This window comes from Monodelphis domestica, chromosome 8, assembly GCF_027887165.1.
Source record: "Monodelphis domestica isolate mMonDom1 chromosome 8, mMonDom1.pri, whole genome shotgun sequence".
In the NCBI taxonomy this organism is placed as follows: Eukaryota; Metazoa; Chordata; class Mammalia; order Didelphimorphia; family Didelphidae; genus Monodelphis; species Monodelphis domestica.
The window spans coordinates 59,820,161-59,964,339 of NC_077234.1; the positions used below are offsets into that span (position 1 = coordinate 59,820,161).

Here is a 144,179-nt window from a genome sequence, read left to right on the forward strand (position 1 = left end):
GTGGCATCTCTTTGCCTTCCCCATTTTTGAACTCTTTCCCCTTGCTATTTCCCCCTATAATCATATATTTATACAGGTTTATTCCTAGTCTACCCCATTCCCTCTCCTTCCTTAAATTTCCATTGTGCTCATAAGAACTCTCCTCCATTATTCTGCTTAGATCACTTATCTTTTATTTCTTTGTAGCTAGTAGAACCTTACTAAAACTGAAATTTCTCCTGAAGACAAACATCTTTTGAAACATTCTCCAAGGCTAACTGATTGCTCTTTCTCTTAGATGTTATATTACATAAGATCAGGAGAAGATCCCACTTCCCACTGCTATTTTCATATCCATCTAGTAGCACATGTTAAAATAATCACTCTTTCCTTCTTAATGTGATCAGTCTAGCTAATAAACTCATCAATTCACTGGAGAAGGAAATGATCTAACTGAATGTATTCAGTCAAATGATTATTCCCCTGGGTAAAACAATGAGTTTTATTGATTTCACTGATATTATAGGATCATATATTTAGAGCTCAAAGTATCTTATATATCAACTAGTTGAACCTCCTTATTTTACAGTGGAGGAATACAGGCCTAGAGGCAAGATTTAAACCTAGGATCAATTAATCCAAAGTCTATACTCTTTCCAATGTTCCACAAAAAACTCTCCCTGAATTTCTTGGAGAAAAAAAATTGTGATCAATTAAAATATGTGATATATAAGATTGATTAATATATTGATTTATTATTATTGATATACCCATATATGATTGTTGATATCTGATGAATATCTGATGAATATGATGAATATGTACATATGCATACTATATTTACACATAGGACATACACGTTGTATAGATTGGATTTGGCTCTCTCCTGATTGTAACAATGAAGGTACTTAGCTCTTCCTTGATAGTGAAGGTAAAATTAATCCCTGGTCTATTTTTAGATTTTTAATCCCCCAAAGTGTTAACTCAATATTTAAGGTAGATCAACCCATTTTAACTACAAAAAGGTGTTAACTAACCACAAAAAGGTGTTAACTAACTACAAAAGGTGTGACAACCATTTCATACATTGGATGGGCAGTCCTGGAGAGGAGCATCTGCTGTGATTGGTAGATGTAAAAATTTAGGGGAGGTGACACAAGAGAAAAAGGTCTTTAAATAGAGGAAACAGAGACACACTGGATCAATCAATCAAGATTCAGTGGAATTGGACTGGAATCAAGATCAGTCACTTGGGCTTATAGTGAAGAAGAGTCACCTGGAATTGGACTGGAAGATGGACACTCAGACTTGAAGTGAAGACACTTGGATGTGGAACTGAACCCCTGGAGGAACTCCTACAAGAGACTTCAGACTGCTTTCTTTTTAGATGGTCACCTTGGTGAGTGAAAGGCTGACTTAGTTTCTTTGCCTTTCTGGAGGTGTGAACCTCCAAGAATGGCCCATTGTCTTGAGACTCCTTCCTCCTGACTGGGGCTTAGAATTTCTATTTGGCTTTGAGGAAGCCAGAGCTCTCTCTCCCCTTTTATCTCTTCCTTAATATCTTCCCTCTATTGTAAAAATAAACTACCATAAATACCATTTACTTTAGTAATTCATTTTTGGAATTTAGAAATTAAATCCCTGGTGACCACCAATTAATATATTCAAGTCCAACCATAATAAAACTAACAACATCTAGAGACACACAAACACATGTACCCAATATTTATGCATGTCTAGTCTTTAAATATACAGGGATATATGCCCATATTTAGTCTTAATCCTCTTTAAAAACAAACTGAGTTAAAAGAAAAAGGCTTTTAATATAGAACACTAATTTTTTCTGCATTTTTAGTTAGGGTACTCATCACACATTAAAATATATTCCAAAGTTACTTTTTTTTTTAGTTTTTAAATATGATTTTATTTGGTCAGTTTCATACATTATTCATTGGAAACAGAGATCATTTCCTTCCCCCCCCCCCCCCGCCACCCCTTCCCTAGCCGCTGCGCAATTCCACTGGGTATCACATGTGTCCTTGCTCCAAACCCATTTCCTTGTTGTTGGTATTTGCATTAGGGTGCTCATTTAGTGTCTCTCCTCAATCATATCCCCTCCACCCCTGTAGTCAAGCAATTGCCTTTCCTCGGTGTTTTTACTCCCACAGTTTGTCCTCTGCTTAAGGGTAGTATTTTTTCTCATAGATCCCTGTTCAGGGACACTGCATTGCCACTAATGGAAAAGTTCATTACATTCAATTGTACTACAGTGTCTCAGTCTCTGTGTACAATGTTCTCCTGGCTCTGCTCCTTTCACTCTGCATCACTTCCTGGAGGTTGTTCCAGTCTCCATGGAATTCCTCCACTTTATTATTCCTTTTAGCACAATAGTATTCCATCACCAACATATACCACAATTGGTTCAGCCATCCCCCAATTCATGGGCATCCCCTCGTTATCCAATTTTTGGCCACCACCAAGAGCGCAGCTATGAATATTTTTGTACAAATCTTTTTCCTTATTATCTCTTTGGGGTATCAAAGTTACTTTTGAAGTTGGCTATCATATGCAGTCATCACTTTGGCATCATTTTGGAGGAAAAAAATTACTACTGAAATGACAAGAGGACTTATGGGATAGTGGGTAATTCAGCTCTGCATGATGGCAAATACAAGTGCCATTTAAATTAAGAGTGTGTATTCATAGGGGAGAAAGGCAATATTGCAAGTGCTCTGATTTCCAAAATAATTTACTATAGCTCTGTGGTATGGTGATTTTTTTTTATTTTTGGATCTGAGACTCTCCAGTTGTTTTCAATATTCACCTGATGCTCTATTAATCAGTGTCAGAAAAGCATCAAAACAGGACATCAGCAATGTAGGTTAATTGCTTTTTAAATATCTAATTTAACTTGTATAATCAATCCTCCATCTTTAGTACAAGCTTTGAAAAATAAACATCTCCAAATGTCCTGCAGTTATTATAGGCCTGTCAGACTGATGAAAGAAAGGTATCATGAGACTCTTGAAGAACAGAAGGTTCCATACTTTCTGGGGTTGGCAACTTTAACAGCCATGGAGGAGAACTTCCTATGTTTTTATCAGCAATGACAGGAGTTTACTAATTTTTTTTTTTATGCTGAGAACTAGCACTTATCGTTTGAAGAATACAAACTGAAGACAGAGGAGGTGGTAGTGTTAGAAATAATGGGGTTCACAGACCATAATGAATGGTTGAGAAAAGTGGTATTGGCACTGCCCTCAAGACAAAGGAAGGGTATAAGGATACAAGGAATTCTGAGCATCACAGAATCTATGATTCTAAATTGTGGTACTAGAGAAGATTTTGAGAGTCCTTTTGACAGCAAGGAGATCAAAATGGTTAATACAATAAATTAATGCAGGCTATTCATTGGAAGGTCAGATAATGAAGTTAAAGCTTCAATACTTTGGCCACATAATGAGAAGACAAGACTCATTGGAAAAGACTCTGATGTTGGGAAAGATTGAAGGCAAAACAAGAAGGGGATGTCAGAGGAGGAGATAGTTGTCCTATAAATAATGAATGTGAACTTGGACAGACATTAAGAGATAGAGGAGGTTAAATCTGTCCTCAGACACTTTCCAGCTGTGTGACCCTGGGCAATTTATACTCTTTGATTAATCTGGTCCAGATTATTATTAGGATGAACTCTAATACTTAGAACTGTTCAAAGTAGAAACTTCCCCTTGATGTAGTAAATTTGCTATCACTTCACATGTTTGAATTAAGGTTAGGAACCTAGATTAGTGAGAGAGGTTGAACTAGATTATTTCTAAGGGTCTATTAAACTTCAAGAGACTTTTAAAATAATTTATAGCATTTTATGTCAAATTGATGAACTTTTGACTTATTACAATTCTTTCTCTTCTTGGCAATATTGAAGGTTTCCAAATGAAATTCTATTGAGAAAAGCATTTTGTTCCATTCTTTTGGACTTTTGGCACCTCTAACATAAGATCTAAGGTAAAATAAATTTGCCATGGCTCCTATAATAAAGGGATTTTTTTTTAGAATCTATAAGATAATTTTATGTCTTGACCTTACATATCTTTACTAGTTGCCTTGCTTCTATTAAAATGCATAGCTTGAGAGAAACTCAGAATTAAAAGGAATCTCAAAGCCTTTCTTAGTCCAAATGATAAGCTAAACAAGAATTCCTCTTAGAAGCACACCAATAAGTGGTCTTCTGGTTTATGCTCAATTAGAATTTTTTTGGGGGAGGAAACAATTATTTCATTTCATTTAGAATATTTTTTCATAGTTACATGCCCCTTCCCCCCACTCTCTCTTCCCCATGCCCAAAGCCAACAAGCAGTTCCACTGGATTATATGTGGATCATTGTTCAAAACCTATTTCCATGTTATTCATATTTGTAGTAAAGTGATCCTTTAACATAAAAAACTTAATCACATCCCTATTGCACTACATCATTGATCATATGTTTTTCTTCTGCTTTTCTGCCCCCCCCCCCCCAGTGCTTTCTCTGGATGTGAATAGCATCTTCCTCATAAGTTCCTATAGATTGTCCTGGATCATTGCATTGCTGCTAGTAGAGAAGTCCATTACATTTGATTGTGCCACAGTGTCAGTCACTGTGTACGATGTTCTCCTGATTCTTCTCCTTTCACTCTGCATCAATTCCTAGATCTTGTTCCAGTTCACAAGGACTTCCTCAATTTCTTTTCAATGAGAATTTTGAATAAAGAAGAGATTACTACCACCTATCAGAGTCCATTCAACTTTTGGATTTCTCCTGGCTCTCCTTGCTAATAACACACAATTGTATTCTGTCTTCTAAATTAGAGCTCTTTGAATATTAGAACATATCAACTATTTCCCTTAACTCTTCTCCAAGCTAACCTCCTGAATTCTTATAATCAATACTCATATTACATGTTCTCTGGTTTACCAACTATTCTAGTACCTTCCTCTAGATTCAGATTATCTTGTTCATAACCTTCCTAAAATGCCATACCGAGAATTCAATATAATGCTCCGTATATGATCTAATTAGAGCAGATTACAACGATCTTACTACCAACCTTTTCATTTACATTGTGGTTTCTTTAATGAAGTCCAAGGAACAAGATGGAAGACTAAACATTTTTCCTAACCCTCACAACCTGTCAAATCTCTCTAAAATGGAAATTTTACATCAAAGATAAAGCAGTTTTAGCTATCTCCATGGTAAAGGTCACCCAGGATCCAAAAGAAGGTTAAAAAAGCATGAAATGATACTTACTGACCCTGACCCCACTCAGCATTCTTCTTATGCTTCCCACACTCCTAGTAGAGAAGTTGCACTAACACACCTGAAAAAGAGATACAGAGGTTGTGGCTTTCAACAAACATTGGTCTCTCCTTCCTCTTTCTGGTGCTATGAAGACCTTAAGTTCTGGCTGAGGAATTTTATACAGGCAATGACAGCAATCTGCAGAGCAAATGGCAGCCCCTTAGGAGCAAAAGCTTTCTTGGGGCAACAGTCCCATAACACCAGGGTAGCCAAGCTCTGAACTGCCCAGAGGAAGTAGGACTGGATATGAAGAGAGGACATTATGGGGTGTGGGGAGAGAAGGACCATGCACCACTCCAATAAGCCTGAGGGAAAGATCACAGTATTCAGATAAGGCCAATTTTGACCACTCAAACTGGAGAAGAGACCTAGGATGGAGAGCCATGAACTGCCCACTGTGGGAGGAGGTTGAGATGCTTTGAGATCCAGACCTAGGATGGAGAGCCACGAACTGCCCACTGTGGGAGGAGGTTGAGATGCTTTGAGATCCGGCCCCCAAGAAAATCACCATCAACCCTCAAAGGAGACAGAGTCAGAAAGGGACTAGTGGAAAGAGGGGTGGGTGGTTACTGAAGTTACTGAAGATATCAGGAAGAAAACTCAAGACCTTTAAGAGAGGCAGATAAATCAACAGAGAACATTAACAATAGAAGGGAACATGGTCTCTAGCTCTAGTAATCTATGAATAAATACTTCAAAACAAACAAACAAGAAAGATCCATCACTTGCTGAAACAGAGGACCCTATGTAATGTGAGAACATGGAACCACAACATGATGTTTCTAAGTGTTTCAAAAGAGAGATGAGAATTATAGAAGTAGAATTAATGGATTACACCATGAAATATGGTGGTCAGAATTGGCCCCTGATGGATGCTCTGCTGTTTCCCTCAGGTTTTTTGAAGGGCTATATGGCTGCCCCCTTTTAACCCTTCACCTCCAACAATATTCTGTCCTAATGATCTCTCTACTTCCTCTGTTCCTCAGTTCTCTGGGTGAGCACAAGCAGTTCGGAGCTTTGCAGCACTGGTGCTACAAGACTGTGGTCCCAGAAGTCTTTTGATCCTGAGGGGCCATCATTTGCCCTGTTAGTGATCTATTGATGACCAAGCAAACTTCAGAAAGCTGGGGTACCCATGGCAATGGAAAGAGAGAAAGGGAATGTGTTATGTGTGTCTAGTCCTTGGTTCTCCTACTGTCTCCTCATTAATGATAGCATAAGAGATGGAGAAGGGTTACTTAGTGATCTCAGAGTCATCAAGTATCAATTCATTCTTTTCTTCTTTTAGTTCTGGGTATCCTAGATGATGGAGAGAAAAAAGTTGCTTTATCTTTGGCAAAAAATTTAACTTTAGTAAGATTTGAGCAGTTGTGAGGATCAGAAAAAAATGTCTACTGTTCCATCTTGTTGTTGTGTGACTCAAATCCTATAGTTTTTTTTTTCATTTCTTTTATTGTGTGGATAATCTTTCTGACATTGTACTAATTATGCTTGCTATAAACTCTACATGTCTGTGGTAATTTTCTTAATTTACCTTTGTAATCTGATAGCATTTTTTTGTGCCTAGATTCATTAGTTGAATTGACATCTATGTAAACATAGTTATGTTTTTGCACATACATGTATATATAATATATATATAAATAATTATACATATTCTTTCTTAGTGTTATCTTAACTGGTTTTAAAATCAATAGCACAATGCCATATTTATGAATAGTTTATGTAGCATAGAAATGTTCCTAAAGGTTAAAAAATTGTTTGTTCTTGTTTGCTACAAAACCAATTTGCCCAAATGTTTTATTGGAGGATCACATACAATACTACAGGCTGGTCTTATTTCTTCCACTGAGATTTGTCTAGTTAAATTATTTATTTCTTTTATCTTTAACAGCTTATTTTTTTTAGCTAATTATCTCTTTCCTTAAAAATATCTGAATTTATATATATATACTGAAAAGCAAACACCTCTAGCAATTGAAATCTTATTAGCTACTATGACAAATGCTATGGGCATACAGCTATTAATAACACTTTGTTGTGGATAATAATGAAGACAATTATAATTATAAATGACATTTATACAGGTTCTAATGTTTCCAAAGTCCTTTACATATATTATCTCATTTAATCCTCACCACAATTCTATGTGATTAAATGCTACTAATATTATTATTTTAATTTTGCTAATGTGAAAAATGACATTGAGATATCCTCTTCCTTGCCTAGGATTCACAGAATTCACAAGTCACCCTTACTTTTGCCTTGCCATAGGACTTCAAGAACTCTGAAAGAGGGAGTAAGGTTGATGACTGTGTAATTCTGCCTCACTTTAATCCATTTAGCTTACAAGTTAAGACATCAACCTGTGATGTCACTGGTCCTCTTTGAAATGAAGTATGAGCAGCTTAAGAACATCAGATTCAGAGCTGGAAGGTATCTTCCAGGCCACTGAGCCCAACATTCTCATTAGATCACAAAATAGAAAGAGACACTATGTTACTTTCCCAGGGTCATAAATATAGCTAATACATTAATAAGGTAGGATTAAAGCTCAGGTCTCGTGGAGACTATCCTGTACCCATTATACAATCTAGCCACATTAGTACTTGTATTTTCTAGTGCACCATAGTACTAATAGTAGTAATTAGGGTATCTAGCTAGTATAGTAGATAGAGACCAAAGCCAGGAGTCAGCAAGATATGAGTTCAGTTCTTCCTTCAGATACTAGCAGTGTAACCCTGGACAAATCACTTAAATTTTACTTGCCCAAGTTTTACCATATTTTTATATTTAAAATTAAGATATCTACCAGTTATTATTTTCATAAAGTTTATTAGTAGAAAAGTTAGATGAGCATAGATTTAAAACTCTTCCTTACTCTAAGTTCTCAGACCACATGTCTCTATTCTACCTGTGTCTTCTCTCTCCCCCTCACCTGTCTGCTCTCTCCCAGAGTCCGTGTCAAAAGCCCCCTTTCTTTTATTGACATTCAGGATGCAACTGTGGTATGTAAAGAATGTGGATCAACCAGTCAGCCCTCCAGGAGAGGGAGGGAAAGAACTTCTCTCACCACCATACCCCCTGTGATCCTTTGGGAGACCAGTCTCCCCAATGGATCATTTAAAAATATCCATCTTATATCTCTAAAGTACAAAAAGTACATACAATATTGCACTTTCTAAGAGGAAATTACAATAGTTAGAGATAAGAGGGAAATATGAGAAGAAAAATACAAAAAAATGATTGATAGATACATTGATAAAATGCCAGTTAGGGGGCAGTCCCCTTTGGTATAAGAGTTTACATTCCGAATAAGTATGTTCAACCCCGTTCAGTTCAATTCATTATATTCCAAAGTTCATTCTGGATCTTTGATGCAGTTTTTGGCTTCTGAAGGCATCTTTACAGGACCTTCTCCAAAAGGATCCACTTTCTTGATTAGGGATGTTGGCAAGTTTCTTTTCCTGAAATTTCTCCAAAAGATTTTAAATCTTAGGTTTTGATAATTACATAATCCCCCTTGAGGAGAGTGTTGACCAACACCAGAATCACCCTAGGATACATGGCTGAGTTTTGAGGTATATGAAACAATTGTCAAAAGAAAAAAAAAACAAACCACCCCCCAAAAATCCTAAATAAAAAAGCAAAAATTAAATTCTGCTTAAAAATAAGTATAACATTAATAAAAATAAGAATCTTATATGTAGAAATTTCTGAGTAAAAAAATAAATCTGTAACAGGACCTTGAATCACAGCAAGGTCCAACTAAAGTGAATTTATTTCCCACAAGCCTGTGGGAGAATTGCAGTGATATAGCACTTTACCCATTTGCAGCCAGGACTACAGAAAATTGCCAAACTATAAGAGAGAAGGGACTTGGTTTTAGCAGCAAATGGGAAAAATCATTCCCCAGTCTGATTTTACCTTCACTGTCAGGGATAGGGGAGCCAGGATGATAGCCAAACTGAGGTACTTGACTGAGAATAATTCACAAGGAGTGCACAGGGGGAATTGCTCCAAGGGGATCTTATCCCCTCCGCCTCCTGAGTGCTGAACCAGTCCTTCAACATTTTTTACATACCAGAATTATGTCTTGAATGTGAATAAAAGAAAGTAGGTGGGGCCCACCTGGGTCTTTTTGGGCTTTTTGGCACAGATGGCTGGCTGGAAGAGAGAGGTGAGGGAGAGAGAGAAAGGTGCCTATAGAATAGAACATGTGGTCTGAACTTAAAGTAAGGAAAAGAGATTTAAATCTATGCTTATTACCTTTTCTATTAATAAACTTTATGAAAATAATAGATATATTAATTTTAAATATAACAATATGTTAACTTGGGATAATAACAGAACCGACCTCTCAAAGGGTGGATATGAGGATCAAATAAGACTAACAATTAGAAAGTGTTTAGCACAGTGTCTGGCACATAGTAAATGTTATCTATTTATTAGTTATCATTATTGAATATACATCTAAGAAATGTGTAAAGCAGGATTCTAATCCAAGTATTGATATATGTGTCAAGCACTGGAACTATGATTTAGTAGATCTAATGGAGGAATCTCATTTGAGGAAACTTTCTCCACTATATTGATTCTGAGGTCATATTGATTCTGAGGCTACCTTTCTTTCTACAATTTCATATTTTCAGCACTGAGGAGAGCTTAGAGCTTGGTCAGACATCAAAGACACCAAAGTCACACACTGCATCCCAGGCCAACACCAGTAATCTTTTGTCTTATCAATGAACTTTGATGACTAGAAGAGAGAGAATGAGACCTCTGACTTTGTGTCACTCTGCCTCACTTAAATCCCATTCATACACAAGGTAAGACATCCCCCTGTGAAGTCATTGGACCCATTAAAAAATGAAAGATGAACACTTCCACTCATAAAGTCTTCCACGAAGACTCATGAGTCTAAATATAGATTCAAGTGGTTTCTCACCTTTTTCATTCCAAACTTATAAGAGCTTATTGAGGGACAAAGACTATAAAAATAAAATATTGAATCTCATTTTTTTACATACTCAGGACAAAGAAAGATAAAAGAACCAACTCTGCTTTTCTGTTCATAGCCTAGACTACTTTCTCATGATCCCACTTGTTTTATTAGACACTGATGTGATGTTACTCAGCACTGTTCAGTGTTCTATGTTTTTCTTTCTTGTACACAAGTATTTGCAGTCTAGTCATAATGATAAATAAGACATAAATCTGAAGACATACCAATCCTAAGTATTAAATTGATCTCAATGAAAATAAGTGGCATAAAAACTTGAGCTTTCAGGGAATGTGTGATTTGAGTTGGACTTTGAAACAAAGGATGAACTTAATCGGAGAAAGAAAAAGCTAGACAGCACAGTGGTATGATGAAAGGTAAACTGGATGCAGAAGTATGGAAATCTAAATTCATATTCTCTCAGAAACACTAGTGTAATTTAAGGTTTGATCTTCTATAAATTGTGAATAATAGTATCTTCCCCACAGACTTGTTGTGAGGATCCAATGAGATAACATGTAAAGTTCTTTATGAACTTCAAATGCCACACAAATTTTGGCTATTATTTTTAGAGGATGAGATGACCTTCTAAGCAGGAGATCTTGAGAAATGATTTGAATTAAAGAAGTAATGTACCTCATATTAGGTTTGGGTTAAACTAATTAGGTCAGAAAGTTTTGTGATGTTACCAAACTCTTTAGTTTGTTTTATGCTTTGCTGTTATTAATCTTTAAATCGTCACCGAGCACTGTTAAACATTTTTGCAATATATGAGGTTTACATTTTAACAGCAAATATTTAACATTTGCAAACTCTGTTCTCATTTGGTTCTCACACTGACCCTATGAAGTAAATACTAATATTACCTCCATTTTACAGATGAAGAAACTAAGGCTGGGAAAAGATAAGTGACTAGCGCAGAATCACTTACTAGTAAGTGTCTGGAACAAGATTTGAACTCAAATATTCTTATGTGCAAGTCCAACACTATCCATTTATATAGACTACCTATCTGCTCCACTATCAGAAAAGAATATTTATAGTGGTATTTTCTCATGTAGTTCTTGACCTCTCATCCCTTTAAGTCTCTCATGCCTAAAACTTTGAAGTCTTTCCTCTGATCTATTCCTGTACTTTTCAACCATTCCTAAAATGGGATAGTTTCAAAAGCCCTCATCCCTTCCTTCTATTGACTTCTTCTTTGTGGTCCACAAATAATTAATTAATCAAAAGCAGTCAATAAGCATTTATTCAAAGTTTACTATATGGCAAGAATTGAGCTGAGGACTCTGCATATAAAGATAAAACAACCAATCCCTATTCTCAAGGACTTCATGCTTTCATGGGGGGACAAGCTGCAGACAACTCTGCACAAGCAGAATTAATTTTAGATAATCTCAGAGAAAAGGCACAATCATTCAGGAGGAAAGGGGAAAAGCAGAAGATAGTATTGTAACTGAGATGTGAAATAAGCCAGGGAAAGCAGGAGGTGGATATGAGGAGAGAGAGCATTATGAACAGGACAGCCAGCCAGTGAAAATGCACTGAGTAGAGAAATGATGAGTTCTTGGCAAGGAAAAAAACACGGAAGCCAATTTTACTGAATTGTAGATCACATGGAGAAGAATAAAGTGTGAGAAGGCTGAACAGATAGGAAGGGATCAAGTTATAAAGGGCTTTGAAAGCTAAGCAGAGGTTTCTATATTTGATTCTGGAGGTAATAGGGAGCAAGAGGAGTCCATTGGGTAAGAGAAAGGAGGTAATAGAGTCAAGCTTGTAATTTAGGAAGATCATGATGAGAGCTGAGTGGAAGATGAATTGAAAAAGAGAGGCATAAGGCAAAAAGAACAACCAGAAAGCTATTACAAAAGTCCAGGAAGAAGGTAATAGGGAGCCTGCAAAAAAAGTGGCAACCATGTCAGAGGAGACGTTGTGAGATGTGGTGAAGATAGAATGAACTAGACTTCGAAATGGATTGGACATGAGATGGGAAAGTAAGGAGTCATAGATGGTCTGGAAATTGAGCACTTTGGTGCCTGAGAGGATGATAGTGTCCAAAAAGGGAATTTAAGAAGGTGAGAAGTGAGGCTGGAAGGAAAGATAGAGAGTTCAGTTTTGTACATATTGAGTTTAAGATGCCTATAGAACATCCACTTCAAAACTTCCAGCAGGCAATGGATGTAGGAAAATGGAAGTCAAGAGAGAGGTTAGGAATGAATAAAAAATAAGTTGGAGTAAAATAAAGATGATAATTAAATCTACAAATTTATAAACATATTTAGCATCAATGCATTCTTTTAAAAATTGATGCTTCTGCTTCCTTATTATCTATTCACATCTCAATACTTTTACACCTACCCCTATCATCTAATAAAAACTTATTGTTGGTGATAATGTGAATAGACCATGGGATCTGAAGTCAGGAACACCTGATTTCTAATCCAGCCTCACTCTTTAGCTTTGTGACCTTGGGCAAGTCACTTAATTTTGGTTTGCCTCAGTCTCTTCAATTGTTAAATGGAATTAGTAAAAGTAGCAATATCAGAGATTTTAAGGACCAAAAGATACATTTGAAAAAAAAAAAAGATTTTAATGCAGTGCTTGCCCACATAGTAAACACTATCTATCTATGCTACATCATCATCATCATCATCATCATCATCATCATTATTAGACAGCTTCCATTATACTTCTTTCTTCTGGATTTTAATGTAGATATTCCTTTTGAGCCTCTTCTTAGCCTTTAAACATTTTCTCCCTCTCCCAACTGTGGATGCCCCTCAGAGTTTAGTCCTGTGTTCTTATACTCTTTTCTCTCTATAGTATCCCTTTGGTTAATTTGGCCAGTCAAGTTGATCATGGAATCATCAAATTCCAGAATTTGAAGGGAGCAAAGTGTCACTCTGGTCCAAATCACACCTGAAAAAATCTCCTATAATAAGATCAAGAGACTGTCACGTAGACTTCCACAACCTTTTAAGCCACCCTGTTTCACTTCTGGGAAGTATTCATTGTTGAACAGTTTCTCTAGATATTAAGCCTAAATTTCTTTTCCACATCTTCAATTCTTTATTCTACTTCTATATTTTGGGACCAAATCAAGAACATCTAATCTCTCTTTCACATTACAAATTTTAAACATTTAAAGGCAACTACATTGTCTTTCTAAAGTCTTTTTTCCCCCCCAAGACAAATATACCAACCATTTCTCATGAGAAATGAACTTAATGCCCTTCACCACCTTGATTTTCCTCCCCTAAAAGATCTCCAACTTATCAATGTCCTTTCTATAATATGGCTCCAAGGATGGAATAAAAACAGGTCAGATATAGTCTAACCAGAGAATAATACAGAAGGATCATAACTTTCTTCTTTCTGGAAGTTATGGTTCTCTCAATATAACCTAAGACCACAGCTTTTATAAGCCCTTCCCTCTATCAAAAAGTACCAGCTTCTCCATTTAGCTTTTAAAGACTCCTATAATTTACCTCCAATCTAACTTTCCTGATATTTTCCTTCTTATTTCTTTTCAAGAACACTATGTTACAGTCACAATGGAATATGTTAGTTAAGCCTTAAACTCTGTATTCAGGCTCAGGAATCCACAAACCATTGCCAGTGCCCATAAAGAACTCTTTCCTCATTTTCACCATCAGGCTATTTTATAAAAACTTCCTGTTTTGCTGCATTTTTCAATGATAATAGAAGAGCAAATGCAGATATATAAAAAGAAAAACAATGGATGACTCAATTAAAATCTCTCATTTAAAAATGAACTCTTCTAAAACATTTATTTTACTAATTTTTCAATTAACATGTTTATTTTCTCACTTTCCTACCTCCACTTTTCATTATAGTCCCGTAGACTTATTAGCTTTTTGATCCAGTCTAATTTTCAAGAATTCTTTTACTAGGATAAGATTTGGTATCACTTATATGAACTATTTGTTTCCATCAGAACTCTTTTAATTTCTGATTCTTTGCCATAGAACTTTGATTTCATTTATAATAGTTTTTAATTTTCTAAAATATTTTGCCTCACTTCATCTAGGAATCCTATTTGACCTAAAGACTAACCTTTAACTTTTTAATTTTTGAGGTCTTACCTATAGATATTTTGGAGGCTCAGATATTGGTTTTTTGGTAGTCTTTATTTCCTTTTTGTAGTCTTATGTCCAAATTGGGATTTTATTTAGAAAGACTTTATTTAGAGCAGTATTGTGGAAGGTTTTTGAGTCTGAGTGCCCAGAAGGCAAATTCAAGTTGTCTGTGAGCCCCCCATTAGGAGAGAGCAGAGGGAGGAAGTGCTTGTTTTGGGCAGCTGGACAGATAGGCAGGGTATGCAAAAATGTCCTCAGGTACTGGGAAGAGGGGGATGAGAGCAGCTCTCCAATGCTGTCTGGGCATGTGTGCTAATACTTCACCAATGCTGGTTTAGAGTATACTTTTGGAGGGAATGTTGGGCTCTTGTATGGTCTTGAAATATAATTTCCAAAGACTTGGTGCTGCATCTTCTGGTTGAGTGTTATTTTCTTCAAGTGTCTAGGGGCAACTCAGCTCAGTTTGCTATAAACTTGTCAACCCTTTTTTATCTAGAGCGTTGCCTGATGCCTTTCTTTTCTTTTCTTTTTTTTTTAAACCCTTACCTTCTGTCTTGGAGTCAATACTGTGTATTGGCTCCAATGCAGAAGAGTGGTAAGGGCTAGGCAATGGGGGTCAAGTGACTTGCCCAGGGTCACACAGCTGGGAAGCGTCTGAGGTCAGATTTTGAACTTCGGATCTCTCATCTCTAGGGCTAGCTCTCAATCCACTGAGCTACCCAGCTGCCCCCCTGATGCCTTTCTTGTATAAGCTCCACAGTCTCTGGATGCCATATTTTGGAAGTGGGCAGCAATACATCAGGTGTTTATTTTACAGTAATAAGCAAAATCCTTATTAAATATAAGATTGGTATAGGAATGACAAGAGGCTCCCTTTGAAAAGGGGTTGATAATACAGAGAAAGCTAAAAAATCACAAATGATACAAGCATAATATTTTTGTTTTATTTTTAAATTGTGCTATATAAGTTTCTGTAGATTTTCTTAAACTGTGGGGAAGATACAGGATTGTTATAAATGACTGTAGAGTCTTTGCCTTTGACTTCCTCAAAATAAATCTAATCAATTAAAAATAATAAAAGAATTTTCTAAGTTTCTTCTTTATATCTATTACAGCTTTGCCTGGTAGGTAACTTGCTCTCCCTGAACAGAGTCCTCTCCTTTCTTTCCTTCCTAGTACTTGTTATATAATTTGTTTCTTTATTATTTCAGATGAAATTGCTTTATAGTCAGAAAAACAACTTCCACAAAGAAGTCAATGCTATCCTTTAAAAATAAAATAGGTCAACAAAATAGAACATATAACTAGGAAAAACAAAAATGACAAGTTCCAGTCTATATTATATTAATTAATTATATTACCTCTCAATTTACTTTTAGCTATCTATCCAAGCATACTTAAAATTTCCTCGCTAATGAATGTTTGGTATCTTAATGAGTGTTTTTAATGGGTTGCTTGGATAAGTAACAGCTAGATTGACTATGGAAACATCCATGAAGTCATTTAATTCCAAGGAACCAGAAAAATATAAAAAGAAAACTCAGGTGCCTTCTTATTTTCCTCACTTAATTTTACACTGAAATGATGCCAGGAAATACATTAGCAAAGATTTTAAGGTTAAGAAAACTAAATTTCTTCTCTTTCCTGTGACCAATGAAAAATTCTTATTTCTTTGCTCCATTTGAAAGCAATTATAGTAGTGCCCTACTTTGGGCTATCGTCTACATGACTTTAAATGTTACAAAAGATAGCTGAATACCAATAAAATGAAATTACAAGTAAAATTACTCATCCCGTCATGTGCTGCTTATAATTTTCCTGTTGAGCCTCACATCTGTTACTGAAATTGCAACTTGGTAAATGGGATGCCATCTATTTTTCAGGGATCATAGAACATAAAACACAAATTATACTTACATGACATAGTCCAGAAAGAAGTAAAGGAAGTCGTATTCAAGGTTCATTGAATTATCTGTTTCATAGCTGAAAGGTAATCTAGTCCAATTTTTTTCATTTTACTGATAAAAGAGACTGATGCACAATAAGGTCAAGAGATGTGCAAGACTGTATAGGTAGCTGATGCTGGAGATGGAATTTAATAAGGTAATCTGATTCTAAGTTCAGTCTTGAGCTCAGATTTGAATTCAGGATCTTGAACAAGTTCTATATTAGTGAGAATTATGGAAAGTGTGCTATTCTTCTAAAGGAAAGGTCAACATTCTTTGTGGCATATTTGGGGGGGTCCTTGATAAGAAATCACAAATGTAGGTTTTAAATATCATAAAATATACAAATGTGACAATCTCTTTCTCTCATATAGATAGATAGATATAGATTACATATTTTTGTGGTTTTTCAGTCATTTTTCAAATCTTTCCAACTCTGTGGAGTTCTTTTAGATTTTTCTTGGCAAAGATACTAGAATGATTTGCTATTTCCTTTTCCAGTTCATTTTTACAGATGAGGAAATGAAGCAAATAGGGTTAAGTGACTTGCCTAGGGTCATAGAGCTAGGAAGTGTCTGAGGCCAGATTTGAATTCCAAAAGTGAGTTTTCTTAACTCCAGACTCAATACTCCATCCACTGCTCCTCCTAGCTTCCCATATACATATGTATACATGCATATATATGTACATATAAATATAGGAATATGCATATATATACATATATACATACATCACACACATACATAAAAATTATACTGTTCTCCTAAAGGAAAGGCATGTATATTCCCCATAGGTGTATGTATTTATAAATACATAAATTTAAAAACATAAATAAATATAAACAATTTATTAAAATTATAAAATTTGTAAATATAAATAAATAAATGTATTTATAAAAACATGAATCTATGCAATAATTATACACACTTGTACATGCATACTTATATGTGAATCCATGAATTTCTTTGTCAATGTCCAAGATGGTTGAGAAAGAATTGAGACAGACAAGCCGTGATTCAATATATATAGAAGAGGCAGGAGAACCATCCAGAGCCTTTTGTTCAATAAACAAGCTGGGCTGAAATAAACACAGCAAGAAGCAGCATTGGATATTGGCCAGGCCATGGCATGGAGTCATTTGTTTGGAGTTCTGCCACTTGGTGCCTGCTCCTGAACACCCGCCCACACCAGCCTGCAGAGATGAACATGTCCTGGCAGTGGGTACATTATACTTTTTTTCTTGGAAATTGCTTGTTTACCCTTCTGATTTCCACAAAAATGCCAAATTGGGTATTGTACATCAGGGACTACATGATCTCAACACTATGATTACTTCTTCTATTGATATGGATTCCAACCTATTTCTGACAATAGATAATCTTCAAGTCAATGAAAGAGAAAAGCTTCAGAAGGGTATGGGTCCAACAAGCCAAATATGTGGAGAAGGAATGGAGAAATCATTCATGTTTCCTTAAATCTGGTATCTCTTTGTCCAGGCACACCATCAAGCATAGATTTCAATAGGTTCATGTTTTCTCCACCTGCGTAATTCTTGCACTCCTCCTTCCAACCACGGCCCTGCTGAGAATCATCTCAGCAAACTAGTTGGCTACTTCTGAGGCATCTTGTCTTTTGGGATCATGAGAGTCTGTTGCTCATCACCAGGAAAATATTAAAAAGATGGGCCTTGATGGAAAGGAACCCCATGAAAGTTCTGACTTTTTCTCTTTCTGTTCAATTCTTGGTCCACATTAATTTTCAATTTTTGAAGTCTCCCCATGGTATACAGTATGTTCATATGGACTAAATCAGTGGGTTTTCCATATTATATAGTCAATATATAATAATTATACACTAACTTTTTGTTTCCCCTCCTAAAATGCTTACTCTCCCTAAGGCTATGGATCACAATGATAAAAGTTTCAAGGCTCAAGGCAATAATCATAAAGTTATTCACAAATGGGAGCATCAAGATAATTTTATTACCTTTAAAGAATATCTCTCTTACTTGTGATTAATGAAGGATAGCCTCCATATGACTGACAAATAACTTTGGCGGACATTTATCTCCCCACCTTGCCTTAATATTGATCATAAAAGAAAAACAAAAAAAGTTACCTCTGTGTTTTATATCTATTAAGGAATCTTGTATGTGCTTACCATGTCTTTCTGGAAGAAAGATTCTTTAAAGGTATATGTTGCTGTGTGGATTTTAAAATATATCCTGGCCATGGACTGCATTTCCCAGCATGTCCAAGAGATTCCTCCCTCCCATTTCCTGGCGTGGGATTGGTCCTAAAAGGACCAATCCCGTGCTAGGGGGAGACCACGCCCATACCTACTTCCCTGCGCAGGATTGGTCTGTCTCACACCAAGAGGGTTGGCTCTCTCTTATGAATGAGCGTGGTGAATGGGGTTAGGAGTATTTTTTAATCAAACTGATTCAAAGTGAAAGTGTTAGTTCATTTGGGAGATGTGTGTCTGGGAATCTGGTTGTTTTTGCTTTCAATAAAGCTTTCGAAAGATGGGAGTGAGAGAGGAGTTTTCTTTTTAACTTTCCTCAGCTGTAATGGGTTAATCTTTTTTGTGGGTGGGGGAGGTGAGTAAATAAAAACCCAGAAAAACCTCCTATTATTTATTCCCTTTAATCTACTGTGTGATTGCATATGTGCGTTCTACTGTAGAGAATTGTCTATGAAAGCCTAGTGGTCCCATCTCATATCTCATGTTTTAATAAAATTACCCTTATGTAAACTTATTATTTCATACAGATGAGGAAGGGAGCATTTTAATTAAGTTATTGTTACCTTGATGGGAGCCATTTTGTTGATTATATCACCTATGGGCTTTACCATTCTTTTGGAACTCTCCCCTCTTTGTGATATATCATAAATGGATCTTTTGGCGCATAGAAAATATTTACCTCCAGTACAATTATCCCAGATTTACATGTGGTCAGACCCAAATCCTATCCCTGATTTCATTTTATTGGGCACTTTTTATGTTACCTAAAATGGTATAAAAGCTACTTTAGCTGCCTTCATGGACACTGAAACAAATTATTCTCATTCTCCCATTCTGCCGGGGGAACTCTTCTCATGCTTTAGGTAGATATCCCCCTAATTCACTGACTTCCTTGGAGTTAAGAAGACCAGGGCCCATGTCATGCATCTGACACATATTGGCTGTGAGAGCCTGGGTAAATTACAGAACTCCTAGTGCCACAGGGAAATTCTCTAATATTATAAGCTGCAAAATACTTGTTGATCTGCATTATTAGGGAGAATTTCCTGACTTAGGAGCTCATTACACTAATAAGATTATAGGAAAAAAAGAATAAAAAAGATGTTGTTTACTGATGACAACTAAGGAAATAGAATTGTCGAAAATAAAAGATCAAGATTTATACTGACTCCAATTCTAGGGCCTGGCCAACCAAAAGAAATAACAAAAATAACATTTGAGAGATCAGAGAGAAACCTGGAGTCCTCAGGGGTTCTGTGTTTCTATTAATCTAAGGGAAAAGAATGAATGAAAGAGGAAGAGGTCCAAGAAGAAAAATGAGAGTTTATGAACAGTGGAATGAGATTTTGGGCACACTTGAAGGGTCAGGCAAGAGGAGATAGAGAGAGAATCAAGAAGAATAGGCTAGGATGAATAAGGAAAAATGAGAGGGCAAAAGTTGAAGAAAGACAGGACTTATTTCTAGAGTTCTGTGCCTTTATGAGGGGAATTAGGGGGAAAGGATGTTGGTAGGGCAAGATGGTAGGAAGATGATAGGCAAAATTCATCTTAGAATAAGGAAATTGCTATCTAGACAATAATAGCTAATTGGAAAACTTTCTATATTTTGATAAATGTATTTAGCTTTTTTAGTAATCTCATATATTATTTTATACACTAAAAACGTTACTCTGAGCAGGAGTCTATAGGTTTCTTCCAGAAGCAGGGTGCCAAAGGGGTCCACGACTCAAAAAACAAATAAGAATCATTGGTTTAGGGTTAAGTAGCCTCAAAGTTCTATTTACATTGTTGATGAAACAGTATGTTTCCACAGTCTAGGATTTCCAATATTTTCCTCAAAGGTATGAGTGGGGATGACTTTATAAAGCATAGTGGAAAAGGGGAAGAAGAAAAGTATTTTTATAGAATCTTTATGTGCTAGACACTGTGCTAAGCATTTAAAAATATAATTTGATCATTTGAACTTCACAGCAATCCTGTGACATAGGTACTTACTATTATCTCCATTTTACAATTGAGGAAACTGAGGCAAAAAGAGATTAACTTGCCCAGAGTCACACAGTAAGTATCTGGTCTGATTTTGAACTCAAGTTTTCCTGACTTAAAGTTTGGTTCCCATCCACTAGGAAGCCAGCTGCCTCTGAAAGGCTGTTGCTTATGCAATATCATCTTACCAATACTTGGAAGGTCCTCCTACCCAAAGTTGTTCAACATCTACAGCTTTGTTCTTCCAGGAGGATTCACCAATAAATATTCCTTTGATGGTAATCAAGATTCTTCACTGTTAAAGGAAAGACTATTCACTGTTTAAAAAAATTAAACCCAGGAGAGAACACATATAAAATTACTTTTATTCCTACCAATGTACAAATTTTCAGATCATTTCCTGATGACCTTTCATGGTCATAAGAATGAAGACAATTTAAAGGGGGATTGGTGGGAAAGAATCCAGTTAGAAAGAATAAAACCACAGAAAGGGTAAACTAAATTCCAGTGATTTCAGATTTTCTCTCAGGTCTCAACTCTAATAAAAGTACCAGGCTCATGCAATCACTTCAACTGGCAAGTGGGTTGTTTGTCAGACAGAAAGATTGTATTGAATTTATAAACATGTCACAAAACTAAATCCCATGACTTCACACATAAAAAATGAACTATAGAGTTATATGGCTGAGGGATTAGTTATGAAATTCTTCATTTTAACCTCTCTAAGCCTCATCTTTTAAATGAAGGGGTGATGATATTTCTAGGTTGCCTTTGAGCTCAGAATCCAGAAACGTATGATGCTCACTCTGTAATTTCTTACTTAGAAATAATTTAAATTTTTTGAGCAAAAGAGGAAAGTATGTTATAGCTGTCACCATATGAATTTTAGTAACAATATTGGTATCTTATAGCTTCCTACTTTGAGGATTTATTCATGCTAAGTAGATGCTAATTTCCAAGTTAGCAATTAGGTGGCTCTATGCTGGCAAAAGAGAATATAAGATCTGACATCACTGATTTAAGATTGGAAAGGATTTTTGAGGTCATCCTGGTTAAATGTTTCATTAAATGATTTTCCACAAGTCACAAAGAGCTGAGATTTGAACTCTGGTCCAGGGACTTCCAGTTTAGCATTCCAAATTAATAATTCCTTCTATTGTCCTATACTATCTCCCTAAATGTTTGTCTTTGCCATGTTGGTACCCTATGATAAAGCCCAAATTGTTTGGTCCTAATTAGGGCTTTGCTATTGATGTGGAAAATCTGTGTCCCTAAACATAAAAAGCTGCTTCATTTGTTTAGAATGAATGGCCAGAAGAGGAATTCCTTTCTGTCCCTTATTTTGTGGTAAAAATGTTTGTACTGGGAAGATAATAACAAATAAAAAGAAAAGCGATGGATGCATCCATTGAAACCAAAACAAAATATTTCTAAATATAGTTTTCAATTTCAGCTTGTCTTTTCTGTTCTATTTCTTTCTCCACACAAAATATTGCTGGCTCCTGGTCACTTTTTTTCTGGCTGTTCTGAAGAAAAAAACAGAGAAGAAAATTCTCCTTTCTCTATTTTATTTAGACAAATACTGATAAACTTCCTAGAAATTCTAAAAAGTGTCTATAAGTAATTTCCCATGGATATGCAGCAAATTAAGCCCCTATCATATTTTCTTCCATAATTGGGAAGTAATACCTGGCTTTATCTGAAGCTTATATCAAATTCTCTTAAGTAAATTAGTTTATGAGTGAGAATTCATTTCTATTACATTTTTTAAAAGTTTCCTCTATGTGGATGACATTGTTGTAGATATAAAGGTAGAGGTGGCAGGCCAGGGAAGTGATTGACAGTGTTCTCCATTCCTATTTTCCCATCACCCTATTGCTGACTCATTTCTTTTTTTTAACATTAAATAAAAAATTTTAATCAACAAATATTTATCTAATCTATCTCTAAAATCCACCATTTTAACAAAAATAAAAGAGAACAAAAATCTTCCACCAGACATTTGCATGAGCAAAAAACAAAATTTCTCACATTGTCCATGTCAAAAAATGTATGTCTTTCCATCATCTCTGCAATTTTTCTTAAACCTTCAGGGGACAATACTCCTGGCAAAACACATCAGACAATACTCCTGGCAAAACACAAAAAACATCAGTTGCATCTTCCTTATTATTTCCCCTCCCAATAAATGTATTACCTATAAGTACACTTTAAGGAGCAGACATTATCCATTAAAATTGTTCATGAAGGCTAAGTAAACATTTAAAATGAAAAAGATAAACATACTTTTCCCACGAACTCACAAAAAGGTTTTGGGTTCCCTAAAAGGAGAAGGACAATTAACATCTTAGAATCTGTAGTTCAGATGATTTCAAAAACACAACTTCCATCCAATAAACATGGCGCCCAAGGGGCCTAAACAGCTTCACTTTCAGGCCCTTTCTTTATGCTGATTGCCTCTGCCTACACTTTTGCTCTCCTACCTCCACATGGTTTCTTAGAGCATCCCTTTCTCTGGCACCAGGGGTGGTGAATTCCCATTTAAGTTTATTTCTTGATCTTCTGGCAACTGTCTTATAAAAGTGGCCTAGAGGTATGGCCTGCCCATGATATTGTTTCCTCTCAGATTCATTCTAGGATTCCATTAATCCTTGACTCAGTTACAAAGAGAGGGGTAAAGACAAAGGCAACTGGGCAGGAAAAAACATATAATAGATATGGGCAAATGCATTACATTGTAGGGAGAGGTAAAGACCAAGGAGATTCCCAAAGGTTGTTCTGATCTAAAACATATACTTGCTATTAAAAATGTAAAAAGGGGGCAGCTGAGTGGCCCAGTGGATTGAGAGCCAGGCTTAGAGAAGAAGGTCCTAGGCTCAAATGTGACCCCAGATACTTCCTAGCTGTGTGACCCTGGACAAGTCACTTAACCCCCATTGCCCAGTCCTTACTTCTCTTCTACCTTAGAATCAATAAAGAATGAAAGTAAGGGTTTTTTTTTTTTTTTTTAAATCACTGCTTTCTATAGGACAATTTCCATTTCTATAAAATGACACAATTTTGTTATCTAACTTTGAGAGTTGTACAGAAAGTGCTTTGTGAGTCTTCATATGCTTTATTTTTATTTCACAGAATTATAGGATAACAGAATTTCAGAGTCAGAAGGGTCCTTAGTGATCTAGTAATCTAACCCATTGAAGAATTTCCACTACAATTTTGGGATGAGGAAGTGGCAGGAAATGAAGGCTTATAAAAATATTTGTAAAACATTTAAAAGAACAAAATGGGTTGACACATTAACTTTTGTAGACATTGAATTAGGAGAGGGGAAGTTTGAAAGCTAAACACAAGACTCCCAAGTGACTTTAAGGTCATTTTCTTCCCACTAACTTTTTCCCTGGACCGTGCCTTAATGAATATACATCCCTTGTGACCCCAGGCCAAGAGATGACAAGGCTTGAAGAAAAAAGAATTTGTGTGCCCCTTTTTATAGGGGCATCTTATACCCATATCATAGCTGTATCCTAACATTTGAGTGCAACATGCTGCATACCACTCAACACAAACGTGTAGAATGCTTTAGCATGGCATGAAATCAGATATGTGGAATCATTTCCTTCTCCTTGGCCAGTGTCAGCTGGCTCTATTTCCCCTGATCAGAAGTGAAGAAACAACCTGAAACCTGGGCCACTAAGGAATCACTGCCCACCTCTTTCTCACCCCATGTCTGCCTTGTAAGCAAGGTAATGCAATGGATAGGGCACTGGGTCTGGAATGAGAAAAAAACCGAATTAAAATCCAGCTTCAGACTCTTACTATGTGAACTGGGCAAGTCATTTAACCTTTGTCTGCCTCAGTTTACTCAACTCTAAAATAGGGATAATACCAGTGCCCACCTCTCATTCGTTTAAAGTTTCCTTTGTGCATAGTTCCAAATTGCCTTCCAGAATGGTTGGACCAATTTACAACTCCACCAATAGTATATTAGTGTCCCAATTTTGCCACATCCCCTCCAGCATTTATCACTTCTCATTGGAACTTCTTAGAATCCTAGGCTTCTCTTAAGGATCGACTCAATTACTACTTTTAATAGAAAGACTTTCTGGATCCTCTTATAGATTAGAGCTAACCATAGTGTATTTATTTATATATTCAAATGGAATATCCCACCTACTTAATGAAATGAAAGCTTATTGAATAGGTGGACTATTTTTTTATTTTGTTATTACATTCCTGTTTTGCCATGCACATAATAAATACATTAGTCGAACCTAAAAAGAGTTCCCACATTTAAGGGCAGAAAACATCAAGAGTAAATTCTTTTTTCTAGTCTATCAAGCCTGAAAGTTACTATTATGGATGTGAGTTAGAGGAAAGAGGGTTTATTATATTTAGCTTTAATAGCCCTGAATTTGAAAACTGGCTGGATGTATGGCTACACATGCCTATGTACATGTATATTTTGATAGAGGAATGATCCAGAGACTTCGAAGGATAGAGCCTGGAAGACATGCAGAGGTTTGCATCCACAGTGGGGGATAGTGGAGGAGGCTTGGAATCTTGAGGGAAGAGAGATTCCAGGTGGGAGACAGTTGATCTCTCTCTCTCTCTAGATATATATCTTGAGAAAGCCAAGGTGACAGTCTGATCAGATTTCTCTCCTGAACTTTTTAAATCCCTCATTTCACCTAACCATCATTTCCTCCCCCCAATACAAAGAATTGTGGCAGAACCTGAGAATAATAAGAACAGCATAAGAAGATCTCACACAGCTCCTGTGACACTCTGGGCCTGGACATTGGCACTGCCATGATAGACCAGGGGTCATAAAACCTTGAGCCTCCTAGAGACCAAACTGTCAGCCTGAATCTTTCAACTTTGGAGAGAGGGAAAAAGATATTTTAGACAGACAGGGATTTCCTTTACCCTCTTTCCTATAAAATTCAACCTGAAGACATCTTGTTTATCTTACCTTTAATCACAATTTGTTAGAATAAAGTTGTTAGTTATCTTTAATTGACTTCCTTGTCATATTGGAAGAGGGAGAGAGCTGATTTCTCTCTCTTTCCCCAAAGGAAGAGGTTCACCCAGTAAAATCAGTTATCAGAGGTGAATAAAGGCAGGGTTAGTGGGGAGACCTATTTTGAGGAAGACTGAAGGGGGGGGGCAGAATCTACCTCACCCTCCTTCTACCTTCTGGACATTTATCATCTACTTTTCCTCCATTATACCCAAACCAACCCTCTAATACAATTTGGCACCCCAGAAAAAAGATCCACCATTTTCAACTGTCACAAACTGAAAGTTGGAACTCAAAGGGGATGATAGTCATTTTAAGGAGCAGGACAAGAACACCCAGTATATAGGATCAGACATTTTGATTCCTATAACGAATAATCCCTCTAAGACAAATCCAGAAGTCTGACAGAAGACATTTTCAACTGTCAACTGTCAACAGAGACCTTGGGTAGAGTAGCCATTATTAAGAAATATCTATAAAGAAATAAGCACTTAATATCTGACATATTGATAACTAAGTAAAGCAAGACAAATAGAAACAAAAGAAAGGGTCATATGGAAAAGATGTTGCAGTTATTCTGGGCAACTTTAATGGAGGTTTTGATGGTTTACTGGGGATATTGTGTAATATATAATACAATATCAGTTATAGTTGAGAATACTATAGTTTCTGTGGTAAACATAACAACCTCTTGGATCCAGATACCTTTATGATACCTTTCTCTGGAACACTCTCCCTCAAGTATATATAGTTTTTATAGCAATGGTTCAGACATTAAATTACTTCAAGGTTGGAGCTAATATCATCATACAGAAGAAAGCTGTTAAACAATGATCCTTGACAATAGATTGGAGGCATATTTGAAGAGATACCCATTCTAACTGAAATTTGTCAGGAGTATATGATTAAAAAACAAGAAAACATGGGGAAGGGGAAGGACATGGTGACTGGGGAAGTGACTACAGAAGATGTCATTGGTAATACTGACATGGACAAAGACTCTAATACTACTAAGGGTACAGCATTAGGGGCAGGTAGCGGTGAATATCATGGCAGGCACAACTGAAACTTAGGGAAATACTACATCTGAAAGCATCTTGAGAGCACACAAGATCATGCCTCTCCAAGATGTGGCAAAGCTGACTGATAACTCTGGCATCTTATATCCAAAGATCCATGAGTCTTTTACCACCTAAGACTTTGATTCACTGCTTAAAAGAATTCCAAAATTCATTTCTGAACCCCATAGAGCATTAAAAGAACTAAAAAGAGCTTTTAGATTGTATGAGCCTAACTTGGGGGATGTTGAGATTCTTTTGGGGGAGCCTTTTATCCCCCAAGAACACAAGGACTTTATTTCTAGGACCAGACAGTATTCCTTTCTTACTAGCTGGCCTGAATCCTATGAGGATTTTGATTTTGCAAACCCCCTACGCATGAATTAGCTAAAGAAATGTTTGGAAGACTTGTTGCAGGTGATCAAACAACTATCTGAATGTCCCAATGCATAGGGGAAGTTTGACAGGCTGCAATAAGAAAAGGGAACATCCTTCAAACTTTATCAACAGATTATTAGAAAATGTCAAAGGATTAATGGGATTTAATCCTGATTCCCAGGAATCATTGGCAAACATTAGGAGACAATTTCTATGTATTTGTGATAAATGACTGAAGGATTTCTTTCAGAATTACATCCCAAAATATGATTCAATTTCTCTTAGTGAACTAAGAGACATAGTCACATATCTATATGAAAACCAATTGGAACAAGAAAGGGAAAAATATGAGATAAAAGAGAAATTACAGGACACCACTGAAACACTCAAACAAAAAGAGATAGAGGATGTGAAAAACTTGGCCTAATAAAAACATTTAACATACAGACCCCAAAAAATCAGTAAAGGGGACAGAGGGATACTAGGATATTTTTGTGTGTGTGTGTGTGTGTGTGTGCGCTTGAGAATAGGTCACATAGTGCGAAACTGCCCACAAAAACAAAGATATGAACAAGAGCAAAACAAAGGAGGGAGATACCAGAATACCTATTCACAGAGCAGAGTATATAATAATAGATAATATGGAAGGCAACAGAACAATGAGAAAGCATGTCATTACAGGTTTAGGGAAGAAGAGACCCCAGTTTTGAAATCTATGCAAGCAGAAATTTCCCAAGGGTCAAAACCTCATTACTCTGAAGTAGTATCAAAGTGCAATCATTACTTGGCTTGAAACCAGATCATTTCTACTCTTAGCACACGGAGAGGAAAACAATGTCAAACTTTGGGAGGTACCTCAAAGAAGAAACATGAAAATATAGCTAAAGGATGGAAAAAATGGAATGAAAAAGAGAGAGAGAAAAATTCAATGGTGGAAGGACTATACATGAAGCAGAGTATGGGAAACAATTTAAGTGCAAAGCAAAGATCTATAAATGAAATGCAAGAAGAAATGAGAAATAGCATTGCAGAAATAAAACATGAAATTTTTGATTCACAAGGTGGCATACAAAACTGCATAGATAAAAACAACGAACAAGTCAGATCATATTTAGAGAACTTTCAAGCATGCAAAATGGTTCTGGGATTACAAAATCAAACAAGGATAGCAAATCCTTAAAACAGCAACATAACAATTCATACAAAGAAAAAGTAATATAGGGGCATATACAGATATGTAAAATATAAATTCTATTTACTAGCAAAAGGTATTACCAAACTCATATATGTAATATAAATAAAAGTAAAGATATATATATATATATATTTAAGGATATATAAATAAGTGTACATATAATGATACATACATACATAACATACATACATACACACACATATGGGGTCTAAAAGGCAATCATATGTTAGAGACATTAAATTATCTCCACTTGGTCCTAGAAGAAAACTAAGATGGTTAGTAAATCCTTGTATGTGTGAATCTATGTGTACACATAAACCATCCTTCACCTTTTATTTTACTTGGTAGCAACACTGATTGTTGGGGACCTAGTGATGATTGTTGAGTAGACTGTTAAAGATGATGGATGGTCATCAAATCCAAAAAACTTTATTGTGAGTCTGAAAGTCTATAAATGAAATGTGATTTATTATAAAGAAATAGTATTTATTAAATCTGAGAGAAGTACTGGGCTATAGTAGATTATTGGATTTAGGGTCAGGAAGACAAGTTCAAATTCTTCCTCTGACACTAGTGGTTTAGTTTTGTTAGAGATTTTGGCATTTGATGCCACTGAACTTGACCAGGGCAAGATCATATAGACCCCAATAGAAGTCAATAATGTCATCCTGAAAGTGAGATCCGTGGTGAGGAGCTCTTGGAATCATGCATGGTCTTTGTGTTTAACCTTTTTATTAATGACTTGGATAAAGATGTAGATGCCTTGATCAGCAAATCTGCAGAATATAAAACTGGAAAGGATACTTCACATATTGGATGAAAGAGATAGTAACATTTAAGATTTTGACAGTCTAGAACATTATGTGGACTTAATGGAAAAAGTTTAATATATGTAAATACATATATATGAATAAAATATATTAAAATGAAGTCCTATTGAATAACAAATAAAAATCAATGTCACAATTTCAAAAGGGTATAGCAGTTCTGGTGGATTACAAGTTCAATATGAGACCTCAGTGTGATATGGCAGCTAAGAAAGAATGTAAATGTAATATTAGACTATTTGTGGAAGAATCATGTCCAGCAATAAGAAAGTTATGATCCTACTGCTCTCTAACCTATTCCAATCACAATTGTAGTGAAAGTTGAGTTTAGGGCAACATATTTTTAAGAAGAATAATGGTTAACTTCAGCATGTTCAGAGGAAGGCAACCAAGATAGCACATGAGAATTAATTAAAGAGATCAGATGTGTGGCTTTTTTTTCCCTTCCAGGAGAAGAAATTTAGAAGGGAAATGGTCATTGTCTTCAAGCTTCTAAAAGACAGTCATTTAGAGGCATTAAACTTAGTTTGCTTGGTCCCAGAAAGCAGCTAGGAGCAATAACTGGCATTCAGGCTTGATATAAGAAACCTTTCCACCAAATAGTGCTCTCCATAAGTAGAATGGGCAACTATCTCGAATAGGGGGAAAAACTGAAACAGAAGAGGTTTGAGACGAGTGATATGCTGGCTATCTTTAAAGATGAGCACAAACAAAAAAGATGAGCACAGAAGAGTGACTCTTCCAAATATATTCTCAATGGGTGACATGCTAGTCCTCCTTTAGACACCACAGCATAGTTCCAAAAAACAAAAATTTTATCTTGAGAGTAGCCTCAATCTCTAACCTCTTGTCCGCAGGTATTTGTTCTCTTAAAGAGCTAATGACCATAGCCATACTCTGTGGAAAGAAGGCTGTGCAAAAGTTCTAGACAAAGGTTCTCCACCCTAACAGCTTGCAGGAGATACTCCTAGATAATCTTCCTTACAACTATAAACCTTTCAATTAAGAGGATGTTTTTATGTACCTTACACTCCCTGTACCTTATGTTATCATTAAAATTATCTTGAGAGACTGATTTAGGGGTTTATGAATATAAGTTTATTGATGATATCAAACTTATTGGCTAGGCATCCACTATTGCCAATAGAGTTTTATAGGTCTCCATGGCTATCTTTCAGACCCAGGGATGACCTTAGCTGGGTCAGGCCTAATAAATTTTAAGAGCTCCGCTGACCATCCAAAGACATCTTTAATTTATGACAGCTAATTAAGAACTGGTCTTTCAACCTATTCATCCCTCCTTATCCTGACAACATGGAAAACAGGAGAAGAACCCTGGTACTCTTAAATTATTTTTAAAATTCTGCTTAAAAGAGAGACATTCCTCGGTATTCCAAAAAATTAAAAAAAAATACAAAAAGCAGGAGACTAGATGGTATCTCTGATCCGGAACCCAGACAGAGAAATATACAGTAATTTTCCCTAATACATAGGAGTTCATACAGTACAGGAAGATAAATTCTCCCACTTTCACACCATAGGCTTTCCAGAAATGCTTATTGATGACAATGTCAGCAAAGGACAATAAAAGGTCATTTAATCCTCATTAATTATTTTATGAGACCTAATCTGTTTACTACCCTGCTACCTTTTTCCAGGCTTGATAGAGATCTTTATATTATAAGTCCATGTCAATCAGCTTTGGTGGATGAGTGATGATGAGGAAAGAATTTATTTATGCCTTAAATAAGAGCTGAAATTTATATGGTGCTTTAAGATGTGCAGTGTGCTTTACCTTATGTCATTTGTTCTTCCCAAGAAATGTGTGAAGCTGATATTTCAGTCATTATTTTATCCCTCTTTTTAAAATGATGAAACATATTTAGAGATTGAGTAATTCCACTATAGTAGAGAGTAAAGTGTAAGGGCAACACTTGAACCCAAACTTCTACTGTTTCTAACTATTTACACTGTTATTTTCTGTAGGTCTAATTAATTCAGAATTTCATATCTGATATTCCCAAATGTATCTCTTATATCTGCAAACACATTACTTTGTGGCAAAGGCATAATTACTCTAAAACCAGACCCTTTTAACTTTAGAAAAAGATTTTTAATTCATCTTTGATCAGTTTTTTCCATCATTTTCCTCATTTTGGTATTTAAATCATTACTGAGTGTATAATGTAAACATGGAAAACTTAAGGGAATGAAAATCTGCTTCAATTTTCCCATGATTCTTGTCTTTCTTTGTATTTTTTTGAGTTGTGAACAACAGACAGTTGAAATAAAAAATATGCAAAAATTCATCAGGCTTGTTGCATTCCTGCAGATAAAGTTCTTTATGGTGGTTCTACTTGAAATAGAACTTTTCTCTTGGGACTCAGCCAGGCCAGGATCCTGTTTAGGAGAGCACTGAGCATATTAATTTGGGCTTCTTAGCAAAAACAAATAAAATTGTTTGAAGTCTGTTTCTTGCAAAAATCACATTGGGGCAAACATGCAGCATCACCGAAAATGAATCGAGACAAGAATATATGAGTCCCCTCAGCTACATAATCTCAGAAACTTTGCAAGTGAAAGTCAGCAGCTCGTGATGTAGGTCAGCATAACTGCAGAGCAGCCTAATAAGATTTCTTAGGAAGAAGCCAGTCTTTTCTCTACTAAAGAGCAGCACACATGAAGTCATTTCTTTGTAGATTTTTTTTCTTCCTTTAGCTAAATTTCCATGTTGTAATATGGGGATTAAATTTGCAGAATGACGTAAAAAAGGACAAAGTCACAATCACTGAAAGACCAAAGGAGATAGCTTTCTCCCTTTCGTGCTTTGTTTTAGCAGAGGCCATTGGCTGTTTGATGAAAGAGCTTCGATTGGAACATTTTAGTATAAGACCAAGCCATTAAAAAATATAAAAACTCTGTGAAGAAAAATCAATAGTATAGCCTGATTATCTTATTGTTTTTCTTAGAAGAAGCAATATGAATGAATGATTTTTCATTCTATTATATTGACTATGTAATAATATAGAGCTGTATAAAGACCCCTGGGGGGCTTGAGGTCAGGAAAGCCCAAGTTCAAGTTTGGTCTCAGATACTTACTGTCTTTATGACCCTGGGTAAATCACTTAAACTCCGTCTCATTTTCCTCATCTATGAAATGGAGATAAGTGCCCACCTCCCTGATTTGTTGTCATGATTATAAAGAGTGTTGCCAATCTTAGAGTGTTATGTAAATGTTGATGTTATTTGGCTAATGTGATTAATAACTATATAGTCAGGCTATATCATTACACATAAATTTATATACATAAGTGTTTGGGTTTCCATTCTTTGACACATTAGAGTCTTAAGGCTAATGGCTTTCTCCTTGAAGGAAATATCTCCACGTAGACTTTTAAGGCATTTCTCTTTCAGAAAGCTCTGACTACACTTGTACTTAGAAGCACTGTGTTTGATCCACTCTTTGCCATTTTTTTAGCAAGGGATTAAGATGCAGTTTAAAGGTAATCAGTCAAATAAAAAGCAATTTTTATGTGTTTACTATCTGTCAGACATTCTGCTCAGTATAAAGCTAAAGCAAAAGCTGTCACTGTTGTTGGCAAGGGAGATGAATAATATCTGATAAAAGCAGAGTTTTTCATTAGCAGAGTTTGCTATTAAGAAGACGGATACTTTCAAAGATGAAACGAATGAATTGTTTTTGTTGTTCAGTTGTGTCCAACTCTTTGTGATCCATTTGGATTGTGTCTTGGTAAAGATACTCAGCTCATTTCACAGAGTAAACATCAGTCTATGGATTGGAAAACAAGTTCATTTTATTTGGGAAAGTCTTTTTAATCACTTAAGTTAAATAATATACTTTTAAGACCTACCTCAAAAGTCATGAAAATTAAGAAAATCTGGAAACAATGTTAGAGCTCAAAATGACTAGAGTTGATCTGGTTGTGGTATGGGGGGGAGGAGGAACCAATAATTAAAGATCTTGTGATCTTGGACAAATCATGTAACTCCACTTGGTGTTCAGTCACTCTACCTCTAAAAAGAATGGGTTGATATTTTGAAAGAAGATTTAAACTTTATGAAATGATGTCACTAAAACACTCATATTTTTGACCCAGAGAGTATGCTTCTAAAAGGTATGTAGTCCAAAAAGGACATTGCTAAGAAGCAAATCCTAATATGCATCAATATACTTCTAGCAGCTCTTTTCAATGGTATCAAAGTACTGAAAACAAAATAGATGTTCCTTGACAGTGAGGTGGTGTATGAATGCAGTGAAATATTATTATACTATAAGGGATGAAGAATATGAGGAATACAGAGAAACATGAAGAGACTTATATGAATTCAAATGAAGCAAGTAGTTTTAAGACAATATCCTCAGTGATTACAATAATGTAAATGCAAAGAATAAAAATCATAAAAGAGTTAAAATGAATGTTGCAAAATGAGAGAGAACAAGCCCACCATCAAAGAAGAGTTATGAGATCCCAGCTCCTCCTATTCCTCTAAAGAGGTGGGAGGTCCCCGGATATTTAAAGACCCTTGGGATTGACATCAGTTCAAGTTTGGTTTCAGACATTTATTGGCTGTATGACCCTGGGCAAGTCACTCAACCTCTGTTGCCTCATTTTTCTTATGTAAAAATGAGATAAATACCTACCTCCCAGATTTCAAAGAGCTTTGCAAACCTTAGAGTATTATATAAATGTTATTTGACTTAATGTGATTAATGACTATATGTAGTAAAGCTGTTATAATAATATATATGTATTTATATACATATATGTTTTAGTATATAGTCTATCATTGGCTAATTTTTTGTCTTTTTTCAAAAAATCTTCATTTTGTTAAATGGTTATCAATGGGAATATATTGGGAGGAATTCAAGGGAAAATTTTAAACAAAAGATAACAATAAAAATGATTCTTTTTAAAAGAAAGGGTTGGGCAGGTATCTTCTAACGTCCTTTCTAGAGCCAGATCATCAAGAGATGTTAATCAACTTACAGGAGGTCTGACACCTGGTAAATAACAAAACATAGGTTAGAACCCAGATGCTCATAATCCTGTTGCATAATCCTGCTTTTTTCCCCCCCTGCAGTTTCCTTTTGTTTTAGGAAATCACTTAAGGATTATTTATTGGACTGTGTTCTTCCCATGAATTCTTCTTAATCAAAAACACATTGACTGTAATGTTCTTCTGTCTCTAAGGCAGATTGGAGAGAGATGGGCTTGATCTGCATTACAACAAATATAACTCAAGGTTGTAAAGCAAAGCAAACATTGAAAGATTAGAAGAAGCAAAACTGAGGGGGTTATCTTGGAATCTTGCTTTGCTCTTAATCATTTAATCCTTCACAGTGGATCATCATATGGTATTTCTGTTAGGTCACCATAAAAGTCCTTTTCTTCTGCAATATATTATGATTGTTTTGAGGAGACAAACCTTGGAAATAGTCAGTCTTTCTTCAAAAGGCATTGTCTGATAATACACAAATACTCATCGTAAAGGGTATGCTTTGTTTTGTTTCCAAATACCTAACTGATATAAAACAGGGAACATTTCCAAATATATTGAAATATATCCAGACTCATCCAGCTGGTCATCCAAATGTATTTTGTTGTTGTTGTGGTGGTGGTGGTGGTGGTTATGGGCTTATAGATGAAATTGCTAAAGAAATTGATCATCAGAATTTGCTTTAGAAAAGAGACACACAGTCCCTGAAAACCCATAGCTTCAGGCTGTCAGGTAATAATGAACAAGGAGACTCACTGATTCATTCCACTCTGCCTCCCCTCCCATTAGGTTCATGCCACCTGATTGCTTAGCAGGAAAATGCTTTATTTTTCCTAATTAAGCTACCACTACACAGTAGGCCCTCCAACAATGTCTTGAGTCCCCTTCTAGTGTGTTCCCTGTCAGATTGCACTTAAATCTAATTAAGCCTCAGAGATAAAAAAATCACCTGGGTCTTATGCAAATTCAGTTCTTCTGGTTCCCTCTTTTACCTGTAAAAGAATATGCAGGCTTGTGCATTTGGGTAGTTTCATCACTTAACAAGTCAAATTATAGATAACAACTTGAGTATCTAAAATATATTCTAAGGGCTCAATAAAGTATTTATTTACTATGTCACAGGTTTAAAGTGGTACAATGTTATTTTATTGTTGATGGTATACAAATATATATTATAACCTGACTTAGAAAGTGTATTAGAGATCATAAAATTACAGAATCAAAGATCTAGAGCTGAAAGGGATCCTAGAGATCATTGAGTTCTACCTCATCATTTTATAGATGAAGAAACTGGAACTAAGGATTAATGATTTGACCAGAGACAGGTAACAAGTCTTTTTTGGATCCCCTGATCAGCTGTGCCACTTAGGTGTCTAAAAATCATTAGTGGGTGAATTATCTGGAGGGTAATTCTCTGCAAATGGAGCTTTCTTCCTATAGATTTAGAACTGGATGTGATCTTAGAAGACATTGAGTTAGGTCAACCTAGCTTGGTTCAATAATTTATCCCATATCACATAGCTAATAAAGCTAAAGGTGAACTGAGTTATTCCTGATTCTAAGCCAAGGACCCCATTGACTGTACTCCCCCCCCCCCCCATCCCTTTCATAGATGAAGAACTTTCCCATTAAGGTTGTCATTTGTCCAAAGTAATCCAGGTTACAAAGTAAAAGACCTAGTATTAGAATATAGACTCTTTGATAACAAAACCAGCATTCTTTCCATTGGAGATTGAGGGAACGAGGGAAGGAAAAAGAGAGAGAGAGAGAGAGAGAGAGAGAGAGAGAGAGAGAGAGAGAGAGAGAGAGAGAGAGAGAGAGAGAGAGAGAGAGAGAGACACATTTTATTATAGTGCTTCCTTTGTGATAGTCACTGGGTTAAGCACTGACAATAAAAATAAAAATATACTAGGTAGTCTGCTCTTAAGAAACTCACTCATGGAGAAACATAATGCAGAAAAAGAAGAGGGAACATGTTCTACCTCTCAGACATGTCTAAGGAGTGCTGTGGAATCCTGAAACTGAGCAAAATAAACTCAAAATTGGCCTATTCAATTCCAGGAAGATTTTAGGAGGAAGTCCAACTTCTCTGCCTGTCCCAATAGAAAAAGTAATGCTAGCATGTTTGGAAGATGTCCAGGGATTCAGAACATCCTGGAGGGTTTTATGAGTCACTCAGAGGTAAGTGATTCACCCACAGTTAGTAAGTCTTAAGCAAACAAGAGCATCTTCCCAATAGTGAGTGACCTACAGAAGACCATGGCCTCTCTATTGTTGGGAATGCAAAGATGGAATAAGGAGGAAAGTGAATGGCTCCTGTTCAACATTCAATGGGGACTTACTGAATAGAACCAAGCTCTTTAAACTGCTGGAGAAATGTGCTTGTTCTCCAGTGCCAATTCTCCTTTACCAGTTGTCTCTGAGACTCAAATATGCTCCTTTCCTTAGAGCTCCTAGACTCAAGGCTGTTCTTTTTTTTTTCTTTTTTAAATTTTTTTTGTTGTCATGCAAAACACATTTCCATACTGGTCATTGTTGTAAGAGCAAAGTCATCCATAACCAAAACCCCAAAATAAAACCCAAAATACCCTGATGCAAAAAACGACTGTTGAAGTTCTTTCTCTGGAGGTTGTTAGCATTCCCCATCATGTCTTTCAGGATTGTCCTAGATCACTGCATTGCTGCAAGTAGCCGAGTTTTCACAGATAATCATCATTCAATATTGCTGTTATTGTGTACACTGTTCTTCTAGTTCTGCTTATTTTACTTTGCACTAGTTCCTGCAGATGTTTCCAGCTTTTTCTGAAATCATCTTGCTCATTATTTCTTATGGCACAATAGTATTCCATCACCAACAGGTACCACAGCTTGTCCATTCATTCCCCAAATGATGGATATCCCCTCAATTTCTAATTCTTCGCCACCACAAAAAGAGCCACTATAAATATTTTTGTACAAGTAGGTCCTTTCCCCTTTTTCATTACCTTTTTGGAATAGATACCCAGTAATGATATTACCAGATCAAAGGGTATTTCATGCTGTTTCAAGTTGGAAAGAAATCAAAAGAAGGTTCCTTTTAGCCTTGTGGAATTAGAACAATCTCACTTTAAAATAGGACATCCCCACCTTCCACAAATTCTACACCCTCAACAAAACCCATTTTTTTCAAGGTATTGCTAGAGATCTGGAGGGATTTCTTTTACTGAATCTTGACAACTTTCCATAGTGTGTTGCCTTTGATGGGTCTTTAAGCACTTACCTTCTTTCCCAATAAGCTTAATCTACTTTGAAATTAAATGAATGTCTCCTCTAAAGTGCTTGTTGCTGTCTTAACCCCCCATTAAATGGTCACCCTTGCTGTTCATGGCCAAGTTTCTTCCTAACAAAAAGAGAACTACCTTTGCAACTTGGAGAAATGCTAGAAAAAATTGTCCAATCTTCATTCCTACCACTCATTTTATTCTCCCTTAATGAAGAAACTTTAGCTAAGTGACTTGTTCAAGTCACCTCATCTATGACAGAATGATAATTAGATTTTATATACCTTAATTGGTGACGTGATTATCAGTAAGTCCTATAATGTTCCTAGGATTAAAAATAACTCATTTAATTTTGCTGTTGTCTTACCTCTGGCATTGTTTCAACTTTTTTCATTTTGATATCCAATGAGTCCAAAAGTACAACTTATAGGGGAGTTAGAAAGTTATTGAGAGGCTTAATTCTTGGCATAAGGACTGTCAAAAAAATCTTAGCTTACTGTAGGTTTTCAAAGAATAAAAATGACAGAAATATCTGTGGAAACTTTGTTTTTTACTATATTTACCATCAGAGAGACAAATATGATGGATTTATTTTTAATGGAAGCTAAGGGTCACTTTGTATGGTCCCTCAACTGTCATGAATTAAGATTGTTTAAACCCTCTTTCAGATACTCATCCTTGACATTTGATGTTGCTGTGGCCTGTCATCTAAGACTATGATGGTTATGGAGAGCTGAGGAAATGTTTTAAGTGTTATTTCTATTTTGCAAGCAGTTTCCAAAAACTAAATGTCCAGCTGAACATCTTTGATCTGAATAGTTTGTACTGGACTCTTTTCTTTACAGTTACCATATCTATCCCCTGCCAACTCCTATTCTAATCTAGAACAGAATCAGCAAATGCACCCATTGTTCCACTGACAATTTCCCATTCCTATGAAAACCACACAAAAGGCAGTTAAAGAACATCTTTATATCCTTTGACAAGATAAATGATTTTCTGCCCTAATGAGTTAATTCAGACATGTTTGCCATAATAGAGACTGGTGTCAGTTCCCTTTATGTCTTGCTTGCTGAGCTTTTATATAAAATATCTAATTCAAAGTATTTCCTCCTATTTGAAAGTTTCTTTTATTATCTATGTTGCATTGTTTTTGTTGTTCAGAAGCTTTTAAATCTTAAATAAAGTGGAAGTATTTATTTAACAAATTTTCAGTTGGATTTAAAGAAGTGCAAGACATTGTTCTAGGGAACTAGAAATTGTCAAAAATGGTACAGTTCTTGCCTTCAGAGATCTTAATTCTTCCAGGATTGATTTTAAATTAAACATTAGCTTTGTTTTTTATTACTTAGACTATTGGAACAAAATACTGGAGGCCCCAAAGTTGGAAACAGTTAACATTTCAGTAAAACAAATATCAATGTTTTAAACAGACTTCATTTCTAATTACAACAAAACGAGTGTTTGAATGAATTTCTAATCTTTATGGAGGAAGCAGGTTGCACTAGTGATTGGGGCAGACTGAACTGACAATATGTTTGGGCCAGAATGGGAGCTGGAGTACTACTTGTGCAAATGTACAAAGGACAGAGATGAAATGCCAATTTCAGAGAATTATGTTGAATGACATATTTATTCTGTTTATGCCAAAGACAGTTATAAATTCACCTCTCTCAGATTCTGGGGGAGCTTTGATTAGGGTAAATAGGTTACCTTATTACTCCTTAATAGTAATTAAAACAAAAAAGAAACAGAAAGGAAATTATAATGAGTATGTTGTTGATTTTTACCTTAGAAAAAAATTTAATGGAGAGAAGATGTCTCTTCAAATATCAGATTATAAAAGTCTTAGTGCTGCTTTAACCAATTAAAACTTAAATTATTAAAACTTAAAACTACAAGAAGACTTTTAGGACACCAAATAGATGATGAAAAGGCCCGTGGAATAGAGAACAACTTATTCTGCAATGGTCTACTCTAGAGAACATTTCTAGTATTAAAAGATAGAAGTGAAAGAGAGGCACATCAGGACAATCAGGACAACATAAGGAAGAACATCAAACTCAACACATCTAAAACTGAAATCATTATTTTTCATCTAAGGTCTTAGATCATCCCACTTTTTCTAACCAAAGGCACCATGATCCTTCCAGTCTCTCAGGTTCATAATTTCAGCATTATCTTTGACCCCACACTCTCCCTCAACTCATATATCTAATAAACTGTCAAATATTGCCATTTCCACCTTAACTACATCTTATTCTTCTGACCCCCTTTCTCCACTTTTACAGCTACCATCTTAGTTCAGGCCATTATTCCCTTTCCCCTTGATCACTGAAACAACTTTTTAATTGATTTCCCCATCTCATGTCTCATGACTCCAGTCCATGACACCTAGTGCTTCCAAAATAATTTTTCCATAAGCAAAAATCTGACCATGTGATTCCCATTTTCATTGAACACCAGTGATTCCCTTTTGTCTCCAGAATCAAATATAAACTCCCGTTTTTAGTGTTGTAGTCTCCTCATAATCTGGTCTCAACCTATCTTTGCAGTCATTTTGACATCAATTCCTCTCCTTTACTCTTCCAGCCAACCAAAATGTCCTTTTTGATGCTTTTTGACCTCATTTCCATTCCCAGGCACAGATTGTACCCCACGATGTCACCCAGCCTCATTGAGTCCCTTTCTTTTTTTTTCTAAAACCTGTCTTAGAATTGATTGTAAGACAGAAGAGCAATAAAGCATAGTCAACGGGGGTTAAGTGACTTTCACAGTGTCACACAGCTAGAAAGTATCTGAAGTCTGATTTGAACCCAGGATCTCCATCTTTAGACCTGGCTCTCAATCCACTGAGCCATCTAGCTATCCTACTTCCTTTTAAAAATATATATGTCAAGCACCAAAGCATAATTTTTTCCCTAACCTCACCTTACCCATTATTAGTAGCCCCCAGCATAAACAATTTCACATTTAACTACTCTGGATATAATTTCTTCGTATTTATGCTTAGTATTTTACAAGTATGTATACTTGTCCCTCACATTAAAAGGTAAATTTTCTTGAGTATAGCAATGATTTTATTCTGTGTGGTTGTATCCCCAGCACTTTGCACAGTTCTTAGAACAAAACATGGACTTACTAATCAGACATGTGTCACACTCTTAATATTTTTTTATTATTCTTGTTAAGGGGATTTCTGCATAGGAAAATATGATCTCTAATACTTCTTCCTCAACTTTCATATTCTGTGTTTCCATTAAAGAAAAACAGCAAACCCTTACCTTCTGCCTTATAATTAATACTAAATTTGGGTTCCAAGGCAGAAGAGTTGAAAGGGCTTGGCAATGGGAGTTAAGTGATTTCCTCAGGGTCACATAGAAAAGAAGTGTCTGAGGTTAGATTTGAACTCATAAAGAGGACTTTTCCTAATCTCAGGCCAAGAACTCAATTTACTTTATTCCCTAGCTTCCTTGGTAGCATGCTACCACAGAGAAATAAAATGCATAAATCTGTGTACTTACACCTAATACCCACTTTATTTATTCATATTTCTTTATTTATATTTCTTTATTTCTTTATTCATATTTATTCATATAATCTTTAAAAAATTGTGATCTCATATAGTGTATAGCCTTGAAGACTTAGAATATCATCTAGTTCTCATTCTAGACTTTATTATTTTTTACTTGAAATTTTTTATTTAATGTATTGATTTAGAATATTTTTCCATGGTTATCTTTCCTTCCCCTCCTTCCACCCCCCTCCCATAGCCAACAAGCAATTCCACTGGGTTTAACATGTGTCTTTGACATGTGTACATGATTTCCATATTATCGATAATTGTACTAGGGTAATCATTTAGAGTCTACATCCCCAATCATATCTCCCTCGACCCTTGTGATGGAGCAGCTGTTTTTCTTTTGTGTTTCTGCTCCCACAGTTCTTCCTCTGAATGTGGATATTGTTCTTTCTCATAAGTCCCTCAGAATTGTCCTGGATGATTGCATTGCTGTTAGTAGAGAAGTTCATTTTGTTTGATTGTGCCACAGTGTATCCATCTCTGTGTACAATGTTCTCCTGGTTCTGATCCTTTCACTCTGCATCAATTCCTGGAGGTTGTTCCAGTTCCCATGGAATTTCTCCAGTTTATTATTCCTTTGAGCACAATAGTATTCCATCACCATCATGTACCACAATTTGCTCAGCCATTCCCCTATTGAAGGGCATCCCCTCATTTTCCAATTTTTTGCTACCACAAAGAGCGCAGCTATGAATATTCTTGTACATGTCTTTTTCCTTATTATCTCTTTGGGTACAAACCCAGCAGTATTATGGTTGGATCAAAGGGAAGACAGTCTTTTAGTGCCCTTTGGGCATAGGTCCAAATTGCCATCTACCATTCTAGATTTTACAAGTATTCAAATTCAAGTCTCTTATTTTTCAGATGAGGAAATGGATCTGGAAAGGATAAATGATTTGCCCAATACCACACAGGTAGTAAGTGGCCAAGCCAATATTTGAACAAGTGTCCTCTCATTAATCCACATGCCATTCATTCAGTATTGACCAACATAGTTGATAGATGGGAACATCCATCTTCTTTACACAGAGATTAACAAGAATTTATTACAATGCTTAGAATCTGCATTGTACTTTGACTTTCAAAATATTTTGCATAACTCATTTTAACCATCATTAAGCAGATCATAAAACTGTCAAGTAGTTTGTCAAATGCTCAGTGTTGTACTTTACAAATTGGAGAAGAATTACAATATTTTAGAATTGAGAGAGACAGTAGAGATTATTTAATCCAACCTCCCTTAAAAATTTTTATAGACATAAAACCAAAGTCTGATACAACTACAATCTCAAAGTTGAACAACTAAAGCCAGATCTCCTCATCCCTGGTCTCATACTTTTTCCATGAAACAACCCTGTATGACACCATTCCAGACACTTTAACAAGTTTAAAATGTATGAATATCCATAGCCGCATTGTTTGTGGTGGCAAAAAAATTGGAAAATGAGGGGATGCCCTTCAATTGGGGAATGGCAGAACAAATTGTGGTATATGTTGGTGATAGAATACTATTGTGCTCAAAGGAATAATAAACTGGAGGAATTCCATGAGGACTGGAACAACCTCCAGGAATTGATGCAGAATGAGAGGAGCAGAACCAGGAAAACATTGTACACAGAGATGGACACACTGTGGTACAATCGAATGTGATGAACTTCTCTACTAGCAGCAATGCAATAATCCAGAACTATTCGGAGGGACATATGAGAAAGAACACTATCCACATCCAGAGGAAGATCTGTGGGAAAAGAAATCCAGAAGGAAAACAACTGCTCAATCACATGGGTCGATGGGGATATGACTGGGAAAGTAGACTCTAAACAATCACTCTAGTGCAAATATTAATAATATAGAAATGGGTATTGATCAATGACACATGTTAAACCCAGTGGAATTGTGCCTCAGATACGGGAAGGGGGTAGGAGGTAGGGGAGAGAAAGAATATGAGTCTTGTAACCATGGAAAAATATTCTAAATCATCTAATTAAATTAAATAAAAATAAAAACTATCATAGTAATAAAAATAAAGTAAAATGTATGAATACTTCACATTCTACAATTCCTATGCATTAGATTATATATAGCACAATGCAATTTTGAAGGTGAGATAAAATGAATTTTCTGTAATAAGAAACAGATTAATTTTAAACCAGAAGGGAAATGAAATTGTGTCTAAATAGATGTTTAGTAAAGGTTGTGGAATCACAATTTGGAATGCAAAAACTGTATCACTGATACTCCTCTCATCGAGAAAAGAGTGTGAAAATTATATGATGTGATTACAACAAACTTGGACATTGTGTTATATTTTTGTCTGCTCTCATGTTGTCATAGAAACATCAAATTGCAACTTTGGTGCTAATCTTTATTTTCTTCATATAGACAGACTTCATGAAGCTTTCATACTATTATTAACATCACTTAAAATGTTTGTTGATTGTATATACCATGATATTCTAACGAAAACAACGTGTGGTTTTTGAAGAAGCAGGTAAAGATGTCCAGGGCAAAAATGGGGAAGGAAGTTGTAAAAGGAATATCTAATTTGGAATAAGCCATATTCCCAGAAAGAACCATCATATAAGAACATTATAGAGTTCAATTAAACAAATATTGAATTATTTTCATACTGTGGGCAAGCCTATACTTTTTAATACCAGTATTTTCCAAATTATACCATAGGCTAAGAGTTATGAAACACTATCGTCTCTGAAGACTCAGAAACAAAAGAAAGCAAGATAAATGAAGAGGATCACCAGCTTATAGCATATAACTATTGATGACTTCTATTAAAGAAATCCATGGGATCCTGGGGCCATACCTATCATCACTGATGAGTAGGACTAGATAAAGACATGGGTTGGTCATGTGGAAACAGGGCTAGGAACTGAACCTCTGATTTCATTGGCATTAAGAACTTAAAGATAAAGAAAACTCCGCTACAAATGCAAGTTGGGAAATTCCTATAAATCTTTTTATTAGTTGTCAAGAAAACTGGCAAGTTTAATGATTTTCCCAAGGCCATGTAACCAGTATACATCAAAGACAAAACTTAAATTCAGGTTTGATTGTAATTCAAGGTCTCTATCTACTAAGCCAGGTTGCATTACATGAAAAAATAATGGAAGAAAATAAATGGATAAGCTAAGGTCTATAATGTTCATCTTAAGATATTAAAAAAAACAGAAGAAGAACTCTAGGGTATTTTAGGGTTCTGCATGGAAGATCTAAAGAAGATTTCCAAAAAACCTAGAAGAGAATCACAAACAATAAAGAGGCATTGAGAGATTATAATCTATACTAGTGGGAAGACTAGTCATATCAGTAAAATCACAAGCCCATCAAAGTATCAAAATGTGACAAGAAGATAACAAATGACATTTTATCACACATACTCACATACACACACATACACACAAGACACCATACCAATAACTGAATTAGAGAGTTTAGAATTTTAGAAGAATCTCTTCTCCAATCACTCTTACAAGTATTTATCTAACCTTTTCTTGATGATTCTCAAGGAGGAAGAATCTAGACTCCTGAGATAGCCAGCCCATCACACTTTTGGCTGTTAGCAAGTTTTTCTTACTTCTAATCTAAATTTTGCCTCTTTCCTATTGCCAGTAACCATTTCTAATTCTGTTCTCTGGGACCAAAAAAGAAAAAGCCTAATCCTTCTTCCATATATAAGGCCTTCAAGTACTGGAATTATTGAATGAATGAATGGAAAAACAATCCTCAAATCTTTTTCATATTAATTGATATCTTAACTCTCTATCAATGTGAACATGTGGATTTAATTTTGCGGTCAAATGTAAGAGATTTTAATTATTACTATGAAGTACCATCTTATTATATTTGATGCTGTGTTCTAGGCTGTTGAAAGCTCTTCCAATTCTGACACTATCGTCTCTTATGCTATCCATCCCAAAGTATCATTTGAAAATCTGATAATATTGTGATTGAGTCCTTTGGCCAATATATGAATAAAATGTATAAAAATGTTTCAATAGAACAGAATAAAACCCAAGTCCATGGGGCCCTCCAGTGGAGACCACCTTCCAGTCTGATTTGGAAGTATTAAAGAGAGACAGTATAATGTAGTAGATAAAGTATTGGATTTGGAATTGTGTGATGCAAATCACTTGGACTAAGGAAAACACATACAATTCTTCTGGGTGGCAGTCATTCAAATAATCAAATGACTAAATCTATGACTCTGCTTGTAGTCATATCTCAAAAAGAAATTAATTGAGACTGACTTGGGTCAGCCTGCTCTCAAAGAAGGCTTGTTAACTTTTTATGATTACCATTTCTTCTCCTACATATTTACTAAAATATCCCTTTAATAATAAATTTTATAATTTTCTTGTGATTCAAAGTCATGTTTAATGAGCTATTTACAAACTCTATTCTTTCCTCTTTCTGAAAATTGTGATATTTGCTCCTGTGTTTTACTACTTACTGTGACATTTTCCAAATCACTCCATTTTCATTGATTCAGGGGGTTCCTGGATGAGGAAATCTCTTCTAGTAATGCAAATTACTACTTACAACTTATAGTCTTGGAGATTTCCCTATAGAATGGAGAGTTTAAGGGACTTCTTCAGGACCATAAAGATAGAATGTTATAGAGGCAGGACCTAAATTTGAGTCTTCTGACCCATTATACCACATTGCCTCCCAATATCCTATTTAAACCATACTACTTGCTTAATTACTTTAGAACCCTTACCTTCTGCCTTAGAATAGATATTAAGTATCTGTTCAAGGCAGAAAAGCAGTAAGGCATAGGCAATGGGGGTGTAATAACTTGCCCAGCATCACATACCTAGAAAGTGTCTATGGCCAGATTTGAATCTAGGACCTTCCAATTCTAGGTGTGGCTCTCCATTCAAGGAGCCACCTAACTACCCCTTAATCACATTTTTAAAAAAATTAACTTGAGTAGTTCACTCAAGTAACTAGTGATACAAGTAGAGAAGAATAGGGAAGAAAATATCTTTCCAATAATAGCCAAGGTCAAATACCTATAATTAGCAGGTCATTCTATGGTTATTATTTTTTCAGAATTGATAATTGATGCTCATTGAGAAAAAATTGCTTTTAAGAAGAAAAAAAAATAAATTCTTAACAGTAATTCTAGTTTCTAAGAATTTAAGCAAGTTAAACCTGTCAGCAGGATGTTGCTCATTCCTAGTGAGGTTGATACAATTAAAAGAAGTGAAGCCAGTCCAGCCAGCATGAAGATTCCCTATTCCCAGTGTATTATCCCCTAACAAAATGACAGGATACAATGGAGATAACTTCTTTTCAATAATATTTTTTCAGTCATGTGAAAGAAAATGAGAACTTATTGGGTCAATTGTGATAAAGTTTTTATCTATTCTCAGACCATGTGTGTCTTTTCTTGATTTGATCAGCTCAAGATTGCTATGTAGAAAAAGATAATTGATGGGAAAAATGCATTGTAGGAAGAAGATGCAGAGGAAGTTGTAAGTGTCAGCAGCTTTGAAATAGAGCTCTCACATAATTGGAAGGGTAGGAAACAATATGGTTTGCTCAGATCACAATGTTTTCAGAAAGGGACTACTGTTTAATAGTCACTTGAGGTGAGGAGTAATTGGACTAGTTGGTCTTTTTCAATTCTAAAATAAGATCAATAAGTCATATGTCTAGAGCTGGAAGGAACCTTTGGCTTAGTTGTCCTACTCCATCATTTTGCAACTAAAGAAATCTGAGAACTAGAAGGACAAAGTCGCTTGACCAAGGACACATAAATGATAAATAATGGATTCTGGATCTGACCCAGCCTCGCTGGATATTAACCTACCACTCTTCCCACAATACCATGGTCAGTGATTACAAAATTCTATAAAGTAAGTACATGAATCTTGCAATTACCCCTAAAAGAACATGATTCATCTCAGTTGAGGGCAGACTAAGGGAGGCATGGGAAAGTGAGAGGACTTGATGGGAGCAAAGAATATTCATTCTTATACCCATGTGTCACTAATCTCAGAACACCTCAATTTTTTTCTTCAAGATGGCTTTCTTTTATGTTGAAACAGAATTTTAAGAGAAGTTTAGACTAGTATTAACCTGTAAATATTTAACACTTCACTCACATTATGATGATTTCTTAAGAATATTCCATTCCCTGATTTTCTGGAAAAATATTCCCTTTAAAATAGCTTTTTATAGTTTCTGTCATTTTCCACTCCATAGCTGACCCAACAAAAAACAAGCAAACAACCTTTAAGGCTCTATTTTTTTTCCTTAGAGAATTGTTTTTGTTGCTTTTCATTTTTACATAACACACCTTACAATTCAGCATCCTTTAAAATTCTCTAGGTGCTGATATACTCAGAAAATGTCTCAACAAACTTCAAGTGATTATAACGTATTAGGTTATAATGGAAAAACTATATTATTTTGTTGTTTCTCCTTTAAGAATTTATATCATTGAATTCAATCTTTAAAAAAATGTGATAACATCCTTTGATAATAGCTTTGTTCCTCAAAAGATGTGTTTTTCTGCAATATTTTTTCTTCTAAAGCTGGGTGATTGTCCCTTTAGTATTCTCTATAGTTAGAGAATTATAAAGACCTTTTAGCCTGGATTTGTCATAGTTTCAAACAGTTTCTCAGAGACCTCTATTGTTGGTTCAAATGGTTTCAAATAGATTAGATTTAGTTGTAGAAAGTTAAAATGACTTTAAACTGAATTTGTTTTAAAGTCCATAGGCCAATCTAAGCTACAGACTCTAGAGAAATGTTCTATTAGGATACTTTATTTCTTAACATAGTGAGATAATCAGAAAGTCCATAGTAGTGCTAGGTAATAAAATTACTATATTTGAGAGACAGGAGTAATAGAAAAAGAAATTTGCAATTATTTTTAAAGAATGTTAAATATATTTAAATATACTGAGGAAAATATTACAATGCCAAAGATCAAGAAATCAAAGGACATGATCAGAGAAAAATGACTCATACATTTTTCTATCAGAGAATAATTCCTACGTAGATTAAGTATGTTTCACAACTGTAATAGTGGAAGAATTCTAGAAAGATGATTGACTGCCTAACCATGGCCAAACCTTTCTCTCCTTCATTCCCTTCATTAGACCAATTCACAGCTCCATCAACAGTACACAATGTGCTTATTTTCCTTTAAACTCTTCCAACATCTGTCATTTTACTCTTTATGTCAACTCATTTTTTCTATGTATTTGAGGAATGAGGTCTTTGTTAGAGAGAGACTCATAAAATTTTTTCCATCATTATTATTACTGTGTAATCCTATTTCCCTTTGTTTAGTTCCTACCTCCACCTCCCACAATTTGTCCTGTTTTCTACCAGCCCCCCCACCTCATCCTCTTATTCCCTTCTGATAATCTTAAAAACTACTCAGACTATACCTTAGTATAGTTATAAAGGATGTTATCACATTTTTGTGGGCTAGCTGTTCCCTTATTGTAACAATGGAGATACTTGGTCTAACAAGAATCAGGGATGTATTGGGAACTTGGAAATTACTCCACCCTACTCAGACAGTGCCTTAGGGGAAGATAAAGTTGTAAACTCCTTATTGAACAATAAAAGTCCCCAACTCATACCTTATAATAAAGCTAGAACCTTAAGATAGGTCTATTTTTAGATCTAGTACAAAAAGGTGTTAAGTACCTGTAAAAGTTAAATCAGTACCTAAAAAGGTCAAGTAACTTACAAAAGGCAAGCTTAACAAAGAGGTGTGAAGTACTTGGAAGATATAATCTAACCAGAGAAGGTGAGAACCAAAGAAGATGAGAACTAAGAATGGGCAGTCCTGGAAAAAAGTGTCTACTGTGATTGGTAGATGTGAAAATTTAGGGGAGGTGACATAAGAGAAAATTTCTTTAAAAGGAAGGGGTAAAAAGTCAGTTTGTGAGTTTTGAGCTCGGAGTGGAGTTGGATTCTGAACCCAATTCAGGAGATTCAGTGAAGGACTGAAGCTTGCTTGGAGATGATCTTGTGGTGAGTATTAAGACTGACTCCCTCTCCCTTAGGCTCATGGAGGCCACTTTGGCCAAGGCCTTTAACTACTGCTTGGCTGAGCCAGAGCAGTTTAATTCTCTCTCTCTCTCTCTCTCTCTCTCTCTCTCTCTCTCTCTCTCTCTCTCTCTCTCTCTCTCTCTCTCTCCTTCCCTTAATTCCTTCTCTCTTTATTAATTAAAATCTCCATAAATCCCCAGATGACTTGGGTATTTTCATATTTGGGAATTTCCCATGGTGACCACTTATTTAGATTTCAAGTCACAACACTAAAATTATCCTTACAATTCCCTACATACTTGCTTGTAGGGTAAGATAGTTTTCTATATTTGATTATGTATGTTCTTCCTATGGATCTTATTTAAGAGGCTCTATAAGCCAAGCCCAATGAGATAAAAAAATCAAGGGACAGAAAGATCTTGATACACTTCAACTAATCTTTAATGTTCAGAATCATGTATCATCACTGTTCTGAAAAGGTTCCTTATAAACATAATAAAATATGAAGCTTTTATAGGCATGAGAAAAGTTGGGCATAATATATGCCTCCTTCATTCTTTTAGTTAGCCAAAAGGAATCATTCTGTGGTGAAAAAACAGATCCAATTTGGACACATTATCCCTCTTTGCTCCTCACATTCTCAAAAATGCTAACACAATTATTATGTCAATGAGTCAAATAAGTAAAATTTCCCAAGAAAAAAGTATGTTGATTCTCTGACATACTGTGTCATATCAATGTAGGTATTCCTTCTTTTTATGTCTGGCTCATCTGTCCTACTTTTGCTCATGCTTTTCTGTAAATCCACCACAATGGGTCCAGCTAAAAGTCTAGGGGGACTTTTAAAAAAGTTTTTTACATTGTTTACTATCTAATCAATTAAAAACATATTACTCTCCAGTCTGTGCCCAATCATCAGAAAAACAAAACAAAAATAGGTAAAAAACTTGAAGATTTAATTTGTGAGACTACTAATAAATCAATTAATCCATCAACGCCTCAGTTTCCTTATCAGTGCAATGGAAATAATAACTCCATTATAATTAAATTATGAATTATTATTATTAAGCTTGCAAGGATGTCATAAAGAATAAATGTGACAATTCATGGTCTGTTGGAAATCTTAAAATGATCTATGTAAATTATTAGTTAGTTTTCACATTATCTAGGAGTTGAGAAGACATTGCCTGTGGACCATGCATTTCCTATCCTTCAATTCTATTCTATACTCTTCTTTCATCTTCATAATTAATCTGTAAACTCTTTTCTCCTTCTTCAGCCTCTGTAAACAACCCCTTCACCTTGCCTGAGTCACTTTCCCTCTGAAAGAGAGCTTTCCCTTTCTAGATGGCATGCTGACCCTATTTTAAATTTCTACATCTATAAGGCACTCCAGGCAATTATAAAGGCTTCAGCTCCAAGAACTCACTGCAGGGGTTCAAGCTAGTAAACAACAAAGGCAATGGACGGCATTCATCAGCGATGGCAACCACTTGGGCATTGGGTCTTAATTGGAATGTGAGTATTTACCAAAGGATTTCTAACCAAGTCATACATTTTTGTGGTACACATATTTTTTGGCAATAGCACATTTATAAAAATACACAATTACTGGTTCTTCTAGCAGTTTCAGAATGTGAGAATATTTACAAAATCTCTAGTGTGATTTCATAGTGAAACAGTTCTCATCAAAACTGGAATTATAACTATTTTAGGGAGTTGCTAAAATGCTTCCGGAAGATGCCTCAATTTTCATCAAGAAAGACTAGCAGGAGAAATGACTTTCCTTTTGAATGCATTAGTCTAAACACATGGAAGGTGCATATGTGAAACTTTCTCCCATAATATCGGTACATTTTAAAGGAATCAAAAGTTGTGAATGGATGGGAGTCTGGGAAATTGTTCAGAAGGTCAAGAATTCTAGAGAATGTTCCTATTCAACCCTTGTGATTCTGTGTTTGTTTTCTATAGTCTACATTTTGGAACACTTTACTGCATGCAGTTTAACACTAAATTATATGCTGTCTTGTAAACTTTTGCTAATTGCTAAATGTGAAGCAATGGTAGAAAAAGTCCTGGATCTGCAGATAAGAGAGGCTTGAGTTCTAGTCCTGCCTCTAGTCCTAGCTCTCTGTGCGACTATGCATAAGTCAATCAAATTTCCTAAACTCAGTTTTATTTATAATTTATAATTATATTTATAAATTAAATTATTGGATGATATCTTCAGAACTAGAAGAAGCTGAGATTCCCATCATTGTATTGTATTGGACCCATCATTTTACTGTGAGGAAACACAGGCAAAGAGAAGTGAATGGACTTACTCTGAGTTGGAAAATCGTCTAATGGAGAATTTGAACCTGAGTCTTTCTTTTCTAAGGCAGCTAGGTGGTTCAGTGGATAGAGAGCTGGACCCCGAGTTAGAAAGATCCATCTTTGTGAATTCAAATCTGGCCTCAGATACTCACTGAGCCTCGACAAGGCACTTAACCCTGTTTGCCTCAGTTTCTACATCTGTCAAATGAGCTGGAGAAGAAAATGGCAAACCACTCCAGATTCTATGCAAAGAAAAGAGGGAGGGGGAAATGAAGGGAAGGAACAGATAATGGGGAGGGAGAAGGAAAGGACCAGGATGAAACAAGGAGGAGAAGGGAGAGAAGAAAGAGAATAACAGTTACTTGATACTTCAATGTTTGCAAAGCTCTTTATACATATCATATTTGACCGTCTCAAAAATCCTGGGAGGTAAACATTAGGCAAAAAGGTTTAAGTGACCTGCCCAGGATAAAATGACTAATAGATGTCTGAGGCCAGATTTGAACTCACAAAAATGAGTTTTTTTCACTCCAGGTGAGACACTCTACCTACCTATTGTATTACCTGCGTTCCCAGGTAAGTGCTACTATTACTCTCATTTTACAAAAGATGAAGCTGAGACAGACAGGTTAAGTGATTTACCCAATGACACACAACTGGTTGAGAAGCTGAAATCAGATTCAAACTCGGGTCTTCCTGATTTTAGGTCCAGCACTCAATTCACTGAACTATCTCCCTACCTATGAAAAACGCCTACAAAACGCTTTGTATACTTCAGAGAAAAATGTAAATTCCCATTGTAATTATTATTGCCGTGTCCCTGAACATTTTTTGATTTTTAATTGAAGATTTTGAATGAAGATTTTTAATTAGTCATCTTCTCCATGGAGATATAGTGATCTCCTTTTTCTCTCAATGCCCAGGTAATACTCTAAACCTATAAAATTACACACACACACACACACACACACACACACACACACACACACACACACACAAGCTAATTCCTTTAGCTTGGGGGTCTTTCAAAACCAAAAATTAATGTGCAGTTTTCAGTTATTTGAAAATTAAAACATCAAATATTGATTTGATTTTCCTTGAAATACTTCAAAGAATTCATTTTATATTTGATTGGTATATGAATAAAACAGAATATTAAAAGAAAACATTTTCATTTTACAAGCAAAGCAGATCTTGAAATAGGAATCAGAGGAACAAAATACTGATAATAGATTTCCCAGAAGTACATGACAGGGCACAAAACCTCAGTATCATAGTGAAAGAAACAAAGAACTGCTTAGAACTTCTGAACATAGGAAATGAAATTCCAATTGGAAGAAATCAAAAATCTCCAGAAAAAAAAACCAACATAAGACTGAAAACTCTAAGACACATTGTATTTAAAATTGAACAATTTTACTTAGAAACAAGTTCTGTAAGTCAACAGGAAAAAGACTGAAAGATACAAAAGTAAGGATATTCAAATCATGCAAGACTGTTCTGCAGCAGATAGAATGCCAGACCTGAGATAGGAAGACAACCTCTTCCATAGTTCGAATCCAGGTTCAGACATTTACTTGCAGACCTTGGGCAAATCACTTAATTCTATTCATCTCAATCTTCTCATCTTTAAAATGAGCATGAGAAGGAAATGGCAAAGCACTATAGTATATTTGCCAAGAAAATGCCAAAGGGTTCCACAACTGAAGAACTAAATAAGGACAACAATTCTATATCCACTATGAAAAAGGAGGAGGGAGTTGAATAATGTTCTGAAGAGCATTGATGCTTAGGATTCAGACCAGGGTGATCTATCCTGCAAATCTGAGCTTAACCATAATAAGACGAAATGTGGGCACCAAATAATAGTTTAAAATACTTTTAGTAATAAAGATTTAATTAAAGAGATTATTTGTTTCTTGAATACCATCAAACAACAGAAATGTGGGAGTGCATAGATACAGACAATAACACTAGAGGGACAACAGAAAAAACTAGGAAAGATTTCTTCCTGAATGTAAGAGAAGACAGAAGTCAATGAAGTAGAGGAAACAGTGAAGAGGTGGACAGGAAGCATTATGGGTAGAACTTGGTGACACCCTATCTACACTTGAATGCTTCTTTTGTTGAACTATATTACAACATGGAAGACTATGTGAAAAGGGGAAGGCAGAAAGGAGGGATAGAGATGACTGAGAAATAGACTGAGGTGAAATCAATAGTTAAGAGTGAGGGCAAACTGACTCCTGTGGTCTCAGACAAAGAAGAGCTTTCAGGTTAGTGGGTGAAGAAGAGGAGGGAAAGATTGAAAAGACCTTACTTGGCTATGTGAGGAGTTCCATTGATGAATCCTCCTACAGCTAAAGGGAAATGAGTACTTCACAATGGCTGAGCCCAAGGGGACTTGATGCTTGAAAAGTCTAAATGGACTAGAGGTGGGAAGTTAGAACTCCAGGGGCAAAATGGTGTAGGGTGATGGGTACCTGGAGGAATGAAAGCATGGACACAGGGAGACGTTTCCAAGCAAACATGGGAGAAAAAGCCAAGAAGAGAGGGTAGAGGTTGTTGGGCAGGGGGAAGGCAGGGAGGCTGACAATGTCCTTTCTGAAAGATATAAGAGGCACTGTTTTGAGAATGAGGCACAATGGAAAGGGGGGATCAATAGATTGAGTCCTATAAGGAAGGAGGGGTAAGAAGCCCATATAGGGCAATGCCTCGAATGGATATCTTTGAAGCCTTGATCACATGAAGAAATGAGATATTTTGACAAAAGAGAGAAACCAGATGATTATTGGGGTCATGAATTAGAGAATGAGCATCTAGAGAAAATACAGAGAGGATAGACAATGAAGAAAGTGAAAGAAATTCTTCTTGGAAAGGTACAAAATGAAATTAAAAAGCTAGTGAAGATATCTAGCTGAAGGGGAAAAGAGGAAAGAAAAATCTACCAAAGAGGATAAAAAATGAGGAAGAAATATATAATCAGATAAAAGCAGGAGAAAGAAACAAATAAAACCCTAAAGGGAAAGAAAGGGCATCAAATGAGAGGAAGGGATAAAAAGGGAAGGGGAGAAAATCAATGGAAACAGGACCACCTCAAAAAAAAAGATTAAGTAGCTGAAGGAATAAAATATAGTGTTTAACATATTAAAGCAGAATTAGGGAAGTTTTAACTTTTAGGTTATTTTTTTTAAGTATTAGGAGACAAATGAAGGAAATATAAACCAAACTCAAACTTTAAATGTAAATGGATTAAACAATCCAATAAACTAAACATAAAAAGTAACTAATTAGGTAAGAAAACATCATACAATTTGTTGCTTACAAAAAGCATATTTAAAAAACAAATATATACACAACATAAAACTGAGAGGATTGAAAAATTATTATGCATAAGGCAAATCCAAAAGAGCAGATGTTGGTCTCATGCTATCAGACAAAGCAAAAACATACATTTTCAAAAAATAAAAGTGGATAAACAGGGAGGCTATATTATGCTGAATGGAGTCATAGGAAACAAACTAATATCAGCAATAAACTGATATGCTGCAATTGCTTTAGCATTTAAATTCTTAGAGGAAAAATGTTCTAAGCTTCACAAAAACATAGATAACATCATAACAGGACACTTAATTTCCCATTACCAATTTTGAATAAACATAACAGAAAGGCAAACAAAAGACAAAATATAGTAGTGTTCGAATTTCTGGAGAAACTAGAATAAAAATATTTATGACATCTTCTAAATGGGACAGCAAAAGAATATACATATTTTTTCTGTACCACAAAATTGACCATAGTGCAATAAAAATAGAAATTTGTTAAGGGGGATGCAAACAAAAGATCCACACACAAATGGAGACATAACAATGTAATCTTAAATAATGAGTTGGTCAAATCATAAAGCCAATTAATGAAAATGTAAGAGAAAATTATAATAATGAAACAATACATAAAAATTTCTTGAAAATAGACCAAGCAGTCTCCAAGGGACAATTAATTAATGAACTGAATGTACTTTTGTAAAATTAAAAAAAAAAGTATCTTAAAATAGGCATAAAAGGAAAGGTATTAAAAATTAGCAGACCTGGCAAACAATATTAGAAAAGGAAATCCCAGTCCAAGTAACTACAAAATGCATAAAATATCTTTCAAAGAATACAAAAGGTTTATATAGATTCAGTTACATACCCCACTATAAAGAATGAGTCACCTAAATAGTGGGAGGAATATTCTGTACTCAATGACTAGCCCATGCTTATGTATATTTTTTTAAATGACAGCACTACCAAAATGTCACACTTGTTAGAACAGAAAGATATTGTGTTGTTTGTTAGTGATATGCCACATACTGGTCATATAAGTTTTCCTTAACCATTTATTTTCCATATTCCATGACCTATATGAGACTTCAAATCAAGTACAATGACTCATCCATGTCAATCTTAGTTTGAAAAAGCTCAAATCTCTATTCCTTCAGATCTGACTCAACAGTTAATGTACTAGATCCCAAAATAGTTTTTTAATTCAGTAATTCCCAATCATAAACATTCAAAATCTAAATTTTTTTTTCTATTTTCTTATTTTATTTCTAACAAGAACACTCGTGAGGATATGGTTTAGTTCTTTCCAGAAGCATACCATGAGTCATTGCACACTCATACCTCATACTTCCAACATAAGGAATTTGTGGATAGTTTATGACTTATGTGATGTCTTTCCTGTCTCTGCAGCCCAGGATAACCCCCTTCTAATCTCTCTTCTGCTATTCTGATTCCTACTATAATTTCAGAAGCGAAATGTGGTAACACAGAACATCATATTGTAGTGGTTTTTTTGTTGTTCTTGCTTTTTGTTTTTACTTTTAAATGACTTTCGCTGGTCACTCTTGCCAAGAAAAATGTATCACCTAGCAATGGACTGGTTTAGATGTAGTTAGGCTTGTTCTCAGGCAGTTAATATAGAATTTCTCTGTGGCCATAGATGAAGGCTTTCCACCCTGGCAGAACCTACTAGAGTTTCACAATACTGACATACCTAGACTTCAGTTGACAGGTCTTAGGGGACAATATTGTGAAGAGGGTCACATTTTTCTCCTACTAGAAAAAGAAAAATGAATCATCAAATTTCTTATTAAAAGAACTAATAAAAAATTTGAGACTTCTATAAACATAGTCAAAACTGGCTTCAGCAGAGAATTGAAGTAAAATTAAGAGAGTTTGAGATTTATTACTCTAATCATAAATATCTATCCAGAAAATCAAGTAAGCTTATTTATTCATTACCCAGGTAAACTAATGTGTACTTATGTATTATTGAAATAGGAATCCTAAATTGAGAAACAATTTCTGGATCTGGAATGAAATCAATTTACTAAAAAAAATGAAAAGTCATTTGTTGCATTTGTATAGATTCAACTGAAACATTTCTAGAGTCAAGTGAAAGAATGGACACTCCTGGTATAAGGGAGAAGGGTGGGAGTATTGGCGGAGATTGTCTGATTGTCTGATATTAGAAAAGACTAGTTTGGTATTCTCAGATTATAAGATTTAGATATGTTAGAAACTTCAGAGATCAACTAATCCATTTCCCTCATATAACAAATGAGGAATTTGAAACTTATCATAAGTCAATGTCATCAATTAGGTAATCACTAGGTAAGCCACCAATTTACTTCAGCAACTTCATCGTTTCTTTTCTTGATTAATATAATAGACTTCTAATTTGCGTCCTTGATTCCGGTCTCCCTGTTCTCCAATTCATCTTCTACCACATAGCTGTCAGAGTAATTGGCCTAAAGCACAAACCTTATGCTACTTCTTTGCTCAAGAAACTTCAATGATTCCCTATGGCTTCTAGGAGAAACTCCTTTATTGAAATTAAAAAAAAAAAAACCCTTTCCTAATGTAGTTAAAACTATCCTTTTAAATTGTTCTCACAATACTCCTTATGCAATGCACCTAATGCTTAAACTGGTCTGCTTACTGTTCCTTAAATATCACACACCCTTGTCATCTCTGTTGCTTTGAATTAGCCATCTCCCGTGCTAGAAATGCTTCTCTTAGTTTGAGTCTAAACTCATTTTTGAAAAATGTAACTGATGATTGATTTTGTGGTTGCAATCCACCAAAATCTCCTTGACTTTTTTTAGATGACTTGCTGTCTCTAGCCTGGCCCCTATTGCATTCTATTTAAGAAATAGATTTGGAGAACCTAAGTGTCAGATATTCTATGTATTTTATCTCATTAGATTTATTCATCAATATATTCAGTTCTGTTCCTTTCACACCTTCACATTTGATAACCATGACATCTATGCCTTCACCTTCATCATTGATAAAATATTCAATGGCATAGGTTCAAACTGTGTGCAAGGGAATTACCAGAAGCAAAGAAAATATGAATTTTGAAGAAATGCATCAGAAGATGAACAGATGGAACCCCACAAGACCTGGGGGGATGGGATGTAATTCCAGCCAGGTTCAAAAGCAGTTGGAAGAAAATACCAAAATTCTTCTTGTCTTGGGCTCTTTGGAGCTGGGAGCTTGGCTGTTAAGATACCCAAATCTCTCAATCCTTTTATCTGAGCAGAAGAAAGAAGATCTCATTTCTCAACTAGTGATAATATTTGGAATAAAGACTCTCTTTTTCCCTTAGGGGAACCCAGAGTTTATTTCTGAAAAAGATTCCATAATCAAATTCTCAAGAGCTATATAGGGAAGATACTTTAGGGATTTTCCTCTTCCCCCTGTCCTTTCATTACCCCTGCAACCCTTTATATCCAAATAAATTAGACATCTTGATTTATAATAGAACTTGAATCAGAGTCCATGTGTTAGGAGGGGAACTTCAAAATCCATCATTTCAAGAAGGAGGTTGAGAGAAAATGACTTACCCTTTAGTCTAGTCAAACTGACTCCATTGATAAACAGTTCAGCTTGGGGAAAGGGAAGAAAGAAGGAAGGAAGGAAGGAAGGAAGGAAGGAAGGAAGGAAGGAAGGAAGGAAGGAAGGAAGGAAGGAAGGAAGGCAGGAAGGAAGGAAGGAAGGAAGGAAGGAAGGAAGGAAGGAAGGAAGGAAGGAAGTGTCACATAATATTCAATCTCCAAATAGCTGAGTATTGGTTCCTCTTCTTTAAAGTCCCCCTCGTTAATACAAAACACAGACGCCATGCATCTACTCATTGGAAACCTCTTTCCACATTTATGTAGAAACATTTTTTTGAAGGTACAGCCACTCAAACTGTTCCTGAATCTGCCTATTTATTGTCTGGATCAGTTCTGTCAAGCTCAGATAGAAATGGGGACACTAAACTATACACAAAGTGTATGTTCACTTAATGTTTTTGTTAAAACATTTAGTCATATCTCGCTCTTTATGATTCTGTAGACTATAATATTCATGGAGTTTTCTTGGCAAACATGCAGGAGTAGTTTGTCATTTCCTTCTACAGCAGATTAATGCAAACAGAGGCTAAGTGACTTGCCCATGGTCACACAGCTAGGAAGTGTTTGAACTCAGGTCTTCTGACTCCAGACCTAACAGTCCATCCATTGAACCGTTTTGCTGTCTCACATTTTGAATTAGAAATCCATAGTAATATTTTCTATATTTTATTGTATTTTTATTTATTTTGTTAAATATTTCCCTATGAAATTTTAATCATGTTTGGATAGCATCTTAGGAGTGTCGTAGGCTGAATTTGGTCAATGAATTTGAAGGATGGGGACAAGAATAAGGACTGGATCATTAAATAAGGTGCAATGTTGTATTTGCTGTTAGATGTGGTCCATGTATGTTAGTCTTCTCTATTTTTTTCTTTGTAATAGGGGAGGTTTCTTTTAAAGGAATGAGAAGTTTTAGCCAGTAATGATTAAGATATTAAAGCATCACACATCAGTAATACTTATTTTTAAATAGATTATTATCAATATAGGTATTCCATTTAATTATATAGACTTCAACCCAACCATTCCTGCCCATACTAAGTGAATAATTAATGAAGTAAATGTTTTAAAAGAGCAAAAGAAAATAGTAGAAAGGGACACATTTTCATCTTTGGTGTACAATTAGTAGGCATTATTTCCATGATGGAGATTTGAGAGCACAAAGGAGGAAAGAGCAGATGAAAATAAAATCAAATAATTATTGTGATAGAGAAGTAGGAGATTAATAATACCCTCATACAAGGGTATATCAAGGATTTAAGAAACAGAATGATTGAAGGAGGTTATGGTCACAGTAATTTCTTTTTCTATTGAATTTGAAAATATAAATTATGGTTGACTCATAGGTTATACAGGAAAATATTCTTGTATTGTGAATATAGAAAGAAGATTTTCTTAGTAGTTGTATAGGCATCATATTCAACTAGTATTTAAAGTGAAATTTCTGTCAGTTGATATCCTGAATCTAGAGTCTGGAGAAGTTTTAACATATGCACATTAGGATATATGTGTAAGTATATGTACATGTATATGTATAAATGTATATTACATATTTTCCCAATATGTAGAAATACATCGTGCATCCATTTTAGGACATGCTATCCAAGTTGAATGATCATTTCTTAAGCAATTAATTATGTGCCTTTTACTATACTGGTTCACAAAGGGACAAAAATTTTAAAACATAGAATAATTATTATTTTCAAGAAATTTATAATCTATGAAAAAGCTACAACATGTACATAGATCATTAAATGCAAAATAAACAGAAATAATTTGGGGAGTGGCAGTGAAAGTATATATTGTTATTTTTCAGGATAGACAAGTTACCATGTGAGATGTATTGGAATGTAAGCTTATTGAGGACAGGGGCCATATTTGTTCTCATAACGTTGGCTTTGTATCTCTTGCACCAAGCACAATGGTTTTCACATAGTAGGTGCTTTATAAGTGATTGTTAGGTTAGATAAATTATTTTTAAGTGTATGACTATCATTTAATTTTTTAGAATTTAAATAATCTCAATTCTAGGTGTATGTTCATTCCTTTCTAGAATACTTGTAGCAAATATTTCATCTCCCTATGATGTGGAAGAGAAACAGCATGGCATGGTGGAGAGAAAAAGGGAATCAGTCCAGAAGCCTTGGATTCAGATCACTTCTGATTCATCTTGTCTTTGTGATTCAGGCAAATAATTCTGTCTCTCAGTGATTCAGGCAAATCTTTTTTTTTTTTTAAATATATTTTATTTGATCATTTCCAAGCATTATTCGTTAAAGACATAGATAATTTTCTTTTCCTCCCCCCCCACCCCCCATAGCCAACGCGTAAGTCCACTGGGCATTAGATGTTTTCTTGATTTGAACCCATTGCTTTGTTGATAGTATTTGCATTAGAGTGTTCATTTAGAGTCTATCCTCTGTCATGTCCCCTCAACCTCTGTATTCAGGCAGTTGCTTTTTCTCGGTGTTTCCACTCCCATAGTTTATCCTTTGCTTATGAATGGTGTTTTTTTCTCCTGGATCCCTGCAAGTTGTTCAGGGACATTACACCGCCACTAATGGAGAAGTGATTCAGGCAAACCTTTAAGACTATAAGTTGCACAACTGTTGCCCACATGGATTTGTAGAGGCAGTTTCCTCACCAGGAATTCCCTAAAGAAGTTAAATTACAAGTTTGGGATAAATTAATGTTGAACCAACTAATTTGATTACTGTTGTTGACAATAATCACAACTAACAAAAAGGTATCGCAGACCAAATTCTACATCCTCCTAGCCTACAATACTGATACTGATTACTGATCATGTCCTCCTCTTTTTCCCTTCCCTGTGACACGAAATCATATATTTTAGTTGAGAAGGACATTAGTGACCATTTAGTCCAACCTATACCTGAGAAAGAATCTCCATTATGACATACCCAAGAAATCATTTAAAGTCTCTTTTAGAGACTTCTAATGAAGGAAAATATCCAGAGGCAGTCATTTCACTTTAGGGACTGTTCCCTTTGGATAGTAGACTTAAAGCTGGAAAAAGTCAAAGAATTTAGCTAGTACACACACACACACACACACACACACACACACAAACACACACATACATACTATACATACTAAGAAACTTGATCACATGGAGGTAAAATGTTTTGCCCCTGGTCACATAGGTAGAAATCATTGGAAGCAAGATTTGAACCTAGAACTTCTGACTTGAGAATCATTGTCTTTTCCATTATGCCACTTCCTGACATCAAGTTTAATTTGGCTCATTGCAACTAATTCTCAGTTCCAAAGCTGTTTGAATGCCAAAGGGGAAACCTTATCATTAGAGCAGGATGCTGTCACAGCTAACTCATGCCCTATTTTTATCTTTTTAGAAAAAGACAGAATCTTAAAATGGTTAACATAATCTTCTTCTCTTTCTCTTTTCTAGAAATAGAATACAGACTATGATAACAGCTCTCAAATAGATTGTTCAGACAGTCAAAATAGAAAAAAAATAAGAATTTTAAAAGATATAATGCCTTCTTTGACCTCAGACTGTGAAATGCTGATTGTCTTTAAAAAAAAGCTCTATTCAGCTGAGAGAAGACAGTTGAAAACAAGTAGGAATTATGAAGGAATAATACATCAAAGTCTACAATAGACCCATAGACAATACAAGTTTGATTCTCATATCAATCCATTTAATTTTAGAGAATGGACTGGAAACTGTTTTATTTTGCATTTTGAGGTTAAGATTAAGAACAATTTCCACCAGGTTGTTCAGATTTTGAGATAAGTGCAATAATACCTCTTGGAGACCCAGGTGATGTGGAAATTCTCATTTTCCCTCCCTCCATCATATTAAATGTAACAGGAATTCACATTATTCTACCCTCTACATGACTGTAGAGTTGCGTGGAGATACAGTGTCTAGCCAACTTTCTAGTGCAACATTTATGTTATAGAATGGTATTGGGGGTCCTCCATCTTTCTCCTCTAGCAAAATTTTGATATTGTCCAAAGGAAATATAGCTTGGGGCAACTAATGAGGACAAGGAGAGTAATCAGCCCCCCTCATCACCAGACCCCTTCCAACATGCACTGACACCTTTCATCCTCGGAGGAGATATTGTCCTCATTTCATAAGCCCCATTCCTACCCTCCCTCTTTATGACTCCTTAAATAATCAACCAGAAGACACAACTGGCATGAAATCAAAAGCATTTTCTGAAAAGGCATAGCATAAAACGGAAGAACAAAATGTTTCTTAGCCCATTCCAAAGGCTGGATGATACTGCCTCACCACTAAACACAGCATCAGTGGGAAGTGTGGGTGCATACACACTAGGAGAGAAGTGAGCAGGTAGGTGTGAATGAGAAAATGGGAGAAAACCTGCAACAGAGCCAAAGGAGTAAGATTTGAAAAAGTTGTCAATCAAGAAGCATTCTGGAATTGAATGGTGATGGGGGGGGATGACTGTGGAAAGGAACAGCCAAACTGTGAGAAGTGGTCTCTTGCTCTTGAGACAGGAAGGAGTAAGGACTAAGAAGATTCTTCTCTTACTGATTTCTCCCTACTGGACAAAAGTGACTAAAAATCCTCAACCTGTTAGCCATGTCCCTCAATTCAAGACTATTCTACTATTCTTCAACTTAGAAGTATTTTAAGATTTGGGAAACCCTAAACCCTCTCTCCCATCAAACTTCTCTGTCCGTCCCCTTTTCCTAAATAAACCCCCTTGTTTAAATTATCCAAAGAGAAAGTTATCTATTAGTTTTATCAGAGTTGTCTTCCAATGTCACCAACTGAAGAAACCAACTGGGGGGGTGGAGCAGGAAGGAGAAGGAAAGAGAAAGGGAGGGGGGGAGAAAAGGGAGGAGGATCACAGATCTGATCTCTCAAACACCACAACTCTTAAATCAATTACCTAATACATAGGGAACACTTCTGACCCAACAACTCCCACCTCTGGCACAGTAGGGAACATTGTGTTTTCTTTTAATGTCTGAGTCCTACTCTTCTCCTCTGGACAGGTGGATTACCTAGGCTTACTTTTGTTGGTCAAGAAACTTATATTCCACTGACTTTTTAGTATAAAATAAACTTAAGAATGCTTCTTTGTAGTGTGGATGTAAAGAACCAAAAGCTAGAAGGCAGAGTAGAAAGGACAAAGTAGACCTTGAATCATGAAGACCTAGATTCAAATCCTACCTCAGAAATTTATTAGCTACATGACTTGGTAAACCACTTAACCTCTATCGATCTCAATTTCTCATCTATAAAATGAATAGACTGTTCCTAATGACCTCTAGGGTTCTTTTCAACTGTTTTATTTTTAAACTTTATTTTTCTTCCAATTACATGTAGAAACAATTTTAAATAATTGTCGTCAGACAGGTCACTCAAAATTTTTTCCTCCCTACTCTTCCATTCCCTGAGATGGTAAATAGTCTGAAATTGGTTATTTTATTTTTGTTATATGATACATATCTCCATTGTCCTCATGCTGTGAAAGACACATATCACATACATACATATACCATAAAAACACATGTCACATATACGATAAAAAAACTCATAAAACAAATAAAATGAAAAATGGAATGCTTTGACCTGCAATCAGATTCCAACAATTCCTTCCTTGGCTCTGGATAGCATTTTTTATCAAGACCTTTGTGTTTATCTGAGAACTTTGCTTTGCTGATAACAGTTTATTCCTTCACAGTTGATCATCATCAGTTCTACTTTTGCATCAGGACATATAAGTCTTTCCAAGTTTTTCTAAACTTATCCTGTTTATTACAGACCAGTACAGGGAAGGGTATAAATTCTTTTCATCCTAAATGCAGAGTAGATTGAATAAGAACTGAAATTGAGGAGTTTCTAAAATGCAAAGACAGAAATATTGACATTCTTCACTTAAGGTAAAGGGCCAGAATTTTTACCTAATAATGAGATGCTTAACTAAAACAATATTGAAGACTCAAATGATTTTGAAGAGCAGATGGACATACTTAGGCTGAAATTTCATAAAGCATCTTTTGAAATTTGGCAGCAGAAATACAGCTAGCAGAGAAGTTACATATAAGCAAATTGTAAAAAAAAGTCATTTGTTATATTATCATGAATGAATGAATCGCATAATATTTAACTGAAACTGTAAAATATTTTTATCCACATATAGCAATTATATGTGATGACTGTTCTTATGATGATAACTATAGTAGTAAAGATAGAGTTATGATGAAATACAGTGTGACCCCAAAATTCCAGTCCAGAACAAAAGAACACCGAGTCATTCTGAGCAATTTAAATTTATTAGACAAACTGGTAGTTCCTAAAAAAAGTGGATCCAAAAAATTAATGTTAAATGGTTTTTACATGTAATTAGGGAAAAATAAAAAATATTTAAAAAACATAAACACATAAAAATATTGGTTAATGAGCAAAAAGAATGTGTCAAAGTTCCTAGAGTATAAAAAGCAACTAATTATAAATCCAGTAATTGTTGAATAAGTTGCCAGAAAGTAAAAGAGCATTTATACTGCCTTTAATCATTATCACAAATCCTTTGATTGAGTTCTCTGTCCATGACCAATGACTTAATCACCTATTAAAGGTATGTAAAATAGAATCAAATATGGTGATAATACCAGGGTATTTGATGTTCATTATTGAAAGCTATTTTCTATATAAAAACACCACCCAAATATTAATAAGAATAAACCTTTTTTAAACTTTCAGCGAGTCAATATTAGTCAATATAGAGTTTTAACACCATTATATAGTATCTCTACTAAAAAAAACTGAGTAAACTTCCAAATTAAAAAGAGAACCATACCAGGATATATGTTAATCATTTAATGAACATGTATGACACCAAGTTATATGGCTTCAGTGGAAAACACATTACTCAGCTGTTCCATTTCCTGAAATATTTCTCCAATGTTATAAAAAAACATAGTTGAATTTAATAAATATAAAATTCTGTAAATTAGGCACATCTAGGTGGTACAGTAGCTAGAGCAATGGGTGGGGTTGGGCAAATCATTCAATCCCTATTTACTTCAGTTCCTCATCTGTAAAATGGGAATGTACTAGAGAAAGAAATAGAAAACTATTCAGTATCTTTGTCAGGAAAACCCCATGGAGAAAGCCCATGGGGTAGATTAGAGTCAGAAGCTACTGAATAACAACAACAAAAGTGCTCCTGCTTTAATATGGAAATTCTGGAAGTCAAATTGTCCCACTGGACAAAGGTGATATTTACAAATATAGATGGGTCAATTAAAATTTAACATGGGGCTATCAAATAAAAAACCTGTGCCTATAGGCATCAAGGCAATAAAATAGCAAAGTCAAAGTTCAATGGACAGAACAATGTTAAAGCAATTAGTATTCAATAAGTACATACAAAACATATATTTTCAAAATTGTAAAATGTACAACCAATTTAAAAGACATCCCATAAAACTAAAACTCTATGCAATGTTAATATGACACAAGATTCATCACCCAACGCATCTATGGAAAGATAAATATTTCTCACTGAAAAAGAGGAAGATGATTGATAAATGTGCTCAGAGTAAAGCATAATGTCTTTTAAAAATATGGAAATATTTTTGCAACAAGTAGACCTCACTTCACAAAACCCAATAACGACTAATAACAATTAGCCAATATTTAAATCTCTTAGACAACTGGTATAACCCCAGCTTAAATTGAACCTCTTGAAGAGATTATTGAACACGTAATAGTACTTTTTAAGGAGGGGTAATAGAATCTTGAAGAGAATGACAACCTAATTCTCATTGAATGAGTATGACTACAAGTTCAATTTTGATCCTTCCAAAAGTCTTTCATTTGTGCAAGAAATAGACTGAATGAATTAACTGGCATTTATGAGGAGCCTATTAGAATATTATGAGGATTGTCTTTGTTATATTTGACTGAGTTTAATGCTTATTTTGAAATGAAAACATCCTGTGAATAAAATTTATTAATGAGAACATATCCTAAGCAAAAGTTTTTGATAGCTTTAAAAGTTATTCTGAGAGACCTTAATGATTCGAATACAGATATAGTCGGTATAGTTGGAGTTGGTAGTTGTAAGTAACTGGTTTTTCTTCTGTCAGATAAGTTGTGGAAACATTTAAATGTCTTTGTATTTTGGTTTAATTCTTAATAATTTATATAGCTGATATTACTGATGTTTTTCTAAGCCTGTGTGATTAGAGACTGACACTGAAGGGGAAGCGAAAGTTTATCTTTTTTAGTAAACTGGAATGGGGGCTCAGTGCTAATTATTCATAGGAAATAGTTTTTATATTTAGTAACTTATGAAGGGATCACAGCATATTTCTTTGTTGCCTTTAAATCTGATGTTAAATATTTGGGAAAGTATCAAAATGAAGTTAGAGCCTGTGGGATGTGGATGTGACACATTTGTCTCCAAGAGCAATTGAAGGTTACTCTTTACCATCTACCATTCCAACACTTGCTTTTCTGCATGTGTGTTAGCAAAGAGCCTGACTACATTTGAAAAACACATTCAAGTGTCTAACATTATATACCAGAAGCACATTATCTTTTATAAACCAAAATATATGATAATATATGATATTATTAACTCTATGGGTAATACAGATCTCAAAAATTCTTTGAGAATTCAACAAATAACATGAACTGGAACTAGTGAATAACTTAAGACAGAAGAGCTGCCTACAACTGCCCAGAATGAATAGTTATTCAGGAAATTTGAATAAGGAATCATTTTAATAGATGTCAGCATACTGAGTATTCATAAATCATGAACTATATGACATGAAAAGCCTTTGAAATGTTGGGACATCAGGAAATAAGTAAAAATGACATAGAAGCAAAAGGGGGTATATCTTCCCCTTGTTTTGACTTCTCCTAGACCTACCCTAAAGGGGCTTTCATTGAATCTACAGAAGATGAGTTTCTATCCAAATACTCACTAATTCCAAAAGGCACTTTTTTATCCAACTGTACTGCTGAAACTATTTGTAGAACCAGGAGAGTTTAGGATGGTGAGTCACAATCAGGTTATTGAAGGTAGAAATTATCCTCAAGAATCCTGGATTTATTAATTGTTATATATTATGAAATGAAGTGTTAGAAACTGTACAACATGCTATAAATATTTAGAATGGCATATGAAGCATAAAACATTGCTAGCAGGATAGTAGGTTGTTCTCAGAATATTTCTATCTGAACCAAAAAAGAATAATGGTAAGTAGATAATGATGATGATGATGCTGTACTGATAATATAACCAGAGTAAATCTTTCTGTTCATTGGTTGGATTCTCTAATGGAGTATTTCTTTAAAAAAAAAACTGAACAAAACTAGAAAAGTATGAGAAGTCTTGGAAAGTTTGCAGTCTTATAAATTGGAGGGAGTATATATGCTAATAAAATCACAGATTCACCAAGTCTGTTTAATGCCTACAGCATATTAGATTGTGCCTCCAATTTTATACAACTTATATAGTGAATATTTCTTGAACATTCATAGTGTGAGAAGATAATTCCAGGAAATATAAGCACATGCAGTTACCAGAGAAGCAGATGATTCAATCCCAGCTCTCCAAGTTTTCAGAAGTAAATGAATAAAATTTTGAATATCAACAAAGCAAAAAAAAAATTGAGTTCATATGGAGATATTCTATCCTGAAACATATTGCAACTAGTAAGTTCCAGAGAAGTTTGGAGGGTGAAGTTGGGCAAATTATTACTTCCTCTGCTAAGTTTTCTCACTCATAAATCACCTGGTTAACACGCATTCGTGAAGCCACAATTATGTTTAGCCACTATTTTCCAGGTGCTGAAGATATAAAGATAAACTTTAAGCTGCCCCTAATCTCACGGATCTTGTATTTCACTTAGAGAGACCATATGTAAACATTTACAAATATTTAAAATAAACACATTCAAAATATGAGATAAATTTGGATGAGGGCATTAGCTGTTGAAGGAATCAGGAAAACAAAATTGGAGAAACCTATGGATTTCAAGAGATGAAGAATAAACAGGAGGGCATTCCAGGCATGGGAGACAGCCTGAGCAAAGATAGGGAGATGGAAGAAGGGATGTCACAGATGAAGAACAGTAAGAAAATCATTTTGGCTGAATTGTAGAGTACATAAAGAGTGATGAGACATAAAGGTTGCTTGGAACTGAAAAGTTTGTATTATAAAGAGACTGGCTTAGTGAATTCTCAAGTTCCTTCTGGTTCTAACATTGTGTAATTTTATGAATGTCAAACCCTTGTCTCTGAATAAACTTAGAAATGAGAGACAGCATGCCATAATGGGGAGATAATTGGCCTCAGAATCAGGAAGAAGAGAGTTCAAGTCCTCTGTCTATCATATACTGGCTGAGTAGCCCAGGGGCAAATCCCTTCAACTCTCAGTTTCCCATCCAGCTCTCTAAGATGATAAATTGCAACCCAGGGGCTGCAACTGCATTCATTAATGGAGGGAGCTTTCCTAATGAGACTTCTTAATATCCATGTATTATAATATAAAATATAATCATAGAGCACCTGAGTTAAGAGAATTTTTACCCTATAAAACTGAATTCCAATTCCGCTGCTTAATGTCAAAGAAAAAAGTCTGAAATTCATTTAATCTTCCAGTACATATTTTTTCCTCAAGCAATAAAAGTCCACAGACAAAAAGAAGTCCATTTCCTTGATTATCATAGACTCAGAACGTTAATGACACTCGGAATTTTAGCTGAGTAATGAATGGGACCCAAGGTATGAAAAGATGTTTCCATTCACCACATCTTCATGTCTATTTCCATTAACAGTGTATTTTCCTTTTTCTCAAAACCCTCTGCGATACCATTAGGAATAATCTCACTACCTCATATTTTTCACAAATTGCATTTTCGGCTCTTAGGGAGACAAAGCTTCAAACAGAGTGTTATATGCAGATAGCACTAGAGGGAAATCATTTATGTTTCCCAAATAGTCTAAAGTTCTCAATAAACTTGGATGGGGCTATAAAATGTAGCCACACCAGGGAACTATCCAGGACACATACAGGCAGAAATGGAAGTTTTTGCTTAGTATGCAAAGCATTGCAGACACTGGGGAAATATGTCTACTTTAAGTTATGGATTCTTTTCTGATTACATTTTCAGTTTACTAACCTCATTTATTCTCTTATAGAGAAAACATGTTTTTGTTAACATTTATGAAGTCATCTTTCCTTTCTTTCCCCATTCTTTTTAGCACCCCTGGGTCCATACCAAGGTCTTCTTTATCAGAATGACTCCACTTCTTTGGCACAACTTGAAGGTATGAGTTTAAAATTACTTTGTCATTTTCCATTAAGTCCATGTAGTCCATGGTTCAGGCTGATTGGTTAGATTTAGGAAGGTATGTGTTAAATGTTGCCTCCGAAATTTAGTAGTTGAGTGATCCTCAGGATGTCACTTAATCTCTTGGACTCAGTTTGCTCATCTATAAAATGAGCATGATAATAGTGTCAGCATCTCAAAATTATCATGAAGATTAAATGAGATGATATTTGTAAAACGCCATACAAACTTTTCAGTGATATAGAAATGCCAGCAATTACTTTTTACATGGCAAATATAAGAAAAAAGATAATTTGTTTTTCCTTCTTGGCTCTCTCCAGTTTGGGGTAAAAGTCATAGCATGGTGAGAGAACAAAAATATTTTTCCTTGCTCTGGTTATTTTGTGATTCCAAGATGGAAGGTAAAGGTTTTAAAAAAAAAGAACTTGCCCAACTCTATTTATGACTCTTCATGAATTTAAGACCTTCAAGAGCCATAGCATTTAATAATATGACTCATCCTGATGATCCTTCTTGTATCCTGGCCTCATCATTCCTTAAATTCTTCATCTCAAATGGCCTTTACCTTCACTCCACTTCAGTTACCTACAAAGTCTTCATTTCCTTATTTCTAATTTTGTAGCCAAGGAACAAGAACCAAGAGAACAAAAGGATTTGACCAAAGTTACCTAAAAAAGCAAGACCTGGTTTGTTGTAGTGTCTGGAGTTGGGATGAAAAGTAAGATTGTGAATCATTGGTAAAATCATTGAAGGAAAATTACCAAAGAGAGGATAGTAGAAACCTATGGCAAAAGAGAAGGCATTTTTAAAATGAATGAATTCTTGGAAGACATAGTTAGGATCTGAAAGCAGGAGAGAAGAAAAGGAGTATGCCAACACTCTGAGATCAGGGGATAGGTACTGGGTACACAAGTGGCCCTCATTTGGTAAAGATACCAAAGATGGGGATGCACAAGTTTCATTAATATTTGACTGGACAGCAAAGAAATAATTGTTGAGGAAAAGGTCAAGGGTAAAGGAGAAAATATATTATAGAGAAAGGGCTCTAAAGGGCACAATGGAAGGGGCTAGTAGAGGGGAATGTTGGGTGGACTGAACTGGGAAAGGATAAGAATAAGTGAGACACACAAAAGAATTACAAAATGACAGATTCTCAGAATTCAAAAGGACCTCAGGGTCCATCATCTACTTTTACCTGAATAAGGATCCTTCCTACAATATCATCCTTGACAACACGTTATCCAAATTCTGCCTGAAAATCTCTACTGAAGGAGTTGTCCCCTTCTGCAGAAGAATGACTACCCCCTGAGTCATCCCATTCCACTTTAGGATAACTCCTATTGCTAGGAAGTTTTATTTTATTATCAAATCTAAATCTGTTTCTATATAAATCCCCAAACCAGTTCTACCCCCTTGGGCCAAACTAGACAAGTGTAATGCTTCTTCCATATGACAGAGTTTTTACATCCCTGAAGATAATACTCATCACCCCCTAAGCCACCTATTTTTACAAGCTACACTTTCTAATTTTCTTTAACAAATTTCCCTTATGGCCTGGTTTGGCAGCTCCATTCTACTTGTCTTCCTCTGCATCTTCTCCATACTATCAATGTTCTTCATAAAGCATAATGCTGATAACTGAATACCAGCTTGAGATGCTCGTCCCTTTAATCCTTGACCACTAAGGCTTTAGCTTCCTTCTAGGTCTTAATCTCATTCTAGGCTCAGCTCAAGTTAGCCTGTGTCAATGAAATCATTCCTGCCTAAAACCTTTCCTGGGATTCCAGATATTAGAAATCTTTTTTTTTTCTCTTCAAATTATATTGTTTTTACATATCACATACCTACAATGAAATATAAGCTCTCTGAAGACAGGGTCAATCATTCGTTTGAATTTTTATAGTCCCAGCACCTAGTACAAATCAAAAAGTATGTAAGTTTTGCAACTTTTCCTAACATTATTTCAAATTAATATTAAGAATGGTGCAACCAGTTCATTGCTCCACTGATGTACCCGTCTTCCTAAAGTCAAAGGAATTTTTCCCCATACCTCCTTGTCATATATCTCCTTCTATCTCTGCTTTCAAGTCTTTTTTTTTTTTTTGGGTGTTGTCTCCCATTAGACTGTAAGCTCCTTGGGGGGCAAGGACTCTTTTTCTTCTTTTGTATTTGAATCCTCAGCATTTTACACAATGATTGGCACATAGGAGGTGCTTACTTAATATTTACTAATTGCCTGACTATTAACAGCCCCAATGAAGCTTGCATTTTTGGCCATCTCTGCCAATTTATAGCCGGTGAAGTGAAACATTAGAGTTGTTTTAAATTCATAACTCCCTTCCATTTGGAATATGTTTCATGTGATCATATATAATTCTTATTTCTTCTTTCAAAAATTGTTTGCTCGTTATGATTTTGTTTTACCCACAAGCTAGCCCAGAGGGTGCATAGTTGTCCATGCATCCAGTGTGAGACCTATGAAGCCCTCTATAGTGGATAGAGATAGCCATATACATGTGTTCCATAAGTATTTATGTATATGCTTTTTTTTTTCAATTTATGTTACCATAAAATTTCCTTGAGAGTCAAAAAAGTGTTTTTTAAAAATATTTCTATATCCAGTACTTAATAAAGTCCTTTGCACAATAGTAGACACTTAAAATATTTATTGGATGGAATAGGATTGGGCTTTCCTCCATATTGTTGCATACTTTTCTCTTCTTCCCACTACATTTATTATCTTTCTTGCTCCTCCGTTGTGTTAAGCTTCAACAATAGTCCTAGAAACCAAAACAAAGATCTACCATGGGGGCTGAAAGGTTGCTGCAATGCAGCAAAATGTGAAAAAAATTTTCCGAGTAACCATTAGCACAGAGACTTAACAACAATTCCTAAACCCAGCAATAAGAAGCTTTCTATTTATAGTGACATCTAAATTCCCTCCCACTGTATTAGATGGGCTTAAGAAGCTGGGGGTTTTATTTTTAAGTGTGTGTAGCAAAATCTCATTACTGCAGCTGTGACTAAGTCCATATTTGAATAATTCCATAAGAAGTGAAGTTTATTTTTGCATTTGCCTATGGAGAACTATTTGGTAAGTAATTGGATATTGTAAACAGGATTGTGGGAAGTACATTTGATATTCTTAAAAGAATAAACCCTGCTGAGGATTTCACAACTCTCTTCACATGTAAACAAATATTGTTAATGTAATCTTTGATATGGGTGTACCATGATCTCACCTTAGAAAAACTCTCTAGCTTTTATTCTAGTAACTTGTTATTCTAATGATGGACTGATTCACTTACTCAACTCAACTAACACTCTGAAGAAGTATTTTCTTCTCCAGGCAAAAAACTTCAGTTCTTTCCAACAGTTCTCATATGTCAGAACACCTCTAATTTGAGGATTATTCCCCCTTCACACCTTCTTTCCATAAAAACGAAATTCCCTTATTAATTGGCGCATAACAGAATACTATCTTCCTAACTTGCTGTGAAGCTTTTCCTCGTGGAAAAGCATTGCTTAATAAATTGAATTGTAACTACAAATAAAAACAAAATAAAACAAAAATTCAAACTGCTGCCTTTATGTTAAATCTTGGATTTATTTTTAGGTTTTGGGATAAAGTCTTTGATTCGCTTAGACTTAAAAAAAGGAAATGTTCCCAGTCTTTCTCTTCATCTCACCCAACCAAAAAAGATGGAAAAGATTTGGCTCACACCTTCACCTTTGAGACTGGCATCTAATATGTGGCATTTCAACCCTAGAGGTGGAACGTTTTTGTAACTAATGAGACAGTGAAAATAGAGGCTTGTAATAGAAGTCTATGTATAACCAAAATAGTTGTACAGGGTTGAAATCCTAAAATATGCCCAGGCTTGCAAGGTTACAGAAAGTTAATTACTACTGTCAGAGGAACTAACCTAAATTGCACTGACTTATGTGTCTAGTGACTTAAAAAGTAGGGGAGTTTGGGGGCCACCAAATGATGTTGGATACTGCAGACTCCATAATCTCTCCTGGTATAGAGTTAACAAACCTCTCATAGGATAAAAATATTCCTTACTGGACTAGTGAATGGACTGTGATAGAGGTGTAGGTCTTTGATCCTTGATTTAGAGACTGAAGGGATCACAGAAAAAGGGACCTTCTTATCCAAACCTATAATTTGAAAGAGGAAGAAACGGAGGTGCTTAGACTAAATGTGACTTGCTCAGGCCTACCAGATCATGTTAGCACTGGAATTCAAACTCATTCTACATCCATCAATTTTCCCCAATACTAGATTTCCTTCCTCACACTTATGGATTATGCCTATGAATGAAATGGCAAGTTAAAACAAAACTGAAAATGGAATTAAAGTTTATTGACTAGGAGATAACCAAACAAATCACAGTTCATGAATGTAAGGACATTTTACTGTGCTGTAGGGAATGATGAATATGAACAAAACAAAAGAGAAAGGAGAGACGTATGAATTGATGCAAAATAAGCAAAGGCAGAAAAAAGAATGTACACAATAACAGAATGAAGACCCATCCCACCACCAAAACTGAATGGGGTAAAATTATAATGAGTAACCCTGGCCCCAAAGAACAGAATAAAAATGTATCTCCCCATCTTCTTTTCAGAGATAGAAGACCCTACCACAAGAAGGGTTAATGTATTAGCTAATTTTGCTAAACTATTTTTCTTTGTTGTTGAATTTTCTTTTTTTACTATTTGTGCTTAAGACATGGCTTTAGAAGAGATCGAGGAGAAAGATATTTGGAAATGAATTTGATGTAAAAGTATAGGATATCAAAAATTTTTAAACAAAAAGTATAGAAGAACCAAAGAGGAGGGACATATAGTCTGGATCTGATTCTCACCAAAAAAAATAATGGTTGTTTGTGTAGACAGCACAGGAACCTTGTTGGAAAGTGGTTCCTTCATCTTGGTATTGTTCTATAGAACAAAGAAAACCACTTGTAATCTGATACACTGACAGAAAATAGCCTCTAAAAAAAGAGAGAGAGATTGATTGATTGGCATTGCCCTAGATTTCAGGAAAACAAAGGATAGGTAATAACCTAGCTTCTAAAATTGTACAAGACAGGCAATTCCAAGATAGACTGACTACTCTCAAGAAGGAGTTCTGAAGACACAATGAGAATGTGTCTCTATACAAAGAAAAATAAATTCTGCTTTGCTCTTTGCAAATTATTCAGCTAAAATCAGTTTAATTAGTACCAATCTCGATATTTTCCCAACAAACCACTTGAACTGATTTCTTCCTAAACATGCTCTACCCTAGTTGAGCACACATTGTTTGTTTTCCTGCAATATTTTTCTGAACTTCACAGATTTTGGAAGTAATGGGGGAGGAAAAGGAAATCTTGATTTTCAGCAAAGAGTGGTCACTCTTTTAATATTTCCATTTAACCAGTGAATGGGAAATGTCTCCCTTCTCTCTAAAGAAGTTTGAAAAATTTATACCTTTTGATTTTAGTGTTTAAAATGGTTATTTTAAATACCCCTAAATCTGTTTTCTACTGTATTCAATTTCAACATTTCAAGCTTCTCTTTGGCTCTTATTTTCAAATTATGTAAACATTATTACTTAGTGGCCTCTCAAACTTTCAAGGGGAAACTATTTCTAAGAAGCCTCGATGAAATCTTCCTTCATTTGGGCATGCACTAATTGAAACAAAAAACAATTCCGTAGTTTTCTGTTCTTTTCATCACCTGCCATCTCTAGGAAAAGAACAATATAAATATCAGTTACTGAACAAACAAGCTAATTACTAAGACTGGTAAAATGGCCTGATGCAGGCCATAAAGTTTGAATCTGAATTCTTCAGGATTGGACCTTAGAGGGCCAAATAATTACCATTTGAGGTTCACCGAATTCTGGCTGAATTCTCAACCAGGAGAATATTCAGCTGCTTATAGAATTCTAACAACTTATTTATCAGCACCAAATCCATGTCTATAGTTGCAATTAACATCTCCCCATTTGACTGAGAGGGGAAATGAGCCCACAGGAGATGTTCTGCATTTTGATTGTAAATAAACAAGGAAATAAATAAATGAACAGGAACAAAACACTCTGCCACTGTTTACAATGTCAGAAAATCTTTTACAGAAATTGTATTCTTTTTATTAGACCAATGAGGATTTGCTTCAGTTATGCTACATCAAAGAAATTACCTCATTGAAAACAATGACTATAGATAGAAGGATCACTTTTGGAGGAAATATTGCTTTATTTTAAGAATTCTACACAGAACTAAGGCTATAATTGGGCACACTGTTCTTTTCAGCAGAATGATAATTGTAGTTCTGTGGAGGTTAATGGACTCAGTGCTCCTTCAAAGGCTGAGGTTTACTCTGATTATAGGATCATAGATTTAGAGGTATAAGGATATAAGAGACTTTTGAAGTCATCTAGTTTAACCTCTTCATTATACAGGAGAAGAACAGAGGCCCAGAAAATTAAAATCACCTTCCCAGAGTCATGTAAGTAATAAAGAGAAGGGCTGGGACATAGATTCAAGTCTTCTAATTCCATGTCTAATATCTAATGGGCTTTCTATTCATAGTCATCCTTGAATTTGGGGACTCATGACCTTGAATGTTTAACTTTATCTTTGATGAAAACTGACTCTCCAGTTTTCTAATCTGCCCACATTTTCACCTAAGAACGAGTCTGAAGAATATTTTAATAAACATTCTTGAGGCTGTATTTGATGGGCAGCTAAGTGGTACAGCGGATAGAGTGCCTGGCCTTGAGGTCAAATCTGTCTTCAGATATTTACTAGCTTTTTGAGCCTGAGAAAGTTATTTAAATCTGTTTGCCTCAGTTTCCTAATGTGAGTTGGAGAAGGACTTGTCAAGCCACTGTGACATCTTTGCCAACAACACCTTAAATGGAGTTACAGAGAGTCAAACGTGAGTGAAAAATGACTTAACAACAGCTGTGTTTTAGAACTGTCATTGAAATAGGATTAAACTGGCTCCTGATGAAGGTTTGAAGGTGTAACCATGTATAATGTACAGAAGCTTTAATGTATGTCTAAAAGGGGCATCTCACAATTCCAAGCTGATTAATGTAACATAAAATGCTTTACAACTACTCAACTCTACAGAGAGGAACACCTCTTTGACTGAGTTGCTTAATTAATCAACCAAAAGTATCAGGTAGGCATGAATAATTTCTAGCTATCACTACTGAGTCAATAAAGCAAGTCCTTCATCAAATTTGGAAGAAATGAAGTGATTCCAGCCATTGGATGAAATCAGATGACTGCTGTGTTGGGACTTATTTCACCTTTGGGTCTATGTAGATCAGAGAAGGAAATTCCCGCAGAAGTGTTCCAGCATCTACTTTAAAGACCAAACTTCAGTAGTACCTTCAGAGAATCAGATTCTTTTGCTTATGCCAGTGGACATGAAATAAGAGGAAATTTCTTACGCCCTCCCACCCTATTGGTGATTACACTGTAGAGACTAGATAAATAACAATTAATGCATCCAGCCAGGAAATGAGAGAGTATGAGACATACTATGGAAAGGCAGCTGCAGTGATAATTATCTCCTCAGAGTAAAGAAAAGGAAAACTATGGATAAAGGCAATGATCCTCAGGTATTGACAAAAAAACCCCAACAACAACATACTCATATATTTAAGAACTGTTTCTTCAAAAATATTCATATTTGTATAAAAATTTTCATAGCTTCACTCTTTGTGGTAGCAAAAAATTGGAAAATGAGGGATTGTCCTTCAATTGGGGAATGGCTGAACAAATTGTGTATATGTTGGTGACGGAATACTATTGTACTATAAGGATTGATGATCTGGAGGAACTCCATGTGAACTTTGAGAACCTCAATGAACTGATGCAGAGTGAAATGATCAGAATCAGAAGAACATTGTACAAAGAAGGTAGAACACTGTGGAAACATCCAATGTGATGGACTTTACTGCTAGGAGCAATCAAATAATCCAGGACACCCTTGAAGGTCTTATGAAAAAAAACTGCTATTCACATTGAGGGAAAGAACTGTGGGAGTAGAAATGCAAAAGAAAAAACATAGGTTATCATTAGTATATGTAGGTATAAGATATGGGATTTTGTCTTTAAAATATTGCTTGATAGCAAAAATGAATAATATGGAAATGGGTATTGTGAATCTTAAAATTTCTCAGACTCTACCTTGGAACATTATCTTAAGGTTATGGTTAAGGTTATTCCCCATTTTAAACAATGGAGATACTTGGTCAGGAATGTTTTGGGAATTTTAACATTACTCCACCCATACTTAGGCATACTTTAGGGGAAGATAAAGTTGTAAACTCCTTACTGAACAATGAAAAAGTACTTAACCCATAATTATAGTGAGACAAAAGCCCTTAAGCTAGGTCTATTTTTATATCTAATACAAAAGGGTGCTAAGTACCTATGAAGGTCAAATTAATCACTAAAAGGTCAGGCAACTTGCAAAGGGAAAGCTTAGCAAAGAGGTGTGAAGTACTCAGAAGATATAATCTACCCAGAGAAGGTGAGAACTAAAAACTAAGAATGGGATGTCCTAGGAAAAGTATATACTGTGATTGGTAGATGTGAAAATTTAGGGGAGGTGACACAAGAGAAATTTCTCTTTTAAAGGAGCTGTCTGAACCAGTTCAAAGTAGTTTGATTTAGTTCAAGCTCTGAAAGCTGAATTGGAGGGTCTCTCTGAACACCGGAGGTTTGCTTGGAACAACTTTGTGGTGAGTGATTAAAGACTGACTAGTCTCACTTAAGGCTTAGGCTATGGCCTAGGCCTTTTCCTACTATTTCCTCTTACTCTTTCTCTCTCCCTTTATTTAATTCCTTCATTTGTATTAATTAAAATCTCCATAAAACCCAGCTGACTCGGGTATTTCATATTTGGGAATTTTTCCGATGGCGACCACTTATTTTTTGTTTAATTCAAGACACTAACATTATCTTTACAGTTTTGGAAATTCAAAGTCTTGAAACTACATTTTTACGGTCACAGTATCAAGTGATAAATTTATACAACCCAGTGGAATTGCTTGTCAGCTCTGGGAGGGGGGAGGGAAGAGGCGAGGGAAAGAAAATGAATCATGTAAACATGGAAAAAATATTTTAAAATAAACAAAATTAAAAACATTTATGACTACATATCACACTTGTAGTAGTTTTCACCTCTATCATCAGCTTTCTTCATCACTTTCTTAAATTTAGAAACCAGGGAAATCTTCAATAAAGCCCTGTTTTGTGATATTTCCCAATTTCAGCATGTAACTACTCCCATGGAAAATTTAACAATTTGCTCACAAGAATAAGTGAAACTGGCTCCACCACACCCCTGGCTATTTCAAGTATTTTCATGAGAACTCCAAAAAGTGGGGGAAAGGTTGTTGATATACTTTGCTACATGTTCTAAGTCTGAACCATTTTCCCTCACCAGTGTGTGTGTGTGTGTGTGTGTGTGTGTGTGTGTGTGTGTGTGTGTGAAAGTGCATCCAATATTTTTAGGGAGATTTTTTTAAACAACTATTTTTATTATACCATATTAGTGAATTCTCCCATCTGAAAACTAACTCTGACTAGCAATCAATGGAGAAGACTTGAGATGGGAGCTTCTGAACAATATTGTTAAAAATCACCAAAAACCAATCAAACTTGACTGTAGAACCCTGAGAGAAGTAATTAATGGAAAACCAGTTGTAAAAGACAAGAAGCATCAAGGGAAAATTTATATAATCTCACTTTTCCCTCTCTTTTATTTCTATCTCCATCTCTCTCTTCATTGTCTATCCATTTTTCTCCCTCTTTCTCAGTGTCTATCTCTCTGTTTCTTTCTCTATGAGATTCTCTCCTTATCTCTTCATCTGTCTCCCTCTCTGTTTCTCTTTGTTTCTCTCTGTCTCTCCCTCCCTCTATCTCATTCCATGTGTCCATGTTTATTTCTTTTAATTTCTCTGTCTCTATCTCTGTCTTGCTAATAGGTAGATAGATTGGGATATACATAGAAAAAACCATCTTAATAAAGAAACACATACATATCTATCTTTGAATATCGAGTTGCTTACAATTCTTCTCCACAAAGCTTTCTCAATCTCTCATAATATGTTGTTATAGTTTTATCCTATGTATTTAATAATATTTTAATAAAGTATATTATTCTAATTTTATGAGGTGGTATTAATGAATACAATATAAATTATAGTCTTTTATAAAAGATATACTTATAATGTTTCATAATCCATTGTTAATATATATTAATTACATGTTATATTTTTATATTTTATATATGTTATATTAATATATTTTGTTAATAATTTAATTTATATTTAATAATTAACATAACTATAACAATATATTTATATTAATATATTTCACATATTAATTATATATTATATGCAAATTGATATCAATATATACTGATATGTTTTATACATAATCATATTAATAGATACTACAGATAATTACTTATATAATTATAAAACTTAATATATATTACTTGTGAGCATGTTTATTAGAAGGTTTTCAATGCAATTAACAGATCTATGGAGAATTGTAAGAAACACAGGAACAAGAATCTTCCAAGATGACAAAGCACAAAAGAGTTAGAATAAGCATCATTGGAAGGCAGACCTGAACAGACAGGAATCACAGATCAGTTAATAAATAAATATTATATATATATATATATATATATATATATTACCTCTGCTGCATTGTCAATTTCTTTAGTTGAAGAGGGAAAATGCCATATTCATTTATGTAGCCTTCCTACCATTTCAGAACCTAACACAATGTCCTAAATACATAAGCTCATTTCTTCAGATCCTGCATGGTTCATATAAGTATATCAGCATGTAAACCATCTATGTGATACATGAGAATATGTAAACTTGTTTGTCTCTATCTCTCTTTATCTATCTAATATATAAGCGAAGTTGGGCATAAATGAAAAGTCTCAGTGGCACTATGGCAAGTCTCTCCATCTCTCTTCCTCCATTTTCATTGCTACGAGTATTTTCATGAAACCATCATCACCATTGCTTAGCGCCTTGTCCTCTCTTCTGTGATTTCCTTTGCTGCAGTCACAGTTGGATTCTATGGGTGACTGAGAAGTGAAAAAATACAGCTTCCATTGGGCGCAGGAGCAGATGGGACCTTTAAGAAACAAAGATTTTCATTTGATGTTCATATACAATGTCATCAAAGTTACGGGAGAACTGGAGAGGGTGAAGAGCTTTTCCAAATGAATCAGTTGCGCTGGGATGACGTAACTGCATAAAGACAGACACTCATTGAAATCCTATTTTTTCCTCGTTTATATATTATGTAAGGGAATCCAACTTCTGTGGGAATGCATACCTCAGAGATATGTTATTTTTTTTCTTCAAAATGCATACGTAACATATTAAGGATACTCTGAAGAAGGGACCCTGAAGAAAGGAAGAGCAAAGAAAGTCTCTTTCAAGGAGTTTGTTCAGTGTCTATATGAAATGTAGATAACTGGAAGCTGTGATTGTTGGTGACACGTTAAAACTCTATATCATTACTATCATTTTTTTTGTCTTTTTCTATATTTACTCTTTCTCTTCCCTTTCTTTCTCTCTATGGAGAAGCTGTAAAACAAATGGATGGTTAAAAAAAGCCAAGGTAGACTTTAATTCTATCTTTGATATAGATGACAAGTTAACATGGCCAAATCATTTGCTTTCTTTGGACTCATCTGTAAAGTGAACATTGTAAAGCAATTCATAAGGGATTTGTGGGAAACCTAATGAGATTATTTATGTGAACCACTTTTAAAACCTTAAAGTGGGGTGTAAATTATCACCTATTCTTACTTTTCTTTTGCTACCTTTATTCACTTCCTTCTCTCCCTTCCTCTCCTTTTTCTTTTCTCTCCAGCTAATTCTAACTCAGAAGATGACAGTGACATCTAGAAACATTTCCAGAGCATAAGGAGATCAGTGCTATCAGATGATGGTAGTCATACTATCAATTAATGAACAATTGTTTAAGTGGATATCAGACATTGAACAATTTGTGGTACATGATAGTTTGGGAATGTCATTGTGCTATAAGAAAAAATGATGGAGGATGTGAAAACACAAAAATTAAACAGTTAAGATTCTGTGAGGGGAGACACACTCTGTGTCTAGGACATAAAAGTATTTATTGCGGTAAAAAGAGCACTGAGCTGGACTTTGTGTCACAGACAGACTCATATACCAATTCCACTCTTTATTAGATGCCTCCCTAATCCTCTCTAATTTCTTCCTCACCAATAAAATATAAATGACAATGCCTATTTTCACTACTAAAAGGGCTGTAAAAAAGCAATTGATATATGTGTGAAAGCTTTCTACAAATTTCAGAGCTCTCTACAAAGGTGAATATTTTCTTTTTAAAATTTCCAATAAAAATAATTTTCTTTTTAAAAATGTAGAGGACTGAATTAAATTATAAGAATATAAATCATTCCCCAGGTGATAAATGGTCACAAAATATAAACAGGCATTTTTCACAAGAAGAAATCAAAGCTATATCTCTATTTTCAGCAGAGAGGTGAGCACTACAGTGGAATGCTGTTGTATATATTATCAGAAGTGGTCATTGTATTACTTAGTGCTGAACTATTTGCCATAGTTTCAAGATAGAGGTCATTTAATCATGGTACTGAGGTCTGAGTGTGTATCCAGAAATGAGAATGATATAAAAATTAAGAGCATAAATTAAGTAGTTCAGAGATAGAGATTTCTCAGTTTCCTTTACAACACTGTGGCTTTTTTGTATCAATAGTTAAAAAAATATCATTGTAACAACTTCTTTTCACCAAGGACCAGATTATATTCCAAATCAAAATACTGAGTTTTGTTCTTTTCTAAGTATATATTTCTAAGTTCTATAATCACTAAGTAAATCTGATCAATATTTTGTATTGTATTTTATTTGTATTGTAATATTTGTATTGTAATTTAAATATTTAGTGGGTTCAGATCAAAAGAGATTAAGTTAAGAATTTCTAAAAATAATTTGCTGAACTTGTATCACTCCACCAATAATTTTTCCTTTTAAATTATACTTTCATCATCTGTTAGAGTTATAGTTAATTGCATCCTGGTGGTATTTGAATATGTAGTTAATTATGAAGGTGCTAGCCTTGTAATGGCTTCAAGGATGTTTTGATCATTGAAATACATTTCGTTACTTAATCATTAACTTTGAGGTGTTTGATTCTAGCACTGAGCATTGTGGCATAAATGTGTTCTACACCAACATGCCAATCAATAGTTTCATCTTGAATGTTTTGATTTTGCAATGGCATGTCTAGCAGCCCTAGTCTTTCTAGCTGCTCACAGTTCTTTGGGGTCTTAAGTTCAAAAGCACAAAGAACTTTGACCACTTCTTTTTTTGCAATGAGCTAACAGAGAAGGGAAAAAAGATCAGTCTATATCAAGTCAACAACCCTCCTAAGAGACTTACACAGTTTTTATTTAACTCTTTTATGGTGAACACATGAGGGTGCAGTTCTCTTGCCTGCCTGACCCCTAAAAAGTTTCTGGGCATGAATTGGTACATCCTATAAAATCTCCCCAAAATGAAGTACTGATGCTGGTTGTAGTTGGCCAAAGTAAAGAAAGACCAATTATTAGATAAATAATTTAGTAGAAAAAAATCATAATAGAAATATCTACTTCCTTGGTAAAAAAATAGCGAGTGAGGATCAGTGTTTAAAAATCATGCATTGTTCCTTGCTTTAAGAGAACTGTTCTGTAACCATAATAGGTTATTTCAAATTGTGAAATATAGATTCAAATAGCAAGAACATGCTCATAGCCAAAGAAGTATCTTTTTCTTTTTTAACTCTTACCTTCTGCCTTAGAATCAATACTGTGTATTAGTTCCAAGGCAGAAGAGTGGGAAGGGCTAGGCAATAGGGATTAAGTGACTTGCTCAAGATCACACATCTGGAAAGTGTCTGAGGTCAGATTTGAACCTAGGACCTCCCATCTCTGAGCCTAGCTCTCTATCCACTGATCCACCCAGCTGCCCCTGAGAAGTGTCTTTATAGTCAAGAAGACCTGTATTCAAGTTTCTCTTAGGACACATACTGTCTATATGATCTCGGAGAGATAATTATTTCTTTTAGTGATTCCTTCTCTCCCTTCCTCTCCTTTTTCTTTTCTCTCCAGCTAATTCTAACTCAGAAGATGCCAGTGACATCTAGAAACATTTCCAGTGCATAAGGAGATCAGTGCTGTCAGATGATGGTAGTCATCCTATCAATCAATCAACAAGTATTTATTAAGTGGATATCAGATATTGAACAATTTGCGGTATATGATTGTTTTGGAATGTTATTGTGCTATAAGAAAAAATGATGGAGGATGTGAAAACACAAAAATTAAACAAGTTTAGATCCCACGAGGGGAGACAAACTCTGTGTCTAGGACATAAAAGTATTTATTGCGGTAAAAAGAGCACTGAGCTGGACTTTGTGTCACAGACAGACTCATATACCAATTCCACTCTTTATTAGATGCCTCCCTAATCCTCTCTAATTTCTTCCTCATCAGTAAAATATAAATGACAGTGCCTATTTTCGCTACTATAGGAACTATAAAAAGCAATTGATATATGTGTGAAAGCTTTCTACAAGTTGCAGAGCTCTCTACAAAGGTGAATATTTTCTTTTAAATTTTCCAATAGAAAAATAATTCATCTTTCAAAACTGTAGAGGACTGAATTAAATTATAAGAATATAAGTCATTCCCCAGTTGATAAATGGTCACAAAATATAAACAGGCATTTTTCACAAGAAGAAATCAAAACTGAAAAGGCACAAATCTGCAATGACAGAGAAAATTCCTCACTCAGACTTCCTTATGTCATTGAAATCACAGGGTCAGCTCAAAACCAAAACAACAACAAAACACAATATAAGTCTATTAGAGTTGTAATAGATGACCAGAATGGGGTCACCTATTGTTTTCTTTGGGGACTAGAGAGTGAGAGAGGTGTGACAGAGCCAGAAGATGGAGAGAGAAGATAGATTGATCCTCCCCTCTCCTCCCCCTAGGGAAAACAACACAAATTGTCTTTTAGAGGGACAGAATATGTCCCTTCAGAGACTGGGTTGAGTATAAAGGTTAAGGACTGAAGCTGACTCTCCCACCTTGAGGAGAAAGTATGGCTTTCCTTCCCAAGCTTCAGTTCCCTTCCTTGCTGATATGAGGCAGGCAAACTTGGTCTAAGAGGAATAATTCTTTTATTCTAAAGGGACACACAAAACAGGGAGAGTGGGGTTGTTGGATAAGGAAAGTGGGAAATGGGAAATCCCTATGAGTTAACAACTGACCTCCTCCCCAAATCCTGAGGGCTCAGGCTATCTGCCTGACCCTCCTTGGTCAGTTGTGAGATTTATCCTTCCTTCTATCTAACCTAATTGTGGCTTGAAGTTCAAAGGACAGATGTTAGGGAATAGAGAGAATTCTTCTTTGGGTGAATGGCTTTCTAAAAAAGTCTCATCCGCTCTTTTAACTTCAGCTGGATCCAAGGGGGTTTGGGTTCACTGAGAGGTGGTCAATGCTCAGAAAGGTCTGTCTCAGAGCTTTCCCTTAGACCAACCACTCCAGGAGAGCTGCCAAAGAGAAGTGAGGTGATCTGGCAGTTTTCTCCTCAACTCTTCCGTGTTCCTTCCTGGAATTCTCCATCTTCCTTGCCCTTCCCCTGCTTGGGTTGCACTTCTTCCATGCTGGATCTTATTTCTCTCTTGCAGATTGAATCATGTGTTAGAGATTAATGGAATATTTGACTACTTTGATGTATTCTGCATCTAAGTCCTCAGGGAATTTGCAGCAGAGCTCCCTTGTTCTTCCTCCTGTGAAAGCACTCAGTTCAGTAATCCTTTTTGTGGGAGCACATTTAGAAATAATAGCCCCAAATCCCAGGTCTCCCTGCTTTTATAATAATAATAATAATGATAATTCACATTTGCATGGAGATCTAAATAAGCCAAACTCTTTCTCTACGACATCCTTTTGAAGTAGATTGAACAAGTAACTCCTGGTATCTCTATTTATGGGTTTATTTCTCTTTCATGATGCTGGATGGATCATGTCACTATGGATATCACCACCACCAATGTCATTGTCATGAGTATCTTCATAATTATGATGGTTATTATTTTTGTTCCTGTCCTATATTAATAGTTAATTTATAGTCATGGTGCCTGCTGAACAAAGGCATCTACTTAGCCAGTCAATACATAGTGTTTTCCTCCATGATGGAGGGTCATGCTGCTGATAAGGCACTCTACTGGAAATAGCAGTGGGTCTGTAAAGACCAACCAATGATCATATTTTGTCCTTGCATAAGACTTTTGTCTCAGTCACTGTAACTGCAACCTCTAGAAACTTCTGCAGTTTGTAATTTTGAATTTTTTTTTATTTAGAAGTTAGCCCTGAATCCATTGACAAAAAGAGTTCTCCCCATTCCAAATGGCCACACCAAATGCTGGACTTTAAGAGCCACAGACTTGGAGTTGAAGTTCTGGGTTCAAATACATGCTCTGTTGCTTATTAGCTGTGAGATTATATGAAAAATCATTTCCTATTTCTCACCTCAGCTTCCTCAATTTTATTTGAAAATTTTTATTTAATTAATTAACTTAGAATATTTTCCCATGGTTACATGATTCATGTTCTTTCCCTTCTCCCCCTTTCTCCCCCTCCTATAGCCAATGATCAATTCCACTGGGTTTTACATGTGCCATTGATCAAGACCCATTTCCACTTTATTAATATTTACATTAGGCTTCCTCATCTTTAAAATGTAGGTCACAATTGTTATGTTCCCTATTACTTAGGTTTGTGGCGCATAATGTGCTTTTCAAGTAGCAGGCACTCTATCATTGCATTAAAAAAACAAACAAACTCTTACTTCCATCCTAGAATCAATACTATGTATTAGTTCCAAGGAAGAAGAGAGGTAAGGGCTAGGCAATGGGGGCTAAGTGAATTGCCCAGGGTCACACAGCTAGGAATATCATTGTGTTTTATCAAATGGGAGAGGAATAGTTGAGGACTAGAAGAATCTCTGAACTTGGAGTTAGGAGATCTGAGTTTAAGCTATAAGTTTAATTTAGTCATTAAATATGTGATTATGGGGAAATTGCTTGCCCTTTCTAGCCTTGGTTTCCTTATCTGCAAAATGGTTGTTACATTGAATGTAGTGGCTACATCCTAGACTTGCTACAGGAAAAGTACTTTGTAGAGAAGTGGGGATGATATGGCAGAAAGAGAACTGTCTTGGGAGCCACAATACCTGGAGTCAAATCTGGCCTCTTCTACTACCTGAAAGCTTTGGGAACCTCATTCAGTCTCCATGACTCTCAGATTTTTCAAAACTAAAATGAGAGGGAATTCTCCTAGACAACCTTGGAGGTCCCTTCCACCCAAACTTCAACAGATCCCATATTACATAGATAAACTAATATGATTTGATGGTGTTATTTTCCACATCACTATATGATACCATCTCTTGGCTTGTTTCTTTTTTGAGGGGATGGTGGGGAAGACAATCAACTCCTATATGTGCCATATGTGAATCTAGTTTGGCTTTGTGTGTGTTTTTAACCCTCCTGAGGAATCCTAGGCTCTAGGGGTACTGCATGTCTATCTATAATGCTCATGTGGTTGTGCTGGAAGAGAGTGAGAAGAAAGCACCCTTGTGGAGGCAGCTTCATCAGTCATATCCATATCAGCCCTATGGACTAGTATATCACAGGTGGTCTTTTTAAAGCAAAAGAAGGAGCTCTGCCTTTCACTCTCCCTTCAGAAAATAACAGCCCTTACCGTCTTCTCCGCATGCTCTGGCAATGTCCCTGGCGATTACACAGTAAACACTAAGAATAGAAAGTGTGGGTAAGGTCTATGGCAGCTCATCATTCTCCCAGATTAGTATTTTGAGCATTTTCATAAATGATTGATAAAAACTTCACTTAAAATAAACTGTAAGGATTTGACTGTATTCCCATATGACGTCCTCAGAGTCATGGAGAGAAGTACACATGTTTTCTTCCCCCTTCCCTTCCCTTTCCCTTTTGTGATCATAAAGGGCCTCATGTTGGCTTAGAACTAATTGCTTGGAAATCCAAGGAGGTTTCTGACTTTGTCTGAAACTCATGTTACATAGGATTTCCTAGTGCCTTAGTAGGTGTCCCCCAGAATAGTTTTAATTAATTCAACATTTTTTCAATTGGGATATTTGATGGCAGACATATCCCTCTCCATTGCTTGTACCATCTTTTCTAGATGATCACTGAAATAAAAATGGAAACTAAACTTTTTTTTTTGCACTAGGAGTCCTATTGATAGTATTGCTGAAACAGCAATGAGAGGAGATATTGTAAGAAAAAGCACTGAGTTGCAGAAAGGAAAAAAATGGTCAAAGTTCTATCATAAACATGAATTCTATGTGTCAAGATCTGCTCCACAGTTTCTCTGACTTCTATCACCTTTCTGCATTGCTGTCACCCTATTTAAAACTTCTAATATCTCTTTTCAGGAAAATCACAATGGCCTACTTCTTGGCTTCTTTTTCTCATTATCCATCTCAATCAATCAATTGATCAATAATTATCAAGCATCTATTATGTACTATATGATATATATATTATATATTATTATTTTATATACTATGCTAAGTGCTGGGAATACAAAAACAAGCAAAAAATGTTCAATCCCTCATGGATGTTCCCATGTAGCTTCTCCCCCAAATTACTCCAGATAGTGTTTATTACTCTCTCCAACAACATTCAGTGAGTGCCAAAAATCTATAAAATAAATTTAAGCAGCATTTAAGGCTTTCAATAATCTGGTTTCCACTTTTCCCAACTTACTTTGTAATATTATCTCCTTAACCCAGTGTGTCCTATAGCCAAATAGGACTAACTGGTCTTCTTTTATCTTTATCTACTTTCCCGTTTCTATGTGTTTCCCCGAGTCACTCCCTTCTTTATCCCATTGTCAAGAATGCAAATTGATCGGACTCTAATAAATGAGATTTCATCTTATTTTGCCAAGAACCAGGCCATTCTATTACTTTCCAGAGAGCTTCAAACCATGCTGCTGGATGGGTACTCATTTTCATTTCCTTTTCAATTCTACTCTCTGTCTGTCTGTCTCTGTCTCTGTCTGTCTGTCTTTCTCTCTTTCTCTGTCTCTCTCAATCTCTTGCTCTCTCTCTCAATATCTATCTTTATCTGTCTCTTTCTCTTTCTCTAACTCTGTCTTTCTCTCTCTCAATCCCTCTCTCTCTCAATCTCTTTCCATATATTTATGGAATATATCAGAATATATGTATTCTGAAGGTAAAGACAAATACAATAAGAAGATTATATATATGTGTGTGTGTATACATAAATATACATACATACAATGGAGAAGAATGAATCTATCCATCTGTCTATTGTATCTATCTGTCTATTTGTCTATCTATCTATCTATCTATGTATCTATCTATCTATCTATCATCTATCTGTCTATCTATCTATCTATTGCTCTATCCATCTTCCTCTCCATTATGTTTGTCTCCCCATCAGAGTGTTAGTTCTTTGAAAGTAGGGACCATCTTGTTTTCTTGGTTTTATATCCTTAGCACTTAGCACAGTACCTGCCACAAAGTGACGTTAAATGATGATATGGAAGAAGTGCTAACATCTGCTTTGCTGTTGTAACATAAAGAACATAAGACTTTTTGATAAAACTTTCCATATATATTATCTCCTGTGAGTCCTATGTGAGTTCTTTGAGAATAAGGGCTCTCTCTTATTTTTCTACTTGTATCCCTACTGTTAAGCAAAATCTTTTACATAAAGAAAAAGCATAAATTATGCTTTATTTATTCACTCATTCACAGAATAAACATTTCCTTTTATTCCAATTTCCTTCTGTAATAGAATGAATTAATCTTTCCGATTAGGATTTTTACAAAAATCCATTAAGTTGAATTTTTACTGTGTTTTCAGAAATGGGTAGGCATGAATCCTGATGGATATTATGAATTTACCTAGAGGTTAATAGTCTATTTAGATATTTTCATTTATAATGCCTAAAACATTAGAAATGAAGCTGTATTTCTGATGTCAAATTCTAAACATTGGCTCAATTTTCTACGTGCACCAGCTAGCAGCACTGTTGTTGTTGATTGAAGTCTTCCCAACAGTGTTCTGTGTTAAAGCCTGCAGTCAAGGTTAAGTGGGCACTAGGGATGCTTGTGTGCCAGAAATAAAATATCTGTTTCTTGATTGCTATCCAAAGGAGGGCAATCCGTGGTGAGAGAACTTGTTGAAGCTTGGTTGAAAGAATTAGAGATGTTTGACCTAGATGATAAAAGATATGCTGAGAAGTTCCCTAGTTCTCAGTTTGCTTATCTGGAAAATAAAAGGTCTCATAAACCAGTCACTTGGTCCTGAGAACAAAACCCATACTTCAAGGGCATCCTAGTGAACTGGAGTCAAGAACTGGGCATACTAGTAGTGGGGATTGATTTCCTCAATGATACTCAGGCAGCAGTCTGGTTTTAATTGCCCGTAGCGGCCCATACCCAATTCAGAAGGGGAGAGGTTAGGATGTCACTTACTTTAAGAAAGGCAGTAGAGTGGGCAAATATTAGGGAATAAGGGTAAATGGATGGATTTTTATATATTAACATTTTATTTTATTAGCGCAAATGAAAAGTTAGCATGTAGGAAATTTAAATGACACAACATGGCAAAAAAAGAGCAGAGAATGAAGAATGAAATCTAAAAAGGAGGTACACATAAAGCATGAAAATTCAATATTCATTAGTGTTACATCTTCTGTTTTGATTGATTTTTGAAGCAGGGGGAAAATATAAACAACTTATGGGTTATATAAGAGAGCAGCTCTACTGACTATTGCTAGGAGAATGGAATGTAACCCATCTTTCCATCTTCTAATTGTCTGATTATCCAACCCTTAGGACTAGACTACGAGATGACCAACTCAATTTTGGATCCACTGACCTGGAGCACATAGGAGGAATGCAGAAATATTTGTTGTGTTCCTAAGTCACTTCCTCTGAGAAAATAGTCAGATCTTTCAGTCACCAGGTTCATTTTCTCACTTATAGAATGAAGACAAAAATTCTTGACTTCTGATTAACTCATTGTTGATACGTATTTGTTATAATAAAGAATAAGCCCATAAGGTAGAATGAATAATTTAGAAATAATTTCTATGTAAGAGAGAGGTAAGGCATTATGCTTTCACCAAATAGACACTCGTTTCATGTTCAAATGTATCGGTCAATTCATTTAGCAAATATTTAGTAAGGGCCATATAGTAAGTTGAGAGTCAATTTTAGGCCAGGAAAATCTAGGTTCAAATCCTGCCTCTGGTATAGACTGGCTGTATGCCCATATCTGGCCAAGTCTCTTAGCCTTGCTGTGCCCGGGGTAGCTCTCCAAAACTATAATTTGCCAAGATAAAGGCATAGACCTACATTGGTAGAGGAGATTCCCTCATTCAGGAATTTCCTATGCCCTATTTCCAATCAAATCCAGGTCCATTTCCTATTCCTACCCCTACTATGTACTGTGCTAGGAGCCAGAGATCTGAAGACAAAACCTCAACATTAAGTATGCCAAAAAATATGTATTTTAGCAAAGAGAGAGAGAGAGAGAAAGCTTCCTTTCAAGAAACTCACAAATAGACCATATAAGTGGTTCAATTCTTTAAAAACCTATTGTGATTCCATTTGGAGTTTTCTTGTCAAAGATTTTAGAGTGGTTCACCCTTTCCTTGTCTATGGACCAGGAAGCTCAGTCAAACAGGGTTAAGTGAGTTGCCTAGGGTCTCCCAGCTACGATGAGTCCAAGGTCAGATTTGAAATCAGGAAAATGAGTTTCCTGACTTGAATCCCAGCAGTCTATCCATATGTAGCTGAAAGATGATGCACCCTCTTCAAGGCTAATGTATTGAAGAGTTTGTAGCTGGAAGGTAAAAAGACTAGAAAGATAGTAGAAGATCATGTTTTGAAGGGTTTTGAATACCAAACAGAGCATTTTTGTTTTGGATCCTGGAAACAATAGGGAACCACTGGAATTTATTGAGCAAGAGAATGACATAGTTATACTAGTGCCTTAGGAAAATCACTTGAGTGGATTAATGGAGGAGAAAATGAAATGAGAAGAAAAATGAAGCAGGTCCACTCACCAGCAGGCTGTTGGAATGTTTCAGGTGGGAGGTGATGAGGATTTGCCCCCAAGTGGTGGCAGTGTCAGAGGAGAGAAGAGGTATGCTGCCAAGGTGAACGCTATAGGTCTTAGCAACACATTGAATATGGCAGAGGGAGATGGGGAAGAGTTGAGGATGACATCCAGGTTGCAAAGCTGAAAGACTTGTGAGTGCAGTGTTGCCCTTGCTCACAAAAGGGAAGCTGGAAAGGTAGAGGGTTTAGGGAGAAAGATAAGTTCTGTTTTGGACAGGTTGAGTTTAATATATTTATTAGACATCTCTTTTGAGATGTCTGAAAGGCAATTGGAAATATAAGACTGACAATCAGTAGAGGAACACATTTGGAAGATGTTAAACTAGTCAATATAGTAATTATAATAGACTAGTTAGTTAATTAGAGAGGCTAATGCATTAGTCTTTTAGAAGAACTGGCATATGCTTAGGATAAAAGGTGAAAGAAAGTGGAAAAATACAGAGTTAGAGTAAATGGTGAGAGGAGAAGAACCTAGAAATGAATGAAATAATTGAGGACTTCTTTACCTAAGTCCCAGAGACCAGAAGGTCCATAGGAGAGATTTCAGTGGGTCTGTGAATTTACATGGGAAGAAATACATTTTCAAACTTTCTAAACTCTAAATAAAATTTAACATTTCCTTTGCATACTTGAAAACATTCTGAGAAAGAGCCCCTAGGCATAACAATTGCCAGAGGAGGTGATTACACACACACACAAAGTTAAGATCCCCTGAAAAAATAAGATGTGAACTTTGTCTTACCAAGTTTTTGAGATATTTAAGTGAAGTATGCATTGTTTTTATTTTATGTAAACAAGATATAATTCTTGACATATCCAGCATTTTCTCTTTAGATCATTCACCTCTTTAACCTATCCTGAAACAGTACAGTATCTTTCCTAAATGTTGCCTTTAAACAGCTTGCCTGGACCTACTTCAATGGATCAAGAGGGATTTGAAGAAAATAAGCCGAGTTGTCAGGTCAAGAAGTTAGGACTTACCCATACCTATGGCCAACAACTACAAGAAAGTTGGAGGTAGCCTAAGGCAAAGGGAAATTACAAATGTTATTGAATGAGGAAAATCAAAATCCTAGAATATTTTTGGTCAAATTCCTGGAACTGAAAGAAATAATATAGAAGTACCCAAAGGCAAAGTATTCTTCTTTAAGATGGATTTGTTGGATACCTGTTGACTGCCTTCAGTTTTGTGAAAATGGCTCACAAATCATCTAACAAGAAGATCCCATGCATGGTCTTCCTCATTAAAAAAAAAGTGTTTGTCTCTTTCTTGTGTTCTTTTCACTGACAAATCTTTATGGGCCAATGGCATTAGAAGTTGTCCCCAGAGCCATTACCCACGGAAATAATCTGAATACGTATTCCTTTCAATTACCCCCTAACAACTCAGGGTCAGCTCTTTTTGGCAGTGAGTAGGTTCTATTTCTGTGCTAGTTTGAGAAGTGCCTGAACAACTAATTTCCATGATGGATTAAAGTGACAGATAAAACACCCTAGGCACAGTCATTTCACATGAGTGTAACAGATTTCCAAAATAAAATTGCTTTTATTTCAACATGATGTCCTCAGGAGGATCTGATGCTGTTTAGTTATTAAGCCCTTCACACATCATTAATTCCGGAGCAAGGTGATAAATCTCGCATACAGCAAAAAAAAAAAAAAAGGTTAGCAGTGCTTATTGAATGGAACAGCCATGATCATGCCTACTTTGGCCATATACAGTATGTAGACTGTAAAAAGGCAAGATAAGTTTGTGATGCAACTCCCCATATAGGAAAAAATAACTTTGTTGTATTTAAATATTCAGACAGAAACATTAAATGGAACTACAAATTATCTCATTAATAAATCTTTCATATTATACCACCAAAATAAAAACAGTTGAAGATTTAAAAAGAAAACAGGTCAAAATTCATTTAAATCTAATTATTTTCATGATTTTTGATGGGTTTGCCATATTTATGAGTGGTCTAAGAAGAAATCACATACATTACACATATTATTTTTTATATAACAAAAAGTTCTGCAGAGCAGAGTGATGTGCCAGAGCCCCTGGCCTGAACAAATCACTCGAACTTGGGAACATGCCTAGTCCTTGAACCCATGTTGGAGAGAAAACTAAAGAGTAAACACTAAAGAGTAAACAGAGACTGATCCAAGAGGCTTTTGTATATATATACTATAATTGTTTGAAAATAAATGAAATTTATTTCTAATTTGAAATTATTTGAAAATGTAAGCTTTGACAAATGAAGTTATGACCTAATCCTACTAGTTTTAGACCATACTAATGTCTTATTTGTAATAATCTAGCTATTGCTATTACCCCAAAAAACTTTCTGGAAAGAACTGATTCCAGACAATTCTGGTTATTATCTAAGATGTGAATTTATGCAGAATGGTTCAAATTATGGTCATATATGAATTCACTAGAAAAGTGTTGGTTCACTTTTTTTCTCTCTTCATACAAGATTAGAAAAAATAAGAAGGTATCACAAAAGTTTATGAACAATTTGAGTTATCACAGAGCTTCTACAAAAACCAAAGTGCTCCAGTTTATTAAGTAGAATATAGAATTTTCAGAAATAACTATAGTGTTCAAATCTTCATGTAGACTATTTATCCTTCAAAGATTTTTATGAGCAAAAGATGAACCAAAAAGTTTAAAAAATGAGGGATCTTTTTTCACATTTAACATGCAAGTAGTCACTTCCTAAGTGGGATGGATGCAATTATGATATCAAAAGGAAAAAAAAACCATTTTCCTCTGCTCAGTTACTGGAAAAATGATTATGACTCTTCATTAAAATAAAATATGATTGAGAAAATCTCTTATATAACCCAATTTTCTGGAAATAATCTAATGAAAATTTTACAAGATATTTGAATGTCTACCAGAAGTGAATTGGGAAGTACCAGACTTCTAAATGTATTCCCAAATAAAAAAAATAATATCTTAGTGAATTCACATTATTTATACTATTACTCTTCTCAAGTTTTCACAGTTTAAACTGTTAAACAAGTGAAAACTTGAGAAGAGTAATAGTAATTTTTTTCGGGGGGGAATACATTTAGAAGTCTAGCACTTCCCAATTTACTTCTGGTAGACATTCAGATATCTTGAATAATAAATAAGTCAGAAGTATCAAAACAATTTTTAGTAATAATAAGTAAGATGTACCTGATTAGAAGAAATCTGAACTAAGCAACTTAAAGAAAATATTTTAATTTTAAATTATAGGCTATAATATTATAATTGTAAGTCAAATTATACACTAAATTGTTCTCTAAATTAATTAGTTTTCTGTAACCCACCCATGTGCCTTTGTACAAGCTGCCCTCAGTATCTGAAATTCATTTTTTTTTCACCTCCACCTCTTAGTTTCCTTAAGAGATAGCTCAGGTACCATCTTCTAAAGCAAGTATTTTCTGACTTCCTACAGTTTTAAACTCTCTTTCCTTCTACCTAATTAGATAGTATTTATGCCATGCTTCAATATTTGCTTTTAACATAAATTTAATGTTAATTAATTTAATATTAATATCATGCTTTAAGATTTGAAAAGCTACTTCAATGTATTTTCTCATTTTTTAGTCACAACAGCCTTGATTTGTGACTGCTATTGTTACTCTTGTTATACAGATGAAGAAGCAAACAGACAAAGATTTTAGTGTCTGATACAAGATCACACAGCTAGTAAGTGTCCAAGCAGGATTTGAATTTAGGTCTCCCTGACTCCTGTTCCATTGCTCTTATCTACTGGGCTGCTTAGTTGCCTCTAAATAATGTTATGTATATTTACTAGTTGCCATGTAAGTAATAAGGAAATAATTTGAGAGCAGGAACTATTTTTGTTTTTTTCCTTTGTAGTTCTGATACTTCACAAAGTGCTTTAACAAATAGAAGTTTGATGGATGTTCAATGAATTAATGAATGAATAAAAAGGGACTCTTAGAAGTTTAATTTCAAAAGAAGGCTAATTGTGCTTCACTATTAGTATAAGCACAGCACAGTAAACTTCCATAGGCATCACATTAGCTTAACATAAGTATAATTGAGAAAACATGAATTTGGCTTAACGTGAATATAATTTCAATATTCATGCCCATCTGTGATCTGAGAGAGAAAAGCATCCCTAATGAGCTGGATCTTTGGTCTTTTAAAAACTATGACTAATTGCTGTGAAAATGCTCTGAACTATATTTCTTGGCATGCAGCTGAGGTTATACACTCCCCTTCCAAAGAAAAAAATCAGTCTCCACTAACAGTGCCATGCTAATGTTGGATTTGCCACCCATCTCTTTTCAAAGAAGAATGTCCATCCATGCTCTAAAAATGCTGTATCTCATGATACTGTGTTCACAACAGCCATTAATTTCAAGAATAAGAAATGGTAACATGGTTTACAGGGGCATGGTGCTGAATATAATTTCTTTAAGTGGTTTTTTTCAATCTCTGTCCCTAATAATATGTAGGAATACTTATAAAAATTGATGCCACCATAAAAGTCTCACCTGTCCCCTACTCTTTGTGAAAAAAAAATGCAAAATCCCAATATACCTTCTTCTAACATTGCTCTCCCTTCTTTTAAAAAATACTTCTTTGCTACTGAACCAAAAGGTAAAGACTGTAATTCACTCACAGTGTACCATAAATTGAAGTAGAAGGTGGGATATCTCCCTCCACCCACTGCTTTTTACCCTGACTATGAGGAATGGACTGGGGGTCTCTGGTCAGTTCTGATTATATAACAAATCAAAGGAAGCTACTTCTAAACATGGTAGAGGAAGAAAAGGTACCTTTATTTTAGGTGATCTCAGCATGTTTGCAGGGTAAACCCTTTTCCATATACATGATAATGTTTGATACCTGTAACAACTCAATGATACAATTACTAAAAAAAGTCATAGCCAAACAGAGACTTGAAATTTGCATCTTCACTTTTAAAATATGTTGGTTTTATTGGTTTTTATCTGAGCATAATAGGGAGCTGGATTAGATGTTCTTTATGATTCCCTTTTGCTTTAAGTTATTTGACTCTGATTGAGATGGTACAAATAAATCTCATCAAAGTTCACCCACCAGTGTAAATAAACTCCCTAAAAGCACAATAATATGTGATAAAAGGCCAAACAGAAAACTTTGCATTTAAGTCCTTATTCCCCAAATAGAAACCATTATGTCTCCATAGATTAGTTACCTGCATTCTTTACAAATGAATTCATTTCCTTTAGCTTTGGATATGATCTGTAAAGAATATATTATTCATTTTTTAAAGTTTAAAAAAGTCAGTCTACAAAGTGGTCCCCTGAGACTGCTGATGGCTTGCAGAGCTCAGAAGCTGTGATCTATCTTATTCTCTTGTGCTCTTCCTAAACCAGGAAGAGGGAAAAGGTCCTAGCAAGGATATCAGCAATTTATCACAAGGATAATTCACTAGGATCAGGTGGGATTTATACCGGGAACAAACGATCAAGATAACTGATCATACCAATAACCAAACTAGCACAAGCCACAAGATTATCTCAATAGATGCAAAAAAAGCTTTCAACACAAAGCAACATACATTCCTATTAAAAAAACTAAAAAGCTAGGAATAAATGAAGTTGAGCTTATATTGTATAGGGAGAGAGCAACATGTACTCAAATGAAATGTAGTATAAGAAAGGTTGAGGAAAGGCAGAGCACAGATGACTGTGGAGATTAAGGAGATCTTCACAGAATATGTTGGCCTTCAGATGCTCCTTGAAGGAAAGATACAAAAGGAGGAAAATGAGGATGGAGTGGTTTCCAGTCATGAGAAATATCTGGCTATAATGCATAAAGACAGGAGTATCTATTCAAGAAATAGTGACCCAAATTTGCTGGAAAATAGAGTTTCTCAAAGTTAGTCTTCCTCAATAAGTCTGGAAAGGCAGGTAGAAAGATAGAATGTTTATGATATTAAATACTAGGCTAAGGTATTTGTATTTTATCATGTAGGCAAATGGGAAACATTGGTATTTTTTTTAACAAGAATATGATGTAGTCACCACCTAGCTTACAAAATTATTTTGGCAGCTAGGAGTGTTAAATAAAGAAGACGCTGGAAAAATGGAGTCCAGTTAGGCTAATGTAGTTCAGGGGAGAAGACATGAAGGTAGTGACTAGACTGATAAATGGAGAGAAGAAATGAGAGATAGAGGGAGATAAAATCTAAAAGGCATTTTTACCAATTGATTGTTCATGTGGGATGAGGAAGAAGAGAGATTGAAGGATAACCCCATAGTGAGAAAATGTGAGATTAGAAAGATAGTGATGCTATCAAAAGAAATATGACTTAAATCATTAAAAAGAAAAACAAAAAGGAATACTGAAAAGGATACAGTCTTATGGCCCTCAGTCAGAAAAGTGATAGATATGTTTATGGGAAGAAGATCATGTGTTTGAGTTTGGTGTGACCATACAATATATTCCACAGTTATTTGATAAGTCCAGGAAAGAGAAAGACCAGGGAATATAGTTTTGGCAATATTTCATCTGAGTAGAGAGAATACCTGAAAATATAGGCTCTTTTGAGATCTCTAAGAGAGAAAGTTTAGAGAAAGAAGCAACAAGGGTCTAAGGAAGAGTCCTGAGGAAGACAAAAAATAAAAAGGCAAAAGATGAATGACAATCCCAGTAGGAAGCCTGAAAATGAAAACAGAAGGAAAAGCATGAGAGAATCATGTGATAGAAAGGAAAGGAAGAGAAAGTCAAGAAGGGAGATAGTAAAGAGCTTTAAGAACTGTATAAAGATCAATACAGAAAAACATGAGAAGATAGTGTTTAGAATAATGGTAGTTTTTCTAAGACTTATAATGGCATAAGGGACAAAAGAAAATATTTTACATTTTAAAATGAGATTAACTTGAATAAATTCCTTAACATCTCTGAGTCTGTTTCCTCATCTATAAAATAAAGTTTCTACACTTGGGCTACCAATATTTATTGTTATTATATGTGTAAAGTATTTTGAAAAAATAAAAAAAATGAAGTTAAGGAATACATTTTCCTTATTATTATTTCCCTCCTTTCCAAAAGAAAAAAAAAACTTTCATATTGGACAGGTTTATTCATTGGGTACAACTATAGGGGAGAAAAGTAAATAGTGAAATAGATTTTTTTTTAGTGTTTAAACAATGACTTCAAAGAAAAAAGTTTTCTTGTTTCTGGGTTGCCATTTTTTGATCTACTGACAATGATTATTATTTGTAAATTTTCTTTTTATTTAGTTGCATGAAATTTTATATCTGTAACATGCTCTAAAGAGATAAACAAGACTTCTGGTCAAGATGGCAGCTTAGAGAAAGCTAAAGTTCAGATCTCTGGAAACCCTTCCCTACCAATCTCAAACTATATGCTCCTAGGGCACCAAAATTCAAAATGATCAACAGCATAGACCCTGGGAATCCTCCTCCTGGACCTGGACCTGGATCAAAAGGTACGGCCCCCTTCAAAAGCCAGAACCCAAGATCACTTGGACCTAAGGGGTAGGCAGAAGGAAGGTCGTAGGACCCATCCCCCACAACCCAGAGCGCCAAGTCCAAGGCTACAGAAGGAAACTTAGAGCTGATATTGTAACCCCCTGGCCAGATCCTTCCATCCGAGTCCCAGTGAAAGTCACTGCCCTCGGAGCTCTGGGAAGCCGCAGCCCCTCCCCCCTCAGAGAGCAGGGTTGTCTGAAACAATAGTAACCCTCAGGGCCAGCAAGACAGCCTCACGACCAGCTATTCTGAAGGCAACTACCAGAAAGCCACCCGACCCAGTCGAGGGGGCACCCAGACAGCAGGGAAAGAGAGAGAGCCGGGGGAGAGTGTAACCCCCTGGCTGGATCCTTCCATTCTAGTTCCAGTAAAAGTCACTGCCTTAAGGCATACTCAGTTCAACCCAGGGAAAGCTCATAGAACGGACAATCTGCCCAGGACTAAAACCTCTGAACACCAGACAGAGATAAGAAAAGCTAATCCTCCCCAATCAGAGATAGCAAACTCCACAGAAGCACAGAAGCCCCCAAATCCCAAGAAAAATAAGAAAGGGGTAACTTTGGACACATTTTATGGAGCCAAAATACAAAATACAGAGGAGATAGAAGACAAAATACAAGAAAATGCTCCGAAACCTTCCAAAGGAAATGGAAACTCTCCACAAACCCATGAAGAATTTGAATCAGAAATGACCAAAAAGATGGAAGCCTTCTGGGAGGAAAAGTGGGAAATAATGCAAAAGAAATTCACGCATCTACAAAACCGGTGTGACCAAACTGAAAAGGAAAACCAGGCTTTAAAGGCCAGAATCAGGCAACTGGAAGACAACGATCGTGTAAAAGAGCAAGAATTAATAAAGCAAAGCCAAAATACCAAGAAATTAGAAGAGAACATAAAATATCTCACTGACAAGGTGACAGATCTAGAAAATAGAGGGAGAAGAGATAATTTAAGAATAATTGGACTTCCAGAAAAGCCAGAAATAAACACCAAACTCAACATAGTGATACAAGATATAATCAAAGAAAATTGCCCAGAGATTCTAGAACAAGGGGGTAATACAGCCACTGACAGGGCTCACAGAACACCTTCTACACTAAACCCCCAAAAGACAACTCCCAGGAATGTAATTGCCAAATTCCAAAGCTCTCAAACAAAAGAAAAATTCCTACAGGAAGCCAGAAAAAGACAATTTAGATATAAAGGAATGACAATCAGGGTCACACAAGACCTTGCAAGTTCTACTCTGAATGATCATAAGGCATGGAACACGATCTTCAGAAAGGCAAGAGAGCTGGGTCTTCAACCAAGAATCAGCTACCCAGCAAAACTGACTATATACTTCCAAGTGAAAGTATGGGCATTCAACAAAATAGAAGATTTCCAACTTTTTGCAAAAAAAAGACCAGAGCTCTGTGGAAAGTTTGATACCGAAAAACAAAGAGCAAGGAATACCTGAAAAGGTAAATATTAAGGAAAGGGGAAAGGAGAAAAATGTTATCTTCTTCTTTTATTCAAACTCTCTTCTATAAGGACTACATTTATATCAATCTATGTATACTAACCTGTGGTGAAAATGTAATGTATAAATAGGAGGTAAAGAAAGACCAAATAGAAAAATCTTTCTCACACAAAGATTCACATGGGAAGGGGAGGGGAAGAAAACTATTATAAGAAGGAGAGGAAGAGAGGGTTTTTCACTTAAACCTTAATCTCAGGGAAATCAACTCAGAGAGGGAAAAACATCCAGATCCATTGGGATCTTGAAATCTATCTTACCCAACAAGGGTAGGGAGAAGGGAAAACCAAGGGGGGAAGGGGGAGAGGGAAAACAAAAAGGGAGGGAAAGAGAGGGGGGAGGGGAAGGGAACAAAAAGGGAGGGACTAAAAAGGGAAACATCAAGGGAGGGGACAAGGGGGACTGATTCAAAGTAAATCACTGGACTAAAAGATAGAGCCGAAGAAGAAAAGGTTAGAACTAGGGAAGTATATCAAAATGCCAGGGAGTCCACAAATGACAATCATAACTTTGAACGTGAATGGGATGAACTCACCCATAAAATGTAGACGAATAGAAGAATGGATTAGAATCTAAAACCCTACCATATGTTGTCTTCAAGAAACACACATGAGGCAGGTTGACACCCACAAGGTCAGAATTAAAGGATGGAGTAAGACCTTCAGGGTCTCGAATGACAGAAAGAAGGCAGGAGTAGTAATCATGATATCTGATAAAGCCAAAGCAAAAATAGACCTGATCAAAAGGGATAGGGAAGGTAATTATATTTTGTTAAAAGGGACTTTAGACAATGAGGAAATATCATTAATCAACATGTATGCACCAAATAATATAGCACCCAAATTTCTAATGGAGAAACTAGGAGAATTGAAGGAAGAAATAGACAGTAAAACCATATTAGTGGGAGACTTAAACCAACCATTATCAAATTTAGATAAATCAAAAAATAAATAAGAAAGAGGTAAAAGAAGTGAATGAAATCTTAGAAAAATTAGAATTAATAGACATATGGAGAAAAATAAATAGGGATAAAAAGGAATACACCTTCTTCTCAGCACCACATGGCACATTCACAAAAATTGACCATACATTAGGTCACAGAAACATAGCACACAAATGCAGAAAAGCAGAAATAATGAATGCAGCCTTCTCAGATCACATGGCAATAAAAATAATGATTAGTAATGGTACATGGAAAACCAAATCAAAAACTAATTGGAAACTAAACAATATGATACTCCAAAATTGTTTAGTTAAAGAAGAAATCATAGAAACAATTAATAATTTTATCAAGGAAAATGACAATGGTGAGACATCCTTTCAAACCTTTTGGGATACAGCCAAAGCGGTAATCAGAGGTAAGTTCATATCCCTGAATGCTTATATTAACAAACTAGGGAGAGCAGAGATCAATCAATTGGAAATGCAAATGAAAAAAACTCGAAAGCGATCAAATTAAAAACCCCCAGCAGAAAACCAAACTAGAAATCCTAAAAATTAAGGGAGAAATTAATAAAATCGAAAGTGATAGAACTATTGATTTAATAAATAAGACAAGAAGCTGGTACTTTGAAAAAACAAACAAAATAGACAAAGTACTGGTCAATCTAATTAAAAAAAGGAAGGAAGAAAAGCAAATTAACAGCATCAAAGATGAAAACGGGGACAGTACCTCCGATGAAGAGGAAATTAAGGCAATCATTAAAAATTACTTTGCCCAATTATATGGCAATAAATACACCAATTTAGGAGAAATGGATGAATACATACAAAAATACAAACTGCCTAGACTAACAGAAGAAGAAATAGAATTCTTAAATAATCCCATATCAGAAAATGAAATCCACCAAGCCATCAAAGAACTTCCTAAGAAAAAATCCCCAGGGCCTGATGGATTCACCAGTGAATTCTATCAAACATTCAGAGAACAGTTAATCCCAATACTATACAAACTATTTGACATAATAAGCAAAGAGAGAGTTCTACCAAACTCCTTTTACGACACAAACATGGTACTGATTCCAAAACCAGGCAGGTCAAAAACAGAGAAAGAAAACTATAGGCCAAACTCCCTAATGAATATAGATGCAAAAATCTTAAATAGGATACTAGCAAAAAGACTCCAGCAAGTGATCAGAAGGATCATTCACCATGATCAAGTAGGATTTATACCAGGGATGCAGGGCTGGTTCAATATTAGGAAAACCATCCACATAATTGACCACATCAATAAGCAAACCAACAAGAACCACATGATTATCTCAATAGATGCAGAAAAAGCCTTTGATAAAATACAACACCCATTCCTATTAAAAACACTAGAAAGCATAGGAATAGAAGGGTCGTTCCTAAAAATAATAAACAGTATATATCTAAAACCATCAGCTAATATCATCTGCAATGGGGATAAACTAGATGCATTCCCAATAAGATCAGGAGTGAAACAAGGATGCCCATTATCACCTCTACTATTTGACATTGTACTAGAAACACTAGCAGTAGCAATTAGAGAAGATAAAGGAATTGAAGGCATCAAAATAGGCAAAGAGGAGACCAAGTTATCATTCTTTGCGGATGACATGATGGTCTACTTAAAGAATCCTAGAGATTCAACCAAAAAGCTAATCGAAATAATCAACAACTTTAGCAAAGTTGCAGGATACAAAATAAACCCACATAAGTCATCAGCTTTTCTATATATCTCCAACACAGCTCAGCAGCAAAAACTAGAAAGAGAAATCCCATTCAAAATCACCTTAGACAATAAAATACCTAGGAATCTATCTCCCGAGACAAACACAGGAACTATATGAACACAACTACAAAACTCTCCACACAACTAAAACTAGACTTGAGCAATTGGAAAAACATTAACTGCTCATGGATAGGATGAGCCAATATAATAAAAATGACCATCCTACCCAAACTTATTTATCTATTTAGTGCCATACCCATTGAACTACCAAAATACTTCTTCACTGATTTAGAAAAAACCATAACAAAATTCATTTGGAATAACAAAAGATCAAGGATATCCAGGGAAATAATGAAAAAAAAAACACATATGATGGGGGCCTTGCAGTCCCTGACCTTAAACTAAACAAAGCAGCAGTCATCAAAACAATTTGGTACTGGCTAAGAAACAGAAAGGAAGATCAGTGGAATAGACTGGGGGAAAGCGACCTCAGCAAGACAGTATATGATAAACCCAAAGATCCCAGCTTTTGGGACAAAAATCCACTATTCGATAAAAACTGCTGGGGAAATTGGAAGACAGTGTGGGAGAGACTAGGAATAGATCAACACTTCACACCCTATACCAAGATAAATTCAAAATGGGTGAGTGACTTAAACATAAAGAAGGAAACCATAAGTAAATTGGGTAAACACAGAATAGTATACATGTCAGACCTTTGGGAGGGGAAAGACTTTAAAACCAAGCAAGACATAGAAAGAGTCACAAAATGTAAAATAAATAATTTTGACTACATCAAATTAAAAAGCTTTTGCACAAACAAAACCAATGTAACTAAAATCAGAAGGGAAACAACAAACTGGGGAAAAAATCTTCATAGAAACCTCTGACAAAGGTTTAATTACTCAAATTTATAAAGAGCTAAATCAACTGTACAAAAAATCAAGCTATTCTCCAATTGATAAATGGGCAAGGGACATGGATAGGCAGTTCTCAGCCAAAGAAATAAAAACTATTAATCAGCACATGAAGAAGTGTTCTAAATCTCTTATAATCAGAGAGATGCAAATCAAAACAACTCTGAGGTATCACCTCACACCTAGCAGATTGGCTAACATAACAGCAAAGGAAAGTAATGAATGCTGGAGGGGATGTGGCAAAGTAGGGACATTAATTCATTGCTGGTGGAGTTGTGAACTGATCCAACCATTCTGGAGGGCAATTTGGAACTGTGCCCAAAGGACGATAAAAGAATATCTACCCTTTGATCCAGCCATAGCACTGCTGGGTCCTTACCCCAAAGAGATAATGGACAAAAGGACTTGTGCAAAAATATTCATAGCTGTGCTCTTTGTGGTGGCCAAAAACTGGAAAATGAGGGGATGCCCATCAATTGGGGAATGGCTGAGCAAATTGTGGTATATGTTGGTGATGGAATACTATTGTGCTAAAAGGAATAATAAAGTGGAGGAATTCCATGGAGACCGGAACAACCTCCAGGAAGTGATGCAGAGCGAGAGGAGCAGAACCAGGAGAACATTGTACACAGAGACTAATACACTGTGGTATAATCGAACGTAATGGACTTCTCCATTAGTGGCGGTGTAATGTCCCTAAACAATCTGCAGAGATCTAGGAGAAAAAAACACCATTCATAAGCAGAGGATAAACTGTGGGAGTGGAAACACCGAGGAAAAGCAACTGCCTGAATACAGCAGTTGAGGGGACATGACAGAGGAGAGACTCTAAATGAACACTCTAATGCAAATATTATCAACATAGCAATGGGTTCAAATCAAGAAAACATGTAATGCCCAGTGGATTTATGCGTCGGCTATGGGGGTTTGGGGGAAGGAAAAGAAAATGATCTATGTCTTTAATGAATAATGCTTGGAAATGATTAAATAAAATATTTTTAAAAAAGAGATAAACAAAAAAAATTGAAGGGAAAAAGATAAATCTTCCTTAGAAAATTAGCTGGGCCTCAGTAGATTAAGTAACAAGAAAGTATTGGTAGACGCTTTCCCAGGAAGAAAAAAAAAACTCCCTCTTTTTGGTGGATGGGGAGAGGAAAATTAATAAAAACTACCCCAAAAGCCCCAAAAGACGTCTTTTTAAAATAATTCTTAAAATGAGAATGTATAGCAATCTTTTTTTTGCTTTGACTTTAATTTGATTTATCTCAAGTATATTCAGGGAAGAGTGTCCTTTAAAATTCCTACCCCATCATTTCTTTTCATAGGGAGCCACCTGAGTCCCTCAGCCTTAAATGACTTTCCCAGGGATATATGACCAGTAAATTTCAGAGGGGTTACCTGAAAACAAGTCTTCCTAATCCCAAGGTCAGCTTTCTATCTGCTGTATTAAGTTTCAAATGCTTTCCTTGGACAAATATGGGAAGTCAAGTTCACTTTATTGTGAACTAAAATGAGAAAGTGTGATAGGCAGAATGCACATTATTCATCAATATCAAAGTGATATTGAGAATAGAACTTCACAGTCAGTCTGCAAACAGTTAATCAACAAGCATTTATTATCTAATGTGTGTCAGGGATTATATCTGGGATATGTAGAAAGGCAAAAATACAAAAACAAATACAAATACAAATACAAAGTGAAAGAACAAGTTCCCATTTCATGAAGTTCCAGTCTAATGGAAGAGCCAACATACAAATAAGGATGTTCCAACAAACTGTAAACTGGAAATAATCAACATGAGAATTAAAGGAGAAATCAGGAAATGCTTCTTGTAGTAAGTGGAATTTTAAGTGGGACTTGAAGGAATTCCAGGAGTCTAGGAGAAGGAATGAGGAGGTAGAGAATTCTAGAGATAGGAATCATATAATTAAAATTCTTAGAATTAATAGATTGAGTTTCTTGCTTGAGGAGCAACAAAGAATCCATTATCACTGGATAAAAGAATGAATGGTAGGTGTAAAGGATGTAAAAAAAGATATAAAATGGTAAAAGTCTGGAAAGGTAGAAGGGGGGGGCACGTTAGGAAGGGCCACTGAGATTTATTGACTAGGAGGATGACATTAGAATCTACACTTTAGGGAGATCAGTTTTACAGCTGATGGAAGATGAATGGGAAAGAGAAAATATTTAAGGCAGGGAAAACAACTAGAAATCGATTGTACTAGTTCAGAGATGAAGGGAGAAGTGCCTGGACTAGGACAGTGTTAGAGGAAAGAAGGAGCATAAGATAGATGTCATGGAGATAGAACTGACAGGACTCTTTCACAAAATGGATATGGTAGGTAGGTGAAAGTGAGGAGCAGAAGATGACATCTAGCTTGTAACCTTGGGCAAGAGGGAATATGGTGATATGCCACACAGCAAGAAAAAGGTGAAGAAGAGTGGAGACTTGCAGAGAAAGATAGACTTCAGTTTGGGACACATTAAATTTAGTATAATTATGGGACATTGCATTCAAGTCATCCAAGAGGCAGTCGGATTGTCCAATGATTAATTAATAAATAAAACTTATTCTCTGTTTTGGTAACAACTCTAAGGCAGAAGGACAAGGACTAGGCAAACAGGGTTAAGTGACTTACCCAAGGTCACACAGCTAGGAAGTGTCTGAGGCCAAATTTGGACCCAGGACCTCCTATCTATGGGCCAGGCTCTCAATCCAATGAGCTACCCAGATGTGCCCTCCCCAATGATTCTTAAATGAACTCTTCTTAATCTTTTTTCTAGAGTAGTTGTTACATATTTGAGATGTTATTTTCTTGAATGTTTTATTTTAAGTTTTTATATTTTAATACTGTTGTTTCGTGAATCATTAATTTTTATTTTATACATTTTAAATTCTTCAGTTTCTATTACTTGCGACAAGCTATTAGTTCTCTTTCTGAGAGAGTCTTCTACTTTTCTCATGTCATTTGTAATATTTACTCTCAATTTAAAAGGACATCATTTATTTTAGGAAATCTAATTGAGCATGTGCCCAAGTTATGTTTTTCTTTAAGATTTTTCTTTAGGTATTTTCTGGAGTTATTTCCTTCTGCGTTTCTGTCATAGTATCCCAGGTATCCTAAGAACTGTTTATGTTTTGTTGTTTAGTCTTCCAGTAATTTGCTCTAGGCAACAGAGAGCTGCTGATTTAGGCAGAAGTTTTGGATATTCTACATTCTCACCTCTCTGAGTGGATCTAGTACCCAGTGGCTGAGTCTACAGTTAGCTCTAGACATCAAGTTTATGATCCTGGACTATTTCTGCTCCATAGTTTCTGTGTTGGACACTTGCCTGTGGGTCACATTTCTGAACTTGGGCTAGAAAGATGATTCGCTGAAGATTCTTCTTCAATTTCTCAATCACTCCCTCATCCAGAATTCTTCTCTAATCATTGTTGAATTAATTGTAATGGGAGCTTTACTGAACTTCTCCTTCCTATTCCACCATCTTTACTTGTCTCTTGAAATATAGGGAAATAGAAAATAATCATTTATTAGGCTCTAAAAATGTGTCAGGCACTTTGATAACTGTCCTGGATGCAAATATAAACAAAGATTAAGAGTCTCTATCCTCAAGGAGCTTTCATTTTAATGGAAATACAGGTAGATAGATAGATATAAAAGAAAAAATATGACCTTAATTATGTCACTTTCCCATGTCACCATATGACAAATATTTCATTAACTTATATGAATATTTAAAAATAAATTTAAATGAGAAATCCCTGAACATTCTCAAGTTCTCAGTTTAGGTTGGAAAGAAAAGCTGGAAAATGTAGTATTTCAATTCCTTTTAATAGGAATATGATTCTTCTTAAATTTGACATAGATACTTTTGAAAATATTTTTTTCTGCCATAGAATTTTCTGCCAACTCTTGGACAGAATAAAAATTTAAAAGAATCTTTATGGCCCTTGTGTATATTGGCACATATTTATTTTAATCTCAGCTTGAAAATAGTCCCATGTTTAAACAACAACAGAGGGTGTGTTTGCTTTCCTCTTTCAGCCAGATGGTTTGTAATCTTAGGAAGTGGAGTAACCTGTCATAGTGTGTAAGGATGATCTGGAGAGGAAAAATTCATGCCAACTTGGGACACATTCATAATGAGAGAAGGTTACATTATTTTTATCCCCAATAATATATCACTTTAATTAAATATATTAAGTCACATATATAAATAAAACAGTACCAACTCCCAAAATGTTTTCTTGATTCTAGTCAATTACTGAAAAGTTTTAGTTATGATGCTATGTTGTTATGATTTGTGTTGGAGAGGGAGAAACCAGTAACATGTAAACCTCTCTTTTTTTAGTTTGTGGCTACCAGATTAAGTGTATCAACTTTCTGAAATGTTTTTTTTAATTTTTTTTTATCAAAGATCACACACAAATATTTCTATAAGTATTGACGTTTTATATACATTTTCCAACAACGTAAGTAAATCTCAAATTATTCCAGATATATGTAAAAGTATCTATATTTATGTGTATATACATACATAAGGAGAAAGTGAAATATGTATATATTCTAACTGAAAGTCATGAAATTATTATAATTATAGGTCTTAAAAGTACTTTGTAAGTCATCTAGTCTAATTCCATCATGTTATAGATAAAGAAATGATGGTCTATATGTATTACATGATTTGTTCAAGGTATTGAGGAGAACAAAAATGACAGTAAAGGATTTGGTAAAAGTTAGAATTAAATCTCAACAATAATATCATATTTTAAGAGATTTATTAATGATCATTAGAAATCAAGGAATAAAGAAGATACAAAATAAAGACCACGTGCCCATGGCTGCTTAGCCATTTTTTAGTCAACCCCACTCACCACCATCAATGCTGATTCTACATCAGAGAGGGAGCCTCCAAAGCCTTTATCCTCTGTCTACAGGAAGTACGTAATGACAGGAAGTCAGTGGTCTCTTGGTATACAAGTTCTTTTTTAGGGCAACAGATTTTCAATCATACAATTTGAACCTAGGTCCTCTGAGTCCACAATTCTGTGTATCAGATAGAATATGATATTGAGCAGACGAAATTGAAAAAGAAAATCTCAATTCATCAGTTCGTTAAAGAAGTTGAAAATCCTACTTGAGTTTGTAAAACAAAAAGAAAAAAAGTTATGTTGTTCTAAGTGATTTCAGTTCTAGGGCAAAAAGAAGGTGGCAGAAAATGCCTTAACTGTAATGAGTATTGGGTAGCTGAGATTTGGGGCTATGCTTGATGCTATCTATATAAAAAAAAAAACAAAACTTATCCTTAAAAAAATAAAACAATGTAAAAAGTAGTTGTATCAGTTATAAAAGAAAATAGATAGTAAAAGATACTAGTGAAGAGCCTCAAATTTCCCCTCTCAGAAGTAGATAAGTCCAACAAAAAAAAATAAAGAAGAAATAAGGCAAAAATATTAAATAAAATAAGATCAAGGAAATTAGAACTTTTCCCCAAAAGAAATATACACTATAATTAGGTAGTCTTTATAACAGGAATCCACAGATGGTTTGATATTAGAAAGACCATCAGCACAGCTAACTATTTAAAAAACAATATCAAGAGAGACAACATGATTATTTAAATAGATGAAGAAAAAGCATTTGACACAATACATTATCCATTTCTTATAAAGACATTAGAAAACATTGTAATGAATGGGACTTTCCTCAAAACAATAAATGGCATCTATCTAAAACAATCAGCAAGCATTATCTTTAATGGAGATAAATTCAAACCCTTCTGAATAAGATTAGGAGTAAGGCAAAAAGATGCCCATTTTCACCACTATTATTTAGTATTATATAAGAGCAGAAAGTGAAATTGAAGGAATTAGAATCCATAATGAGAAAACAAAGTTTCATTCTTTGCAAATGATATCATGACAAAGAATCCCTGAGAATCAACCCAAAAAACCTAATAGAAATAATTAACAACTCCAGCAAAATCATAGGATAAAAAAGAAATTCATACAAAGCATCAGCATTTCTATTTGCCATCAACAAAATCCAGCAATGACATAAAAAAGTAAATTCCATTCAAAATAATTCTAAACAATATAAAATACTTGGAGATATACCTATCAAAACAAACCAAGCAACTAGATGAACAAAATTACAAAACACTCTTCACACAAATAAGGTAAAAAAAACCATTAATTTCTCATATATAAGATGATCCAATATAGTAAAAATGATAATCCTACCTAAATTAAATTGCTTATTTGGTGTCATACCAATTAAAATATCCCAAATATTTCATAAAACTAGAAAAATAATAACAAATTCATCTGAAAGAAAAAAATGACCAAAAATATCAAGGGAATTAATGAAAAAATATGAAGGAAGGAGGCCTAGCTGTGTGATATAAAACTGTTCTTTAAAGAGGTAATCATTTTGAACCATCTGGTACTGACTAAAAAATATATTCATGTATCAATGAAATACATTACATAATCAACACATGGCAGATAACACCCAGAGCAATTTAGTGTTAGATAAATCCAAAGATCCAAGTTTTAGGGGAAAGAACTTAATAAAGACTGCTGGAAAAATGAGAAAGCAATATGGAAGAAGCATGGACCAACATCTCACAGCATAGACCAGGATAAACTCAAAATGGATGACACATAAACATATTAGAAGGACAGTGGAAAGTTTACATGCCAGATTTGTGGAAAATTGAAAATTTTATGACCAAACAGGAAATAGAGAATATTGGGAAAAATAAAATGGACAATTTTGATTAAATTAAATTAAAAACTTTTTGTATCACTAAAACCATCCAACCAAGATTAGAAGTGATACAACAAATTGTGTGTGTAGAGGGTGAATCTTACTGTGAGCATCTATGACAGAAGTACCATTTCTCAAATATATGGATCACTGAATCCAATTTGTAAGAAAAAAGAAAAGCATTCACTAATTGAAAAATGGTCATAGGATATTGATAGACCATGGGACCAAAACACATCTTCCTCCAATCCTTACTGAAACTAATAAGCCCTCACTTCTAGTACTTATCCAAATAGAAACAAAGCCCCAGCAAAACCTGACAGAACACCAGGAATGTCCATTTCTTAGCCCATCCAGCATGGCTGGATACCACTCCTAAAAACCAGACCCTCCACCCCAATGACCAAGATTCCCCACCCTCTCAGGGCCATCCAATGAACCTCACCTAAGTAACCCACCTTGACCAATAAGAGCAATCCAAATTACCTCATTCCTGACAAATAGGCTATAAGAAATTATACCCTTCTCCACTCAGGTGGGAATTCCTCAGTCATCTCTACTAGTGTCAGATTCCCCTTCTGCCACTTTCTTCCCCCCAACGGGATTCAATAGCCATCTCTACTGGTAAAGAACTCTCACTCCCCACCTGCCACTCCAACCCCACCCCTGGACATAACAGCACCTCTACTGGTGTTGGGACTCCTCTTGCCATCCTTGTCTCCAAGGAAGTCTTACTATACCACCTCTGCCTCTTCCCTCCATTCTCCCCACCTTCTTTTCCTCCAATAAAGCTGAGCTATACCACCCCACTCTAGTCTCATTTGTCTCAGAATCAGACTCCCGTCAATCAGACTGATACAAATCATTTAACTTTTCTAAGTTTCTGTTTTCCCAACCGTAAAATGAGCAGATTCAACAGGTGATTTTTTTTTAGGTCCCTTTTAGTCATATTGCTAACTTTTTAAAAACTAGCTACCAAGTTAGAGAGGTTTTCAAAAATGCCAAAATTGCATCATAAAGAATGTTCCTCAAATGTGAATTTTAGAGGTATTGAAAATCCCCTCCCCTTTAAAAGCATCAATGATTTATTTAAAATTTTAAATTATGCAAATGGAAATTTTTATAATCCTCATTAAAACTGTTTTCCTATCTTATTAAACAGAGTATCTGGAGCATCATTTTGACATTTTGATGATAGTCACTGATTTCATTGAACACTGGATTACATTCTACAAATTTCATATTTAAATATAGAAGTTTTAGCATTTTTATTAATGTGATTTTAAATTACTTTCCAAAATGGCTGGAATAAACCACAGTCCCACTAATAGCATTTTTGTGCACCTGTCTTTTCCTAATCTCTATTTTTATCTTTTGTCCTCTCTGAAAATTTGCTCATATTAAAGTGAAACCTAAATTTCCATTTCCATTATCATTAGTTGCAAGCTATTTTTATCACCATCAAAAGATCACTAACTGAATTAGGCTCTTTTTGTATATTTCATATTAAGGAAATAAGCTGATGATTTAAAGTAAACAATAGTGATAAAGAAAATTCTTCAGTGTGGAAACATCCACCACTGATTAAAGTTGGTTATTTGTCTACAATTTATCCTTTTGTTTCTCGCAAGATGTATCCTCAAAATGAATCAAAAATTTAATTTTAATTCTCATTTAATGTTTAATATTTGATTTCTTGTCACAGTTCTCTTAGCAATTATTTGACATTTAGCAACATTTTAAACCTTGTAATGCTGTTGTTTCCTATAAAATGAAGACAGGACCTTCAAATTTCCTTCAATTCAGTTCAATTTAATTTAAAAAGGTTTTATCAGGGGCAACTAGATTGAGAGCAAGGACCAGAGATGGGAGGTCGTGGATTCAAATTTGGCCTCAGACACTTCCTAGATATATGACCTATGTGACCCGGGGTCACTTAACAACCATTGCCTAGCCCTTGTTACTCTTCTGTCTTGGAACCAATATCCAATCTTGATTCAAAGACAGAAGGTAAGGTATTTTGTATGTTTTTTCAAAAGATTTGTAAAATATATACCACACGCCCATCATTGTCCTTCATCCTAAAGTTAGAAAGACAAAAACAAAATAATCACTGCCCTCAAGACACTTTCATTCTATAAAGTTGAAAAACTGGCAGACAAAATTAAGTGTAAAATATGGACAAAGTATTTTCTGATAGAAGAGCACTTGCTAACATTTTATGATTCTGTATAGCATCATCTATTCTCTTTATTGTTAAAAGGTGTTAATATTCTCATGGATACCGATTCATGGATTTGTTTCTACTTTTCATTTGAAGAGTTTTCATGAGTAAATTTGACTGAAACTTTAAATGAAATCTCCCCAGGCACTTAGAGGCTTTTTCATTATTAAGTAAAATATGATTAAAGAAATTTGATTTACATTAAACTTTTATTGATGTGACTGGTTAATTTTTCTCTCATATAATATATATATATATATATATATATATATACACTATTTTTGCTAGGAGGTTGCTATATCAGAGTGAATTTAGATAGAAAACAACTAGAAGACAAAATGATTTTGATGGAAAGACAAGTGAACTAGCAACCTACTATGTGCCAGGTGCTATGCTAAGAGCTGTGAAGTTATCATTGCTCATTATCTTTTAAAAACTTGCCCTTCTATAGCGATCTTCCTTTAGTCAAGATACAGCATTATCTGTTTTGAAAAAAAAAATAACCAGACTCCTTTTGTTCTTGTATTTTTAAAACTAAAACAGCATAAACTATTTGATAGAATTTTCTTAAATATGTGAGCTCTGTCTCTCTGTGTCCAAATAGACCATTCCCCGGGCAAATCAAACATTTTAACAAAAGATTTGAGTCATTACACAATCACTTTGAAAATGTAGTATTCCAAGAGAGCTGAGTGAAGGCATTTAGTAAGGCACTGTAAGTATTCTACTTCTTGGAGATAACAAAGACAAAAATAAAATCATCCTAACCCTCAAGAAGGGGTTGGCAGCAGGAAGAGAAGTAGTCAATATGGACACAGTCAAATATTTACAAAGTAAAAGAGAATAAAAAACAATTGGGGAGGGCATAGAAACAAAAGCGTAGGATCAGGATATCATTTGTATAAGAGAGGGATCTCTAAACTTTGAAGGGAGCCACAGACTGCTGGGGGCAGGGGTAAGGAGAGAAAGCATTCCTTGGTAAAGGTAGATGGGAAATGGAATATGCCACTATGTGTCCATCAATTTAGCCTTGCTTTTCCATTTTAAAGGACTCCAGCGTTGTCTAATCTGCTTGCCTACCGAGGGCATGGTTAAGATTGAATCAGTCACCTTCATCAAATGTTCAAACCTTGTTATCAGAGTGACGAAATAACTTCACACTCTTGTACAGTTGTTGAGAATATCTTCAATTTGATCACAGGTTAAACCTGTACACATCCTTGGTATATATGTGAGTGTGTGTATGAGCATGGACATGAGTGTGCCATAAAGATATAGAATTCTGGGCTAGAAGTCATGAGCTTTGAGTTTAAATTCTAACACTGCCACTTAATGCCCGAGTAAATGGGCATGTAACAACCTCTGTGTGACTCAGTTTTCTCATCTGTAAAATGATAATGTTGGACTAAAAGACCTCTGAAGACCTTCCAGACCTTTAGACCTTCCAGTTCTAAAACTATTCAGAATATACACATATTGTAAGAGAAGAATAAAATCCAATTTGTGCAAGGCAGAAATCAGATGCAAAGAAAAAGAAAGCAAGCAGAGAAGGTACAAGGAGGAAAAACTCAAGATTCCAGTCAGAGAGAACAGAAGCTCAGAGAACTCCAACTGCTCTTTCACTTCTTCAATTGGGAGCCTGAGAAGCAGATCTCCTAAGCTTGGATCTCTCTGGAGATCAATTGTTTCCTTGTGAACCCTTGAATATCTCTCAACAACACCAATGAATATTGTGGACCAGAACTTGGAAAAGTTGTCCTCTGAGACGCCCTTTTCAAGGATCTCTTTTCCATCTCTCTCTCTAATTTGTTCCTGAACTCTATTACTCAAGCTAGTTAGCTCAGGATTAGGGACCAAACCAGGGGCTGGCCAGAGGAGGGGTCAAGGCTGAGAGCCTGAACCCTGAGATGTTGGGGGGTCAGCCGGCCAGTCAATAGGGCTTCCTGCTCCCTTACTTTCCTTACCTAACACTTACCTCTCCCTTCCCTGTGTGAACCCAAATAAAGTGTCTACTACTTAGAATCAGGTCTGACTAGTTTCTGAGAATAGGAAAGGGGGCTGAAGATTTGGGGAGAACCATACCTCTCCCCAAAAAGGAGAGTAGCTCAGGATCCCAGGGTTTCAAACAACCAGACCCAAGGAGAATCCATATCTCCTGGGTTGGGGAGTAATTCAAGGTTGTTGGGGGGTGGTGGCAGTTGGTTACCTGAAGGATCCAGAGGCAAAAGAATCCATCTTGCCTCTCAACAATAGCTGAGACCAAAAAAAGGAGAGGCAGTGTGTCATCTTACCAAAGTTTTTTCCCCCTAGTTCTTAAACTCCACCTCCCAGAACCATTCTCTGAGGAGACATTCCTTCCCTCAGGGAGACAAGACTAGGTTACCTTTCCCAAAGGGAAGAGAAGGGAAAGTCAATCTTCCCCCTCTCCATTATCTCAACTCTTTCTCTCCCTCCATTTCCTCTGTGTGTGTGTATGTGTGTTTGTGTGTGTGTGTGTGTGTGTGTGTGTGTGTGTTCCCTTTATGGTCATATATTACATATGTAATATACATGTACCTGGTCATTTACATCATAATATATAACTGTAAACATCCAGAAAAAGTGAATGATAAGGAAGAAAACTTAACTAGATACACACTTTCTGTCCTATGAAGTTTGGCAGTTTTCATAATGACCCTGTGATTTTTCAGGAGTTTCCCCTGGAATGGGAGCTGTGATATACAACAGTAGAAGAACTGTGTGATTGCATGCTGGTAGTACTAGAAGAAATGTGGTACCTCAGATGTTCAGGAGAGAGTTGTTCTGTGACCTGCTGCTCCTCTGGGAGTCTTATCAACCCCCTTAGATTTCTTAAAAGTACAGCAGTAACTCCCCTCCCTCATCCTCCATTGTATAGTTAACCACCTCAATGGTTTATTACTGGTCTAAGGAGAAGGAGACAGAATTGAAAGACTGAGCTGAAAAAAGGAATGTGAAAGAGTTTCCTGTGAGATCATTAGACCTTCTTTTTACCTGACTCATTACTTTCTCATACATAATATCTGTATCTATTATAAAGTTAAGGTTCATAGCTTTCAGAAACTAGTTAGACTGTTAGTCGGTAAGAATTTATGAGTACAAATTTCCCATACAGCCAAGGGAAAATGAAGTAAAAATAGCACTTTGATGCTTGAGATTTTTATTTTACATGGGGAACATGTCATGCCCTGAGCTTGGTTAACAATCCAGTGATCTATGACAGGTTGCATATATAATACAACAATAACACAGCCCAGAATGCACTGCTCCTCCAGGAAATTTACCAAGTAAAGCTATTTCATTAGGAGGGGTTCCAGAAGACCCTTCTAGTGATTGCATGATTTATGACGTGCTAATGAAAATCTATTTCCATAATAAAAAAAAGAAACAAAGGCAAAAATTTGGACACTGGAGATGTGTTGGAGTGATTAATTATAGCTATTTCAGCATTCATCTTGTTTCTCTGTCTGTACCCTACTCACTGCCCTATTACCTATACATCCCTAATTAGAACATTTTCCTAATTCTGCTGCTGGATCATTTGCCTTTTGAAGCATTCTAGAAGGACCTCAGAGTTGTGTCCGGTGGAATCCTTACCCAGTCCAGCTTTTCACAAAATCTTATTGATACAGTGAAAAAGTTTGCTAGATTTGGGTTCAGCTAATGGTTTCAAAGCCCATTTCTGCCACTTCCTGCTTGTATGACTTTGGACTCTACTGGGTCTCATTTCTTCATCTGTAAAAATGAGGAGGTGGGATTAGGTCTCCAAAGTCCCTTCAAGCTCTAGATCTTGTCTATTTCCTCTTTTGTTAATCTAGGCAATTTATATTTTTGTAAATATTCACCCATTTCACCTAGATTGCCATATTTATTGCTATAAAATTGGGCAATATAGTTTCTAATGATTACTTTAATTTCCTCTTCATTAGAGGTGATATTACCCTTTTCATCTTTGATATTGTTAGATTCTCTTCTTTCTTTTTTATTATATTAACCAGTACTTTATCTATTTTATTTTTTTCAAAGTAAGCTGGTACTTATTTATTAGTTCAATAGTTCTTTTACTTTCAATTTTATTTTTTCTCCTTTAATTTTTAGGATTTCCAATTTAGTTTTTATCTGGGTATTTTTAATTTGTTCTTTTTCTAATTTTTTTAGTTGTAAGCCCAATTTATTGATCTCTTCCCCCTTGATTTTATTGCTATAGGCACTCAGAAATAACATTTCCCATGAGTACTGCTTTAACTGTGTTCCATAGTTTTTGATATGATGTCTTCTTATTGGCATTCTCTTTAATAAAGCCCATAATTGTTTCTATGATTTCTTTTTTGACCCACCAGTTTTGAAAAATTAGACTATTTAGTTTCCAATTAATTTTAAATTTGCCTTTCCATGGACCCTTGCTAATTATAATTTATATCACATTATGATCCGAGAAAGTTGTATTTATTATTTCTGCTTTTCTGCATTTGTTTGCAATATTCCTCTGCCTTAGTACACAGTCAAGCTTTGTATATGTACCATATACTTCTAAGAAAGTATTTTGATTTTTATTCAGTTTTCTCCACATAGCTATTAACTCTAATTTTTCCAGCTTTTAATTCACTTCCCTTACTTCTTTCTTATTTATTTTTTTGGTTCAATTTATCTAGTTCTGAAAGGGGAAGGTTGAGATCCTCCACCAATATGATCTTACTATCTATTTCCTCCTTGAGCTCCTTTAATTTTTCCCTTTAGAAATCTAGATTAAGCAGTAGACTTTTACACAGTCCTTGGCTTTTGGGAGGATATTGCATAATTAGAATTGACTAGTAAATAGCCTGTCAGAAAAGTCCTCATAACTATTCATACTCTTGGAATCAAATTGATGCTTTGCTCTCCTCTGTCTTTAATTAATATAGTAACAACTTGGGATTTCTGGTATATTTAGACATCTAGTCAACCAATCTCATATGAACCTAACAATAAATGTACCAGTGTCACATAGTTAGAACCCCAATGGTTAGGGATGCTTCAATTTGAATTCAGATTCCTTCAGTACCTTCTATTGCAGTAAATATTCTTTTTTATTATGAGTCTCTTGGAGTTCTCCTGGATCCTAACATTGTTAATAATAGATAATCCACTCATAGTTGATTTTCATACATTATTGCAAAAGGACAGACTTACTCTGTAGTCCATAGTTTAGCAACTCATGCTCTAAGAGGATAAATTGTATAGCAAGTGTCAATTTTCATTGATAAGGGGAGTTTCATCACTGAGAATTTCAAAATCAATAAAAATCACAGTCAGGTCCAAATATGAATAAGCAGACTTTGAACCCAAGTCCTCCTGATTTCACATCCAGAATCTTCTTTGTTTTACTCTGCCTCTATTGACAGTTATTAGTGTATAAAAACAGTATTCACATGTTGATTATTCATTTCTTATGTGTTTTAATAAGCAATATACTAATGACTATTTGTATATTACTAGCATAATTAAAATATTGTTGTGCCTAGATTCTTTCATTGATTAAAGGTTTCCTTATTTGGTGAGCTTCCTGGTAGGTGAGGGTAAATATATAGAACTTTGATCTATTGTGATGTTACTGGGAATACTCACACAAGGCCGCATCTTCCACTTGAAATCAGGGAGATCAATACAACTATGTCCTCTGAATAAAGTTAAGGGTGGATATTTTCTCAAAAGATTAGTTTTCCACTTACATATGTATTTATTTTACTGAAACTCTAGTTCTTTCCATAAAACTATTCCTTTATAAAGCCCTGCAAATCTTTAAACAAATGATTGTCTGCTTTTATCAAAATTTCCCCAAGAAAGAGCTAAAAACACACACATACATACAATGTATTGCATTTAGCACTGAGCAGCCTTTCCTTCTGAATCATTCCTGAGCTTTTACTTCCACATGTGCCATTCTCCATTAAGTATCAAGAGACTGAAATAATGTGCATAAATGAATTTAATTCTATCCTTCAAGATTGTGTTTTTATTTGAGATAAAATGTTTTTAAAAGATGATATATTTATGGAAATTAGTTTACATCTATGTAATAATGCACATCAGATCACTGGGCTAGAAAAATTTTATGGAGTTGAAGAGTTAAATTTAAAACGTAAAGACAGTCTGGTGAAACTTTTTTTGAGGTAGATAAAGAGTATGCACACTTCTAAAATAGTTCTGGGCAAATTGAAAACTTTGATTTATAAAGAGGGAGGATTAATTTATAGGCATGAGTTTTTCACAACAGCTGCACACAACTCAAAAAGAATCACAACTGGATGCTACCAATATGCTCTCTCTCAAGGAGCTTATACAGATGGCAGAACAGAGAAATCTATCTCTTCCTTTCTGCCTGGCAGAAATTGCTATTCCCTCTTAGTATTAGGTAAAGTACTGACAGATGAAAAATTTGGCTTAGGCATCCCACTCCTGATTCTTTGATTTTTTTTTTGTGATTGTCTTATTTCTTATAGCATAATAGTATTAATTATAATTATTCACCACAACTTGTTTAGCCATTCCCTAATGTAAAAAGGAATTCTTTATTTCTTTTTAAATTTAATGGGAGGACCTGGAGGTCCTCTTACCATAGAGATGTGTAGGAATTAACCAGCCCACAATGATAGGAAGTAGGAACTGGGGAGCCCCCTGCTGGCAAGTATCAGTTAGGCAGGCTGTCAGTTGCTGACAGTTTGGGGGAGGGTGGAAAGTGGGGAGTCAGTTGCTGACAATTAGGGCTGGTAGTTTCAGGAAGTTGGCTGCTGGGTATGAGTTGGTCATTGGGAGTTGGTTGCTGGTGGTGTGTGTTGGTGATTAGTTGGTTGTTGGCATTTAGTTGCTGGAATATAAAGGAAGGCCTGAACTTACAGAGAGGCTTTTGGCTTTAGCCTTTAGAGGGCTTTTTGCCTTTTGGATTTTGGTTTTTGGTTTGGGCTGTTAGGTTTTTTCCCTTCCTTGAACGTTTTGGAAGGTGGATGACTTTCACTGACAGACCTAATTGGGGCTGGATTAAACATTAATTGGGTTAGTTTTGATTGGGCTGGATTGGGTTGGAACTTTGTTGGGTGGTTGTTATTATAGGTAGATAAAGGCATTTTTAGATAGTGGTTATCCTAAAACTGCCTATCACTACTATCTCTTAATCACATTTCATTTGTATCTATATAATATAATGAGACATAAAGAAAAAGATAAAAATATGTTAGGTAGAACTAGGTTTCATCAAGCAGAAGTGCTACTGGGCCAAATAAAGCAGAACCACAGACAGAGTCCATAAGAAGTTTGTAGAGGCAGACAGACTACACTGGGAGTGAATCCCTAGACACATAATCTCCTTTTTTTCTCAGATCATTATTGTAATGACAGTAGGAAAAGGAATGAGAACTATTGGAAGGAAGACGGAATACTAACAGCAATTGCTACAAAAACTCAGGGTTACCAGAGTCTGAGAACATGGTCCTCCTCAATAAAGCCCACCTTTGATGGACTTAAGTCCAGGGAGTCCCACATCAGTAAAAAGGCTAAAGACACATTACAGTATGCCTAGATCCACAATATTATATACCCTTGGCCATGAGAATGGTTCTTTACCTATGACCTTCATGACTGGTGGGGGTATTATTGAATTATTTATAGTTTTATTAATGCTTATATTGTTTATTTTTGTTCCTTTTTTATTTGGTATTCATAGATCTTTACATATTTTTACAACAAATGTCTTAGTTATAGAGAAAACTCATGGCTTGCAAAAAATATAAAACTGATACTAAGAGGAAAGATTTCCCTTTGTGTTATTATTATGTTTTACCCAAAATATGTGCATATATAATTTTTGATAATCATTTTCTGACATTTTGTGATCAATGTTCTCTTTCTTTTCTTTTCTTTCCTACTCCCCAAGGCTATTAGTAGATAGTATGATATAGCTTATAAAGGTGTAGAAAAAAATGTTAACTTTTATTTCATCATAAGATAAGTCAAAGTTTAAAATGTATAAATAAGTGTATAATACAAAGTTTACATACGTTTATTTATAAATTACAAATACAAAGATTTGGTAACTATGTGAAGATATTACTCAAAAAGAAAAGAAAATACTTTTTCTTCAAATATATCTGAAATATTCATAAACATTTATCATTTTGGCCATACAGAATTACGAAGTGAATTTAGAAAAGAATATTTTTAAATGCTACATTTGTAAACCAAAATTCAAAAAAAAAAAAGAAAATGAATGCATTCTGTAAAGGCACAGATCTACATGAAAATTTAAGAATGTTTTGTTTAACTAAAAGAGAATTTACTTAAAATGAGATTATGTAAACATTAATTTCAACAGAAATGGTATACATCACAATATGTGGGATGTATTCAAAGAAGTGTTTAGAAGGGGCAAATTTTAGAAATGAATTTGCAAGACACTAATAAGAAAGAAAATTTATTATTATTAAATATAGATTTAAAGCAAATAGAAATTTAACTAAAGTTAACTGAAATACTCAAAAAAAAAACCAAAAAGGGGTGAGCTTTTCAAGATAATAGTAATAAGTACAAAACAAATAAAATCCAAAATTCATGAAGAACAGATCTAAATTTACAATAAGAGATCCTGACAAAAGGGACATTTCCATTCATTCATGCCTCTCCATTCCATGGGACTCATAATATTCTTCCAAAAATTCTACAGAAAAGACTACAATTTGTAATGACAGGTTGAGGGTTCCAGTGGAACACTCTGAATGTTCAGTTTCTTTTTTTTTGGCAGAAGAGTGGTAAGGGCTAGGCAATGGGGGTCAAGTGACTTGCCCAGGGTCACACAGCTGGGAAGTGTTTGAATCCAGATTTGAACCTAGGGCCTCCCATCTCTAGGCCTGGCTCTCAATCCACTGAGCTACCCAACTGCCCTTGAATGTTCAGTTTCAAGGAAATGAGAGGAGAGGAGAGGAGAGGAGAAGAGAGGAGAGGAAAAGAAAGGAGAGGGAAGAGGAGAGGAAAGGACAGGATAGTAGAGGAGAGAAGGGAAGAGAACAAGAGAGGAGAGGAGAAGAGAGGAGAGAACAGGTCAGGAGAATAGAGGGAAGAAGAGGGAAGAAAAGAGGGTAATAGAGGAGAGGAGAGGAGAAGTTAGTAGAGGAGAGGAGAGAAGAGGAGAGAAAAAGAGAAGAGAGGGGAAGAGAGGGGAGAAGAGGCAAAGGAAAGGAGAGGGAAGTAAAAGGGATTAAAATAGAAGAGTCACTGAAGCATTTTTTTTTTTCATGCAGAAAGAACTGGAAAAGGACAGAAATAAGTTCTACAAAGATAGATCTGAAAGCTATGATTTGAATTTATTATATAATTTAAAAGAAAAGAAAGCTGTAAATAGAAGAGATCAGCATTGTCATGTAAAATCATTTTTATGTTTTGTTATGCATATGGAAATTATCACTTTATTTGGTGTTTGTTGAGTTAAAAATAAAAATCAAATAAAAAACCTCAAATTTTCTTGGTGATGCTAAATATATGTATGTAAATCATTGAGCACTCTTTTCTCCAAAGAATGAAAAGCAGAAATAACAAAGATTTATAATTCTTTATTAGATATTTGTTGAGTATAAGTAGGTTGCATCATTTACCAATGATGACTAACATAAGAAAAGGGGGCATAAAAGACATCAAAACACAAATGACAAAAATAGAAAGTGGAAAGAGAATCAGATTTGGACTCGAGGACCTAGGATAAACCATCAAATGAGACTGAATGAATGATCTGACAAGTAGAAACAAAAATATAGCAATAGTGAGCATTACCACAAAAACCAAAGGAACAGAGATTATGTAAGCAAGGTGCATCAGTGTTGGTCAAGGGCACCAAGTGTTGTGTTAAAGTCAAGTTCTTGAGATTTACAAAATGCTTTACATACCTTATCTCTTCATGGTTTTTCCACAACCCTTAACGTATATAATTCAATTATTATTTACTGCCTCCCAGTAATCATCATTATTAGACAGTGATCATTAAATGACTATTTCTTTGCTATGCATATGGAACATCACTGTATTTTTAAAACTGCATATAAATTCAGATCCTAATATGTCCCAGTTATTATCTGGATTTACATTGTCCTGTACTATTCAAATACAAAATAGGCTGAAGTCAAATGTCTCATTTCTGCTCTGGTATAATCTCCTCAATGTCATCAGTCTAATATTAGACTAGATTATATTCCATCAATATGGCAGGGTTAGGAGAGTGAATGACTTCTTTTTCCAGGCTAATGATGACATGTACAGATGAAAAAATGAGGTTTGCAATAGTGAAATGATTTACTTAAATTCACATAACCAGTAAGTTGTCTTTATCCAAACTTCATTTCCTTTTCTGCCATTGTCAAGGAAATCAGAATAAATCATTTTCAATCATGTGTTGGTCTGAGAGAAATTGCATCTTGAATTAGAATGTGGACTTGTGGAACATACTGACCTGCTGGAGTAAATCTTACAGTACAAAGCAAAAATAAGATTCCAAAATACCTTAGTGAGCTGAAAAGACAGGCCAAAACCAATATGACATCTAACAGACAAATGCAGCCCTGCCCTTGGACTCAAGGAATTAATTGCAGGAAAATTCTACAAAGACATGGTTTGACTGAAATAAATTTCTGTGGGCCCCAAGTATAATATAACCCAACAATATGATGAAAATGTCAAAATATCTTTAAAATAAATATGATATTCTCCTGAGTCCATAGATTTCCAACCCAAGGAAAATCTCAGTTCCCACTGTATATACTGCACATGTGTTTGCAGAATTGTCTTTGGTTCTGGGAACATTTTTGAAGAAGAATATTGGCCAATTGGATTGTGTTTATCCTTCCACTGGAAGTATGTGAGCTCTTTGAGGGCAAGGACTCTGTTTTTTCCCCCTTGCTTTGTATCCCCAGAATTTAGCAGAGTGATTAACATGTAGTAAGGATTTTAAAAATTCTGACAAATTGACTGACTGAGGGGAATGTTCAGAATCGTGGTGGATCTGGCAATCCTGCTATATTATATATGCTTCAGGTGGATGGAGATATTAAATCTAAAATAGAATGTGGGAAGCTAAGTGCATGGCTTCTATCATTAAATACATGAAGGGTTCTTATGTAGAGGAATGATTAGACAGTAGTTGTATCTCCAGGGAGCAAAACTCAACCTAAGTGATAAAAGTAATAGGGAAGTGCATTTCAGATATATGTAAAGAAAAAAAATATTGATAATCATTAGAAGAATGAAGTTTGCTACCTTTTGTATTAGTGTCACCCTGGCCCTGATGTTTAACCAGAAACTGTATGGCCATTTATTTAGGATATTGTACTGTATATTCTTTGTTCAGACAGGTATACCACTACAATTTCTCTGAAGCTTTTAAAAATATTTGATAGTTTTATAAACTTTTAAACAAGTTTTGTGATTTTTTTCACTGTAGAAAGTACCTGGGAGTCAGACTTCTGCAAATGAAGATAAGTATCTTCCTTGAACCATAAAGTCTAGGGGAATTGCCAAGAGCACCAAGAGTGTACTGTGAGTTAGAGGCAAACTTAAGCCTAGAAATCCTGGAATTAGAGACAAGCTGACAATTCTCTACATCATACTACTGGTCAATTCAATGAACAGAAGTAGTCAAAGCTCAGTTTATATTTTTAGTTCTTCATTTTATCTTTCAAAACATGGACTTATTCCTGCTATGAAGAAGGTTCATTTGTAACTCAGAAACAGATTAAGCTATCATTTCCTATCCAGCATCTTCACCATAGGAAGATCATTTAGCACAGGTCAAAAAATTTGAATTGGTTTTTAATGATGTGTCAATCAGGAGACCATCAAATCTGAGGTTTCCATTCTAACAAGGTCCAACAACTTTTTCTTTGTGTTCCCATACAAAATTATGTGGGGTTTAGTAACATAAATATTGCCTTTATATTGCCATTTTCTATGAGTTGTTTTCATTGGTAAGAACAGAGCTATCAATTCTGTGTCTGAACAACATAGAATTGTGGGATTTTGAGGTTGGAGATTCTTTAAGTATTATCTAGTCCAATCCCTCATTTTATAGATGAGGAAATGAAGATCCAGAAATATTGAGTGGCATACTTGAAATCATATGAGAGAAGAGTAAAGATGTAAAGGTTTTCATTGATGCTAAATTCAGGACTCTTTCCATGATACCAGGCTTCTACTACTACTTCATTGATATTTTGATTTTATCAAATTCATGTTACCCAACTTCAAGTGGGTCTTCCCTACATCATGGTAGTCCTATTATTCTTCCCAACTTGATTCCTTATCTTGCTCTTATAATCTTCACAAAGTCTTTATCTCTGCTCTCTCTTGCACTGATGAGCCAGCACCTTGTGCTATGGTTAACATCTTCCCTTTACTCAAATGAAATTGACCATTTCTAAAGTTACCAATGATCTCTTCACTGTCAAATCTTATGGTCTTTTCCAGGCTTCACCTTTCTCAACCTGTCTCCTACTTTTGACAATATTGACTACACTCTAGTTCTAGATGCTCTCTTTCCTGGGTTTTGTGATTCTATTTTCTCCTGGTTGTTTTCCTACCTGTCTGACCACCCTTTTTCCTGACTCATTGTCTCCATTTAAACTCAAAAGTGGTAGTTCCCTAAAAATTGTCATAGACCTTTTTCTTTTTTCCCTCCTTAAGTAATCTTATCATTCCCACAGATTTAACTGTCATTTTTATGCAGATGTTCTATAATTATAGAGCTATATATCCATCTCCCTTCTCCCTCTGAGCTTTAGTCCAAGAGTACAAACTGTACATTGAACAACATGGAAACATTGCAAATTCAACACTCTCATTTAAAGTCACTATACTTTTCCCAAAACCTTCCCCTCTTCCAAATTTCCCTGTTTCTATAAAAGGTACACTATCTCTCTTGTCTACGGAGTTTGTCATTTCAATATTATCTTAGATTCCTCAATCTCCCTCAATCTACATATTCAAGATGTTTCAAAATATTGCCATTCTACCCCAATAAGATCTCCTAAAGAAACAAATTCTAAAAACTAGGAAAATTGCCTTTGATATAAACAGGGAAATGTAAAATATTTCTGAAGAAAAGACAGAAATTGAATAGAAAACTTAATATACAAGAATCAGAAGAAGCATAAGAAGATAATATGAAATATCAATTGTAAGGATTAAACTTTGAATTAACAAATAAAACTAAGATTGTTTTACAAATAAAATAACAAAAGAGTTATTGTTGATTAATATGATTTTTAAAAGGAAGAAGAAAACCAAGTTACTAGCACCAAAAGAAAAAGGATGAATTTACTATTAATGACATCAAAGCAATTATTAGGGGCATTTTGTCCAATTATATTGCAAAAAAAATAATAACTTAAATGAAATTAATAAATACTTACAAAAATATAAATTGCCTAAATGAACAGAGGAAGAAATAGACTATTTAAACCAATCTAGTTATTTTATGTTGTTATTTTTAATTGATTGATTTTAAAATATTTTTCCATGTTTCTATGATTCATTTTCTTTCCCTTCTCTCTTGCCTTTCCCCTCCCAGAGCCAACAAGCAATTCCACTGGGTTGTACAAATGTTATCACTTGATACCTATTTCCATATTATTCATTTTTGCTATACAGTGATTTTTTTGTAAGGCATAAACCCCAAATCACACACACACACACACACACACACACACACACACACACACACACACACACACATATATATATATATATGATGAGTGATGTCATTTGTTTTGCTTTTGCATTTCTACTCCCATAGTTCTTTCTCTCAATGTGGGTAGCATTCTTTTACATAAGTCCTTCAAGAGTGTCCTGGTTTGTTGCATTGCTACTAGTGGCAAAATCCATTACATTGGATTTTCCACAATGTTTTACTTACTGTGTACAATGTTCTTCTGGTTCAGCTCATTTTACTCTGTACCAGTTCATTGAGGTTCTCCTAGTTCATATGGAAAGCCTATAGTTCATAAATCTTTATTGCACAACAGTGTTCCAACACCATTATATACCACAATTTGTTCAGCCATTCCCCAATCAAGGGACATCCCCTCATTTTCCAATTTTTGTGCCACCCAAAGAGCACAATTATGAATATTTTTGTACAGGTATTTTTCCCTATTATCTCTTTGGATTACAAACCCAACAGTGGTATTGCTGTATCAAATGTCAGGCAGTCATTCAAAGCCCTTTGGGCATAATTCCAAATTGCCTTCCAGAACCCAAATGACTGGATTAATTCACAACTCCACCAGCAATGCATTAGTATACCAAATTTGCCACAAAATCAACCTACTTTAGAAAAATAAATTTAAAAGGTTATAAAAGAACTTCCTAAGAAAAATAGCATCTGAACCAGATTGATTTACAGGTAAATCTTACTAAACTTTTAAAGGTCATCTAATTACAATATTAAAGTATTTAGAATAATTGGTAAAGAAAGAATCCTGTAAAACTCCTTTTACAAACCATGTATGGTATTGATACCTAAAACCAGGAAGGGTTAAAACAGAGAAAGAAAATTATAGATTATATTATTAGATCATATCAATAAATATAGATCCTATTGATAAATATAGATGCCAAAATGTGAAATAAAATATTACTCAGGTAACTACAACTTATTACAAAGATTTTAACCAAATAGTATTTATACCAGATGTACAGGAATAGTTTAATATAAAGAAAACTATTAACATAATTGATCATATTAACAAAAATCATATGATTATATCAATATATGCAGAAAAAACTTCTGACAAAATATAGCATTCATGCATATTAGCACTTGAAAGTAGAGGTATAAATGGATTTTTCTTAGATTATTTAAAAGTATGTACTTAAAACATTAGGCAACATTATCTACAATGGAATTGTGAGAATCTTTTCCCATAAGATTAAGAGTGAAACAAGAATTTCTATAACAACAGTATTTAAAATTATTCTAGAAATGCTAACAATAATGACAAGAGAATAAAAGAAATTGAAAGAATCAGAATGGACATCTTTTTGAAGATGATATAATGATACATATAGAAATTCCCAGAGATTCACCCAAAATAATTGTAACTACCAATAATTTCAGCAAAGCAGCAGGATATAAAATAAGCTCACATAAATCAACAGAATTTCTATATATTACTAACAATATCCTGAACGAGAGATAGTAAGAAATAATCCATTTAAGCTAATCAAAAATGGAATAAAATACTTAAGCATATACCTTTAAAAACAAATCCAGAAACTATATGAACAAAATTATACAATATTTTTATATAACTAAAGATAGATTTAAATAATTGGGTGGACAGAGCCAATATAATTAAAATGACAATCCTACCTAAACTAATTGACTTATTCAAGGCTATCCCAATTAAATTGCCAAAAAATTATTCATTTAACTATAGAAAAAATGATGAAATTCATTTGTAAAGACAAAAGATCAAAAATATCAAAGGGAATAATGAAAAAAATAAGGAAAGAAGTCTAGCAGTTCCTTATTTTGAATAACATTATAAAGTAATAATTGTCAAAACTATCTGATTACTGGCTAATAAAGAGAAAAGTAGATCAATGACATACAATAGATAGTCATAAAAGATTATAGTGACTTATAGTGACCTGGTGCTTGACAAAGTTAAAGTTCCAAGATTTTGTAACAAAAATTCATAATTTATTTTTAAAAAGTTGGGGAAATTGGAAAGCAGTTGGCAAAAAAATAGATATGGACCTGTATCTTATATCATTCACCAAGATAAGCTCAAAATGAATACATGACCTCGGTATAAACAAATTAGAACAAGGAACATATATTATGGATAGGAGAAGTTGTGAATCAATAAGAGATTGAAAGCATCATGAAATATAAGATGGATAATTTTGGATACATTAAATTTAAAAAGTTTTTTATGAATAAAACTAATGTAGCCAATATTAGGAGAAAAGTAGTAAATGGGGGGGGGGATTGATGGATACTTTCTTGGATAGAGAACTCATGTCTAAAATATATTGAGAATTTTGTCAAATACATAAGAATATAAATCATTCCTCCTTTCAAAAATGGTCAAAACATATGAATATATAGGTTTTTAGATGAAAAACTAAAGCTATATATAACTATGAAAAAATATTCTAAATCATCATTGATCAGAGAAATACAAATCAAAAAATCTCTAGGCTATCATCTCAGACCTATCAAATTGGCTAAAATGACAAAAGGGTAAAATGATAAATATTGGAGGGGATTTGGAAAAATGGTGACACATATGTTGCTTGTGGAATTTTGAACTGATCCAACCATTTTGGAGAGCAATATGGAATTACATTCAAAGAGTTATAAAACTGTATACTTTTTGCCCAAGCAATACCACTATAAAGCTTATTTCAGACATTGATCAAGAGAAAAGTAAAAGAAACTATATGTTCTAAAATATTTATAACAACTTTTTTTGTTGTTGTAACAAGGAACTGGAATTTGAGGAATTGTCTATTAATTAGTAAATGGACGAATAAGTTTGGTATATAATTGTAATGGAATACTATTGTGTAGAATATACAGTTACAAACAAGATGATCACAAAAAACCTAGAGACTTATAAAGTGATACAAAGTGAAGTGAGCAGAACCAGGAGAATGTTGTACAAATTAACAACAACAATATATGATGATCAACTCTGAACAACTAAACTTTTATCAACAAGGCAAAGATCCTGGACAAGTTCATGGGATTCATGATGAAAAAGAATATCAAACATCATAGAAGGAGCAGAGTCCAAATGAAGATTGAAACATACCATATTCCACCTTCTGCTGAATACTGTTTCTGCCTTCTATATACTCTATATATAACTTGTATGTACACGATTGTTTACATGTTGTCACATGAGCTCCTTGAGGACAGGAACCATAAGTTTTGCCTTTCTTTATTCAGTGCCTATAACAAAGTAAGCTTAATAAAAATTAGTTGACAAACTGAATAACATTAATAAAGACATAGCAGAGAGGAATAATGAGTAATAATGCAATCACACTGTGTTCTAACTTGTTGAAACTATATCCAGAGAATTGTGAATTGTGTTCAATACTGGGCATAAGGGGCAGCTAGGTGGCTCAATGGATAGAGGCAGGAGGTCCTCAGTGCAAATCTGGTCTCAGACATTTAGCTGTGTAACACTGGGCAAGTAACTTAACCTCAATTGTCTACCCATTATGAATCTTCTTTCCTGGAATTGATAGTATTGATTCTAAGACAGAAGGGAAAAGTGTTTTTAAAATTCTGAGCATAAGATTTCAGGAAAGAATCTAGTATAGGGCAACCAGGATTTCCAAGAATTCTTGCCAAATGAAGATCTATTGAAGGAATGGGAAATAGTTAGCCTGAGGACATGCTAGTTATATTCAAGAATTTGAAGAGCTGTCACCTGAAGCTGGAATTAGATTTGTCTTGTTTGGACTGAGAGGGTAGGAAAAGTAGCATGAATACAAGTTACAGAGAGGCAAATTCAGCCACACTGGAAGGAAAAAACTCATAATAATTAGACCTATCCAAAAGTGGAATAGGTGGTCTCCAGAGGCACTGAGTTCCCTCTCAATTGATGTCTTTGAACAAAGACTGAACATTAGTCAAATATATTTTAAAAGTTTTTTTTTTTCAGGTATAGCTAATTCTAGATAGTCTTTGAGGTTCTTTCCTTCTCTGATATTCTGTGCTGCTTAAACAATATTTGTTGAATCAAATTGAATTTAAATAATTTTAAGTTGAATTGACTTTCATAGGCTCTCAGATTCCTAATCCTAAAGGATTATTTTATTCATTGCTTTATTATAATCTAGGATTGTACATAACTTAAGGAATTTGAATAAGGTCCGGAATAAGTGAGAAGCTACTTATTAAGGGCTGATTATGAAAGAGGGAAAATGTGCTAAAACCTTTTTTTTTCCTATTTTCTACAAATAGAACATTGGATATAATTCTTACTCTCAAGGAGTTCACATTCTAATGAGAGAGACAAGAAATACAGGAATATTCAGCACGAAGTCAAATGATAAGTCTCAGTGGTCCTTCAGGGTGTAGTGACAAAACAAAATGTATTAATTCTTTTAGCGAGACAAAAGCCTTCAGTGAGAAAGAAATCATGATAGATATTTTCTGGAAGTAAAAACAGGATCATAAACTGGTACACAGAAGAAAATATAGATATTTTCCTCTTCTAAATCTGAGCTTTTCTACCAATGGGGCATTGTCAGGAAAATTTCCAAATTCTACATAATTCTTCCATAATCCCTTCAGTGCCCCATTGGATGTTGAGCTCCTTGAGAGCAAGGGCTGTCATTGTTCTTTGTATCCCTAGCACTTAGCACAGTGACTCACACATAGTAGGTGTTTAATCATTGCTCACTGGCTGTTCCTCTTCCTTCCTCTAATTTGATACGGGTGTCAGAAATGAACATGTCAGAGATTCTAGCATCCCATTCCCCACTGGCTCCCTCTTCCCTGACCCACAATAGCTCCATAAACAATTCTTCCCCTTTGTTTCCATCCCATAGCACACTCAACAGGAAGGTGGGTGATGACTGTGGTAAAAAGGCAAAGTTTCAGTTAGCTACAGATTTCATTTTAACCTTAAGAACATGCCTACAAATTACACTCCAAATGGGTAAATTGAATCCCAAAATAGTAACACCATTGTACTGACAGCTGGGAATGCTGATAGAAGAGCTAGTACAGGGACTGCTCCCTCTGAAGCTTCCATCTGCTGAGTTCTTTGCTCCCAGCATATATTTTAAATTACATGACTCCCTAATAGTGAATTTAAAGATTTTTCTCTCTATGCTTTTCACTATGTAAAAATTAGATGGACAGTTTCATAAGAAAAACCATTAGATTAACATTAGTAGAAGAGATCTTTGAAAATTACACCTAGAGGTCATAAAAAAAGAATCAGTTTTTTTAAAAGTCTACCTCATTTTACTATATTTCTCAAATTTGCAAATTTGAAAACTGTTTTCTCTGGTACTACATATATAAGTGGAGGGAAGGGGAGGAGAGATGAGGTGATAAATCAATCAAATGATATCACAAATGGTGAGATTTCAAGTGTTTTCTCTTTTTAAAAATTCCTCCCATTTTTCTTACCTGCTCTAGATTCCAATTTAGAAACAAGCATGCAAACAAACAGTTAAAGGGAAAAGAAAACTGTCTCATTTGGTGGTCTTATTTGAATAAATATGATAGGTGTGACTAGAAAGGCTTCATTTGCTTTTGAAAAATCATAGAATTTTGGTTCACATGTAAACCCCTTTATTTCACAGAAATAGGAATTGATGCTCAGAGAGGTTGGCTGACTTGACTTAAGTTATAGTTAGAAGTTAGTGGTACTACTGGGTCTATATCCCAAAGAAATAATAAAAAGGGAAAAGGACCTACTTGTACAGAAATATTTATAGCTTCTCTTTTATGGTGGCAAAGAATTAGAAATTGAGGTGATGTCCATCAATTGGAAAATAGCTGAACAAATTGTGGTACATGTCAATAATGGAATAGTATTGTGCTATAAGAAATGATAAGGAAGATGATTTCAGAAAAAACTGGAAAGGTCTGTGGGAACTGATGCAGAGTGAAATAAGCAGAATTGGAATAACATTGTACACAATAATAACAATATTGGACAATGATTATCTGTGAAAACTTGGCTAGTCTCAGCTCTGCAATGATCTGGGACAATCCTGAAAGACTTAAGACAGGAAATGCAATCCACCTCCAGAGAAAGAATTATTGGAATCATTTTTCACATCAGTATATTTATGTTTTTATTTTGGGATTTTGATTATGTATGAATTTGCTCTTACAACAATGACCAATGTGGAATTGTTTTTTGCATGACAGTAACAAAAAGGAAAAAAAATTAGTGGTAGAGTCCCAATAAAGTATCTGCCTGGAGATTAGTGATCTTCTGTGGAACCATGTTATCAGCTCTCAAATCGATAACATTTGTAAAAGGGAAAAAAAGTAAGTTGAGTTGTGTCCTCTGGATAGAGTAACAGTGAAATATGTAATAAGAGTCTTCTCAAGAGTACACTACCATGGAGAACATGTTCCTGCCACATGATTTATTAATTAGACATAGGTCAAATTCCATTATAATTAACTCCATGAAATATTCACAGTGTGGCTGATCCGGAGTTTAGTTATAACGAGCATATAATGGAATAATGAGCCAATTATCAAGACATGGAAGAGATGAAATAGAAGAATCTAAAGCCAAGCCTGCCTCTAGGTTATGGCCTCTCTGCTGGGTATTATCAGGAATTCATTACAATTTCTTCTGATAAAAAATGATCTAGAACTCCTGCCTTCCTCCTCAGCAAATTTCTAATAAATTTCTTAAATCATTCTCTACTTTGGGTAGGTAAGTTGGAAATTTGGATAGTGCTTGCAGCAGAGGAATACTTGAGATGTTTGGATAGAAAAAGATAAACAGTTAAAATATACATTTTGGTTGACAAAAGAAGAAAAGAATTTTGATGCAATCTAGCTGTTCTCTGTAACACAAACACACACACACATATACAAAATTGCACACATCTCTAATAGAGTATTAGAAAAAATAAAGCCTGGTCACCTAGGAATTGTAAGTGATATGAAAGTATCACTATTATCCAATTACGTGTATAAATTTGCCATTCAAAAGCAGACTTTGAAAAGGAAAAGATGATGTTTGGTTGCAGAAGGACAGAAAGGGTTTGCTGTGATTTAAAAACACATTTGTAATTTAAAATTATGATAACTGTGGAGACTGGTAATTCTAATAGATATAGGGAGCTTTCTAGCTATTAGTTTTTAGGGAAGCCAAGAGCATAGTTATAAAAACAGTTACCAATGAAAGTGATTGTGGCTAGTTTTCTTGGAGTTTAATGCACTCTAATTTTCATTCTTCTGATAACTGAAATTTCCACCTTGACACAAAGCCATGGTGCTTTGTAAATTACTCTCTCAATTCTATGTACCAATTTGTTGCTTTGATCCAGATCTGCTGTCTTACTTTACCTTGTCTGAAAAATGATAATTAAGAATAAATATTATTGCACCATAAACAATATGGGAGAAATCTTGGAGGAGCTATGAAAAGAAAAGTGATCAGAACAAAGATAAAAATATATATAATAAAACCTATGTAAAGAAAAATTTAGGAACACTGATCAGTAAAATGGCTAATCATAATCCCAGAAAACTAGTTAGGAAGCATGCTATCCACCTTATGAAAGAAGTGAGAGATTCTGTGTAATTACAATTTGAACCCTAGAACTACAATTCCCAATATCCTATGTTCCTTCTCATGTTATATGCTGATGTAGGAAGTATATAAGTTTTGTGTAGCCCCAACTCTCGCTCTCTCTTCCTGTGATTGGTGACTGACTGAAGCAGGCTTTTTGGGAGAGGTAAGAGAACTATTCATGTGGTCTTATTTTGGTTAGATAATTATGTTTTTATACTTCTATTTCCTTATTATTCCTTTACTTCAAGTGATTATTAATAAACTTTATAAAATATAATACTTTGAGTATTGGTCATTAATTTAAATCCTACATTTTTGGTGACCCAGATGGAATCCTTACTCCTCTCTAAGTGAGTAGATTAGAGATTGAAACCACGTTTCTGCTGCCTCAGCTTTTTCACCTCTCCCCTCCAGGGAGTAGTGGCATCTCTTACCTGTCTGTTTTGCTTCCTGCTGCATCCCATCTGCCCCCATTTACCTGCCCTAGCATTCCTCGGTGCTTCCCCAGAACACTGCAGATTCCCCCTGTGTGGAAGGTGAGAAGCTAAGTAACTGGCCCCCTGTTGGACCAGCTACACTCCCTCCCCATATTCCTATGTTGGTCTCAAGAGTGTGGTAGCAGCTTGAATTTTGAGCTTTGAGTTGAAACTGTTTTTTAGACTAACAACAGCCTAATAGTGCAGCATGGACACTGAGTGAGCAGAAGATTCTAGGCCCCTTCCATGATGACTATTCCCACTTACTCTCACCCCCATTGAGCTCCCAAGTCAATTTTAAACTAACCCAGAGGGGCTTCCATGCTCCTGGCTCCTGAGGTGCCATGTGGCCACTGGGGTTTTTACCCTTAGGGGGAAGGGGAAGGAAAAGTATTTTCCCAAACCTCTTCACTTTATGCCTATCCAGTGCCTACTAGGCTAGTACTACCTACAGACTGAAAGATTTGCAACCAATTTAATAAGTAGAACTGTAAGCATGGCCCAGTTTCCTGCCTATCTCTAACAGATCCCATTCCAGGAGAGCATTATAGAACTTGCACAGCTCAAAGTTTTGGGGTGTCTTTTCTTGCTTCCATTCCTGGGTGTACTGAATGGATACCTTGAGTACTCTTGAGATTCAGGAAGGAGATTCGTTTCCCTACACCTCCTTGCCATTTTGGCCTTCCCAGTCTCTGAAACACACCCAATTTGGGGTTTGTCCACACTATGCCCAGTGCATTTATGGGGAACTCCAAAGGTGTAACCAAAGGAATCTAGATGGATGATGATACTGGGGAGGGGAAGGAATCTTAAAGAGTCTGGAGGTGAATTTTTAGCTTTTTAGACTCCATTGCTAACTGTTTCAGTTTGTTCCCCTCCAAATAGTGAAGAGTTCTTTGTAATGCAGCTACTGGAATTGGAGAAAAACACTCTTGAATTCAGCACCTGTATCCTATCACATATATTGTATTTGTTGATTGTTTTAAGATTTAATTTTGTTTTTTAAGTTCACATATTGATCTAATCTAATAACTTCCATTACACTATACCATTTTCAGCTACTATGTTTTGGCTATTAGCTATTTATTCTGTTACATTGTCTTTATTTGTACCCTCCCCTATGACTGAACTGGAGAAAATACCATTGTAAAAGCCCATAGTCAACTTCGACAATCCCTTTTCTGTGGCAAAACTATAGGTCCTTATGGATGCTAGGTTTGTCACCAGATCCATTGAGGTCACATATTGCCTATACAGTCTTTTGTTCCTTTTGCTTTTGTTAATTGTCACATAGATGATGGTGGATGGAATCCAACAAACTGGTTACAACTTGTATACAACCTTTGGAGAATTTAATGACTTAAAAATTTCCAATTGATTTTAAGGGGTTTTCATAAGTGATCTTTCAGGATATCTAGGAGCATCGCTACCTCTGACTGATCATTTGCCTGCCTTTGAGTTCTTTGTAACAAAAGGTAAGAAATAAGTGCTATAACACTATTGTATTCCCTACTTCCACATTTATAAAAATGTAATGGATGAGACATCAGAAGTGATTTTCACTATTGTATTACTTGCCTCCACATTGCAATGGATGGGACATATAAAGACATGCCTTTTATGCCTTTTACAGTCTCATATCAAAGGAGGTAGGGTTTCCTAAGGGGCTTGGTTACCTCATGATGGGTTATAATCTCATATAGGAGATGGGAAGGTTTTCCTGGGGGGTAGGGGTGGGGTTGTAACCACTAGATGTTGTTTTTGTAAACTTTTTTTTTAATATTTGTAATGCTTTATCTTGCTCTGCCCTTCCACCACAATGATCTAGATGCTTGGAAACATTTTAGACCTAAAAGGTTTTCAGCAGCAGCACATAAGGGTTTTTATTTTGTTTTCTGGGCTCCTCTGCCACATTTTGAAATAATGATTCCCCTTGGGAAACCCTTGCTCCTTTGGTATGAGACAGTGACAGCTATTAAAAAGCATGTATTTATATGTCACATCCATTGCACTGTGGATGGCAGTAATAGATTTTGTTAAAAATATCTCAGCCAAGGTTGAAAGATTAGCTAGATCTGGAGAACTTGTGACAAGTATCCATGAGCTTCAAAGGTTTTTTTGTTTTGGTTTGTTTTGTTTTTAAATGCCACACAACAACTCATGTAAATTCTATATGATAGAGGGTTTGTTTGCTATTGTCATTAAATGGGCTTTTGTGATTTGGGGATTTTGGTACTTCTTTGAATGTGCATTACCTGTTATACTACTGATTTATAAAACTGTTTTCTTAGTGAAAATAATTTGTACTCACACTGTGGATTATGGCCAAGTTAAAAAGGAAATGGATCTCATTTTTGGGTGAGAAACCAGTGTATTGTGTACAGTGTATTGTATTGAGCAAACACAATGTGTCACTGATTGGGAACTATATACTTTTGATTTTTTTAAATTTTATTATTGTTTTTCCTGTTATGTGCAATATGGTGTTTGAGTTTTCTTTTTTCTCTCATTTTTTGTACTTGAAGTACATGTTACCAGTACTGAGGTTTTTTTTTTTTATTTTTTTCTAATATAAACTTACAATATCCATTAGCCCTAATATTAATGTATGCCCAAAAGCTTTAGACTATGGAAACCTGCCATTGATTGTTAAATATTATGATACTTTGATTAATGATTGTGTCTGATTCCAGGAGAAGGCATCACAAAACAGCCACTATACAGTGCCAAGAAGTACAAGGTCAAAGGAGACCAACCAGTCCTGATGGAATTGATGAGAATCTGCACCAAGATAGAGGACTTGTTTTTTGGGTTTGAGGAAGGAGGAAGTGGCTATTTGACAATGTCAGATGTAGGATTTCTCTGTGTCAGACTTAGACAAAGTACCTCAGTTTGTTTGCTTCCCCTATCCCTGAGAGTTAAGGTAAAATCAGACCAGGAAATGATATTTCCCATTTGTCTGCTAAAATCTAGTCCCTTTTTCTGTATCTCATACATGTGGCAAATTTCTGTATTCCTGGCAGCTATTTGGGTAAGTGTATATTGCTTAATATTCCTACAAGCATGTGGGACATAAATCACTTTATTAGGCTCTGATTCTAGGACCTGTTATGGCCTTATTCTTGCTTACTCAGAATTTTTATATACTATTTAATTTTGATTACAGAGAAACTGGTGGGAAAGGAGGAGATGGCTAGAAATTCTGAATACAGGAACATCAATTAGGGTGTTATTGCAATTGTCCTGGTTGTTGTTGGTTGTCCAATGCAATGTCTTTTGACTCATACATATATTGGATTTAACTGAGGAAGAGTTGCACAGTGTCATTGACCTCACTCTGGAAAATATTCTGGAATCATCAAAGTCCAGTGGCAAGAAAATAATCAAGATGACTGATGAAGGCTTGAGATGCAGTAGATAATCTTGGCTTCTATGATGTCAAACCAAGCTCTAAGCTCTGCAATTGCTTTAGCTGCCTTTTTTGGTCACTCAAACCAACTGTTCACATCCTCCCTTTTTCCCAGGGGAAGTCTTCACATGCCTGGGGTAGACCCATCTATAAAACTGACAGGTTTGAGGCCCATCAGTTACTCTTAACCTGGTGTAGCCTACCTGTCAAGACAGTTTTACTTGGAGTGGCTGCTTTGCATGGTTGAGTTTTATAATTATGAAAATAAATATAATGTGTAATAAGTAAAATGCTACTATTTTTATATATTTAGAAATTGGTTTTGTTAAATAATATTAACAAAAAATGTTGTGGTCATTGTTTATAAAATTAACTCTTAAGTCACAAGGATGATAGTAGCTTTAAACAATTTCATTTAATATAAATATAGTATAAGAAAGAAAGAAGGAAACAAGGAAGTATAAAATTATTTCCTAGCCTACCACTCTAAAGTCTGATCTGTAGAATTTCAGCTCAATCTCTGACAAGGTTATGATCTCCATGTGGAAGTCTGGTAGTCTCTTCAGAGCAAGAGTCTTAGCAGCCCAGGAGGGTATCTTCAGCCTGAGCCACCATTGCCAAATGGAATATAAGAACCAATCCCAGCAAACTCATGCCAAAGACCCTATCTCCTCTACAATTTCATCTCTATAGTCCTTTTTCTCCATGTCCTTTCCTGTCTCTCTGAGCTGGTCTATCACATCTCAGGAACCAATCAAAGTCTTTCTGACCCAGCCCCATAACCTTTAGTTCTGGGTCATGTACCTAGGGCTCTTAACCTGTCTCTTCTGTTTGGAGCATTCTAGTCACACTAATGGGAGGGGTTAGACAAGAAGAAAGTTCACAACCCTGGGAGGAAGGGAATCCCTTTACACAATTTCTTGGAGTCACAGATAGGTGGCAGGTACATACCAAAGGAGGAAAGAAGCTCTGAAAAGGGGTCAGCAAGCTCTCACATCAAAAGTATTAGTCTTCCCTAAATACCCTTCAAAGTAGACAAGAGGGAGTATTCTCTTCCAACTCAGAGATTCTGTGACTCAGTTTAGAGTGTTGTGGTGTGACAGGGAGAAATGTGAATTTTCAGAAGATGGCAAGGAAGTAGAATCAACAAAACTTAGAAATCAATTGTATATGGGTCAGGTAAAGTGAGAAAAGTTCAGGATAATCCCTAGTTTGCTAATCTTGGTGACTAGAAGAACAGAGAAGTCCCAGGCAGAAAAAGGGAAGTTAACTCATGATAGTTCTTATTGGGAATCAGTTCATGGTGCTACACTAACAAATTTAGGATGACTAGAATCTTGAGAGGACTGTTGACTGTATCAGAAGACATTAGATGAAGGAACTGAGAATAGTTGGCCCAGAGAAGTGAAGACTTGGTAGGGCAATGAGAGCTAACTTTAAGTACTTTTGAAGGCATTAGTTGTGCCCTATTTGGCTCCAGAGAGCAGAAGCAGGTGCAATGAGTGAACCTTTCATAGGAGCATATATCAACAAATTTAAAAACTTCCTGATAATTATTTCTAGCCAAAAACTTAATTGAGCATCTAGGTGGTGCTGGGCCATGAATCAGGAAGACCTGAGTTCAAATTCATGCTCAGATACTTAGTAGCTGTGTGACCTTGGGCAAATCATTTAATCCTATTTGCCTCAGTTTTCTCATCTTATCTCATCATTGATAATAATCAAATTAATTGGAGAAGGACATGGCAAATAACTTCAGTATCTTTGCCATGAAAACTACAAATAGGATCACAACGAATCAAACACAAATTAAAATGGCTGAACAACAATAAATGGCATAGGAGATAGAGACCTCCCCATTTTAGGAGACTATCTTGAGGAGAGTAGATGATCCTTGGTGTCAGATACAGGGATTTAATTTAATTTAATTATCCCTAAGTTTCCTTCCAATTTTGAGAATCTGCTTAACTCTAGCAAATTGAAATTAGTGATTGATCTAGGCAGTAATCATGGTCAAGAAGAAAGGAGTTGAAAATACTTAAATGAAGGCAAAGTCAAAATGGTGACAGTAGCAGTGAAAGCTGACAGTGTTTTGACAATCCTTTTAAACCAAGCACCTCAAAAAGACAGAACTCAAAATCCAACAGAAAGATGGAGTGAGGGACTCTCCTGCTGAATACAACTTGAAAGGTAAGAAGAGAAAAGTCAATATTCACAGGATAAAGGGGGACCAGAAGCAAAACTGCCCACAGCGGAGAGCTGGTCAACCACATAACCCCAACCCCAACTTACTGTGCCAGGTTGCAAGCCTGAGCATAGGCCAACTACAAAATTCTGGGCCCCTGGCTGCACCAACAGCAGAGAACCCAACATCCCAAATCAATCCCTTGAAGTCCCAGGCCCTAGCACCACCCTGTAGTGAGGTCCAGAAGTCTATAGTGCTGTGTTCTTTCAAGCTTGTGCTATGGTGATGACCAAGCCCCAAGGCAAAATATCTCATAGAAAGTCATCAACAGAGGAGAAATAATCAGCAGTTTTCAAAATTCTCAGTCTAGTGGCAAAAAAGGCCAGAAAGGGAGTAAATAGCAAAAGAAATCCCTAACCTTAGAAAAATTTTATGGAGACAAAGAGCAAAGCACAGAGTCAGCTGGGAATGATGGGATCCAAGCAACCACATGCAAAACTTCAGAGAAAAATGGAAATTGATCTCAAGCACTAGGAGCACTCAAAAAGAAATTAAAAAATCAAATAAGATCAGTCAAAGAAAAATGGGGGGAATGAAAGTAAAACAAAAAGTAAATAATAGCTTAAAAGTGAAATTGGTCAACTGGAAAAATCCAATGAAGAAAAGTTTTATAAAAAACAGACTTGATCTACTAGAAAAAGAGGCAAAAATATCCAATGAAGAAAAGAGTTCCATGAGAAGTAGACAGGACCAAATAGAAAAGGAAGGTCAAAAAGTCATGGAAGAAATTCAGTCTTTAAAAATTAGAACTGGACAAATAGAAGCTATTGACTTCATAAGACAACAAAAAACAATAAAACAAAATCAAAAGAATGAAAAATATAAAAGAAAATATGAAATATCTCATCATAAAATCAACTGGCCTAGAAAATAGATCAAAGAGAAACAATTTAAGAATTATCAAGCTACATGAAAGTCATGACCAAAAAGAAAAGCCTAAACATTATATTACAAGAAGTTATCAAAGACATCTTACCTGATATTCTTAAATAAGTATAAAATAGAAACAGAAAGAATTCACAGAACATCTCCTACAATAAATCCCCAAATGACAACTCCAAGTTCAAGAACTCTAAGATCAAGGAGAAAATACTTCAAACAGTCAGAAAGAAAAAATTCAAATATCTTGGAGCCCTAGTCAGGATTATATGGGACCTGGAAGCTTCCACTTTGAAGGACCAGAAGTCTTGGAATATGATATTCTGGAAGGCAAGGGAACTCTGTTTACAACCAAGAATCACTGACCCATATAAAACTGACTTCTTTCAGAGGAGAGTTTAGTCCTTTAATAAAATAGATTTCCTAACATTCCTGAAGACCAAACTTAAACAGAAAATTTAATGTTCAAATTAAAAATTCAAGAGAAGCATAAATAAAGATAAATAGGAAAGAAAAAAAAATAAGGGCTTCAATAAGGTCAAATTGTTTATATTCCTATATGGAAAGATATCTGTAACTCTTAAAAATTAGTATCATAGTACTTAGAAGAACTATACATAGACAGAGAATGTGGTAGTAAACTGTTTAGGATGATACATAAAAAATCTATGGGTGAAAAAGAGAATTGCATTAAGAGAAATGGGAAGAGAGAAGTAACTTGGGGTATATTATATCACATAAAGAGACACATGGTTGGGGGATGGGAGGACTTTACAGTGGAAGGGATGATAAGTGGTGACAGGTAATACCTTATTCTCATTGGAATTGGCTCAGTGAATGAAGAACAGTCAGATTCATTGAGGTATAGAATCCCATCTTACCCTATAGAGAAGTAGAAGGGGAATAAGAATGTGGTGGTAGGAAGGGGAGTGATATAAGGTAGGAGGAATGGGGGGGGTGATTAAAAGCAAAACACTGGTGGGGGAGAGAGAAAAAGGAGAAATGGCAGGTTTAAAAGAGGAAATCAAGATGGAGGGGAATACATAGATGGTAATCATAACTATGAATGTGAATGAGATGAACTCACCCATAAAATGGAATTAGATAGCAGAGCAAATTAGAAACTAGAATCCCACAATATATTGTTTACAAAACACATTTAAGGAAGATAAACATACATAGAGTAAAGGTAAGAGGCTGAAGCAAAATTTATTGGGCCTCAACTAAGTCCAAAAAAGCAGGAGTAGCAATCATTTATAACAGACAAAGCTAAAGCAAAATACATATGATTAAAAAAAGATAAAGAAGATATTTATATCTTGATAAAAGTTTATATAGACAATGAAGTAATATATCAGTATTAACATATATGCCCCAAATGGTATAGCATCCAGATTTTTAAAGTATAAAATAAAGGAGCTTAATGAGGAAAGAGTAAAACTATAATAGTGGGGGACCTCAACCTTCCTCTATCAGAACTAGACAAATTAACAAAAAAAAAATAAGAAAGAAGTAAAGAAAGTGAATGAAATTTTTTAAAAGTTTGATTTATTACATATCTGGAGAAAATTGAATAGTGATAAAAAGGAATATACTTTCTTTTCAGCAGTATATGGTATATATATATATATATATACAAAATCTGACCATGTTCTAGAGCATAAAACTTCATAACCAAATGCAGAAAAACAGAAATAATAAATGCAACTTTTCCATATAATAATGAAGTAAAAAATATAATCAATAAGAGTTCATGGAAAGGCAAACTAAATATTAATTAGAAACTAAATAATCTAATTAATCAAAATGGGTGTGTCAAAGAAGAAATCATAGAAATAATAATTTATTTCATTGAAGAGAATGGCAATGAGGAGACAATATATCATAATTTATGGGACACAGCCAAAGCAGTACTCAAGGAAAAATTTATGTTCTTGAATGCTTACATCAATAAAATAGAGAAAAAGCCAATCAATAAATTGGGCATGCAACTAAAAAGAACTAGAAAAAGAACAAATTAAAAATCCCCAATTAAAGGATAAATTGCAAATCTTAAAAATCATAGGAGAAATTAATAATGTTGAAAGTAAAAGAACTATTGAAATAATAAATAAGACTAAGAGCTGGTTCTATTAAAAATATAAAATAGATAGGTCATTGGTTAATTTGAATTTTTTAAAAAAAGAAAGAAGAGTATCAAATTACCAGTATCAAAAATGAAAAGGGTGATTTCACTTGTAAAGAAGAGGAAACTAAAGCAATCAATAGGAGCTATTTTGCCCAGTTATATGAAATGGATGAATATTTAC

The 144,179-nt window shown here is 35.1% G+C and overlaps 1 long non-coding RNA gene across 1 annotated transcript; it reads left to right on the top strand.

The window, feature by feature from the left end:
- Positions 1-15,501: 15,501 nt before the first annotated feature.
- LOC107649899 (uncharacterized) lies at positions 15,502-88,235 on the top strand. Its single transcript, XR_008913966.1, has 3 exons — positions 15,502-16,520; positions 69,484-69,549; positions 83,788-88,235. It is a non-coding gene; the product is annotated as an uncharacterized LOC107649899 (long non-coding RNA).
- Positions 88,236-144,179: the final 55,944 nt, after the last annotated feature.